The 142399-nt window shown below is 40.2% G+C and overlaps 11 protein-coding genes, 1 long non-coding RNA gene and 3 pseudogenes across 15 annotated transcripts; 9 read left to right on the forward strand and 6 right to left on the reverse strand.

Moving 5' to 3' along the window:
* Window positions 1-4207: 4207 nt before the first annotated feature.
* LOC130700952 (protein misato homolog 1-like) lies at window positions 4208-6667 on the reverse strand. The gene is made up of 9 exons (XM_057522970.2): window positions 6544-6667; window positions 6466-6488; window positions 6251-6334; window positions 6043-6190; window positions 5666-5919; window positions 5317-5598; window positions 5064-5238; window positions 4707-4994; window positions 4208-4540 (listed from the first exon to the last, which is right to left on the reverse strand). Exons 1-9 carry the CDS (start codon window positions 6596-6598, stop codon window positions 4344-4346), a joined length of 1506 nt encoding a protein of 501 aa, XP_057378953.1. The 5' UTR covers window positions 6599-6667; the 3' UTR covers window positions 4208-4343.
* Window positions 6668-24990: 18323 nt separating this feature from the next.
* LOC130689626 (tetraspanin-2A-like) lies at window positions 24991-86737 on the forward strand. The gene is made up of 6 exons (XM_057512587.2): window positions 24991-24996; window positions 85086-85197; window positions 85551-85748; window positions 85897-86076; window positions 86169-86354; window positions 86479-86737. Exons 2-6 carry the CDS (start codon window positions 85108-85110, stop codon window positions 86575-86577), a joined length of 753 nt encoding a protein of 250 aa, XP_057368570.1. The 5' UTR covers window positions 24991-24996; window positions 85086-85107; the 3' UTR covers window positions 86578-86737.
* Window positions 38520-39591, forward strand: LOC130686993 (uncharacterized; annotated as a pseudogene).
* On the forward strand, window positions 51775-53475 carry LOC130687002 (uncharacterized). The gene has a single exon (XM_057510157.1). The coding sequence runs from the start codon at window positions 51775-51777 to the stop codon at window positions 53473-53475; it is 1701 nt and encodes a 566-aa protein (XP_057366140.1).
* Window positions 69617-71106, forward strand: LOC130687017 (putative nuclease HARBI1; annotated as a pseudogene).
* On the forward strand, window positions 74098-75562 carry LOC130687028 (uncharacterized; annotated as a pseudogene).
* Window positions 79453-81543, reverse strand: LOC130687006 (pre-mRNA-splicing factor Slu7-like). The gene is made up of 4 exons (XM_057510169.2): window positions 81308-81543; window positions 80587-81246; window positions 80131-80525; window positions 79453-80068 (listed from the first exon to the last, which is right to left on the reverse strand). Exons 1-4 carry the CDS (start codon window positions 81468-81470, stop codon window positions 79484-79486), a joined length of 1803 nt encoding a protein of 600 aa, XP_057366152.1. The 5' UTR covers window positions 81471-81543; the 3' UTR covers window positions 79453-79483.
* On the forward strand, window positions 81884-84550 carry LOC130689610 (protein mothers against dpp-like). Of its 2 annotated transcripts, XM_057512576.2 has the most exons (7): window positions 81888-81998; window positions 82070-82180; window positions 82270-82510; window positions 82615-83080; window positions 83170-83478; window positions 83581-83821; window positions 83875-84550. In XM_057512576.2, exons 3-7 carry the CDS (start codon window positions 82280-82282, stop codon window positions 84032-84034), a joined length of 1407 nt encoding a protein of 468 aa, XP_057368559.1. In that variant the 5' UTR covers window positions 81888-81998; window positions 82070-82180; window positions 82270-82279; the 3' UTR covers window positions 84035-84550. The 2 variants fall into 2 exon arrangements, with proteins under 2 accessions (XP_057368551.1, XP_057368559.1); XM_057512568.2 differs by having other exon boundaries at window positions 81884-82180.
* Window positions 86738-89507: 2770 nt separating the features above from the next.
* LOC130689571 (PAN2-PAN3 deadenylation complex subunit pan3-like) lies at window positions 89508-93119 on the reverse strand. 3 transcript variants are annotated; one of them, XM_057512537.2, is made up of 10 exons: window positions 92739-93117; window positions 92563-92651; window positions 92126-92459; window positions 91794-91952; window positions 91409-91687; window positions 91104-91321; window positions 90874-91013; window positions 90556-90756; window positions 90319-90481; window positions 89508-90024 (listed from the first exon to the last, which is right to left on the reverse strand). In XM_057512537.2, the coding sequence occupies exons 1-10, from the start codon at window positions 92944-92946 to the stop codon at window positions 89875-89877; spliced, it is 1941 nt and encodes a 646-aa protein (XP_057368520.1). In that variant the 5' UTR covers window positions 92947-93117; the 3' UTR covers window positions 89508-89874. The 3 variants fall into 3 exon arrangements, with proteins under 3 accessions (XP_057368520.1, XP_057368512.1, XP_057368504.1); XM_057512529.2 differs by having other exon boundaries at window positions 92721-93116; XM_057512521.2 differs by having other exon boundaries at window positions 92563-93119.
* An 8547-nt stretch (window positions 93120-101666) lies between these two features.
* On the reverse strand, window positions 101667-102676 carry LOC130689603 (uncharacterized). The gene is made up of 5 exons (XR_009000758.2): window positions 102529-102676; window positions 102370-102459; window positions 102217-102306; window positions 101895-102156; window positions 101667-101821 (listed from the first exon to the last, which is right to left on the reverse strand). It is a non-coding gene; the product is annotated as an uncharacterized LOC130689603 (long non-coding RNA).
* Window positions 102677-103001: 325 nt separating this feature from the next.
* Window positions 103002-104570, forward strand: LOC130689593 (uncharacterized). The gene is made up of 4 exons (XM_057512550.2): window positions 103002-103070; window positions 103341-103567; window positions 103656-103907; window positions 103974-104570. The coding sequence occupies exons 2-4, from the start codon at window positions 103459-103461 to the stop codon at window positions 104162-104164; spliced, it is 552 nt and encodes a 183-aa protein (XP_057368533.1). The 5' UTR covers window positions 103002-103070; window positions 103341-103458; the 3' UTR covers window positions 104165-104570.
* A 15780-nt stretch (window positions 104571-120350) lies between these two features.
* On the reverse strand, window positions 120351-121654 carry LOC130687038 (uncharacterized). Its single transcript, XM_057510198.1, has 3 exons — window positions 120750-121654; window positions 120663-120685; window positions 120351-120484 (listed from the first exon to the last, which is right to left on the reverse strand). Exons 1-3 carry the CDS (start codon window positions 121652-121654, stop codon window positions 120351-120353), a joined length of 1062 nt encoding a protein of 353 aa, XP_057366181.1.
* A 2120-nt stretch (window positions 121655-123774) lies between these two features.
* LOC130687046 (uncharacterized) lies at window positions 123775-124533 on the reverse strand. Its single transcript, XM_057510209.1, has one exon. It carries the CDS (start codon window positions 124531-124533, stop codon window positions 123775-123777), a length of 759 nt encoding a protein of 252 aa, XP_057366192.1.
* A 7767-nt stretch (window positions 124534-132300) lies between these two features.
* Window positions 132301-134421, forward strand: LOC130687053 (uncharacterized). Its single transcript, XM_057510218.1, has one exon. The coding sequence runs from the start codon at window positions 132301-132303 to the stop codon at window positions 134419-134421; it is 2121 nt and encodes a 706-aa protein (XP_057366201.1).
* An 86-nt stretch (window positions 134422-134507) lies between these two features.
* On the forward strand, window positions 134508-137897 carry LOC130687061 (uncharacterized). Its single transcript, XM_057510230.1, has one exon. The coding sequence runs from the start codon at window positions 134508-134510 to the stop codon at window positions 137895-137897; it is 3390 nt and encodes a 1129-aa protein (XP_057366213.1).
* Window positions 137898-142399: the final 4502 nt, after the last annotated feature.

Here is a 142399-nt window from a genome sequence, read left to right on the forward strand (position 1 = left end):
TGTTAAATGAGACATCTATTTGGAATGTACCGATACAGCGATTATCTAAAAAGGTCGACTATCTAAAAACTATCTAAAAATATCGATATATCGTTTTGAGGTTTAGATAGTCGCCAACACTAATCTACCCCGACATACGTACCCCTGCAGAAAATGGGAAAACATCCCCCATCAAAGCTACCCCGACATATGTACCCACTAATAAATTATAAGATGCTCCCGTCACATCTACCCCATTATAAATATACTGCAATTACAGCCGTTCTATGTACCTTTTGTTTTATTAAGACAGACATACTTACCCGTTCGTTTAAAACTGATCGACACAGCTACCCCTTCGATTAACACAGTCCGACATACCTACCACTTCGATGAAAATTGAACAACACACCAACCCCTTCAATTAAAGCTGTCCGACATACCTACCTCTTCTTTGGAAGCCGGACGACACGCCTACCTCATCGATTAATACAGACGGACATACCTAACTCTTTGTTGAAAGCTGATCGACACACCTACCCCTTCGTTTAGTTGAGCCCGACAAACCTTCCCCTTTGTTTTTAACAATCCGACTTACCTACCCCTACGTTCAATTTAGCCCGACACACCTACCCATTTGTTACAGACTCTTTTATTTATGTATTTAGACTCTTTTAACTGTACCTCTGATAAGAAGCACCCGTTTTTAATCATCTTTTGTTCTGTAAGAAGATAAGGTAATGAAACAAGATATTATTTCCATGTAAGATACCGTACTGATTGTATTATTTGATCAGCTTTAACAATATTTTATGATGCTATGAAGGGGGTTACAAAGACAAACTGGAAGGTATTCAATGAAGAAAGTTCCTAGAAAATTCCTGTTCAGGTTACTGTCTCCATACTGTTATTTGTTACCTTGAAAGGACGAACGAGACTACTTATGCCTTTTGGTTCGATTGGGAATTGTGGGCAGGAAAAATGATAGCCGACTTATGGGAGAAACCCTGGATAAGTTTTTCTGTCGCAGAACGACACAATTGTGTTGCCGCAACTACCCTACAAGTAATACTACAAATAATAACTCACAGTTCTAACTTGTACAACTATTACATATGCTACAGAACTTTACCACTTGCAGCAACGATTATATAAGTAGAAGTGTGCGACAGAAGCTCTTGACAATTTACAGTAGCAGACGAAAGGGAAAAAGGGAAAACAAAAATACCGAGGCTCCTTTTGTGTTAGTGCAATATTGGTAAGAATATAAGAAGTGAAGAAAAAGGTTTTACCCTAAATATTTTAATATTACGTGACACGTGTCATATCGTGTCACGTCACAATATTTTATTTTTGGACGGTGTATGGGAGGAGGGGAAACTATGAAAAACCGAAAACTTTGGGCCCTTCGTTAAGGCATTCTTTAGGCTTATTATATGTTATAAAGGTAATATCTAGCTTCCTTGTATAACGAGGAATGTTTTGGTGGCCATTAAACAACAAAAATTTATCGAATTAGTTAAAGAAATACTAAATTACGAGCAACCAATCACAGTAGAGAAAACTTATGCCATTATTTTTAGGCGGGATTTTTAAAATTTCCATTATGATCAACGTAAAAAAGTTCAAAAACAGTTTTACGATTCCAAGTTTGTCTTATGGTATAGGATAATCGTTATTATAATACAAAATTGCTTACCGTCGAGTCCCAGGGGTTGTGGTAAAAGATTTCAGTGTTGATTTTAGGAACGTTTTATGATTTTTGATTAGTAATTTTGTGATTTGAAAATTCAATTATTTTGAAAATTAAAATCGATGCAGACGACAGGCAGACGGCACAAGCAGACGACACATCAACAGCTTGCTTTCTTTCAGTGGTGGTTGCCACTGGCATCAGAACTGTAGAGCCAATCAGATCGCACGATTGGGGGGGCCGCTCAAAACCCGAACGGTCGAGTTAACTCGCGGAGACCATGTTGCACCAGATCATGTGTATTGTGGTTGCAAGGCATAATTTTGGTCCAATAAAAGTCGTGTTTTTCACAGCATTTTGAACCGCATAAGGCCGGAAAGAATGTTTAGTTTGGACCCCATAAAAATATGTTTTTTAAATGCGCTTCATACCGCATGTTTTGGTGAAGAAGATCTAGTTTGGGCTGATAAAAGTTGTCTTTTCCGGCTCCACGTTATGTTTTTGGAGGGACGGTTTTTGTCCGTAAATAAAACCCCGTGTTTTCTGGGTCATTTCCGTATGACCCTACCAAATTATTTGCAAATTGTTAATTGATGCACTTGCCCAACATCTAGAGTCAAATGCGTCATTGCCACTTGGCTCTGAAAATGTTTCTACTTATTCAGCAGCAGCAGAGTCATAGAAACCTGGTTGGTGCACGGTGTGTGTAAATGCTACAAGGGCTTGCTGGGACTCGTGGTTGAAATTTCAGCGATTTTGTGGGCGGAGCTGGCAGCGTTAAAGAGCCATCTGTTGAGTAAATTTACAGATATCCTCATTTCCTATTACAAAACGATAAGAATTCGTCTTAATTCCACAGCAGAACGGTCCAGTGGATAGCACTCCTGAATGCAATGCGGGAGACCCGAGTTCGATTCCAGCATCAGTCTTTTTATTTTTTACCCTTTCGTAACGTAAGCTGGCTACGCGCGGCGCTAGGTTCCACTTTCCACTGTTTTTTCCACTCATTTAAATTCTATATTAATTACCAAACAATGTAAAGTGGAGCACGGTTTGGGATATTAGGCCTGTCTGGCAATTTAGTTTTTGGATCAGGAGGTATTGCGCGCTGACAGGCCGTTTTTATAATACGCCATGCTTGAAAGACACGCTTGACTTGGCCATCCGACTGCTCCAAGTACAAACAGCTGGAGGGATGTTCTACAGCTGCTGATTCCTTTTCAACTTCCCCTCGTTTTTGCGCGTCTGCTATGATTGGCTGTCGAAATTTTGGCAGGACACAGCTTATTGGTTGGGGGCCATGTAGTACTCCACCAAATCCGCTAGGTTCGCTTATAAGCTGCCAAAATTCAACCACGAGTCCCAGCATACCCTTGTAGCATTTACACACAGCGTAGAGCAACCAGGTTTCTATGACTCTGGCAGCAGCAACCCGAGAACTGGATCTCAATCCGAATGACAAGGATAGCCGTTCGATGAGCCATGAAAGTACGTACATTAAGTAAAGATTTTAAAACCCTACTGAATCTCATTTAAGATTGATTACGATTTAGATACAAGCACAGGTCTCACGCTATCTAGCCCAGATCCGATCGAATGGATATGTCGTACAGCGAAAAAATTTTTTTTCCCGAAGAGGAACTTTATTTGGCTGAGCCTTCATCGGGATTTAGTAGCATATTCTTTCCCGTTGACGTTAACTTTATCGTTGGTGTTCACACTATAACCTTTAGACGATCTATTCCAGGTTCTTCTATTGATGCATTTGCATTTCAAGCTTTAAAAGACAACATGACATTTCCATCCGATTCTTCAAGTTGGAATCACAACGTCAAAACTGCTGCCTGTATAACTTGCTTGGATCCCCGGACGGAAAAGTAGTGATAAAGACACTCAAGAGTGCTATCAACAACAAGAACATCTTCCATCTTGGGGGTTGGGGGGAGTAATTTTCCCGAATGCTAAAAGAAGCTATCACCATCATGACGAAATCTGCGGCTTTATCTAACCCCTCGACGTTCATAGTGAGTACAAAGGAATCATGCGTCCCGGTAGTCAAAGTAAAGGAAAAAATGTGCCATTTCAAAGAGTGGCGATGTTTCTTAAAAATTTTTGTTTCAAGTCCCTGGCAATACATAAATCTGAATAGGAGGCTATATAATTTTGTTGATTATTTGCGTTAAGGAGCGTCAAGTAGTAATGACGTACGTAAAACACGCAGCTGCTAAATCAGGCAAGAACGAAATTTAAGTACAGAATGAAATAACGAACAAGGGTTGCTAACTGCTGAATGTTTTCCTACTGAGGACGAAAAGCCCAAAAGCTTATCGTCATCTTCACGAGAACAAGAATTTCCACTTCCTTCACATTCTACACGACTAACTACTCTACTATAATATAAGGTTTAAGGTAAGGTTGTAACGGTGATTTTGATGTCATCTTATTGACATGGCGATGGTTGATAGGGACAAGTTCTAACGTCTGGTTTGGACTTGAACAACCAGGTTCATAAATATTTTATTTTAAAATACGAACCAAAACAAAAATTATTTATTTCAACATTCTTTATTTAATTAGGAATAACATTTCTTCTATGCATAATTTTTTTAATTTTTTCCCGTATTTTACCACATTTACTTGTGAAAATAATTACTCTTCACAAAGACTTTTTTCAGCTTTCCTCATAAAGTTCTGCATAACTAATAATGCGATTTCGATTTTCCAGTAAGTCATCTTGCTCCATTCCTGAAGATAAAAATTTTTGAAGACTTGTTCTCTCTATTTTTGATAATTCGGTATGGAGATTTCTAAGACTATGGCCTAACGATACAGAGTTGTGAAGACCTCCGAAAGTACAGAAGTTCGGTCCTATAGCAGGGAAATAAAACGCAATCATTACTTTGTGAAAGTCTACATTCAATGATCGAACTGAAGAAAAAAACATTACGTTTCCACTTTGCAATGTACAGATGCTACGTGCAATTTTGCTAAGTAACAATTAAAATTTAAAGAAAGAAAAAGTATTGACAGATACCTATTTTGGAAGGATTCCATGTAGAATCTTCGACTAAGTTGGGGGAGTCGAGAAAGAATTCGGGATAAGGTTTAACCAGTGAGCTAGGTGTACTGAATACACAATTAAATGTAGTTGTGTGCTTCCATTGGGTACGAGACCAAAACTCCACTAGCGATTGAAAATCTGAAAGATTTGGCAGTCCTCGCCAAACTAGCTGTTGGGTCCAACAGTCTCGGAAGTTTTCAACGCAAGGTGTCAAAGATGTAACCTCAAGAAATGCCGAATTCAGAGACTCTAAATTAGAAACTTCATATAAACGGGTAATGCATAAAAGAATTAGTACTGTAAAATGCATGTTAATCTAAATTAACACACTTCTGTTCCACAGAGGTATAGCACACGACATGCCAACTGCTTTGCGACCATCACTGGTTAACTTTTTAACGAAATCAGACAACGAATGAAGGTATCCTTTTTTTGCGTGCAGAGGGAAGAAAATTGTGTCTAAGGCTGTGGCTATGACTGCTCCTGCTTGATAAATCGATGTGGGCTAAAATGTCAACAAAAGCAATTAGTAAGGTATAAAATCAGTATTAACCAGAGGATTGCCCAAATGCCTTCAACATACTTTGAGATTTTGTAGACCTGAAAATTTTCTTGAATTAGTTGAACACCAAAAAGGATCCAAGCTAACGGGGCTAAACATGGATGAATCTTCAAAAAGTGTTTCCACTACTAATCCTAAATTAGTCAAACGTTCTACCCTTCTGGCACTTTCACACATAGAATGTGCTGGAAATAAAGGGATCGTGAATGTTGTTTTAGTTGAGTACTCTTGCTGGATTAGCTGAAGTAACTTTGATGCAGCACCACCAAAACCATTATCAGCATCGAACAACATATTAAATCCCTGAAATTAGAAAAAATAATAGTATTATTTGTGTTGAATTTTAAATATTTAAGAAAACTCAAAGAACCTGGAAGTAGTCGCTTTCTTCAACAAAAAAGCGAATTTGGTTTTCCATGTATTCGAGATTATCTTCTTTTTCCAAACACGCCATTCCTTGAGAAAAGAGATTAAATGTCCCTAGAGCACTTACACTTTGAATATTATTCAAAGTATTGAGGGATTTTGGATGCAACTTGTTGTTAAACAAAGCTTTCCATTCATGGAAATCATTGCTTTCAAATTCAGAAGATGCCAGTTGAATAGAAGAAATCTGCTCACATACTTATTCAATGCAAAATTCATGTTAGTAAAAAAAAAAAAAAGAAATTGTTAGAAAAAACAACTGAAATGAGCTGGCTTTATCTCCAAACCAGAAGACAGAAAGAACAAGAATGGAGTACATACATGATGGTGCATGATCTCCAGGTATCAAATCAATTTTGTGTGGTGATGTGTCCTGTGATGATAAATCAAATTCTTGATTTTGTATAGGAAAATCCATTGGTCCCTTCAAATCAACAGCAAGGAGTCTTGGATTTATGCTGACTTTATTCTAATACAAACCAATTCGGTGATTCTAAAGTAATATGGGTTCAATATACTCAACACTCACAGATTTGCCTTCGCGGAAAAACACCCTTTGTTCATTTTCATTGTCCACTATATCACTTTTGTTAGCGGATACTGGAGACACATCCTGTAAAATTGATAGACAATATTTTAAAAGTATAAAAGCAGTGAGATTTGAGCACAGTTTCTCTACTATTTGCTGGTTAGAAACTAATTATATGGAACAATGGCACTTCAATAATATAAATATATGTTTACCTGCATATTCCACCAAAGCGCACCTAGAGAAATAAGTTGATAAGAAAGTTAATAATAACTCACAAAAAAAAATAGCACCTAAAACATTGGAGAACTCTCCGAGTTGAATAGTTAAAATTTCTTTTGCAGCCATTTGAATTAGTTTGCTCAATTATCTCTCTGGTTATGGCAATCCGTTTTACCCCCCCAAAAAAAAAATTTCGCTCTTTTTTTTCTTGTTTACAACTATCGCCATCTACCAGTCAGATTCTAATTAAGTCTCTAATACAACTTTACATATTCTAGCCATGTAAATATAGAATTTTTTAAATTAATAACTTTATTTGATTAACATATAACTATGCAGTAATTATTTTGTTATATTCTACTTGCTTAACTTAATTATTATTGCTACAGTCATTCTAATAATACTGTCACGGCCATGGATCTTGTACCAAAATAGAGACGTCGTGCTCCAGATTAAAAGATAATGTGTATTTCACCAAAAGGTTTAATAACACAACTGCAAACTAACTGCCCTAACCAATTAATCAAAAAGCCACACAGGTGTGCAAAATCACCCCTTTTATATCCGGCGACGAGGGTGGTGCTCCAAAGGACGGCCACAATTGGGGCGGGATTTCCATACTAGCGCTGTTGTCGCCACCGCGATGTCGACTCGAATATTGCCAACGCGACAATATAATGAATGTAATTCTAATAACAATTAGAATGATTCCTTGTTTTAGGTAGAAATAATATGTTTGAGTAATATAAAGTCGTTATTGTTTGTTCTGGTGTGAAAATAATACACAATAACGACTTTATATTACTCAAACATATTATATATACCTAAAACAAGCAATTATTGCTATTATTATCATTGCTGGAAAATGCAGCACAAAAAGGAAAGTTAATAGTTAAAAGTAATAACAATTAAGTTAATTAAGTAGAATATAGAAAAATAATTATTGTATAGTTATCTGTAAATCTGTTAATTAAAAAAATTATATATTTACAGGGCTAGAATATGTAAAGTTGTGTTTAGAGACTTAATTCGAATTTGACCGCTAGATGGCCATAACTGTAAAAAAATTAGGCCTTTATTTATCTTTTTTACACCTGCCGCCATCTACCGGTCAGATTCTAATTAAGTCTCTAAATATAACTTTACATATTCTAAGCCGTAAAAATATATAATTTTTTTAATTAATAACTTTATTCCATTAAAATATTACTATACAGTAATTATTTTGTTATATTCTACTTGCTTAACTTAATTATTATTACTATTAACTTTCCATTTTGTGCTGCAGCAATTATAATGAGTGTAATTCTAATAACAATAAGAATGATTGCGTGTTTTAGGTATAAATGATACGTTTGAGTAATATAAAGTCGTTATTGTGTATTATTTTCACACCACAACAATCAATAACGACTTTATATTACTCAAACATATTATTCATACCTAAAACAAGCAATTATTGTCATTGTTATTAGAATTTCATTCATTATCATTGCTGCAAAATGAAGTTCAAAATGAAAAGTTAACAGTTAATAGTAATAATAATTTAGTTACTGCAAATAGAATATAACAAAATAAAATAAGGTTTACTTAAATGTAAATTAAATAAAGTTATTAATTAAACAATTATTTATTTAAATGGCTAGAATGCGTAAAGTTGTATTAGAGAAAAAAACTTTAATAGAAAAAACTTTATTAGAATCTGACCGGTAGATGGCCATAGCTGTAAAAACGGAAACAGCCCTTTTTTGGGGGTGAAACGGATTGCCATAAATTCTTAACTACTTTCCATCAACTTTAAATTTTACAAGAACTAGAGTGAAATTGTGCGCTACGATTGGAGAAGCGAAGCATGATAGAAAACACGTCGTTAGTTTTGAAGTTTTACCCGTTAGATATCACGGAGCGAATCGTTCACTTCGCAAAAGGGACTGATGTTTGAGGGCGCATTTTGACGTCAGCGTTTCATGAACCTTTTCATTTCTACTTTTACTCAAAGTTGACGAAAAATTCATTGTTCAAGCTATGGCTGAACCAAAAAATTTGAAAAAGGAAGGGTTGAAGTTAAATTGATGGTCAACTATGGTCTGGCCCACCGTTAAAAAACATTCAACTTTTTCTACCTCACATTGAAGTAGTCGTCCAAACAGTCACCTAGTTTAACCAGACAGTTGACGCAAAAACAGAGTTCACTGAAAAGATAGATAAACAGTTGAGGCTGAAATGCACCCTGAATGTGTATTGCCGACGTACTGTGTACGTACGTACAATTTGTCGTAGAATTACGTTAACGGTGGATTGTAGGCCTATTATTACAGGCTGGGTGGGGTAAACTGCACGACAAATTAGGAGCAAATGTAACTATTTTATCTTCAGAAAAAGATTTAACTCCTCTTAATTCACATTATGTGCATGGCTTATAGCATAATCTACCTTTGAATATTGATTGATGATATTTTGAATGGTGATCTTACGAACTAGCAGGTGTGCTGAAATGCGTTTTAACTTTTAATTCTGTAGCATGTTGTCAGAACTTCCGTAGTGTTTGACCCTTATAATCATAAACTGTTGGTGTTGAAAATAAACGGCCTTACTTATCAATCGCATTGCGTGGACAAAAATAGCCTTCATTTGTTAGATGTAGCCATAATTCTGTACTGTAACGAAGTCATCAAATATACATTTGAAATATACATTGACTTTGTTATTTCTTCTTCATATTAAAACTATATACTTAAAACTTATAATTCTCAAGTGTCATTGCCTTTTCCCGTAAAATTTATTTGTTCATCTTATTTGTGATTCGATATCAATAACAAGTAGGACATCGCGCCATGCGTTTCCTCGAATCTGAATTTTTCACGCGTGCGACGCTCGAATGACTCGTATCCTTGTTGCATCAATTCGGAAACGCTATGTTTTCGTAATATATCTGAAACCTATAACAGGATGTCCCTTTTGTTTCTCTAGTTAGTTCCCCAATTTGCACAGTGCAGTTCGATTAGTTCCCTTTCACTAGTTGGTGATTCAATTTCAAGTTAACAGTTATGCTCAGCATTTCACGTTTTATTCATTCCAGTAAAATTATCGTTTCATTCCTCTTAATATTTCTTTATACGACTATCCGCACGTGCCATTTCTACTCGCAGTGTGTTGGTCAACACAGCGGTGACTGAATACTTAATTTTTAATACTTAAAAAAGGCCAGGGTACTAGATTTTATTACCGTAATTAATTGAAGTAGCATACTTAAGTTCAAACTATACCCCCCCCCCCCTACTGAATCATTCAGTAGGTCACTAAGCTACTTAATTTTCGGGTGGATACTTAAAATTGTTATCCCCTTTCGGAATTATTTATCAAAATGAGTTTCACCAAACTTACCAATATTAGCTGCCTGTTCTTCAGCAATAATAACTACGCCATGATTGTCCTCGGTAACGGCAGAGAATCCTGCTAGATGGCAATAAAATATGGATTGGTTTTCGTAATAATATCATTGTCAGGATTTATCTTGATATATTTCTGTTGTTCTGCATTATCGTTCTAGAGTAGGAATGAAATTGCTACTGGTATACCTGCTTGAATCTATTTTTATAAATTATTATGCTAATCAGTGGACAAACCACTAACGTTACCAATGATGAAAAGGGTATGAACATTAAAGTTGTTGGAAGAATAGTCCCCGTTATCACTTCAAAAACCTAGAAAAGATAAATTATTGCTCTATTAGCTTAAAACTTTAATAACAGAGTAAACTTTGTCTATTTTACCCTGTACTGCGTCAAATTTGACATTCCAAATTCCAAATCTAATTAGAATTCACTTTTTAAAATATAGATTTTAACACGCATATATGTTGGCTTCCATCAAGCACTTTTTTTTGTTGACCGCGATGTCTTTGAAATAGACAACCACTTTTAACTCACATGTGTTCACTTGATTTTCGGAATAGAAAAATTTTTCCATCCCTTTTGAACAGTAATGAAATTTTCCCTAAATACTAGAATTTTTAAGCGTTGCCACGTAACAAAAATACAAGAATTAGTTTTTTCCTTTTTTCATCTTGTATTTGTACGTCTTTATCTTAGATAAAAAATTTTACAGCATAAAGCAATAATAGGGAATTCCATGTTAACTGCTGTCATAATATCGTAATATTGTCGCGGGTAGAGATAGAAGAATGGTTAACTTTTCACAAAGAGGACTCACCGGCTCCTTGGACCACGCTGCAACCGAGGGAAAGAACTTACCAGAAGAATGTTACCCGAAGAGAGATGAGGAGATACGGATTACGGAAGGCGTGTGATTCTCGCAGCAGTATAAAACACTGCTGCGAAACTAGATTCGATGAGTCTCTATGGGGAGGAGCTCCCGGAGTTGTCTAAGCTCCGTTAGTTGAGTTCCCGTGGCTTCCCTAACGGTTTCACTGTGTTGCTCCAAGTTTTGGGTAAAGTCCTTCTTGTTTGTCCTTAGTTGGTTTTAGGAAAAAAACTGTGTTGATTTTTGTCGTCACTTGTTGTATTTGTCGTTCCGAGTTCAATACAAAAGTGTATGTGACAATATGATATTGTTCCTGATGTCGTTGTATTATTATCTGCTTTGCAAGATACTTAAATATTTTAAGCACTTAAACCAATTTTGGTAACCTGAAAAAGCTGTATGTAGTACTTCAAAAAAATTTCCATACTTTAAAAAGAAGCGAAAGGTGATACATTTGGTTTTAGTAGGGGAAGGCAAGTTTTAAGTATTTTTTTCAAAATTAAGTGTCATTTTAAGATACTTAATTTTTTCAGTAGCTTTTCCCTACTGAAAGACCCTTAATTAAGTATCCAGTCGCTGCTATGAAGCTTTATTGTTCTTTAAATCATCTGGACTTGCGTCATCTTATATTTCTCTTTCCTCGGTAAAACGCGATAAGCTCGACTAATATTACACTATCAATTTCCCAGTTTCCCTGCTTATTTCCCTATTTGTGTATCTGTTATTTTATTCTTCTTGGCTTACTATTAGGAAAAAATATATTCGGTATACTGGGTAAGCGCCATTCGAGTTCTTTCCTTTATTACTTGTCTTAATTTTTATTGCAAATCATTCATCCTCACGGGAAGAATGCTTTACAGTATCAGTGGTGTTGCTTAGAAGTAGACTTCCCTTCTTGCAAATCATGGCGGGTAAGATAAAGGTTGAACGAAGGAGCAATGGCATGGCATTGTAAGGTTTTAGTGCGGTGAACTGTTCAACATGTTTGTTGTTATGCAATGTTTTCAAGAACATCTGGGGGAAAATATAGCAATAGCTCATCAAGAGATAGAAAGAAGTACACGGACAGTTTCCGCATTTTTGTGTAATAAATGCATGCATGAAGCAGCAATTGCGAAATCGAAGAAGACATGTTTGTATAGGAAGAATCAGGTGAAAATTAATTCAGATAACATGTTGCCCGCCAATAGGACCGCCAAAAATATTTCCCTAACAGTCTAAGTCGAATGGATGGATCAATCGAATCCATTAAATTTTCTGTCGTGAAGGTATTGATTAGCTTTTCCTTCTACCGGTAAAGTGTACCGTGGAGAAGAGCGATCCTTTTCCATCTGACCTGGGCTTCGCCCTATTACAAGTCAAGCTTCAAAGCTCAATGATTCTAAAAATGTAACTACAATAATGATTAACAGTTTTCCTCCTTAAAAATTATCAACTTATTGTTGTATTTTTTATCGGTTCGGCTTTGGTATATTTTATTTCACTCGTTGTTTTGCTTCTGAGTTCACCGTGGAAACTGTTATCGTTTCTATAGATGCAAAAAGCATGCTAGCGTATACATTTCATTAAATGATTACATTTCGGAACCAAGAGTGTGTGTCTGAAAATATTCCATCTTACATTTTCTTCATTAACTCTGTGAATATACAAAAAAAAAAAGTTTCTTCAAAATAACCTGCTTTCGGGTCAACGAAATTTTAAAATTTATATGGATTAGAAACTTATTTAGAAAAACCATAAATGAGTTGGTGTAGGTACCAAATTTTGACAATCTCTGAAGCAAGGATACTCCGCAATTATCTGGGCTGTGGTCAGGGGGTCTATCTTTTATTTGTAGACGCCATATGCTCTTTAGCTGTGGTTTCATTAGAACCCTGTTCCTTGAAATGTATCTTCATCCATTCAATCTAAAAAGGGGAACCATGTAATTTATGCTATCTTGAATGTTACAAAAAACAAAATTAGTTTGAATTGATCATCATCTCCATTGAAAGCGGGGTCTTCATCCCCATTAAGCTCATTGTCAGGCCTGCAATTAGATTTTGCCTTTTTTGCCGGGCCACAGCACTCTTTATTTTCCTTCATTTTTTTCCCTCGAGACTCCGGAATTTTTAGAAAAGCACGAAAAACCAAAAAACCATCAATATTAGAACGAAGAATGAAATGCCATAGTTTGAAAAATTTTTTAGGCTAAAATAATTTTAGGCTTTTAGCACAAGTGTTTGGAGGCTTATGATGTACCTTTAAGTTTTGCAGCATTATATGAATCGAAGTTGATCGTGAGCAAGATGATTATAAATCAACCACGTTAAGCTATAAAACATCCAAATATGAGACATCCAAATATAAGTTGCACGGAGTACACCTTGCATAATTAGAGGCCATGTTCCAAATATAGAAAAGTCACACCTTCAACGGTCAAAGAACTGTAAAGCATTCTCCCCGTAGGGTGAATGACTTGACGGAATTAAAACAATTAAATAATGAGGAACTCAAGAAGCGTTTTACCCACTATGTGAAAATACTTTTCTAGACTAGGGCATCGAAATGTTAAAGGAATTGGAATAATAGAAGTCAAGCGAACAATCAGGAAACTGAAAAAAGTCAAGTCGAATAAGAGAAGAGAAGCAAGATAATAACGAACCGTAAATCAACTTGTCCACACTTCGGCAATACAGAAACAGATATTTGAACACTTATAGCGTAATTAACAATTACACGGTTGAATGTTAACAACACAAGAATAATAACCGAGAAAGGCTACTAGATGAATTTGAGCCAACTGCTGGAATCGGAGACAACTTGTTGACTGATTTGGGATTATCGATTAAAATCTGTACATAAATAACAAAATATCTCTACCTTTGAAGTGGTTAGAAAAAATCCATCTGCTTCAGAAAAAAAACTTGAGCTGGAACAATCCCCATAATATACAGTAGGTTGTTTGACAGTAAATGGAAAATCACATCAAGAATCCCAGAAAGAAAAGCATCAACAAACCTTTCACAATCAAGAATATTACATGAAAAATGCGCACAGTTGTAGATGCAAAATGGAGAACAAATCTGACACTTGCTAAGATATCAAAACTGAGGCATGAGCTACACTAGTTTCTTGTAAAACCTTAAAGACTAATCAAAACCTTATGTTACAAACTGTTAATCAGATTGACCACACACATTTTCTATTTCTAGGTCCCTAAAACGTAATGCAAATCTTCAAAATATTTTACATAACAACTAGATTTTACTATTTTACAATAGCTTAAGTCAAAAAAAATTTGATATTAAAAATAAATCGTTGAAAAATAACGTAACTGCGAATACAATTTTATGTACTATTTTTTTTATTAATTGCTGTAATAAATGTTGAACTCGTGCAAACTAATGGCAGTCAAGGTTTCCATGGTAACCCTTTTCAAAAATGACAGCTATTCAGAGAACAGTTTTACATTTGTTGCGTTCGATTTCCATTTTTTCCCCCAGAACATTTTACAGTTTTCTCCTGTTAATATTATGAAGTGTTGCATTAATGTTTTCAAACCATGATGAAAATCTCGTTCTGGATCAATTGATTTTTGCGGTTGACAATACTGATACTAGGGTTTTATGTTCTTCCCATTTATGTTAGTGACAATCAGGAAACGTAATATTCTTCCACATAATACTTATTCTTTTAAACGTTTTTGTTCCTGCGATTTCGAGCAATTGATATCAACATTATTTACCCACTTTTTGTCGTTTTAAATTTTGTTCCTTACCGTAGGTGATAGGTGTATTATGAAAAGCCTACATCTATGATTCGAGTATACGCCACTGGGAAGGAGGGAACAGACTTCGAGATAAATATGAAGTGGGCAAATAATATAAATCTATTTAATAGATCAATATTGCATGAAAAAAAGAACACAACAAGAATATGTAATGTAGAAAAATATAATCTCACTCAGCAAACGGGGTTGGCTGAAAAGGTTGGTTAAATTTTAGTGATGTTACGATAACTTAAGCGGATAAAATGAAAATTGCGTTTACAGACCTGTTTGGCGTTCCGTTAATTTAATATATAACGCTAACGCTTAAACAATATCAACACGTTATTTTCTTCCGTCATTTTTTTTTTAACGCAGCGGTTCCAATGTTTAATTTGCGTAGGTTGACTGTTGACATCTAACATTCTACAAACTAAGCCCTATTTTTGAAAGGCTCCTTTTGGCAAACATTTTAGTATTTATCGCAGCTGAGATGAATTGCAATTGGGCTACTATGTCATTTTAGTGTGTATTCAATTCAGCTGAATATCCTTTAGAACAGGTATAATTTTGGTGGTAGACATTTTTCCAAGATATCAAATTGACATTTTTTAAATGATAGAAGAGATAGGCGTTACGCTGTTTGTTGGTGAAATTTGGGAGTTTGGGAGGAAAATAAAGCCATGTGATGTTATTCTTCCTATTGCTTTCTTTTCCCTTTTTTGGTATTTTAATAAATTTGTTGAATGTAATCTTTTCTGTTGTAGCTACACTAGGGGACTATATATACTATAAGTTCAACACAAGGATAAATGGCTAACAACACGTAATGACGACAACGGCATACAAGAACAAGGCACTATTGTTTATATATGTGGTAGCTCCACATCCTACCTTCTACGTCCCCTGGTGGAGGACTGACCACATAGTGTTGTCCGTGACCTACTACCTGTATTACTAAGAGTATAAAAATTATAATAAAAAAATATCATTCCTCCACTTAAATAATAAAATTGCCATTAGCAATTCATAGGGATGGAGCGAAAAATATCGCCAGCGTTTTGTCGGCTTTTTTCGTGAGATTGAAAATTTTCTCTCCCATCTTTTCCGTCGCCAATCTGCGATTTTTCTTTATCTGGAGCAGCTCACTGATAATACCGATTTATGTCACAATTTTCTTGGTATTTCGATTATGACGTGTTCCCTCTTACTGTTTGCGTTCGTATCTTGGACGGAAATGTCAATAGGTGGTAGCACCGCCGCTTGTAGGTTCGAGACCTCTATTCGACCTTCCATGCTGCCTGAAACGACTCAATCTTCTATCCTGCTGAGGCTATTAACAAGTTGATGTAACCATTGCGGGATTTGATTCATCACCTCAAATGTGTCACCCAGTTGATAAAAGCATTCGAAGTGGTTACTCCCTCTTATAGGGTCGGATTCCTTTCTTAAAACTACGTTGTAATATTTTGTAAGGACGCGAACTGGGGTCTGAGATCTCTAATCAACTACGTTGGTTTTTTACTCCAACAGTGATTTATTGAGAACCGTTGCTTGTTTGTACATAATCTGGATCATTGATTTTGCTTCGTCTGTTGTGCTTCATCGTTTTTCTAGGTTTTGATGTGTTGAAAACCCAGAAAGCCAATTCAGAGCTGATACTCCTACGCCAACAAATATTCATGGGCTTCTAGGGTAGGTTTCCAAGTGTAAAGCATTCTCCCCACAGCGAGGATGACTTTACGAGTTTCAGACAACTAGACAAGGAAGAAATAGCAAACTCGGAAACGTTTACTCACAATGATGCATGTATTACTCTAGGCTAAGACACAAGAATATAAAAGATAAGAGAACATAGAAGAGAAAGAAATAATCGAGAAACAAGTTAAAAGAGACAATTATAATTGGGTCTTACCGTGATCACACGAGTAGAAGAACGGAAGAGAAGAACGACACGAGAGCGAACGTGATAACTTGGCTTCACGAAGGCGATACACAGACAAGGGTTCGAATAAGTACAGGAACGAATTTTGTACGGTATAATCCCTGTACATGCTGAAATTACTTTGTTTTTCGGCATCGTCCTGTAATGAACCCGAAGGTCGACACTAGAAATTTTCACCTTCTACACCCCCTTAAGCATCCGACAAAGAAAAATAATTGTAGACCCTCCCTTTTACTTTCATATTTCCATCATTTACTGGTATAAATACCGCATGTTTGTACCCACACGGCACGCTGCTGTCCTTTAGACGACCATTTTTGGTCCTCACTGGACCCCTAGGACGAACATAAGCCGCGTCGAAAGCAGGTTATTCGTCATCGACTTCATTATTATTGCATCATTATATAGCAATAACATTTTATGATAAGTCATTACAGTTATTTATTCTTCTTCGTCTTTATTGTCATCTTTGCGCGATGCCGCATGTCTCAGCATTTTTTTAGCTTGAAGCAAAATTACGCAAGGCATCTTCTGCTTCGGGCTCTGGAAGACTAGTCTGTTTAAATAAGACATCAAGGAGCTGGCCCTGCCCACGCTGGGGGCTGGGAAAGTTGTAAACAGTATTCGCTCCTACTTCTATGTGGATAGTTTGCTGTCGTTGTTCGACGAAGTGGAAGACATGGAAACTTGTGGAAGCCCATTTGCCGGAAACTTGTTGACTTGCTTACCCTGAGTGGTTTCAACCTCGTTCAGTTCCTCAGCTCTTCGCGTCTATTGCTGGGTCGCCTACCCTCAGCGTCTCGTCTTATGCCCGAGCTCGATCTGGATTTCGACGACTTGCCGACCGAGCGGCCGCTGGGTTATTTACAGAGCAGTCAACGAGGTGAGTTGGTTTTTCGTTTCCAGCAGACAGAAGAAGCCCAATCAAAACTTTCGATTCTGGCTGCGATCTCGAGTATTTACGACCCGCTTGATCGTCTACCGTCGGTGGTTTTGGTGGCGAAGATAGCCCTTCAAGACATCTGGCGGCTCGAAGGCGGCTGGGATGAGGTTTTGCCTGCTGATATTTTGAATAGCTGGGGACGTTTTGTGGAACAGCTACCTATGCTCGAGTTGTTGAACATCCCGCGAAGTCTCATAACGCGCCCACAACCTGCCTACGCATCGTTCCAGCTACACGCCTTTTCTGACGCATCGAAAGATGGATTTGGCGTTATCGTCTTTCTTCGATCCGAGTTGCCCGACAAGATTGAAGATTCGTTTACGATGGTGAAGGTGAAAGTTGCTCCCACCCATCAACTATCGATCCCGAAAATGGAGCTTCAAGGTGTCCAGTTGGCAGCTCGGTTGGCGAATTATTTGTTGAAGGAAATTACGCTGCCCATATCTGCCGTGCTCTTCTGGGTTGATGCATTGACCGTCCTTCGATGGATCCACGCCAATCACCGCCGCTATAACGTTTTTGTTGCCAACAGAACCGCTGAAATCTTGGATTTAACTACCCCTCAGCAGTGGCGCCATATTCCGGGCAATTACTCTTTGTTCGTAAATTTCGTTAAGTCGGATTTCACTTTATACGTGCTTAGTTTTGCAACAGGCACCTCTGTGTCTGGGCCCCCGGATAGGCTATGCGACATTAATCGTGGGGTAGCTACTGACTGGCGGCCGTTATCCACCATGTTGCTGCTGTGACCTCCTTGTCGGAAAATCCGACGTCCGACACTTAGTCAGGGGTTGGAGCCGGGGTAACAATAGAAATTTCGGGCCAAAGAAGTGAGGAGTCAGTGAATGAAGAGGCCGAAACTCCTAGCGGGGAAACACAGCCAAGTCCAACTACGTAGGACAGATACGCCGTATAACGGAATCAGGTTAAACAAGGCCGGGGGAAAGAGCGATTGCGCCGCATAATAGAACAAGGAAAGGCCGGTAACCCGGGCAATGATATTGTACTATGACAACTATTTCCACATTTATATAGAACGGTCTCTAGCGATAGAAGACTGAACCGGGTGTCAAAAACCCACGGGAGGAAGAAGGGTGGTAGCCACCGGAAAATCCCTTTAATTGCCGGAAGAGGAAAGGTTGGAGTATAACAGGAAGGGATCATCCCGCGGCCAGACGAAAGAAGATCAGCGGTGACCTTTGGGCCAACATTTAAGATTAAGGTTAGGGTAATTTTTGATTTGTCAACGGTGGTTTTTGTCTGTGTATATAAGGGCCGGTCAGGCCCGAGAAATACACACACGATTTTTGCACCGTGCCTGGGATTCTCCTGTTCAATTATACTCCGGTAAATTTTCCACTCTCTCTTCTCCAAGTGTCATTGCCCGTCTCGTCTGTCCTGCAATCGCGCCTGCTGCTGGACGCTGCCTCCTGCCGTCTGCCCGCCTAAGTCACCGCCTGTCATCGCCTGCATTCCAGACTCGTGTCGCCACCCGTCATCGCCTGCATTCCAGACCTTTGTCGCCGCTTGCCGCCCTCTCGTGTATCTTACCCACCGTGCCCGCCAGCTCATCCCGGAATACATAAACACAAGTATTTTGTTTCTTTCTATCAATTTCTTTACATAATTCCTAAAGTTCCAGGGTGAGGTCTTGTCAGTCGAGGTGTGTCACGGCTCACAAGCCTACCTCCAGATCACGGTAGAGTTCCCCATAACGGAACCCTCCACTCCCAGGCGGCGCTTTCCTTGTCGAACGCCGCCAGAATACGCTGGCACTCCTAAGGTGATAGGCCTACCAGGGATAAAAGGTACCTGAGTCGGCAGTCTCTGACGGTGGATAATATTCCACACTCCTCCATGGGTGGCTTTCGGAATGGGAAATTAAAAACAAAACAATTAACAAGTTGAAATCGCTTTCTGTAAATATAAAGCATCATACCTGAACTCAGAGTAGGGATGCGTCGATCGTTTTTCTTCGAGGTTTTGCCCTTTGTGAAAATAAGGTTTGCCAATCTTAGCTCTGCCGGTACTAGTGAAAGCGTAATATTCTTTATCTCTGCATCAGGATAAATTTTTAAATAATAAGGTTTATTACAGCTGTAACCATATTTACTAAACTCATAAAAATTACCTACAACTGCGGACTTCTTGTTGCTACACAACGAGAAATGCTGCGGCCTTCTTTTGTGCTGGTAGTATGAGAGTTTTTTTCGCCAGAAGATTCTGGCATTGCCACGCTAGCCGTCCATTCCAAGAGCACATCGTCGTGCTCTGTTGGAGACGGAGTAGCGACTTTTTGCAATAAAGCTGACGTGGCTGAATAAACGGCCGTTAGAGCTGTTCTCCGCTTCCTTTTCTGCCTTCCTTTTTGTCGAGAAATTCGACAACACAAAACATCTGTAGAAAAAGGAAAAAAAAATTAATAACATACTCTTTATTTTTTTATAGTTACATTATCCTTAGAATTCTTGCGTCGTATGTTTGATCAAAAGATGTGTAAGGCCCACTAACAGCAAAATGTAATATGCTCCACAGAGTAGACTATCCACAGAAAATTATTTTTTGCCAAGAAAGAGGCGTAGATGATAAATAAAACCACAAATATATAAAAAAGTACTTAGTTGAATTTGAGATACCCAGAATTTAAAACAGCAGACCACTTTTGTTGCCCACTTATGTCTCGACACTACACTTCACTGCCGCAAATGAATAGCACATGAAAAAGGTAGGGAAAATGGGGTTGCCAGATCGAAAAATTACGCGTCGTTACCAAATAAATATGAGAAGGTAAAAAAAATAAAAATCAATTTGGCAAGTCATATGCATAAAAAAAGTGGGGGAAAACGTTACCAGATGAAAAAATTAGGCGAGGTTGCCATATAAATGCAATAAACAAACAAAGATTTGGAAAAAGTGTGTCGATAGAACATAGAAACATGTTAGGCACATTTGCTCTTCCGTTACGGCAAATAGAAGAGCAAAAATAGCAAAAGAATGGAATTGATCAGTACATATGGGAATCATCACATCCTTTGATTTAAACTGTGCAACGGTCAGTGACGTAAAGGAAACAACTGTTTTGCAAAAAACATACCAATTCTCGATCACGCAATCGGGGAATCAATAAAAAAAAATTTCTTCAACAACTTTTTCCCAAAAATAAAAATTGCAGTTGCGTTTTGAATAAAATTGAATATTTTTACAATACTCTCGCGCTGAAGAATAACGCATCAATCGGAATTATTGTCACATCTCAACTTACAATGAAATTGCAGTTTCAGGCACATGAATTGGTTACCGACATATTCAATCAAAATTGGCCCTTTTGAATATTTTTTTTAACAAACCACCATATTTTTCCTTGTCAGCTGCGTGTAACAGGATTTCCCTTTTTTCTAATTAAAAATTTAACTTTCTGCGAATTATTTTCAAATGGAAATGCACTAAAGGAATCAAGGTAGTCAAATGTTTTTACGCCGTGAGCCAAGTGAATTAAGTTGTGTACGTTGTATGATAAGAAATTATTGCCAAAAAAGATTTGAGTCAATATTTTCTTACCTGCGTGTAGTAATCGAAAATGCATATAGAGAGCATTTGGTAACATGTTTTTGAAGACAACCGGACCAGCGAAAAAAACTGGCGTAGTTCCACGGCTTTCCATCTTGCGAGTCGATAAGGGATCTGGGTTCACGCACAGAATCGGATGACATATATCCGGAGATTATCAACAAAAAATTGGATATCCGAACACTTCTCAGTCCAACCTGGTATTTTAAAGAACCGCGTATCCAAGCCCAAAGTAATCTTCGCATTACCCCAAGCACACTAAATGCATGTGATCAAGGGAAAAGGATTTTACCATATCAATGGGAAAACATTCAAAAAATGTTTGTTCAGTGTGATTCTCTTCGTGTTACCGATTTCTATACGGTGTATTAAATCGCAGTGGTGCATTTTCGTTTAAAAATACAACCTTTCCTTCCCAATCACCCTGTTTGATTCATTTTGAACAGCTGCAATATCCACTCTGAGATTTTGTCGCAGATAAGTTCGCGTAGGAGCATCACACACAAAACCAAATATTTCTATTTTTAAAATTTGTCTATCGCTGACAATACCTGGCTCCGTCACTTTTAAAATTCAAGAAACAAGATGGCGTCATTCGGCTTACTGTGTCCATGATAAATACCAATGAGAAATGGTTTGAATTTCTGATACCAGCAATAAGGCCCAACATAGGCCAAAATTCACTACCTGAACTTTTTGCAATGGAAATGCCATCAATGTTGACAATCAGTTTAATTGTTGGATCAGAAACATGCATTCTTTTTAATATGTCAAGCACGACAGGGAATTTACAGTATGACGTCATTAGCAACTCCATAATGATCGACAGTTTTTAAAGGGATTTTCCTAACTGTATGCACAAGTGAACGACAGTTTTTGGAAGTTCAACCAATTCATCTTGACGGGCAGATTTCAATATGCAAAGAAGTTTATCAACATAACGTTGTTTCACCTGACAATCGACCGCCCAGAACACAAGCTTTTCTTGGAAAGAACTATTCTCCGTTTCTTGAGAAAGTATTTCATCGTTCAAAGATGGCTACAAAACGGAGTTATAAAATGATCATTTTCTTCACTATCATTGGTACCAGAATCACTATCACTCCGCACAAACTCTACTTCAGCGTCGAAAATAATCTCGGTTTCTACTTCAATATTTTCCACTAGGTTCGACTCAACAGGGCGAGGGATTTCCACAGTGTCATTTGCTAAGGACACATTAGTTGTTAAATTACCATAACGCACCACTTCAATAACATTTCGTGTCTTTGCTCTCCCCTCTTACGAAATAAGATCGCTATCACCGACACGCCATTTCACTGAAATTTACAATCTTGATTGATAGTTGATACTAGTTAAGTTGTGAAGTACAAAGTTGCAGCACTCTATCTTGAAGACGCAGGAAAACAATTACCAACACACACGTAGGCAAAAAAACACTGAACTGTTGTATTACACGTAAACGGGGACTGTTTTCTTCCACTGCAAAGCTACTACTGCCTACTACTGCTAAATTTATGTAAGCCAAAACTTCCAACACAGGATTTGGCTAAATGTGGGACTAAAGACGTCAGGAAAAGATATAGTGATTTCCTAGACAACAAGAACTCGACGCTTTTTTTCTGTGACAGCTAACACAGTTTGCTGTAAAAGCAGACGCATTTCTGTCTGCTTTACGTAATGAGTTCAGCGCCTCAAGTGGGAAAAAGATAAACTATTTTTGACGGGAAAAACTTAGTACTGTCTTCACTTAAAGAAATTCCCTTTCCTAATATACTTAATATTTATTTATAGTACTAAAGAGGGATATAGTTTAATGAATATCCTATCGATTAACGTAACTGCGGGGACTAGAAAACATGTCCTTGTATTTTTAAAAATTTTTCAAAAACTAATGTAGTGTCATTAGGCATAAGCTAAACGAGGTGTTCGGATAATACATGACTAGCATGCTAGTCAAAAAGAAATTTAAAAAAATATGACTGAATAGTCCATTATTCAATTAACACTAGGACAAAATTTAATTTTTTTGTCGTCATTTATACTGGTCCTTTTTTGCGTTGGCGCAAGACACCCTACCGCCATAAGATGCTATGTAAAATAGCCCCAAAAACCTTAGTGTTCGGATAATAAGTGAGGGTGCTGTACTTTAAGGAATTTTCATTCTAAACTGGTATACATTATGCACACACATGCAGTGAAGAATGCAGGACGCACAAAAGAATATAAGATGCCAGATCTTCGCCGACTTCCCTTAGGGCAAACTTACCAGCCGTACCGATGCACCATGCAACGACGCTCAGACTTCTTCCCGAATTTGGCTTTTTCTTCGGTTGATGCAAAGCTGGAAGCTCGTCTCACCTGGCCTCAAGTTGTTTTTGGTTCCTAGCAGGAGGAACATGAAGCCCTGTGAATTTTTTTTCCTTTCTATTGCTTTTGATGCGACCTTTATTGGAATTTAAATAATTTTTAACGCAATCTCTTTCTTTTCCATATATTAGAGGGCACTATAGACTATATGACTATGACACACAACATATAATGACAAGAACAGCAAAAAAGAGAGCAAGTATATTATTTCTTTTACAGTTTGTAGCTTCAGTTTCTCCCTTCCGCGGTCCCCGAGTGAAAGAGTGACCACATCGGGTTACTCGTGAGTAGCTAAGCGAGTAAGCATTATAACTTTAAAATATTTTTCCTACGCCCAATAATAAAATTACCATTATCAATTCACAGGGATATCTTGCAAAGGATGCCTCCAGCTGTCCATCGGTTTTTGTCATGAGACCGTGCATTTCTTCTCCGGTCCACCACCAATCTGGCATTTTCGTTTCTCTGGAGCAGCTCACTGAAAATGTCGATTGACGTCGTATTTTCCCGTGGTATTTCGATTCCGACCTGTCTCCTACTACTAGTTCTAATTGTATTATGGGTGAAGGTACTAGTAGATGGCAGCAACAACACTTACAGGTTCGAGGTCTCTATGCGTCCAACCATGCTGGCTGGGAAGACCCAGGATGACCCAGTCTTCTGTTCTGGCCGGCACTTTAAGTATTCCGACCGCTGGTAATATTTTGGTATTGGGGTGGTTGTCCACCATTAGGCGCACAGGGAAACACTACGTCGTAAGGTTTTGTTTCCGAAAGTGCTTATTTGTTTTTTTTGCTGTTGATGTAAACAACTTCTGGGCCTTGCCAACCAATAAATGTTTCCCCGCACTGCGTCTTGATTCGGGGTACATCGTTCATAAACACGCTGCTGCTACGGCACACGATTTTCTAGCGCTCCGTGTGCTGGTACCTGTGTTAGGTATGCATAATGGTCGGTCTAATTACTCTCGAATGTCATCGTCCGACAGTTCCAGGAATGTTTTGACATCAGTAACTAATACAAGAAAGTTTGGTAAGTTGTTTAAGCTGACACTATGCGTCCCATTATTCGTAGCACCTGACTGGGTTTTGATCTGAAACAGTTATATTGTTCAGCATGATCGAAGATAAGAATTTGGGGAAGATCGTGAACTGATGTTCCAACGCCGCTGCAATCACTGTGGATTCGTGATAGGCTACCCAAAGCTCGTCGCCCGAATTGACCAGCGTCAAAATAGGGGAGACTGGGGTGAGCCGGGACAGTGGGTGAAGTGGGACAGCTGTAGGAAAAATATTAAATATTGATTTAAAATTTCAAATAAATTATATAGTAGTTGTATGCAAGTTTCTTATTTAATGTAAAAGTTTTTAACGAACATGTAAAAAAATACACAAGTTATTTAGAAAATAAAAAACGGTATTTTCTTCGTTAAATTTTTCGCCGCTATTTAGTGTTTTTCTTCGTAATTATGCAAGAAATTAATATTTTGTACATACAGGCATTTTGTTTATCCATTTCTCTATCGTAAGCAAAAAAAATTATTTTAGGGCCATTATTTTTGGGCGAAATGGTATTCTTATCAAAAGCCTTTTTTTGGGAATGGTGTGGACAGCTTATGTGCTTGAAATGGGACAGCAGTTGGTAGGGTTAAGGCGGAGCTCATAAAAGTGGAAAACGAAGATTTACAAGTGTAGCATTTTAAATTTATAAGTGTTTACTTAAAAATGTGTTCTTAACTCTTGCTTTCATCGATTGATATATAATTAGTATGTTAAAAAAGTAATTAAAATTGAAAAAGCTGAAATTGAGATCAACATTTATTATGATTCTTTTTCATTTATTGTAACACATTTTTTAAAATGAAACAATGAAAGCCTTAACTCACTTAAACGTCCTTGAAAATACTTGGATTAACTTTTTTCAGCAACGTCCAATTTCAAGGCCAAAAAGTAGAGAAAAAACAACAAAATCCGTGTTCAATTCGTTAAACAGATGTGAAAAATTAACGTTCGTGGGGTAATGAGAAACTTACTCATACGAAAAATCAAATGCAAACATTTCAACAGTACGAGTGCAAACAGATCGAGTACGGAACTTATATTCGGGACTAACACTAACAATGTTACAAGTGATGCTTAAAGTAGCTTTTGATTGCTCATATTCATTATTTGATGTGTAACTCGGTGATTTTGTTTTCGGTGTCATCTTTCTCTTATCCCTAATCTTCCTATCCTCTTTGCAATCTTGGTTAGTATTTTCCCCTACTTTGCCAACCTTCTCATTGTTGGGTAATAAAACACGTTTAGCTGTTGTAGAGTTCTGCAGTTCTTTTAGCTTACGTCGATTAAAATAATCTTCGATATAATTCTTTTCTGCCGTATTTGTGATGATTCATGATTTTGCAACACGATTTTTGCATTGACGAACTTTAGCTGGCATATCATAGCATTATGTTCATTTGCAGAGACCGAATTGTGTTCCTCATCTGCAACTTATCGAGAAAACAAAAAAGAATATATGTAAGCATATATATTAAATTTTTTGTAATAATAGTTTAATTTTAATTACCTGTGTGATCGCTATCTGTCACTGATGATGGGGCAAACCTGTCATCTGATATGGCGATTCTGTTGAAGGGTTCAACTCCTGTTGCTTAAAAACCCGATATGATATTTGTGGGAGTAAAAACACAAATATAAGGTTGTTTGGTAAGTTCTGCAACTTCTTTAACAGTAATCCTTTCCCCTGGTTTTACTGGCAGCCACTCGTTGTGGCTTACACCAAGAGCCCTATTGAACGGCGCATAATACATCAAGTGGCTGTAATGCATGTGAGCAATGTGGCGGAAATGTTAAAGGGATTATTCCGTTATCATTTGCAAACTTTACGGCTGGGTATTCCGGGTGCGTTACGTGATTATCCATTGTTAGGAGAATAGAGTAATCAGCTGTAGATTTAACATAACAATAAAAATGTTGTAAAGACTGATGAAAATTTTCTCCAGTCATCCAGCCTATAGTACAATTCTACTCGAAAACATTAAAGTTCCCAATATACAAAATTGTAGGGCTTACCTATGCCACTACCGAAGCCTAAGCACCCAAATGGTCCCTTCTCATAAAATTCGGGCTTCATCCTTTTCCAAGGAAAGACGAATACAGGTGAAATCGATGACCCGATGGATGATCAGCAAAGATAAAGGCCAACATGGTAACGTTATCTCCTCTTTCACCTGAAACCGTTTGCTGTACTTGAAACAATTAAGCTTAGAAAAGTTAATTAGATTTTCTTACATACAGTATCCTCCTTAGTGTCCGAACACCAAGGGTTTTTGGGGCTTTTTTCCATGGTGTCTTATGGCAGTAGAAGGCCTTACGCAAACGTAAAAAAGGGCCAGTAAAAATGACGCCAAAAAAGAAAAGTTTTATACTTATGTTCTGATTAAATAATACGCTATCCAGCAAATGTTTTTCTTATTTTTTGTTATACAAGGAGGTGTTTTCTAGCCCCGCAATTACATTAATCGATAGTGCCCTTTTTAGTGCTATAACTTGGGAAGTTTTTCCCCGTCAAAAAGAGTTAATCTTACTCCCACTTGAGTCGCTGAATTCACTACGCTTTTTAAAGAGGGAAACTCATTTGCATGGTTTTCTTTTTCTTAGTTTTAAGTTTAGTGAATTCTTGTGAAAAATATTTAGTCTTAGATGTTTATCGCTAACGAAAGGAGCAAAAATGCAAACGCGCAGGAAAGAATTGTCAGTTACTGAAAGGGAAAAAAATGTTATTATGCGTGGTAATGGCGCTTCGTTTGGAGCCATTGCGAAAGTTATTGGTTGTAGTGTCAGTATATCACATGACACTATCTGCCGTTTTTCCGAAACCAAATGCAATTTGAATAGACCGGGGCGTGGAAGATACAGTGTATTAAGTGAACATGACAAGAGATGTATCGTGTATCTTTCAAGAAGAAACCGTAGGAAGACTGTCATCGAAACTAATAACGCAAGAATTCAATTCAGGAAGGAAACATCTAGTGCCGAAAACAACCATCCGAAAAGTGCTAAAGAAGTTTGGGATGAACGGAAGGGTTGGATGTAAAAAGCTTTTGCTTCGCCAGGCGAATATAGCTAAGCGTCTTCGTTTTGCTGAAGAACACCTTTCGTGGACAAGAGCAGATTGGACTAAGGTTCTAACAGCACATAGAATATGTTGTAGCGCCCTTTTATGAAATTCCTATTAGGTCTTATTTACAGACAAAAGCAAATTTTGCCTTTTCGGTAGCAACAGTCGTATTTATGTTCGACAGATGGCCAAAGAGCGATACAGCAGGCACAGTATTGTACCTACCGTCAAACGCGGTGGGGGCTCTATTTTGGCATGGGGTGGTATATGCGCAAATGGCTTATCAGTCTTCAGAAGAATTGACGGAATTGTGAAGAAAAGGGCCTACCATTACCAGGAAGACAACGATCCAAAACACGCTTCAAAACTATGCAGGGGATATTTGAAGAGAAAAGAAGCTAAAGGTATGAAAATGCACGGGCGTTGTTACGTGAGTTCTCCGTTTTGTAACTACAAAATTTATACTTAAACCATGTTGGGATAGTATAAGTAATTATTAATTTTAGCTAAAACTATTTCCATTAAGGTATCCTGCAACGTATGGTCTCACCATCGCAAAGCCGAGATCTTAATCCAATCTAGCAGGTCCGGGAACTGCTAGATTCCATGACTAAAACAAATTCTCAGAACATCAGCGGCTAATTTGTTCAATGTGTTACGCAATGCGTGGCATTCTATTACAAGTGAGACACTGCAAATATACGTATAGTATGTAAAGGCGATGCCAGGCCGTGATTGATGCAAAAGGAGACCATACGCAATACTAATAGAGGGAGTTTTATTGTTATCGATGCTATTGTAATTTGTGTAAAGCTTGCCTATTTCCTGTAAAACATTATAAAACCTGCCTAACCTTCAGTTATTTGTTTTCATAATAATAAGACTCCAATAATCTTTTTCTAGTGTTTCGACATGAAACATAAGTACTTGTATTTTCCTTGAATATCACGCGTACAATTAATAATATTCCTCTAAATAACTTGAAAGCTGTTTTGACAACAAACTAAATGCGTCTGCTTTTAAAACAAACTAGCTGTTTTCAGATATTTCTTCTATTCCATTTCCATATTGGCTGGTAGTATTGCCCTAAAGATATCTTCTGATTTTACTTGTAATGGAGGTAAAATACCCCAACCATGATGTTTCTTTGCGTATCTTCCAATAGTAGATTTGCTCAATCCATATTTGTTTGCAGCCTGTCTTATCGAATGAATACCACGAAGAACATCACTTAATCCCACTTTTAACATTTCTTTACGTGGTGGTTGTGAATTCCTCTTTCTAACATAAGTACGGATGATTCGTCAAATAACCAAACGATCAATTCTCCTTTAAACAATTAGGAATATTAAATCAGTTAGCCAAATCTAAAAGGCGTTGCACATTTTTGTAACAAAAGTAACTACATTTAGGGTAATTTGATATAAGATAACTAAATAGTACAAATATATATATGCACTAAATCCTAAATAATAAAAAGTAATTCGTCGTCTCAATGACACTGGCCAGTAATAACCTCATTAAAACCAGTCCGCCATTGTATAATTCATTATTTTTTTCACAGTTTCGTTTGCTTGAGGATGATAAGTAGATGTTTTGAACGCAAGGAATTATATGAATGGTCATTTTCGGCAGAAGAATAGATTGTAAGTTTCGTGTGTCATTCGTTTAATGCCTAAGCGATCCAAAATGACATCATCGTTATAAGCGCGCAGGATTCTTTCGCGGAAGGTGACAGGTATGCATAGTCTTCTGTAATTTTTCCTGTTTCTAGAAGTTTCTCTGAAAAGTTTTCCATAGTACATCACTACATTCTTCACTCTATCTCTTCCATCCTGAAGTTCTGTGATTTTCTCATCCTAATCACGGTGAGCTTTTTCTTTGTGGACGACTGAGCATTCGTCTTCCGCGGAAAGGGTGCTTGATGCTCTGACCAATACCTGCGATTTTGAAACATCCGTCATCTTCCATTTCTTCTCTCTGCTGAAACGAGCTGCGTGAGAGGCGGCCTATTGCCGTAGGTTTTTTTCACTACGATATACGATGGTTATACCGTATTGCTGTAGAGAGAGGCTTCAGCGTGCCAAACGTCCTGCGAGGCCTCCCTTACTAATAACCCAAACAATGCTTGCTGATCGGTAACCACCTTCACTTGACAACGCCACACAAATAATCGAAATTTATGCACACACTAATGCAAGGAACTATTTCTCTGTATCCGGCTAGCGTAAGTCCCGCTGAGCTAGTATACAATGCCGTAACCGCACGCATCCGCAATTTTTAAATTTTTCAGATCAAAGCTTAGATGAGCTAGCACAGAAGCTGATGAAAATGCTTCTTTCAGAGCATTAATCTCATCCATTCTCCAAATAAAAAAGCTTCTTTCTTTGACAGTGAGGTGAATGGATTTGGATAGCTGGACATCATCTAGATAAAGTAAATACGTCGTCTATCGTAATCCGGCCAAAATAATATCCATTCCCCCCTGAAATATACCATGGGCATTCGTTAAACCAAATGGGAGAGAAGGGAACTGATTTAACCCATCCAAAGCTGTTTTAGATTTATCTTTGCCACGACTGGAACCTATTGGTTTTGAAATTAGAGATCTATGCAGGAAAACTTTTAGGTCCTTCTAGGCGACTTTTTGTATTGGCTGCGCAAGATAGGGGATAAAGAATCTTTTACCGTCAATCGAGAGTTCATCCGTCACGAGCAACAGCCTCGGTGGATCTGGAAACACTGCGGTAAACAGTATATAAAAGTCATATCGTATTTGTTACAGCTTCACGCGGTACAAAAAAATAATGAAAAAGTTATCTACGCGTTAACAGTAGACCCTTAAACAGAATTATCAAAAGAGATCGGTATACATTACCCGCAATAGCCGATAAATTAGATGCATTCCGAGGGTATAAATATTTGAACTGATTTCAAATAAAATATAATAGTCAGACTGAATGCTGTTGCAACTGCTCCTTCTTTTGTCACTTTTTGTAATTTTTGTTGTAGCCCTTGTGGCATTGTATGTGACAATAAATGAAATTGTGACAATACTAACACTACTGCGTACTACAAGACACCTGGAATGTTTTTATAGTTCTTGGGTAGACTAAGGCGACCTCCTATTCTGAAATTAATTCGACGTTTCTGTGACACATATGTGAGTGATGTACTTGAACCAATCCGAATTCATTGATGCAGAAGGCGCTATGTCTCAGTTATCGATTGGAGCAAACCTTAGTAAGCTAAGGATATATTTATTTATAGCGCAAGAACATTGCGTATTTTATATGCGTTAAGTATTTATTGTAAGAAAAACGGAAATAAGGATACAATTTAATAGGCTAATCATATATTTACGGCTTTGTTATATTACCAAAGCCACATAAAAAACGGAATAATAATTCTTGTTCATTTGCAAAATTAGATAGTGCAAATTCAATAAAACAATATTTCGATTACCAAACGTCAAGCCTTTTTTTAACGATTTTCAAAACATTATAAAATCACACTGTGAAGTTTTCAATAGTTTGGAAGGATCAGAATGCTGCAGCAAGTGATAATTTAATTAACAATGTCTTAACCAACACTAAAAAAGGTGATAGACTTGAGCCACACTTGGAGAAGGTATGAAGACCTCCAGGGAAGGAAGCTAATGGAGTTTTCCTGTTACTGTTTTGTTTTATACTGTTTTGTGAATTACTCCCTTCCGGCTTTTGGATCTCTGTACCTTTCTAGGAGCTCATTTTTTTTAGATTCTTTTCCCTCGGTCACAGCCTGGTGCAAGGAAAGAGTGATTCATCTCTGTGGGGAGATAGCCACTCTTTCTTCTTCATCCGAAACATTATTTATCAATCAGTCTCTACACCTTCATTAAAATTTCGTTTAAAACTTGGTTCGATTCGTTTATAAAATCGCAAACAAAATTGATGGAACATCAAACTGCCAGGTTTGCTCCGTCAAAGACTTTTCCTATTTTCATGGCGTTTTCCGATGTATACTGTCTTCTGTGCTCAAAATTCTCTTTTGAAAAATGCTATTCCAAATCGACATTTATAGTTTCAAAACCGTACCCAAGACCACAAAAATCAAGCAAAGTAAGAACTCAATGGAAGAATCAACTGAGAAGCAAGGAGAGCAATATTTAAAAAAGAAACATAGTTTAGTGAGGAGGGTAGAAGAGAGCCACGCAACGGAACGAACTTGAAACTTGAAACTTATTCAAATTATGTTGAATTGAATTTCTTGTTGGTAAGGAAGGCAAGGCTACAATAGCATACTACTTTCTAGATACCGATTTTACAGAACTATGAAAAACAACGAAAACGCATTTGTAAGCTATGTTTTTCATTTTCGTTGCTCATTATCACTTCGATTTCACGAATGATGAAGAATCTAAGTGATACGTAGTACGTGAAACATCATGTTGTTCTAGGTGCAACTCCCCATTTCATACAAATGCTGTACGTCCATGTTGAAATTGCTGATGCTAACGTAAATTTCTCTTACAATAGGAATTTGATGTGAGCAGTGGCGTAACGTAACGACGAGGGAATTCAGCCGTTCCACTGTGATAAAGCTGATTGTGCGAACGTTTTGTTATGCTATGTTTTTAATGACAATAATCTTGTAAATTTCGTTAGTTTTGGAGAAACTCGTGAATAAACTTAATAGATCATTTGATTTATAACCTATAGACTCGCACGAAATATTTAGTTAATTGTTTGCTATAATTTAGCTGCCAGTTCCAGTTTACGTCTGTCTAGCTTTCTTATTTTAGCCTCAAAACTTATAATACCAAAGTAGATTTTTAGCCTAGCTGTTATATATAAACAAGATGCTTTTCCATAGAAACACACCTAAACTATAGCTCTTGTTTAGCTACTCTTTCAGAAGCTATTTAAAGAAAATTTTGAGGGATTATCCACAATACGATTCGACCCAGAGCACTAATGTTTCGTAGAAGCATGCTTTATCTTTGCGGTAAACCAAAAATATTCACTGCGTCACATATTTCCTTACATGGTAGTACTGAGCGTCGAAGAAAGGCAATGTTTTGTTTCATTTTTGCATGATGCTTAACTTACACATTTGTTCCTTGGAGACTAAATTAAAAAGAAAACCAATACCCCAATAGAGTTAAATTCTTAACTATAAAAATAAAAAAGTAGTAGTAATGAATAAAAACAAAAGCCAAACTACTTCTGGTCACAAGAAAAAAGCAGTTGGACACAAGAAAAACAAGAAAAGCAATACTCTCAACCCGAAACCAAAATTCTTAAAATATTGAACAGAATAGCAATTCAAAAAAATTACCAAAAGTAAAAAAAATGATTGGAGTGACCTATTTATCATGTTTTTATTTGACAATGAAAAGTGACGTAGTTCAGGAAAGGCCACTGGGGAAAAGTAAAGTTTCAGTTTTTTTAACCAAATGCACCGCCTATTCTCTTCTTAAAAGAAATTTAAAACAAATACATGAAAAAGATCCACTTATCTGTTGATGCTTAGATTTCTTTTGTAGCCCTACAAGCATCATTAATACCTACACACCGCTACAATTACTATGAGATACTTCAAGTGTAATAACTAGCCATGGCAACCGGCAACGGGGTTATAACATTTTTAAAAATTATTATCTAATGTTAGGTTCACTGTTTAAGTTTGGTTAATGGTGACCGCTATTGCACCGCAAATTTGTCGGCTCCCTAGTGGTAAATTGTTCTACTCTACCGCAAACTTTTTTAGTCTCTAATAGCCAAACGTACTGCTACATGGCAAACTTCGCAGCTTGCATGTGTCAATATGTTCATGTAATACGTACATTCATAATACGAGATAGCATCACCTCTGCGTCATATTTAATCTCGTTGCCGTGGACACGTGGCCTTCTTCGATTAAGGAGCAAGCAAATAACGAAATCCCGGAGAAATAGGACACGGAGAATTAGGACCTGAAAATAGGACCTGGAGTATTCTTTGTCCTTTATTAAAAGAGAAAAACCGAACGGCTTATGTGGATTTTTGTACTTCAAACAGCGTTATCAATAGCAGGTCTCGTCACTCCATCATAACTTTTTTGTTTAAATTAAGATTCGTAAGCATGATCATATGCTTTATCTATTGCTTTATACAGCTCATTTAGCAGAAAAGTAATTTTCTTACACAATATTGAATTTTTGCTCGTGACATTTTTTACCAATGTTTTCAGGCCATGCATCGTCCTTCCTTTATTGAGTCACGAAAATTTAATAATATAAAAACACTATTTGCCCTTGCGCAAAATAATGTTTTTTACGATGTATATGGCAACATTGTACTGCAAGCAGACAAGTGTTACAAGCTTAAAATGTCAACATCCTACTATTCTATAACGGTGGCGCCTATTGCCCACAGGTTCCGGGAGACAATAGCATTTTATCTATTGCCCCCGGAATTCAGGTGTTACTGCTGGCGAGGCTATTGCCACGACAGCTATTGTTGAGCTAGGTGGCTGAATTGGTATTGAATGTTGTGATATTTTCCATTTAAACTAATACAGGAAATCGAATACTTTTGAATGTTCTTTTTTTCTATACGTTAACGTTTTTCGTCTGTGTTTAATAGATCCCTTTATCGATTGATAAGAACAATTTGATATTGTTTGTATTTGTTTTATTATGTACCAATAAAATTGTATCTCTGCCACAGTTTTCGAATGGTATTTTTATAAATTATCTTAATGACGGAACATGAATCATGTATACGGGTTGATTCGGATAAATAGGTAATGAACTAGTCGGTGGGCAATGAAACGGTCATCAAAGGTAAGGCCGGGCAGGTTCAGGTAATCGTACAACGCGATCCGCGCGGCCGTGACTTTCAGACCAGCTAAAGGGTTACACACCATGTTGTTTAATGTTAGCTTGTTATATAATCTCAAGGAATGAAACAGCTGTAACCTTTTGAATCCCGGGAATCAATGGACAATAAGAGGGACGGAAGTAAAAAAAACACAATAATTGTGTGTAAAAAAACAACACAATTCGTGTCCGTTTTTTATCCAAGAATGTCTGTCCTTAGTTCGCTCAACAAAAATCAGTGTTTTGATAGCATTGATGAGATTTTGCTTTTCATCAATAAAGTAGAGGTGGTAGACTACGTTTATTTGCGCGCGACCCATTGAGAAGGTTGCGAGCTAAAACAAAAACATCACAAATAAAAGATGGATGAAAAGTGGCAGTTTAGAAGACTATTTACGTTTGTCCGCATTTTGGTTTGCATCGGGATCGCTCGAAGACGAATAAGCGAATAAACCAGAATGTGATGCCCCAAAGTGTTCCGGTGAAAATTGAGTTTCAGCTCTGCTCCAAGCAGGAAAAGTTTTATATTGTGTCTATGGAAGCTGTCCACCTGAAACACCCCGTTTCTGCAAACATTTGATTACCTATGCCAGGAAATGGTAGGAAGAAAATTATCAAAAATTCAGTTTTTCAAAATAATTGTAAAATTATTACCTTACCTTAGGCATATGGCACCTGAGTCTCTTGCCTTTGCAGAAGCTACCCTTTCTGTCGGTGCTCAACCCACTAAAGTGAGAAAGCTGTTGCAAGACAAGTTCGGCACTCATCTAATTAGCAAGGACCTTATTATTCTAAAACAAACACTTACAGGTAAATAATAACATTATATGGATTTTGAGAAAAAATTATGCAACTCATTTGATCAATATTAATAGGGAAGTCAGATAATGAATGGAAAGACACCGTTGATTACTTGATTAGCCTGCAGAAAAATCCGAACAACCTTATCAAGATTTTGAGGTAACCGTCGTTTACGTACAGCTAGAAAAGCAACGACAAATGTACCTAAAATACGGTAATATACTTGAGTTAGACGGTACTTACAAAACCACGAAAGCTTGCTTTTCCCTTTACCATCCTTTAATAGAAGATAACAATGGCGATGGACAGCCCGTCGCGATGTTTTTCTTGAAGGAAGAAATTTCGGATTCCATTTCAAGCTATCTGCAAGTTTTTTTCCGAGGTAAATATTTTTATGGTAAACAGGCAAATAACAAGACTATTAATATAATTTTACTTTACCGAACAACAACGTCTCTGTTACAGCTGTAACGCTGACCGACAAAGACTGTGCGGAAATTGCTGCACCTCCTGCAATTGCTGTAACGAAATTCCAACGTCCTTAAGGCTGTCGATGCTAAACTGAACAAGTTAAAAAGCCTGGGCAAAGAGGAGAAGCGTGAAATCCAACAGCATTTTCGTGCTGCTCTCTTTGCCTCTACATAGGAAAAATTTTATTCATCTCGCGAGCGTTTGATGAGTCTAGGTAACCAGGCAATAAAGTTACGTGTTAATGAACTTAATATATAACATACTTACTTTATAGATGGATGTGTCGCAGCTTATTTCCGGGACAACTGGTTCAATATTTCGGATAGGAGGTCTTTTGGGCGTCCAAACATTCGGAAATAACACAACGAACCGCCTGGAACGGTAATAATTATTACAGTTTAGCTAAAAGTACAATTAATGGCAACATTTTACCTTTAGCTTTAACCACCCTTTAGCTTTAATCATCAAAGATGTTCTGCAGAAAACCAAGCGACTACCTGAAGTGATAACGACCTCGGCTAACATAGGTTTGCTGCGCATGACTGATAGGCAAATTAAGCAGAACATCCGGAAACTTAGATTTTCCACAAAGTCTAAGCACCCACTGCTTCATAACTATGCGAAGTCCATTTCACTTTTTGGCTTGGACTAAAGTGGAAGGACAAATGTAGATAAGGAGACCAACGTATGACTTCATTCTCAACGAAGTAAGCCAAGTGCACCGAGTTATGTTAAGTCAAAAATCAATACGTTTACCTGTTTTATATTATAGGTACTGACGACCTAGAGCATTGCGTCTCGCAACACAATTTACCAGTTGAAATGCTATCTGACCGGCTGTACCAGCAAGTTTTTCATGTCTTTTGGGCTACCTTGTCGCCACATAACAAAATTTTCAACAAAAGATAACATTGAAATTTCTGCCGGATCTTTTTTGTACCACTGGAGCAATCGATGTTTAGAGGTATACAATATTTTTTTGGTATTAAGCGATTAAATTTTATTACTAAAATACGTACTTTTTCTAGATTGACGTAATACGTCCCAACTGGCTTACATCCAACGAAGCACAAAACCAACGCCACCACTGATAAGGACCAGTTTCATGAGGCCATGAGCTTCTTCAAGAAGCTGGATGGTACAAGGAGTCTCCTGGCTACATCCGACTTCGATCAAAAAATGAATCTCTTCCGGGAGCTCCATTCCTTGATAAAAGAAGATAAGCCAGTGCGGATAATGCAGAATCACGTTGCTTCTCCTCGCAATACCATCGCGAACTGCATTGTTGTACCAGATGCTTCTTCCCCACGTAGACGAGCAATCAACTTCCTCGGCAGTTGCGGTTGCGTCTGCTGCCGCCAAAGCGTTATACCAGATTCTGCAGAGAAAAAGGTAAATTAAAATAATACCTTATGAAAAACCTGCATTGACCAATTATAAAATTTTGGATTTACTTCATCCGTGGGCTTCCCTCCATCTTCCAACAGCTCCAAAAACGAGAGGCCGTCTGAAGAAGACAGCTGGATATTTTTCTTCTTATCACAAACATCGAAAACGTCCTTGAATTGAGCCGGAAAACAGGCTTAACAGATATGCTACTTGCATAGGAAGCTGAATTGTTGGCGACAGAAGAGATGATGATCAATGAGAACGTAGAGGTTGAGGAATCCTTGCACCATGGCACTTCTTCAATCACTCCAACATCCCCTGAACTAGTCGTGTTACCTAATGAGGTACTTATATTGCATAATTACATTCGGTAAGAAATGAATTTATATTTTTTACCTCGTGCTGTACAAATTCGAAATTTGAATTCAAAATTCGACAGAAAGTATGGCGGGAAGTAATTGAGGGTCTAAACACATTTTGAGCTGCATGTCATCTCTTCTACGAACACCTGACAACGAGATGAAGTATATTGTAAAATCTTGTCAGCGGCAAAGAAATTGTTTTGATTGCGACGTGTTTGCCACAACCTTCGCTACAATTTTGGCGAACGGGCAAGATCCCGAAACACATGTGTACGACCCCAATCTACTGCGTACTGACCTTGATGCCTGTTTGAAGTCTGGAGAACTATCCGCATTTCCATCTACATTTTGTAGGGTCAAGCGGAATCGCAATGAGGTGGTTGTTTCCGAGTCCGTATTTTGCCACTGTAGGAAAACGGCTTACATGTTACCATCGAAGGGATGGAGAATGATTGAGTGTGAACATACACATGCTTGGAATAGTTTCATGCAATGTGTATAGACAATTTACCTGTAAACGAAAATGATACTTGGTTATGTAAAAATTGTAAATTGTAATAATATAAAAACCTATAAAACCTGCCTATAGAAAATGTCTGGTTCTGTTATGGTGCTTTGTGAGCCAGATGCTAATAAATAATTAGATACACTGAGATAGATGCGCCTGCACATTTATTTAGTCCTCGGCTTGTCGGTAGCATTCAGTAACTTCCCTTCCTAACTAACTCGGCCAACCTAGGCCAAAGCCCTATGGTAACCCGTTACGGTCTAGGGGGTGACCTCTGATGGTCGAAATCATTTGTAGACACTACACTTACCCTATTATTTAAAAAATTATTTATTATCACTGTCTGCAACACATTCTACTACAGAAAAGGTGCACCGGTACCCGTTGCCAGCGCCATCTGGATTCCGGGGGGCAATAGACAAAATGCTATTAAGCCCCGGATTCTGGGGGTCAATATACTTTTCCTTCTATAAAGCTTTGAAGTTATTTGTTGTAAGCGGTGTTTGTTTGACCGAGGTAAGTGACTAGTTTAGAAATATTAGAGATTGTTTATTACCTAGCTTTAGCAGTTTATTCGGCTTGGAAAATGTCGTTGCCTAACGAAAGTAAATATCGGCTAGTTTTGTATCGTTTTACCCATTGAGTGATCTATGATAATGTTGATTTAATAATGATAAAAACCAAGGTAAATAATATTTGAGTAAAGTTTATGATATGACAGGCAGTTTGGTAAGTGGTAAAACGAGAAACAAGTAGTTGAAAGTGAGGTATAAACAAAATTGGAAGAAAATGGACCCAAAATATCAAAACTTTATAAAAAGCAAGGGCCCAACCCTCTTCTGAAGATCTTCTCATTTCTAGCTTATTCACCAAATATTCCAACTTGTTGGTTCTACAGTTGAAGATCTCAATACTAACAGGGTTGGTGTTTACCACAATAGTTCTATCCAAAAAGTTGACACCAGGAACCGTGCTTCCAATCCTGAAGAACTGAAAGAATGTCTAGCAGCTAAGCTCTCACAGTTCACAAGCATGTGTTACTATTCATATTTAAGGAAGGCCAGTCAGCTTATGCCATCTAATTTCAGGGGAAAAGCTGGATTTGCCTCATAAGAAAATGAAAACCAAACTTCTTCTAACCTAAGGAAGTTAGATAGATTGGAAAAGAAGAAACTAAAGAGGGAAAATAACAAGATGAGGTCCAAAATTTCAAAACTTGCGCAAGTCACCAAGGCAGCATCTGTGTTATCAACTTCTGCTCTTCCGAGTCTGGCAAAACAGAAATTCTAGCCAACAGTAATAAGTCATTAGCCAAACCCAATTTTTAACAGTGAAGACCGCGTTGTTTTCACCAATCTTATTTTGGAGAACTGTCTACTCCCTCACCCATTCTAAAAAAAACCACATCAAATCCAAAAGCAACAATTATTGAAAGTCCAAGAAAAAGTGGAATTCTAGGAAGGCAGAAGGTGGGATTGAAGAGAAGGCAAGAAGCATTGAAGAGACTGGGAAGGTGCACTGCAAAGAGCTGAAGGTTTTAAGGTAAACTAAACGCCTCGTGTTAAATGAAATTAACACGAGGCGGTAAGCGAGTGTAGCGGTGACGTCCAAGCGAGACGATGGCTACGACGACGAAAATACAAGTGTGCAGAAAAAATGCAGATAACCTTTGTCTGTTTTTTCAGGGCTGGAAGTAAGAAATTGTCAATGATTGCAATTCCCTCGCTAACTCTCATTTTACATAACACAGATGTACTCCTACAAGAAACCGAACAAGAAATCATAATTAAGGTCTTCTGGCTACGTAAGAACTAATGAAGAATTCTTAGGTGGAGACATAATAAGCCATGAACGTTGATAGCTGGAACTTATTTCAAGAACAGAACAAAGGTCCCAACGGTAGGTCATTATTTTATGAAATCTTCTGTATTGTTTAATGTTTTTAAAATTTGTTTACAAGCATAAAGGAGATGCTTGTGCATTATATACAAAGTAAAAGAACACGTTTTGGCATACAGGGTCCGCAAATGTTTTCTGTTTTTAAAGATTAATACATGATCTAAAGATCTTTGCAGCGTGCCTTTTATTTCTATATTTTATTCTCTGGGTAACAACACAGTTTAGATTCACATTCATAGAGATAAATTATAATTTTTTTAGTGCTGGTGCCAGGCCACTGTGGAGAGAAAGGGTATAAGGATCTAAATATAAAGTTGTTCTTCAATCATTCTTTTAGCTTAAAACATGGAAAGTTAACTGTTTTACCTCACTATTCCTTAATTTCAAAAAAAGTCCCCTGACCCGTTTAACAACAACACCTTGGGGCGCCTTCACCGATTGAATTAGAGAGCTTGGCGGTGATGAAACTGATGGCGAAGAAGCTGGACCATTAAATCCTGCAGCAACCGGACGTTTCGTTACTTTTCGTTTACTTTTAGATGTATCGTGGCTCGGCGGTGAAGAGACAAAAACTGTTTGCGATGAAGCAGGAATTTGCAAACAAGATTCCGGAAGTGATAGCGCAGAAGATAGGATAAGAGCTCTTGTCTCAACGGAATCATTAGGGGTAACAAGTGCACTGGTAGGTAAAGAATGTGAACCCTGTGCTCTTACTGTTGAGATAGTAATTGTTATCAGGAAAATATTTGGACAGAGGCATAAAGGATAAAACTTACTTTTTTGTTGATCATCTACCAACTTCTGCAATTGCTCAGAAAGACAATTGCCAACTTTGCTTTTTTAAACCATTAACGATTAACGATTAACGATGGAAGACCACACTTTATCATTAGGAGATGCAGACAGCCAAACATATTGACCATTGAAATCCTGTGCCAACGATGCAAGCTGTAAAAAAATAATGTTGAAATAAAATACCCTAGTAACTATTTATCTATTTAACTAGCAACGTGAATCTTACCCTCTCAGTAATTCGCTCCATTCTGTTGTTCTTGGTCCGTGTCCCCCCCTGTATTGTCTTGCAATGCAATGAACGTTTAGTGGCATTGTGATTAATCTAAGCAGAAAATGTATAATAATGCAATATAAAAGGTTGAGGTGTAATTTGAGATACTTACTTTAACAAATTCATGGTTTTTCACTGCCTTGGCCTTTTTACTTTTTGGTTGTTTGCACAAGAAGTCTCAGTGATTAATAGAACTTCCTCCAACTCACTTGGTTTTTCTTTTTCTTCATTTGAATTGGAATGTAAAATGATGTTCTCCAACTCAGAGCTCGATGAATTCAATACATGGTACTCCGTATCTTCCATGGCAGTGTTGTAGCTATCCATTTTAGTATCTGTAAGAAAGAAAATAAGAAATCACCACGTTCAAAGAACAAAACAAATCACAAGATGTTATTTCCTTTTTCCTATTGGCCAGTTTTGGTTAAGTAGTCCAAGGCAAAATCGACTGGCGGCAATAATGGACGACTTATGGACGTGAATCTGAAACGCTATATGGCCATTAAACTCTGAATTTTCATGGAAAGACATTGATATAAAATAGATCCTAGTGATCAAAAAATAGCTATATAAAAGAGCTGCATTATGTCGGAAAAGCAATGCTTAATAATCACGATAAGTAGCCGAACGTGAGACCTTTTGAGTCCAAATTCAGGAATTTATGTGCAACTATGGCAGCTTTTAGGTTGTTTTTCTATTATTTTAAAACCCCAGATAATTTTAATCATTGGAAATGATGGGGACTAGACAGGACTATAACATCCTAAAAAATGAAAAATTTATTTAAATACTAAAATTGGGTAAATGAGGAAATTTTCTATTTAGCGGTAGCGTTATTTAACGAAATCTTTCAGCATATTAATACAAAATTTTAGTAAAAGAAAACAAATCTTACTGCGAAATGACCGTATTTTCTAGAGCTTTAGAAAAATGATTGAAGTATAAAAGATAAAATAATAACTCAAAAAATCTTTAAAATCTTTTTTTTTTTTGCTTAAGAAAAAAGCTTTCAAGAGCCTATATGAATCCCGTGCGCAATTTGCAGGTATGAAAAAAAAATTTCCTATAGTCGTCAGTTCAAATATTTCGGGTCAAGTCATTTATATTCACAAAGCTTGAGTCAATGCGGTTAGTTTGCATAAAGCATTAAGACAACCGCAAATAAAATAACGTAAATTAAGCGTACAGAGGGAACAATGCGTATTTTAGCCAAAAAATGTCTTTGGAGTTGATGTATTAATTCTTCAAATAAAAACACAGTGTTCTAATGAAATGAAATAGATTTTCTGAAATTTTTATTTCGTTACTCATTTTTGTTAAATTTTACACTTGCGCTATTGATGAACATAAAGCAGTAAAATTAGTTTTTTCCCTCCTCTTCCGATGATTCTTCTCCGCTCTCGGTATAATTATCATAATCATCAGATGCTTCTTGCAGAGCATCTAATAGGTTCTTCTTCTATTCTTTATTATCTTCTTTTTCCATTCTGTTTAAGAATTCCTGAGAATCAATTTCTATATCCTCTCTGAACTGGAAGTGGAACACTTCGGTAAATCTATGGATTAGCGGTGAAATAGGACTGAAACGAAATAGGACTTGAGAAATAGGACTGAAAATTTCCGGTCCTATTTCTGCAGGAGACATAGGACTGGGAGAAATAGGACTGACTTTTGAAATATTTTTGGACAATCTAATTTCTTCATGGCATCAGTCCTATTTCTCCATGGCATCAGTCCTATTTCTCCTCTCCACGGCATTATTCCTATATCTCCTTCGAGATAGTCCTTACTTAGTTAGTGAGCTAGTACCTTTACTTTGTTCCAATAGGAACGATGAGCCTCCAATTCGGTAGGCAATATATTGCGTAAGAGCTTCGGCTTGTATCCATTTTCCTTTTAAAAAAACCGATGGGATTAACTCATTAGGTAATTGTTGCTCATGGTTCACAAAACTTTTTTTTCTTATCATATTTTAATTTAAATTGCAGGAGAACATGAACTATGTTGTATTTAATAGAGTTCATTTAACAAAACACTATTAGACATTCTATAGAAATATTTATTACTTATATTGCACTTTATGTGATCATAACCAACTTTTCCAATTGCACTAATGTTTTACTATTTCATGCAACTATCTAGAGTTGAAACGAGCTTCACGTGAGCTTGAGCTTATCGTGAGCGGGCTCACTCATTTGGTAAACTTTGAGCTTGAGAGCGCTCTTTTTTTAATGTTCTTATTAACAATATTAAGCCTAGAAAATCTGAAATGTCATCGAAAAAAAGGACAACTGCTTCAGTTTCAGGAACCCCAACTCTTCAAACAAAAAGGCATCGTATTGGGAGTGATCAACTAAATCAAGTTGATTGTGAAACTGCTGATTTAGATAGCAACCTGATTCTGCCAGTGAAAGATAAAGAAAATTAATTGATGGGCCATTATGCCTACGTTGACTATTGTCAGTAGTTAGTTTCTATTGTTACTCGTTAATTACTAAGCCTGATTAGAATGATTTGGTAATTCTGCACATTCTCTTTCATTCAGCAGCAAGTGCAGTGTCGATAATGATGCAGTACTGGCTAATACTTCTACGGAAAATTCATGGATAAACAAAGGTGTTACTGAGCTTCCAACTAAATTCTTCCAGTTCATCGGGGTAATACAAAATGGGAAAGGCTTTCTGGTTAAATTTTTGAAGTGCCACCAGTTCAAAACTCTCAACAACAGCAAAGGGAAAATTGAATTACTTACGACTAATTCTGTGTACAATGCTAGAAGACACATGAAAGTACATTATCTTTCCTATTACTCTATTTCATTTAATCGTTTGCTTCTGAATGATTTTTCATTTGAGCATTAAATTATTTTATTCGTTTATTTTTGTTACAGCTAAAGCACCCTAATTTTTTTCAAGTTTTCAATTCTCTTTGGGCCGAAAAAGAAACAGACTGAAAAAATAGTGAAAAAGGAAAGTCAAACTTAAAGCAACCTAGTATAGTTGCACATTTAACGGATGGCACATCAAAATTCCCACAGATTAGAACTCAGGATGAATTAGATAAGGCAATTTTGGTGAGTCTTCAGTCTTGCAATTATACTTAACAGATAAAAATAATTAACTGGTAAATTTAAACATTGGTTTAGAACCACATCCTCGCCCATTTGCTTCCTTTTAGCGAAGTTGACAAGGAGGGATTTAAACAGCTTATTGGAGGCTTGATTGGCCCGCTGGTAATCAGAAGTCGTCCCTTTGTGGTTCAACTACTGAACGAGCAGTATGAACAAACCAAGAAGAATTTGTGTTTTGAACTATCGAAAGCCAGTTATGTATCAACAACAGCTGACTGTTGACAGTCAGGAGCAGCAGGACGTCCCATCGCCGAAATTTTCTAGGAATGACAGTTCACTGGCTCGAAGAGAAAGACATTAGCGCTTGCCTCGGAGTCCGTCAAATATTCGGATCGCATACCTACGATGTTCTAGCGGAAGCGATTTCCGACATGCACGCCGAGTTAACATTTCCAAAAAAGTAAATTTAACCATTACGGACAACGGTTCTAATTGTTTGAAGGCGTTTAGAATGTTTCAAGAAGCAAAAAAAGAATCTGAAAGGGAAGCTTGCGATGAAGACCTATTCGATGAGGAAGATGAGGAGTATGTTGTGTACATCGAAATTGGAGAAATCTTGGAGCGTCGTGTGGTGGAGAAATTTCTTGAAACATCTAACTCTGAAAGAGGAAACTCAACAGTTTCCAATGAAGCAGAAGAAAGCAGAGATCACGCGATCACGGCGACGAGGAACACATTCATCTTTCACCACATATGCGATGCACCTGCCACACACTGAACATCATCGCCACCACAGATGTCGGGAAAATTTCTAACCGCCAGTTCGTAAAACTTAAAAAATCTTTGGATTTCATTTGCAAAGTATTTGGAACAAGCAGTAGCGTAGCTCTTTGGCATCAGATATTATCAAATCTAAATTGGGTGAGCTTTTTGTGATCAACAATGCTACGAGATGCAACAGCTACTATGATGGGTTGGTCAAAGTAGAACATTTTGTGGACGAAAAAGATGATGCGCTGAAAGATACGTTCGACCATTTAAAAATCCCTAAATTTACTGCTGTTGAAAAAGAGTTCTTAAAAGAATTTGTTAGGGCGATGAAACCATTTGCACAAGCCCTAGATATTTTTCAAAACGAGGCAGATATGTCAATTGGATGCGTGCTGCCAGTTATTACGTTACCGAAGGAAAAACTGACTGACATGGAAGAAGACAGAAGCATCTGCCATTGCATTCCTCTTGTTGCCTGCTTATTGACAAACATTAGTGCAAGATTTGATTATCTTTTCAGTAACAACCATTTAAGATCGGCATCTCTATCTGACCCTAATTTCAAACTTTCTTGGGTCCGAGACGAAGAAACCAAGATGATTCATCAAGCTCTTCTCAAGAACGAAGTTAACATACAAGCTGCTGCCATAGTAGAACAGTAAGTTTTAAAGTATTTTTTATTTCTTCTCTAGCATCTTTAAATAACTGTTTTTTCTTACAGAAATGACAGTGAAGCTGATAGTTCGCCGAGTAAAAAACGATCAAGTAGTAACACTTTTCTGAGTGCACTACAGTAAAGAGCATCTACGGAAGTTAACGAGGTAGGTCGTTTTTTAAATGATGGATGTGGGTCCGTTAAATCCTCTCTTAAGGACTTAGATCGTTTCCCAACCATTAAGAAAATATTTGTGTAAGTATTTACTGAATAAGTTCTAACTTCGAAGCGTACTATTAACTTTTAGCCCCTTGCCTTTTTGGTAACATTAATAATTTTTTTTTTGTATAAAATAGGAAATGCAACAGCGCATTACCATCCTCCGCTGATTGCGAGCGCCTCTTTAGTACTGCAGGGCTCGTCTTTGTACCGAAGCGAACTAATTTGTTGGATTCCAATTTCGACAAACTGGTATTCATGAAGCAAAACGGCGTGTCTTTTAGAAATTGGAAAAGTTTGCCTTCGAAGACTCACCAAAAATGACTTGTGAGTGAATTGGTGGGAAAATACATTGTTCTTACTTACTAGTTTAATTTTTTTTTAAATTGCTTGAGCTTGAGCGAAGCTCAACTTTTTTTTACGAGCTTGAACCTGAGCTCCGCTTACTTTCAAGCCGTGAGCGGAGAGCTTGAGCTCACGTTTTGGTGAGCTAGTTTCAACTTCAGCCAGTCCTATTTCTCCCAGTCCTATTTCTCCTGTAGAAATAGGACTGGGAATTTTCATTCCTATTTCTCCAGTCCTATTTCGTTTCAGTCCTATTTCACCGGCTACCAATCTATGAACAACGCCGTTGATGATTTCACTGAGGCGGACAATTTTGGTGTTGGCCATTACTGGTCGACTATAGTCGAGATGAGTAATAGGTAATCCTGGTCTTAAAAATCATTTAATATGGTTGCATGAACTACAATAAGTGAGGACTTACTTTCATAGTTCTTGATACCTCTGTGAAGATCCTTACAGAGAGATGTGAGGGATCGCGTGAATTCTTCCATTTCCTTTTTTGGTAGTAGCTTCCTGATAACGAAGCACGAGCATCCAAGTGTCGATCAGCTCATAGTCTTTCCCAAGTAAATCTACAAAATAAGAGTTAATAAAAGATAGAACAAAATCACCAGGAAACATTTTATTTACAATTTTTGTTTTGATGCCAAAGAAAGCATCCTGTGTCCGTATTCTCTTTGGACACGATTATACCCTTCTGTTGAAGTAACTTGACAATCGCATCCACTCGTTTTTTCTTTTCGACATTATCTTCCTATTGCTTGTATGTGCCTTGCAGGTATCCAAATGATTTTAAAGGGGGAAAAATAGATTACTACAATGAGATATTTAGTTAGAAAAGTATTCAAAGATTTTTACCAAAAAAAGTCGCGTTACGAGTATGCAGAACTTTGATCATGTGGCACTCACCTCCAATTTTTTTGGGAGTAGCTCCATGTCCCAATCGCTTTTAAGATTTTTACTTTTCACTAGCTTTGCTTGATTCTTCAATCTGATCAGAATTTGTAGTAGAAGTTCCTCCTTTACGCCACGGTGGTCAAGAAGGTCTTCCCATAAAAATTAGATCTGCGCTTGGCCTACAAAACTTTGTTTTTTGGAGAACTCGAGTCAATAAAATAAATAAGACTTATGCTATTTAACCGTAAACAAAGCGCAGCCATCATACGTTTTTCTTTGTCTACATTGCAGGCGAGAATAGAGCTTTTTATATCGTCTCTCCTACCTGCACAAAATATTTAAAATGTCGCGTTGAAAAACTAAATGCGGTACAGATAAACAAATATACTGGCTCTGCTCTGATGCTTCGTCGTTGGGCCGAGACGGGATATGTAGAAAAAAACTTGTTCTTTTTCTTTTCCTAACATATCCGCTCCATCCTTTTGACAATGTACATTATAGAGCACCTAAAATGGCATACGATTGCATTGTCAATAGATTGATTGAAATATTTAATATACCCTGCAAGCCCATGAACGGCCTAGACCATGAAAGCGTGAAGGAAAGGGAACCATGTCCTCAGTTAGCTTCTTGTATTCCGGATTAGATTCGCCGAAAAGATTGCCAACTTTAGTAGCGAAAGGCCAATACTTGCATACAACGTCGTTGCAGAAAACCTTTGTCCCCATTTGGTGTGATTTCAGATGCTGGAGATGGGTATTTTTGAATGTTTCTCCCTTGAACAAGTTGGCCGAGAAAATGACATACATCATTTCCTGTACCCTAAGAAAATTTATACTTAAAATATAGGGGACTGTTGGTGAAAGAGGATTTACCTTCGGGATCTTTCTTCTATTTTTGAAATATGTTCGCTAGCCATTTTTACGTCTCTATATAAGGATTCTCCTTGACGATTTAAATAAGTAAACGATATTTAATAAGTAAATTCAATAGTTTTAAACTAATTATGCTTACTCTTTTGCTGACGCAAATCGGTATAGTTTTCGATTCGCAACCGCGTGCATTCCATGAGGATGGTTACTGTCACCTACGGTGCTGCCCTCGCGGGCAGGGCTGTAGGGGGCACGGGCCTATGCAGTTATTGTGCCATATCAGTTCACTTTGTCTGTTTGTTTTGGGGGTGGGGAGTCGTCTTTTGTTACACCCCAGTTCAGTTTTTTTAGTATTCATTTAAGTATCAACCCAGACAGTTGGCTTTTGTCTCGTTTCAGCTTTTTGACCCAGACAAGTGGTCCAGTTTTTTTCTGTCTCGCCGTTTTCCGTGGTTTCGTCTACAAGTATTGCGTCTGAGTCCCTTCTTTCCCTTTTTGCTAAATCAAGTGTTTTCGGTTTTTTCTTATTCCTCAACTCTGAAAAATACAGTTTGTCTCCTTTCTACATCATTTCTCATTTTCAATCACCCTCATCATTCACCCATCTCATTCTGTCTCTGTTACAACTCTTTTGCACGGGAGTCTGTAACGACGAAACCCGTAACTGCCGAAACCCGGGATTTGACGAACACGTGCATTTCCCGTCCTCGTCTGTAAAACCCTCGCTTGAATTGTAAATTGTCGGGTATTCTCCCTGTAAAAACTTTGGCAGACGTCCACGCCAGCCTGAAGGCACCCACCTGTCCACCACGCGTTTACCATCTGACTTGAAGATCGGTGTATCTATGTGAATCATCGACATCCGTTAACGTGTGACTCTATCAGCCTATAATAACGTTTCTACGTCATGAGTGAAGCCGTACCCAAAGCCGAAAATATGGACTTGGACGACCATAACCCAATGGTAGACGCATCGAAACCTGAACGGCAGAAGAGTGAAGGCCATTACTTCCCGAAAACGATCTCAAGAAGAAACGTGGGAAGAGAACGGCGGCCCACACGAAGTTAACGACACAACTCAGAAAGGCACTGGAAGACTACAAGATGGGAGCCATCAGATTGAAAAGGCTGCAAGTAACAGCATGGCGTGACGAATTGATTCGTATATACGACGAAGTCAAAGAAATACACAACAAGCATACAGAAAGTATATCCGGCATGACTGAGCAACAACGTCAAGCATGTGACAAGTGGAAAGTAGATTTCGTAACGGATCACGTCGAAATTATCAAATTCGCGAGCCGATACGCAACTTCCTCGAATCAATCCGTCAGCTCGATCGGGACATCAGCCTCGGACATCACATGCAGTACCACGTTATCCTGAAAGAGGCGTACCAACGCTAAACCAGCCAGCCTCCTCCAACAATCAAGCCAAGGGGAGTTGAAGACTGAAGCACAGATGCTGAAGCTGGAATTGAAGTTGGAAACGGCAAGGGTTCAGATGGAAGCAAACACAACTTCCATCACAAAAACCCTCAATACGGCTTTAAGGAGCATGAGTGAACAACTGAGTAAACTCATTGATAGCTCAAGAGTAACGTCCAAAGATATCGCGGCCAACAACACGTTAGTCCGGGAAGCACATCACACGTTGGACGGTTTGGATCAGAAAATTGACGCAGTTAATGTGGAGTTAAGAGCAAAAATCGAAGACCTTCGAACGGAAGTAGACGTGATGAAGGTTCAGCCCCGAACGATTCAAGATCAGCGACCTCCTGAGCGACCACAAGTCTTACCAACTTGTCAAGACGTTTCTACCCTGTCACCCCGCCGCACGATGGAAGATGCAGTCCGACACCGCAAAAGATTGGTCGCCGCCGATGCATCTCTACGAGACCCGCGGCGAGGGGCGATGGCCACGATGAGGTCCAGTTGCGACCATACGGATCATAACGAAGATGAGCGCTCTGAACGTTCACACACCCACAGTCAAGTTAATCGTCCTCACAGCAGCTGCTGCAATCGCCTACAACCTCCAAACTTCAAGATCCAGCCGTTTGACGGTAACCCGAAGAATTACGCGCGATTCAAGGCCAAATTCCAGGCCTTGTATGAAGAGTATGAAGATTCTCCGGTAATTCTTTTTATGTTAGAGGAGCTGCTAGCCGAAGAGGTATGAAACGAAATCGGTGAATGTCTTACCGACGGAACAATGTACTCCGTGGTGTGGGAACGTTTAGATGCGGTCTACGGTCGTACTGAGATCATGGATCAGACGTACCTCTACGACCTTTTACAGGTCCCGCCACTGAAGAGCTTGATGCTGCCAGCCTCAAGACTTTCGCAAACCGTCTTTACGGAGCTGTAGCTACGCTCTCAAAATCGAAGTACACCCACGAGCTGTACAGCCGTACCACCTTGATGGCCCTTGACGCAAAACTGGCGCCCTACCTCAAGGATAAGTGGAACGAAAAACGGAAAAAGACAGGCGTAGAACTGAATGTTCTAGACCTAGACGACTGGGTAACGTTGAAATCCATGAGCAAACCACATGGAAAAAATGTATTCGAGTCTTTACCCACGTCGACGTCCAAAGGTGTAAAGTTCGACGAAAGGAAGCACGTCAAGAGACCCAGCTTCCCACACACGTCGAGCATTGGACACGTATCGACGATGGAAGGTTCGAGATCATCGGCGTCATCATCTTTAGCAACAATGCCTTCAAGGAGCTGATTAACATCGGGGAAGATACAAGACGAGAAGGTGGAGGTGGAACGGTGGAGGTGCCTTGTATGTAACGGCAGGGCACAAAATTTCTCAACCTGTACCGCTTTCATGTCTCTACCGCCCACGAAAAGGGCTGAGAAGTTTGGGGAAAAAGTCTGAAAGATGTTTGTTATGTCTTACGGGAAAACACGAACGCAAGGAGTGTCCCCGGGATATCAGCTGTACTATTGCTGGTTGTACTGGAACCCGACACCACATCTTGCTTCATGGATCCGAATTCATCCCATTAAGGAGGCTCGCGGATCAACCTGCCCTATCAGCGGCACTATCGACGGCTTTCCTGGGCACCTTGACCCATCTGGAAACAGTAAAACGACGCGTACATTTCAAGATTGTACCGGTTCGTGTTAGAGCGGGTGAAACATGGGTCGACACTTTCGGTTTCCTGGATACCGGAAGCGACACCACGCTAATTAGGAGCAACCTAGTAAAGAAGTTGGGACTCGTTGGGCCGTCTAAACGCATCAACGTTGTCTCGTATGACGGAGCCACGTCTAACGTTACGGCTTCGTCGTAAACTTCGCCTTAACATCTCGTGATAAAAGCCAGTTTGAAGTCAAGCACGCTTACGCCGTCGAAAATCTGAAAGTGACGCCGAATTCGCCGATCGACCCTCGACAGTTGGAGTCATGGACACACCTACGTGGTATTGCCGTCCCGACCGTTCAAGAAGAGGACGTGACCGTGCTGATAGGAATCGACGTCGCAGAGGCCCATGATCATGTAGTTTCCATCAAGCCGCCGGCTGGAACGATTGGGCCCATCGCCTTCAAGACGTCGTTTGGTTGGTGTTTCGGTGGACAAACGGGTCCACTACAAGACAGACGCCCGTTCATCGCTCATCTGGCCACCGAGGAACGCCCCGAAGACCTAAACGAGCTGGTGAAGAAGTTTTGGCAAAATGAGGCCAACGAAGTAGAAATAGAAACGCCCGTTCTTTCTGAGGATGACCTACGTGAAAAACGCATCCTCGAATCTTCCGTAAAACGTATTAGTAACCAGTATCAAGTCAGCTTAATGTGGAAAGCCGACGAAGTAAATCTCCCAAACAATCGGGTGTCTGCATTGAAGAGGCTTTACGCTCTCGAATGACGTTTCCATCAAGACGCGGAGTTTGCCCAAAGGTACGATGAAGTAGTCCAGGAGTATATCGGCTTGAAACATGCCCGACTCCTCACGACTCAAGAAGCCCGGACGGAGACGAACAAGACGTGGTATGTACCACAACACGGGGTCGTGAGCCCATCCAGCTCACCGACCACGGTTCGTGCTGTATTCGATGGAGCTGCTGAGTTCGGCGGCACATCGATAAACCAAAACTTACTTCGGGGACCTAACCTACTCGTTAGCTTGCTCGGTGTGCTAATCCGCTTTCGCCACAACCTCATGCCGGTCGGAGCAGACATCGAGAAAATGTTTCATCAAGTGAAAGTTCCCGAAGAAGACCAGGCAGCCTTCCGATTTCTCTATCGGACGCCTGGCAGTATTTCAGCCCCGTTAACGTACCAGACGACTGTTCACGTATTCGGAGCCATATCCTCTTCGATGAGCTGCATCTTCGTCCTCAACAGGACGGCCGATGATCACCGCAACCAGTTTCCAGACGTAGCTGATAGTGTTCGACGGAATTTTTACGTTGACAATTACCTCAACTCTTTTGACTCTGAAGACGAGGTCATCAAACCGTCCCGCCAAATGAAATCCCTTCTCCAGTTGGATGGGTTCAACCTGACAAAGTGGACGTCGTCATCAAAAACGGTGATAGCAGCGCTACGAGAGTTCGGCCTCGCCTCACCAACTCTGGATCTGGACTTGGAGAACCTCCCCGTCGAAAGAACCCTTGGAGTAATGTGGGACAGCGAACGAGATATTCTGACGTTCAAGATTCGGAAGCCGCCAAACAACGTGACCCTCACGAAGCGAGCCTTCCTCAGCATCATCTCTAGTGTCTACGACCCGCTGGGACTTGTCGCACCTGTTATCTTCATAATGAAGTCATTACTCCAAGACATTTGGACAAACGAAGAACGGATTGGTTGGGACGACGTTTTGCCTGAACCGTTGAGCAAACGCTTCTACTTCTGGTATGATCATCTGGAAAATTTGGAATCTCTGTCAGTTCCGAGATGCTTCCGTTTTAAACGAGGACGTTGGACTCAACAGCACCTCCACGTCTTCACGGATGCAAGCTCCAAAGGTTACGGAGCAGTAGCCTATTTCCGCACTGTATTCGAAGATCAGTCCATCAACGTGTCTTTCGTTCTGTCGAAAACACACGTCACGCCGGTGAAAGGTCTCACGATTCCACGTCTAGAGCTACAAGCTGCAGTAGAAGGTCTCAACACCGCCCTCACAATTTGTCGTGAACTAGAAATCGACCTTCGCCAAGTGACGTTCCACACGGACTCACAAAGGGTGCTGCGGTGGATCCATTCCAAAACCTGCCGATTTGAAGTCTTCGTCAACAACCGCATAGGAAAAATACTCCGGAACACAGGTCACCGACAGTGGCGTCATGTTGCTGGAGACTCGAACCCAGTGGATCTCTGCAATAGGGGTATCGATCCAAAGGATGTCGACGAATTGGTCTACTTCCATCGAGGACCTTCGTTCCTGAGCCTAGACCCCTCAGAATGGTATATCTGGGAAGAAATTACAGAGCCTGAAGAACGGGATGTAAACGTGATCCCCGTCTTAGCAGTCACGACGGAAGATGAGAACCATGTCATCGACCGATGTGTCGGACTTTTTTCCAGCCTGTTGAAACTGCAACGAGTGATGGCTTGGAGTCTAAGATTTGCCAACAACGCTAGAGCAAGACTACGTGAAGAAAAACCCATGGTCGGAGAGTTAACGGTAGAAGAAATGGTAACGTCGATAACAAAATGCATCATACGTGCACAGGAATTGGCCTTTACTGAAGAATTCTACGCCCTTCGCAAGAATCTAGAATTACACCTCAGATCGAAGCTTCGTACATTCATGCCCTTCTTGGATGAAGCCGGACAGCTGCGAATAGGCAGACGTATACTTCACGCGCCAATAGATTATGCAGCCAAGCACCCCATACTCCTACCAGCGACTTAACTCTTAACAAGAAGGATAATATGGGATTATCATGTTAGAAACATGCACGTCAAGACAGAGAGATTCCTGACTGACCTCCGTTCCCGCTATTGGATACTTTCTGGACACAAAGTGGTAAAATCCGTGATCAACAATTGCTGGCCTTGCAAGCGCACGTCGTCGACGCCTAGCCCGCCGTTGATGGCTTCCCTTCCAGTACATCGTTTAACGCCCCATCTGACCGCGTTCACGTACACAGGGATCGATTACTTTAGTCCCTTGACCATACGAGTTGGTGGAAGGGGAAGAAGACATGAAAAACGTTGAGTCAGCCTACTCACGTGGTTGACGACCCGAGCAGTTCACCTGGAGGTAGCCAAGGGACTTAGTATGGAGGAATTCTTACTCTGTTTCTCTCGTTTTGTAAGCCTACGCGGAAAACCGAAAGTCGTTTACAGCGACAATGGGACAAACTTTGTCGCCCCCGAGCAAGAGTTGCGACAAGCACCAAGACAAGACAAGAAAGGTTACCAAACACCAAGAACTCCAAACAGTAATGGCTTGTCAACAAATAGACTGGCACTTCTCTCCACCCCATGGGCCCCACTTCGGTAGTGTTTGGGAAAGGTTCGTACAGTGCTGCAAACGGGCAATGAAAACCAGCATCGGTAATTGCCTAGTCACGGACCAAGTGCTGCGAACCGTTATCGCTGAAGTGGCAGCTTTGTTAAACGCCCGGCCGTTAACCCATCTGAGTATGGATCCAGAAGACCCGGATCCCTTAACGCCAAATCACTTTCTATACGGTGGAGTTCGGCCGTATTTGCCCCTACAGTTGGCCGACGTGGAAGATATGAACGTAACCAACAAGCAATTTCTGCAAAGTCAAGCCATCCTCTAACATTTTTGGAATAGATGGTTACGTGAATACGTTCCACACTTAACAGAAAGAAGAAAATGGCAAGAAAATAGGCCTAACGTCACCGTGGGAGATCTGGTTTTGGTAATCGAACCGAATACCTTGCGTGGGCAGTGGCCGATGGGAAAAGTGCTCGAAGTTATTCCCAGCACTACGGATAATGGTGTTCGAATAGTAAAGGTGAAGCTCAGCAACCATCCAATACCATGTATTCGACCGGTGGCCAAATTATGTATCATAGTTGCGGCAAAAGAGCAACAAGTTTACGCAAAAGAAGAAAAAACGGAATCTTCCACAGCGTAAACGTTCAATTTCAGTATCGTTAAATGTAAATACTGTCTGTAATGGAGCTACAAACAGTAGCTCATTGCGTGCATTTCCCGTCCTCGTCTTTAAAACCCTCGCTTGAATTGTAAATTGTCGGATATTCTCCCTGTAAAAACTTTGGCAGACGTCCACGCCAGCCTGAAGGCACCCACCTGTCCACCACGCGTTTACCATCTGACTTGAAGATCGGTGTATCTACGTGAATCATCGACATCCGTTAACGTGTGACTCTATCAGCCTATAATAACGTTTCTACGTCATGAGTGAAGCCGTACCCAAAGCTGAAAATATGGACTTGGACGGCCATAACCCAATGGTAGACGCATCGAAACCTGAACGGCAGAAGAGTGAAGACCATTACTTCCCGAAAACGATCTCAAGAAGAAACGTGGGAAGAGAACGGCGGCCCACACGAAGTTAACGACACAACTCAGAAAGGTAGTGGAAGACTACAAGATGGGGGCCATCAGATTGAAAAGGCTGCAAGTAACAGCATGGCGTGACGAATTGATTCGTATACGACGAAGTCAAAGAAATACACAACAAGTAGAGTCCCTTTATTCCCTTTTTGCTAAATCAAGCGTTTTCGGTTTTTTTCTTATTCCTCAACTCTGAAAAATACAGTTTGTCTCCTTTCTACATCATTTCTCATTTTCAATCACCCTCATCATTCACCCATCTCATTCTGTCTCTGTTACAACTCTTTTGCACGGGAGTCTGTAACAGTTACCACATATTTTGCAATTGCCATGGCGTCGGATGATTTCCTTTTCTTTCAGTTAGTGAAAATATTCAAACTCTCTACGGGCAAGGTTAAAAAGTTGTCACCTACGGTGCTGCCCTTAAGGGCAGGGCAGTAGGAAGGTGCAGGGCCTGCTCGTTTTAGTAGGGTTTTTTTTGTTGTAATTTTTGTACACCAAGAGACAGTTCGCATCTTAGTATAGCCCACAGTCAGTCGTCTCGTTTTTTCCCTCCAGCCAAGTACTTTGTTTGTACTCACTCTCAGTTTTTTTGTGTCTAGTTCAATCTTCCGCTTCCCATTTTTTGCCTCTCTCTCAAACATAGAAATAAAGTGTCCGTCATTCCCACCAAACCATCTCTCCATTTCATTTACGCTTATCACCCGCCATTACTCGCATCTTTCCCATAGACAAGGGGGAAGAGAAAGGCAGCCCACACGAAGTTAACGACCCAGCTCAAAAGAGCAGTGGTAGATCACAAGATGGGAGCCATTAAATTGAAGAAATTGGAATTTGCAGCATGTCTTGACGAATTAATTCGTATCTACAACGAAGTCAAAGAGGTACATCTAAGGTACCCACACGGAACAATGGGCTCCTCAGTACCTCTGCAGAACTTCCCCCTGTCCTCCTCAGTCTTCTCCATAACCGTCCGAAATTCCTCTTAGAACCCTCTTTTTTGTCACCTAGTAGCTGCCTGACAGGCTCTTCAGTCCCTCTTACATCATCCTCAGCTAGTGCCAAGAACCTCCCACGATGAAAAATAAATTGTGTGACACATGTATTCCATGTACCTAGCGGCTTTCTATAAGTTTTATAGCATTTGAATGTAATTAAAACATAAAATAAATTTTAAACGACAGAAACAGAATATTTGAAATTGTGTATTCAATTTCAAAAACTTTATCTTTTATTGGGATTCGCGGTGAAATAGGACTGAACCGAAATAGGAATGGGAGAAATAGGAATGACTTAATATATTTTAGGAAAGTCCCATTTCACCAAGACATTAGTCCTAGTACTATTTAAAGATAGCCCTATTTTTTTAATTGTTCCAATTGGAACGATAAACCTCCCAGCCGATATGCAATAAATAGATAGATAGGCAATAAATTGCACAAAAGCGTCGGCTTATATCCATTTTCCTTTTTAAAATACCGATGGTGTTAACTCATTAATTTAATGGTTCACAAAACCTTTTTTTTCTTATGCTATTTCAATTAAAATTACAGGAGAACATGCACTATATTGTATTTAATAGAGTTGATTTAACAAAATACTATTAGAGCAAAATCAGAAATAACTATTGCTTATATTGCACTTTATGTGGTCATAACAAACTTTTCCAATTGCACTTATGTTTTACTATTTCATACTACTATTTTACGTAATATACAGCTCTTACATATTCTGATTTGGCTCTACTAGTATTTTATTAATTATTTATTAAATACCATGTCATGTCCAGTTACGGAGGAGGTGCAATACGTTAGTCTATAGGCTTTTTTAGGTAGTATGATTGAAATCGGTCTCATATTTCACTTATTGTAGTGCTCGACCTCTATCCTATTGAAAGAGTTTTATTGTTTGTGTTTTTAATTATTTTTTTTGGTTGCCTTTGTTAGTTTATTAACGTTAGCGATTAATTTTTGCAACACACACATTGTCTTCGTCATTCGTGTGAAAAACAGCCGCCTTCATAATTTTTTGAATTAACAATGGTAAACCCCAAAATTTACATGATCTAATAATTTTGCTTGATTTTATATATTTCTTTGAAACTGCCAAATGTTTTTGTGATACTTTACAACGCACGAGTCTTACTTTCATGGAGGAACCTTCAAAAGCACTCCTGAGGATATCATCAACAATTTCTTGAATTGAAAATATTGGCATGTTTCTCCACAATTTTCCAGTCTCTTGTGGCCTTCCTCAGTGCTTCTCAACGGTATGATTGTTGCGCTGGGGAGGCTAAGAGCCTTTTAGGAGGTTTCCAGGAAGGAGATGCGCCGTGTGGGTATACAGATAAAATACCCGGCCTACCTGATCAGCAACGTCAAGCATGTGACTAATGGGAAGTTGAATTTGAAACTGATTATGTTGACATTATCAAATTTGCAAGTCGTTACGCCACTTCCTCAAACCCGTCTGTTAGTTCAATCGGGACATCAGCTTCAGATATCACGAGCGGTACCATGTAATCCGAAAAAAGGCCATCCAGCTTTAAACCAACTAGCCTTCTCCAACAATCAAGCCATGGGGAGCTTGAGACCCAAGCTCAGATGCTGAAGCTGGAATTTAAGTTGGAAACCGCAATGGCTCAGATGGAGGCAAATACGACTTCCATCACAGAAACCCTTAATAAGGCGTTAAGAAGTATGAGTGAACAGGTAAGTAAACTCATTGAGAGTCAAGAGTTACGTCCAACGATTTCGCTGCCAACAACACGCTAGTAAGGGAAGTACACCAAACGTTGGACGGTTTTGATTAGAAGATTGACGTAGCCAAGATGGAGTTGATCTTCGATCTTCGAAAATCTTCGAAAATCTCCGGAAAGATCTTCGATTCGAAGTAGACGTGGTGAAGGTTCAACCCCGAACGTTTCAAGACCAACGACTTCCCGAGCATCACAGGGCTTACCGACTCGTCAATTGTTACAATCCTGTCCCCTTCCAGGACGATCGAGGATGCAGTCCGACATCGTAGACGAATAGTCGCCGCCGATACACCTATACGAGATCCACGGCGAGGGACTTTGGTAACGACATCTTCCAGTTGCGACCCTACGAATCATGATGAAGATAAGCGCTCGGAACATTCACATAACATCGATAACGTCAATCGTCCTCACGATGGCTGTTGCAGTCGCCTACAACCTCCAAACTTCAAGATCCAGCAGTTTGACGGTAACCCGAAGAATTATGCTCGATTAAATGCCAAATTCCAGGCCTTGTATGAAGAGTTTGAAGACTCTGCGGTACTTCTTTTCATGTTGAAGGAGATGCTAGCCGAAGAGGTACGCAACGAGATCAGCGTATGTCTGACATACAGAACAATGTACTCCGTGGTGTGGGGCGTCTAGACGCGGTCTATGGTCGCACTGAGATTATGGACCAGATATATCTCGACGACCTTCTACATCTCCCGCCATTGAAGAGACTAGATGCTGCTAGCCTCAAGACTTTCGCAAACTGTCTGCGCGGAGCAGTAGCCACGCTCTCAAATCGTAATACACCTAAGAGCTGTACAGCTGTACCACCTTGATGGCTCTGAAGCAAAATTGACGCCTTATCTCAAGGATAAGTGGAACGAAAAACGAAAAAAGCAGACGTAGAAGTGAATGTTCTAGACCTAGACGACTGGGTAACGTTGAAATCCATGAGAAAACAGAGTCTTTACCCACGTCGACGTCCAAAGTTGTAAAGTTCGACGAAAGGAAGCACGTCAAGAGACCTAGCATCCCACACACGTCAACTGTTGGACACGTATCGACGATGGAAGGTTCGAGATTATCGGCGTCATCATCTTTGGTAGGATTATCTAGGTCATCAGCAACCATGCCTCCAAGGAGCCGATCAACCTGGGGAGAGATACAAGCGGAGAAAATGGAACGATGGAAACGCCTTTATGTAACGACAGGCCAGCAATCCTTCAACATTTACTGTCTTCATGTCTCTCAAGGCCAGAAAAAGGGCTGCGAAAGTATTCAAGTCTGGAAGATGTATGTTATGTCTTACGGGAAAGCACGAACGCAAGGAATGTCCCAGGGATGTCAGCTTTACTATTGCTAGGTGCACTGGACCCCATCACCACACCTTGCTTCATGGATCTGAATTCATCCCATTGAGGAGGCTAGCGGATCCACCTGCTCCATCAGCGGCACCATCGACAGTATTCCTTGAGACCTTGACCCATTTGGAAAGAGTAAAGCGACGTATACATTTCAAGATCGTACCGGTTCGTGTTGGAGCTGGTGAAACATGGGTCGACACTTTCGGTTTCCTGGATACCGGAAGCGACACCACGCCGATTAGGAGCGACGTAGTAAAGAAGTTGGGACTCGTTGGGCAGCCTAAACGCATCTCTTATGACGGGGCCACGTCTAAAGTTCCGGCTTCCGTAGTAAACGTCCCTCTAACATCTCGTGATGGTAAAAGCCAATTTGAAGTCAAGCACGCTTACGCCGTCGACAATTTGAAGGTAACGCCAAATTCGACGATCGCCCCTCGACAGTTGGAGGACGTGACCGCGCTGATAAGAATCGACGTCACAGAGGTCCATGATCATGTAGCTTCCATCAAGCCGCCGGCTGGAACGACTGGGCCCATCGCCTTCAAGACGCCGTTTGTCTGGTGCTTGGGTGGAGAATCCACTACAAGATGGACGCCCGTTCATCGCTCATCTGGCCACCAGGGAGCGTTCCGAAGACCTAAACGAGTTGGTCAAGAAGTTGTAACAACTTGAGGCAAACGAAGTAGAAGGAGAGCAGCTCGTTCTATCCGAGGATGATCTACGTGGAAAACGTATCCTCGAATCTTCAGTAAAAAGTATTGGTAACCGGTATCAAGTCGGCTTAATGTGGAAAGCCGACGACGTAAACCTCCCGGACAATCGGTCGTCTGCATTGCTGCAAGAGCCTCTGCGCTCTCGAACGACGTTTTCATCGAGACGCGGAGTTTGCTCGAAAGTATGATGCAGTAGTCAATGAGTACATCGGCTTGAAGCATGCCGGACTACTCACGACTCAAGAAACACGGAGGGAGACGAACAAGACGTGGTATCTACCACACAACGGGGTCGTTCAGTTCGAGTTCCAGCTCTTCAACCAAAGTTCGAGTTGTTTTCGATGGAGCTGGTGAGTTTGGTGGCACATTGGTAAACCAGAACTTGCCTCTGGGACCCAACCTTCTTGTTAGCTTGCTCGGTGTGCTCATCCGCTTTCGCCGCAACCTCATACTGGTCGAAGCAGACATCGAGAAAATGTTTCATTAAGTGAAAGTTCCCGAAGAAGACCAGGCAGCTTTCCGATTTATTTACCGGACGTGTGGCAGTATTTCAGCCCCGTTAACGTAGCAGGACGGCTCACGTATTTGGAGCGGTATCATCTCCGACCACCTGTATCTTCGCCCACAACAAAACGGCCGATGATCACTGCGATCATTTTCCAGAAGTAGCTGACAGGACAGCTGACAGAAGTGTTCGACGTTATTTTTACGACGACAACTACCTCGACTCCTTCAACTCCGAAGACGAGGCAGTCAAACCTTCCCGCCAAATGCAAGCCCTTCTACAGTTAGGCGGTTTTAACTTAACGAAATGGACGTCGTCATCTAGGACGGTGATAGCATTGGTTCAAGAATTCGGCCTCTCTTCGCCAACTCTGGACCTAGACTTGGAAAAACTCCCCGTTGAGAGAACGCTAGGAGTGATGTGAACAACAGGGAGAGAGATATGCTGGCGTTCAAGATTCGAAAGCCGTTGAACAACAAGACCCTCATTAAGAGAGCCTTCTTAAACATCATCTCTAGTGTCTACGACCCGCTGGGACTAGTAGCTCCTGTTGTCTTCCTCATGTAGTCTTTGCTCCAAGACATCTGGACAAACGAGAAACGGATTGGTTGGGACGACGCGTTACCTGAAGCGTTGGGTCAACGTTTCCATTGCTGATACGACCACCTTGAAAATTTGAAGTCTCTCCCGGTTCCGAGATGTTTCCCATTCCAACGTGGACGTTGGACTCAACAACACCTCCACGTCTTTAGGGATGCAAGCTCCAAAGGTTACGGAGCAGTAGCTTACTTCCGTACCGTATTCGAGGACCAGTCGATCAAAGCTTCGTTTGTTATGTCAAAAACATACGTTACACCGGTGAAAGGTCTCACGATTTCAGGTTTGGAGTTGCAAGCTGCAGTAGAAGGTCTCAATATCGTCCTCACGATTTGTCGTGAACTGGGAATCGACCTGCAACAAGTAACCTTCCACACGGACTCACAAACGGTGCTGCGTTGGATCCATTCGAAGACCTGCCGATTTTAAGTTTTCGTCAACAACCGCATCGGTAAAATACTCCGAAACCCGGGTCGTCGACAATGGCGTCATGTTGCTGGAGACTCCCATCCCGCAGATCTCTGCAGTCGGGGCATAGACCCAAAGGATGCCAACGAGTTGGTCAACGTTCACAAAGGACCTCCGTTTCTGTATCTGGACCCATCAGAATGGTACACTTGGGAGGAAATTACGGAGCCAGAAGAACGGAATGTAAACGTGATTCGTATCCTGGCGGTCAAAACGGAAGATGAAAACCACGTCCTTGATCGACGGTTCACCCGTTTTTCCAGTCTGTTAAAACTGTAACGAGTTTTAGCTTGGAGTCAAAGATTTTCTAAAAACGCTCGGGCGAAATTACGTTGCGAGAAACCCATGGTCGGAGAGCTAAAGGCGGAAGAGATAGTAACGTCGCTGGCAATATGCATCAAACGTGCGCAGGAATTGGCCTTTGCTGAAGAACTCTACGCCCTTCGCAATAATCTGGAATTGCCACACAGATCCAAACTTCGCATCTTCAAGCCCTTCTTGGATGAAGTCGGGCAGTTACGAGTAGTTGGACGTATACTTCACGCGCCAATTGACTACGCAACTAAACACCCCATACACCTGCCAGCTACTCAACTTTTAACTTAAGACCTAGAGGGACACCTTCACGTCAAGGCCTAGAGGGTGCTGACTGAGCTACGTTGGCGCTATTGGATACTTTCTGGACGCATAGTAGCAAAATCAGTAATCAACAGCTGCTGGCCTTGCAAGCGCACGTCGTCGAAGCCTAGCCCTCCATTGATGGCTTCCCTACTAGCACACCGTTTAACACCTCACCTACCAGCGTTCACGTACACGGGGATCGACTACTTTTGGCCTTTAACGGTACGAGTTGGTGGAAGAGGTTGACGACATGAAAATCGCCGGGTTAGTCTGTTCACGTGCCTGACGACACGAGTTGTCCACCTGGAAATAGCCGACGGACTTAGTAGGGAGGAGTTCCTACCCTACAGACCAAGTATTACGAACCGTCGTTGTTGAAGTGGCAGCTCTGTTAGATGTCCGGCCGTTAACGCACCTAAGTATGGATCCAGAAGATCCGGATCCCTTAAAGCCAAATCACTTCCTATATGGTGGAGCTCGGCCGTACTTGCCCCTTCAGCTGGCCGATGTGGAAAATATGAACGTTACTACCAAACAGTTTCTGCAAAGCCAAGCGATCCTCCAACATTTCTGGAAAAGATGGCTACGTGAATACGTTCCCCTCTTGACAGAAAGAAGTAAATGGCAAGAAAATAGACCTAACGTCACCGTAGGAGACTTGGTGCTTCTAATCGAACCAAATACCTTACGTCGGCAGTGGCTGTTGGGCAAAGTGCTTGATGTTATTCCCGGCCCTACTAACAATGTTGTCCGAGTAGCGAAACTGAAGCTCAGTAACCATCCAAGACCATGCATTCGTCCGGTGGCTAAACTATGTGTTATGGTTGCGGCAAAGGAACAAGAAGTTTATGCCAAAGAAGAAAGAACGGAATCTTAAATAGCGTAAACTTTTATTTGGATAGTTGAGATTCGTACATACTGCTTGTGCCAAAGCGCAAAATCAAAATTGAAAAATTCACCAAGTGCAATCCTGTAATGTCGACACATAAATGCAACCAACGTAGAAAATTGCAACTTAAACCCTGGTGGAGGATACACTAAGCTCAGCGCCACGTATATCCAAGTTCAATTGTAGGGCAAAGGGCAAAAGTCAGGTCGCTTGCTGTTTAGTAACACGAAAAACCTTGAAACCGTTTAGTTTACCCTGCTAGCAGACGACATTCAGTTGACCTGACTTCGCCTAGTGAAAACGTCCCTTGTGAACTTCTACGTGAAACGTGAACGAAATGGCTGAATATCCACTTCCATCAGCAGCATCGGTGAAGGAAAAGTTGAAAGTGAGTAGGGAACGTGAGGAGTGCGTCGCCAACGTCATAGACACAATGGCGGCCGTGACACGTGCGAAAAAGGAAGCTATCTACAAAGTTTATGGATATCAAAGGGCCATCCTACATCTCGACAAAGAATTGGCAAAACACTCTGAAGACATGGTTGACGTGCACGTCCACTTCAAGACCGAGCGAGAGACCCAGATGAGTGGGTACTTCGGGTCTCTCCTACGTAAGGATCGAGAAACGGCGGCCAACACTCAGGTACCCACGTCGGTCACCACCCCGGATCGCCCTTCTTATATAATTCTCCTTCCCACGCCCCTGATCACGTGCTTTCTGAAGTCGCACGTCACGGGAACAGCATCATGTTAGAAGAAAATTTCTGAATGTGAGGACTTCATGCTCCTCACAAATCAGTACCGGTTGGAGCTCCTCTTCCCCAGCAACGTTGTTTCGGCTGCTTTGTTCCGACGGCCGTCGTCGGCCATACCAAGATGGCCGTTGTGCAACAGGCAAGATAATGATCAGATTCTGTGTGGGCCGAAGAAGGAATACAAGGATTTCCCTCACCATTGAAGACGACCCCTAACCACGGAAAACGAAGTTAATTTATGTTTGTCTTTGTTCATTTTAAATTGAAACCTTTTAGCCTTTGAAGTTTATTTTGGTTATACCTGTTGTCACGGTGGGTCCTGCTGTCACCTACGGTGCTTCCCTCACGGGCAGGACCGTAGGGAGGTACAGGGCCTGCTCTTTTTAGTAGGTTTTTTTTGGTTGTCATTTTTGTACACCAAGAAACAGTTCGCATTTAAGTATCGCCCACAGTCAGTCGTCTCGTTTTTTCCCTGCAGTCAAGTACTTTGTGTCTCATTTTTTTTTGTGTCAAGCTCAGTCTTCGTTTCTCATTTTTTGCCTCTCTCTCAAGCATAGAAATAAAGTGTCAGTTAGTCCCACCAAATCATCTCTCCATTTCATTTACGCTTACCATTTATTACTCTCACGTTTCCCTGTTACGCTCCCCGCACGAGGAGTTAGTAACAAAAGTGTCCTGTTGATGATATCAAGCTGCCCAAGGAAAAAACTAGTTTCAAGATATGAATTTTCATTCTTGAGTTTAATATATCTACTCAACTTACCGGATTGCAATCCAAAGAGATTTCCTCGGGGTTTCGATAAACTTCCGTTCGGATATTCCTGGTGTTTTGTGCCTTAGATGATGCCACATTCTTAATTTTCTTCGAAAAAGTAGGAGCAATTTGACAGCGAGCCAGGCCAATATTCTGGACACATGTACTCCTAATTAGTGGCCAAACGATACTGCTTGCATTGGAGCACCAGAATTCTGTGTTTTTTAAATGAAAGTGGCCTTCTTTGGTTACAACAGCGACTTTGGTGGGACAACATCGGAGCTTCATGAAACCTGCTGCAAAACATGAATTGCAAGCTGGCCCTTATAGGGGAACCGGAATATCTGTCCAAAGAAAAAAGAATTAGTGTGAATCCAAACATAATGATTGTACATTCATACCTATGATTGAGATAGCTCCTGTATGACCTACAAATTCGGATGATCCAAGGATATGTAGCAGATCCGTATGCAAAAAAGTACGCTAATGGGTGAAAAGTAGGTAGTGTGTGTCCAAGTCACACTGCCCACAAAAATATTGTCGGCATGTAGCACAACGTAGAAAGCTTGGAGCACGGCAACGAGTACAAGAAAAGGTCCCTGCGCCACAAGTTTGTTCTTGAATTTTTTCATTGAGGAAATACCGCTGTTCTTTGAATTTTTTAACTTTCATTTCCATTCTGATCTTCTAAAGTGTCTCGCTCTCCTGGTATTCTTCATTAGTTTTAATGTAGCCAGAATACTTTTGAATTATGATTTCTTGTTCAGCTTCTTGTAGGACCGCGAGTAGATCTGTGTTATCTAAAACGAGAATAAGTGAGGGAATTGTAATCATTGACAATTTTCGACTTACAGTCCTGATCAAACGGACAAAGGTTATCTTTACTCAAGGAAGGTTCAGTGTCAGATTGGAAAGCACTTGAAGTGCCTGGTTGTTCCATGGCACCCAGCAATGTTACCTATTGAAAACAACCAAACGTTACTTTAAAAATGAGTTGATAAGTAGTGTTAGTTTATACTCGATATCGTGTCGACCGAGGCTGTTTGCACCTGATGTTATCGATCACACATAGCTTTTTAACTCGAAGACCAGTCGATTTGCTTGTGATCTGTTGTTTTAGATTTTTTTCTACATTTTCCAGTGCTCTTTCCTCCCACACTACGACTCGCTTCCTGCTTTTAGATTCCATTTTATGTAGCCTAAAACTGTCACTTAAATATCTAAATGTCATAACACATCACTGAAACGTCATTTAAGCAGACGAAATTCATATGTCAAAGGCGGCCTACAGACAATTGCGAACAAGAAGAATAAGGGCTTCGGCTAGAAAAGACTTCGAAAAACCCGTGACCTAGGCCAACTGTCTGGCACAACTCAAGAGCAAACAGTTGGCCTAGGTCACGGAGACCAAGTTGCACGCGAAGCAGATCCATAACGTTGCGATAGGTTTCTGCCAAGCTGGGTTTCTATTCGAATCTCCTTTCCAGATTGAAGAGTCGACTTTCGTCAGTGTAGATGTTGTTGTGGAGATTAGGGGGATCAGTCTTCCACCACAGCCCGCATTCGTATCGATCGCCATTATTTGCCGTCGACTCCTGTAGAATTTTCCAAGCTCGTTGTTCATCTTAAGACATATGTGACTTCACGTCTGGCTTGGTCCCGAATGTCTCTACTTCAATGAGCTGACGAACCATAGACGTTATTTCATCTTCGGTGGAGCTAATGTGAAAACAGCCGGCTCCAAGCGAACTCGAGCGATGGGTTGGACCGGCGATGTACCAGCCGAAGGCAGTTAAGTGAGCGGGAGGAGATCTTGGTTGCAGTGGGTTTTTTTGTGCAGTTCCAAAAGATTATGCGGGTAAACTCCGGGATTCAGCAACGCTTCCTCGAGGGTTCTCCTTACCCCCGGTGCAGGAACCTCTCGAAGGTGAGTTAGTCTCTCAGCGTCGGACCCCACGGCATCGTGAACGAGGATTTAAAATGTTTGTATAAACATTTGCCAGCTGCGTGGGCTCCATTGAAAGACGGAACCTGAAGTCTTGGCGGTATTATTCCACAGCTGGCGGTTGACGTGAATGGTGGATTCAGCTCGTGAATCCAGGGATCTGGCGTATGGGGCCTGTCGGTGATTGAGAATGGCCGTCTACCTGCGATGAGAGGGGGTGCTGCGCCGATGGGCCCAAGGGGGCAAAACCCGGGCCGGCAACGTTGTTGGTTAACGATAAGAATCGACCGGTCCGCGTTCCGGCCAATCCGTTCAACGTGTAAAGCATTCTTCTTGTGGAAAGAATAACTTTACGTTATTAAGACAAATAGTAATAAACTGAACTCGGGAGGCGTTACCACAATGTCGAATATATTTTATTCTAATAGGCCAAATGGATAACAAAGGAATACACAGTTATAGGGCATAAATGGGAAACAGAAATAGAAAATAGAGTTATGCGAAATCAATCTTACCGTCACCGCCGTGGCGAAGATGGAATAAGGATGTCAAACGTTGTAAGAAAAATATAAAGATAGCAGGGCTTGTCGGTCCCACAAGAAGCGATGAGAAGCACTCACAATAGTTATTAAATAAGATATAGTTTAAACTCACTAGATTTGATGAATTGAACAGCACTGTAGATAAGATAGCACGAGAACGAGAACTAGAACTGGAACTAGAACAAGAGCAGGAACAAGAACTAGAGGGAACTAACTTTTGTGAACTAAAGGGCATCCTTTTATAGATTTTACATGTTTGAGGGAAACATAGCATTTCCGACAGATGACTCCGGATACAAGTTATTGAGTGTCGCACGCACCGACATTTCGTATTCACGGAAATGTATGGCACGATGTCCTACGCATGTAACTCATCCAATCAGCAACAAGCTGGATATAAAATATAATATAAAAATAGAATTCAAAGAAATGTCTATGACACTTGAATTATTAATAAGGTATACTTTTACGAAAATGGACAACAAACATAATATATAATATGAATATAAAAAAAACAAAACAATCAAGGTAAAATATAATTAAAAGTTGTATTTTGATGACTTCGTTACAAACGGTAACGAAACTGCACAAGACACCATGGGTGTAAATACGGTGGTAGTTTGAATCACCGGAGGGTGTGTCGATAGTGGTGTTGTGCGTAATGGAGCGTTGGTCGTTTGCGCCTCCAATTATACCGGTAACGGGTCGGATTGGGAAGGTGGGCTCATTTCGACCAAGTATCTCGTCACCTAACAAAACTTCAGCAAACTATTGACGTATGATTACACCGTTGAAACGTTGCCTTTCAGCTTCGTCGCGCAACTCTTGTTGCCTCCTCTGATAGTCGATCTGTCTTCGCTGGGAGTCGATCTACCTCTGCTCAATGTGGGAGTCGATCTGCTGCTGCAAACATTCTACCTCCACTTTCATCAAATGGGTCTCCTCCTCTTCTCTGATCCTCGCCTTCTCTTGTTCTTGCCCCATTTTCAGCTCGGCTTCTTTCTGAAGTCGGTCAACTTCATGAATTTTGGTGAGCGTCGACGATGTACTGGAACTATGAGGCGATCGTTGAGAGCGAGAAGATGCTGTAGACTGAGGTGGAACGCTGGCTAGATAATAGACGACTTTGCTGGTGAATCTTCATGCTAGGAGGACACGAACTGCAGCCACAATTTCTCTATCCCGGCGTGTACGGAAGACAGTCGTGCGTAGGCAAGGTATTGATCATGGCGAAGTTCGTCGAAATCCCGGACGTATACGGCTCGCAATGTTCTTACAGTATCTCTATCGTCTCCTGTTCTGACCGAAGTCATCATCCGCTTGGCAGACTTCATGTGGGTGGCTTTTCCGACGGTACGGGCCCGTTTTAGCTTCTCAGGACCGATCACATTTTTTCGGGTTTCGGGTTCGTCATCCTCATGGATAGCCGGAAGATTGGCGGTTGGATTAGGGGCTGCCTCAACCATAGTGTGGGAAACGAAGGCCGCGAGAACAATGAGAGGAGTAGTCACTGCTAGCGAGGTTAAGGAATGATAGAAAATTCGGATAGATAACGCTAGTTGTTCGGGGACTGGACCTCTCGAATAGTTATGATTTTAATACATTTATTGGGATCTTTTTAACTATTAAAAGAAAGGAAAATGTGGTAAAGAAATAAATGGTATTTAAATCAAAGTGTGAATTATAGTAGTCCTTTTTTTGCTTCAGACGATACTTAGTTTAACATTGTAATAGGAGTCCTGTAAACATTATTTATCAAATGTCAATGATAATTAACTAGTCTTCGTGTTAACATATCTTCGTTCCCAGCACCCACCAAAAGCCCTACGGAACTCATTATTTTCGTTCTTACCATGTAGGTCTTATCTGTGGTTTTGCGGCAAATAGTATTTTTTTATTACAAAATGTACGTGTTTTAAATTATCTATATATAATAATTTTCTTATCTATCAGCTTATTAAGGGGTAGTTCAGCGCCGCTCCCCCCCGGAAATAGGAACATCAGTCGGGGGAGGGGGGACTATTCTAGGACTGGAAGCGCCAGTAACAAAATGTCAAGGGCTAAAACCCAAGCGCTGTGTAAAAGATATTACTGTTATACTAAATCAGCTGCATAAAGCAATTGATGGAGCATGTAATCGTGCTAAAACATTATAAATATGAATTCAAACAAAAAAGATATGATGAAGTGATGAAACGAGCAATTGATAACGCTGTTTGGAGTACGGAAAACTACGTAAGTCGTCCTATTCTTCTATTCCAACAGTGGACAAATAAAATTTTTCTGAAGAAGAAATAGGACCTTTCAAAAAAAATTTGGAGATAAGGTCCTATTTCTCCAGGGGTCGTATTCCGAACGCTGACTTAAGTCAAGTTTTTTGTACTTTTTTCTAAAAGTACAATTCTGAAAATAAAATTATGTAAGAAAAGTTTATTTCTACACTTCACTTTAGCGTTTTTTCGTACTTGATTTTTCCGATTTGTCAAGCCAACAAGTTGTTGGATTTACGACCTGAAGTCGTACTTTACTAATGCTAATTTTCTGTGATTGCATCGTCAATGAAATCAATTGCAGACGAATTTACAATAAATAAACATGCAAAGTAGTACAGATAGTGAATCACCATTCTGTGATGATACGGACGAGTTCGAAGAATTGATGATAGATTTGGGAAATACTGACGAGGTTGAGAGGTTACTCAGTTCTTCTGACAACAGTGAAACAAATGAAGATAGTGATAAGGGAAGCCAAATAATTCGTATAAATCGCAACCGACTACGTCCACTCTATGTGATTTGGAAAGATATTCTTACTCTATTTGATGACGAAAAACTGCGAAAAACCTTTCGATTTGATCGTCAATCCATTAACTTCATTGCAGGTTTTTTTTTGTTATTGCGTTGTATACCTTATTGCAAATGTTTAATTGTTTGACGTAGGGTTAGTAACACCGCTTTTGCCGAAAAGGAAAACAAGGGCGAGACGTATTTTAACTCCTATTTATCACGTTTTAATAGCTTTACAATTTTATGCGACGGGCTCATTTCAAACAGTTGCTGGAAATGTTTTAAGACTCAGCCAACCATCCGTTTCACGGGCAGTGAGAAGCGTTTCATTAGCAGTATGTGCTATTTCACAACACCACATTCACTTCCTTGAAAATCTCGTTCCGGTAATATACTCCCTGAGCTACACAATTATATCGTGAAACATAACGATTCCTTATTTCCAGGTGAAACATGATTTTTATGACATCGCCCGAACGCCCGGTGTAATAGGGTGTGTTGATTGTTCGCATGTTCGAATCGTGCGCCCAATGCACCACGAAAACACGTACATTAATAGAAAGAACTACCATTCAATCAACGTTCAGGTGAAATGGAATGTTAATTCTCATTACCGTCAACGGTAACTGAAATAATTTGTTATCGCATTGAATTTGTGATGCACGTTATCGCTTTCTATCAGTTAATGCTACTAAGCCCGGTAGTTGTCATGATTCCAGCATATTTAAAGACATAGCATTGGTAGAAAATTTGCCCTCGGCCACTTTGGCAATGGTTTTCTTCTTGGAGACAGTGGTTATGGTTGCACAACACATCTCATAACTCCATATGGCACACCACAAACACCCCAAGAGGTTTGATTATTTACGCTTATGGTTGACGGCTAACGTTATCTGCATATTTTCCTATTACCGTTGCGCTTTAATCGAGCACACAAGGCAACCCGAAGCACGATAGAACGTACTTTTGGAATTTGGAAAAAAAGATTTTATTGCCTACATGTGGAACTTCGTCTCGCTCCAAGTAGAGCTTCTAGGTTCATCTGTTAAAATAATGCTCTAGCTTTACTTTTGCAAAAGCATGATTTTGTCCTACAGCGTGATAATAGCTTTTAGTGTTTTACATAACATTGCTATTGATCGGAATCAGCCATTGGATGAGGAAGGTGTTGAGATAGAAGATGATGACGTCGCAAGAAATCCTCCACTACTACAAAACGATGGGGGCAATCAAAATGAAGCTGTTATTCGTCGCCAAGGAAATGCTAAAAGAGCTCAGATTACGCATAATTCGTTTTGAAACATTGCATTTCTACTTTAAATGTATACACATACAATGACTCGGATTTGTGCATATTATAGTTCGTTTTTTGAATTGAAGAGAAGGTCACGAGATCGCTAGGCAGCTCAGATTTATCAAACGGGTCGCCTAACTCACGTCTTGCTTGCATAATCAATATTAGTACCTTGAGGCGCTGTTCTTTCACGCGATAATTTGCAGACATTTCCGATGACAAGCAAACATTCAATTTTTCATTTTTCAACTGTTGTCGTAGGCTTAATGGTGTGGTAGATGAACGTCCTTACTGCTATTTTCAACTCCACTTGCAAAAGCGGGCACAGAAGATGATCTTGGATGAGTTGCTGGTGTAGTTGTTGAACCTGACGAAGTTCCTGACTTTGACGGAATCACTGGCATGGTTACAATATTCAATTCCGGAAAATTGTCATTGCATGTAACCAAAGGAAACGGTGTTGTTGGGTTTGGAGAGGAATTATGTGCCCTACTACTCATAATTAAATAAACTACAGTTAGTGCAATTCACATTATTATGAAAATAAATTAAATTTACATCTCGCCTGCTATTTCGACTTCAACATCTTGTAATCTTGCGTGACCGCGTTGAACTTGGTCGTACAGCGATTTTAAGGCTTCCTCCTCAAGAGTGTCCGTATCACAGCTTCCCTAAAACCATAAAAATTATTAATTAATGTATACAATAAGACCTTATAAACGATCTCTTTAATTTACAGGAATAATTTCTCCAGGCATGCATGGATTGTCTTTCTTTAAAACATTGGCATGAAGTTGCTCATACAGTAGCTTTAGCTTAAAGTGTGGGACACAACCTACAAAGATTCGACAGAATTAATAAAGAGCAGTAAGTGTAAATAGTTTAAATATTAACATGTCCCCTTCAGTGAGTTGACGTATAATCCAATATCCTTCTTCGCTGCAGTTCTCAAATTATTTCACTTCTCTTTTAGTACTTCAACACTTCTCGGTTTGGAATCAGCAAATGATGTTGTAAGAACGTGGGAAATCCTTTCCTATGCAGCAATTTTAGCTTCCCTTGTAACGCCACTATCAAAAACACCTTCAATAACATCCTATTTAAAAATATAAATAGTTAAAATATGTAATTTTGCCACAAATCATTTTGGAATTAACACTTTACGACTCTGTCCAAAGTTCCCTTGGGCCCTTGTTTGTACTTCTACGAGCCATTTTATTAGCAATTACAACGGAAGTTTGTAAATACACTGAAAAATAAACGAATGTTTTGATTTTTTGTTGTTGTTGTTTGATACACATGAATTTTTTTCTGACAGGCAGAAGATTCGTCTGCTACATTCACATAAACGAAATCAGCTATTGGTCGATGCAAGCCCCGCCCATGATAAAAGTCAAGTAAGTATCTTGTCGCGGGTGGGAATAGAAGAATCATTATCTCTTCACAGAGATGACTCACCCGCTCCTTGGACTACGCTGCAACCGGGGGAAAGAATTCACCAGAAGAAATGCTACCCTAGAAGAGATGAAGAGATACGGACCCCGGAAGGGGTGTGATTCGCGCAGCAGTATAAAACACTGCTGCGAAACTTCACTCGAAGAGGCTCTATGGGGAGGAGCTCCCGGGGTTGTCTAAACTCCGTTAGTTTAGTTCCCGTGGCTTCCCTAGCGGTTTTCACAGTGTTGCTCCAAGTTTCAGTAAAGTTCTTGTTTATTCTTTGTTTGGTTTAGAGAAGAAGATCGTGTTACTTGTTGTCGTCACTTGTATTCTTCGTTCCGAGTTAAATACAACAGTGCATGCGACAATCTAAACAAAACAGAAAGTAAAGTGTTCAAAAGTCAAGTGCAATTTTCAATTCAGAATACAACTTGAAAATAATCGGACTTATAATTCGACTTCAACTTTCACTGGCTTGACTTTCGGAGTTCGGTATACGACCCCAGGTCGAATTTTGGATTCTTAATCTCCGGGTCCTAATGCCCCAGGACTTATTTCTCTGGCTACCAAATAATGTTCTACGGTAGCCCTCTTTTACTGTATTTTAGACATGTGGTAAGCTGTATGTTTGAAGGGAAGGAGTTGTTATTTGAATTTTTCACGAGATGATCCAATTTCGTTATTAATACAACTTACATGTTCACGACAGTGCATTAAAATCTGTAACATTTCCCCTCAATAACACCTTTGATTGAGGATCACTCAAACGCTCCAGCCAATGTAAAGCATGGCCTGAGCTCAGTTTAATATGGCAATGCCCAATTTTTAGGCCGCAACATTTTCATTACAATAGGTTTAGCCTTTACCAATACCGCAGCGATATTGCATGCTTTATATGCTTCCATTATCATTTTTAAGAATAAATTAGAGAAAGAAAAAATTAGATACTTTAGTTAGGATTTATTAAGGCTTTACTTGTGCTAACGACGGAACCGGTAGCAAGAAAAATACTTGTACCCATTAGAAACAAAACCTATGGTAACTTATTAGAGGACGTTTGATGGTGTTGCGACGATCGCCCCCTTTGACAAATGCCCCCGTGGGGGGAAGACGATTGCCCCCACGCAATAATAGTTGCCCCCCGACTGTTGCCCCCTCTCCTCTTTGATCAATAGCTCCCTTTCATGTAAGCTGCTAGATGCAAATGCCACGCACGTTTCCGGTATTTGCATTGGATTTTTTTTCTATTGAAATTTCAGGTAAGAATCTGTTTATTTATTTGTTTTCACAGGTTTTTCCTGCAACCTGAAAAACGCTTAGGATTTCCCTTTCCTAGTTAACTGCAAAAAATGTCGGCAGAGGAAAAAGACAAGCAAAGCGACTGTGATCGTTCTCCAGAGACCTGTTTCCGCTTTATCTCCGTTTGATTTTTGCCGTATGGCGCAAAAAGAGGTAAGTTTCAAAAGTATATATACTTACTAAAAAGAAAAAAATACCATTTAATCTTCTTTTACACGCCTAGCGCATCTTTCCGTTTCTACCTCTTGTGTCAAACCAAAATGCTTTTTGAAGAAGACGAGCATCCTATTGTCGAACCAGTTAAAAGGTTGAAATATAATGGAACTCGTTACAATTCCAAAAAAGGCTTCGTTTACCACTTACAGAAGAGGACGTAAGAAGAATTTTATTTTTAAAAATGAAACAATTAAAAAATTAAATATAGTTTATTCCTATCTTTTTTTGCAGAGCGTATTCCATCATTTACTACTGCAAAACACCAAAAAAGCAAACGGTGGTTGCAACGCCAGGATAAGTCTGATATGGAATTTGGACTGTTTTTCAGGCAGGGAAACAAGCACCACAATCATCCCCCAGAAGCAGAAGAACAGCAATTGCTTGCCGTAGTCAACGCATGCGTTGATGCAGTCGGACTCGATCGTAGACAACCTAAAGTGGTTTTTGATGCCGTTCGTCGTGAGTAAGTATCTAGCCACTGTACGTTAAAGATTCCTAAGATAATTAAAGATTTGTTATTTTAGGCATCAAGGCGTTCCTATCGGATATGGCAAAGTGATTCAACGTAGGATGCAGCGGGCCAAGCGCAGACGGCAACCACCAATCCCAGAGATGGTCCAGGAAGTTGCTAATTTAATACAACAATATCCTGAATACTGGTAATGCATTTATAATGTATCTTGTTTTAAACTTATGCTACATTTTACTTTCATTGTTTCTTAGCAACGCATTTGAAAGGGGCAGTTTTATCGAGGTCACGTGAAAGTCGCTGAAGGCGAAGAAGCGCTAGTTTTCCTGTCACCGTAACTATTACCACAGCTTCGCGAGTCCAATTAAATTCAAGCGGATGCTACGTTTCGTACCGTGCCGGGCTCTTCAAACAGTTGTTTACGTTGCACATCGTCAAGTTCAACCTGGTAATTAATGTAAACAGCTACAGAAAACAACCGTACGATTTTTTTGATAAAAATTTTGTTTAGGTTTTTCCTTTCGCATATGGTTTAATGACCAGGAAAACTCGAGCGCTTTACGACGCAGCAATCGAAATGATTATTGACGTTTTCGAACAGTTACATCCCGATCGTTTCATAGGCTTGGATCTGGTCATGTGCGACTATGAGGCAGCAAACCGGGGGTAACTGCAGCCTTTCATGGAAGCGAAGCTGTCGGCTGTTTCTTCCACTATTCGCAGGTGCTGATTTACTTGTTGCTTTTTATGTGTTTAATTACCTACTTTGAAATTAAAGGATGCAGAAACATGGCCTTCAAAATGCGTACTCCAACCATCCAACAATCGGGAAAAATCATCGCTCTCGCTCTTTTACCAGCAAATAGGATTTTGGCAGGATACGAAGTAAGTTCCTGTGATTTCTATTCAAACCCAAAACAAGTAAAGAGTGAAACTTTTTCTAGGACATTCAAGAGCACTATGCAAATGACATTCGGCGGGAAACTAAGGCAATCCAGGAAGCAATTAAGAAACTGAACGCCTACTTCTTCTCGTACTGAATCGGCGAGGTCTCCGAAAGTATTCAGCGTTTTCGGGTTGACACATCGGACCAATAATTTGGTCGAAATCATGGCACTCATGGTTAAACAAACGCATGGGAGGTTCGCATCTCAACGTTTGGGATTTCCCGTGTAAGTAAAGAATATTCACCTAACCTTACAATTTAATAATACTTTACTTTATTATTTATAAGCTCAAAGAAGCCGAAAATGCGAAATTTCGTAATTATGAGACCGAATTAGCAGACAGGCCTTCCACTAGGCCAAAACCATTGCGACAGCGGGAAAAGGACGAAATGGTTGAGAAAAATGGACACCGTTTCATGGAATGGGAAATAAGCCTACGGGAATTTCTGTAATTATCTAGGAATCTCACGGAGCCTCACGTAAATATAGAACAATATGTTATTGTTCTAACACAAGAAATAATACCGGTTGATTTTCTTAGCAAGATGCTGATATTAAGATGCTCTAACTCTTCTCCCGTTGAGGAAAGACCCACGGTGTATCCAAGACGACGGTTTTTGGCTGGGTCTTGTGTAAATCCTACTCCGATGCCTGTTATCACTGCCAGTTCAACAGAGGAAACGTCCTTTTCAGCCGCACGTCGCCACTCACTTTGCGTCGGAAGACTGCCGCATCACCTGTCAGATGATGGCGATTCACCAATAACTAGACATAGCCGCAGAAATTGCCGAAATCCTCAACTTACACCATCTTTTACATCCCCCTGATTCTCTGTTTCTTTTTAAACACAATTGTACAACAAAATTCTTTTAATTTGTAGTGAAAATTAAAGGTCGATATATTTCACAATTTCCAGTACTTATTTGATAGGGGGCTATGGTTCACAGAGGAGAGGGGGCATTTGTTGTTCTTAGGTTAGGGGGCAACAGTCGGGGGGGGTCAACTGTTATGGCGTGGGGGGCAATCGTCCACCCCCACGGGGGCATTTGTCGAAGGGGGCAAACGTCCACATGCCCGTGTGGTATTCCCTTTGAAAAATGGGACCATGTCCTTATATCTTAACCAATCGTTTGATTTAAAAGGAAAACATCTATAATTTTCTATTAGTAATCTATAAAATTTTTCTTCGTTTTCTTCATCAGTGTCTGGAAGTGCCAACTAAACGGCTACGATGTTTGTTGGATTCGAGATTACCTTAACTGAAGCCATTGTTTGGACGGGCTTTCGTGGCGTTCTGGAGGCACTAAAGGTCCCTAAAACTGAAAGTTGTACTGTTACAACTCCTCTTTATTGTGACATACATGGGCATAGTGCTTATAACAAACATTCACAAAAAATGATACATAATATTTACACACGATAGACGCGAAGGTTAGCCGGCTTATGCAAGGCTTCTTCTTAAAGGGCTTACGCGAGGATAACCAGCTTCCAGTAAAGGCCTCTCTAAACGTGCTGTCGGATGGCGTTCCAAATCCCGACTCGCTGTTTAATTGCATGAAAGACGTCAGTCGACTCCGCCCTAGAGCTTCCCTCTAGGAGTGGAAATTCAAACTACACAAAAGGGGGAACACGCATGGAGATAAAATGCGACACAAGAGGGCACTTGCAACAGTATTAATTGTTCCATTCACAATCACCACAAGGAACGGAAAATTTTCAACATGTTCTACTACACATGTACTAAGGAGTACGTAGGTGAGGATACGTTTTTTCCCTATGGTCAAAATGAAAAACGCGCGGGACGTTAGTTAATTTTTTTGTTTTTTTACAAAGTTGTAAACTTGGAGTTCTTCCACGCGGAAGGCGCGATAAGACGTAGTTTTCCACGCGGAAATGTGGAAAACACATTTAAAAATGTTAACTAAATGAGAACCGATGAAATAGATTTGTTTAACATATCTTAGTTAATTTCTACGATTTTCTCCCTCTTCTAAAATCATGAAAGCCTTTAAAATTATTTACGAGAAAATTAAACAGTCAAAATTGATAAATTTTGCATCAATCGATAGCTCTTATCAAGAGGTATCCCATCTATGAAATTTATGTAAAATTTTCAGAAAAAGAAAATTTTAAGCATAACATCTACTTTTTTGTTTTTATCAGTTGCGCCCATTACAATTCCTTATATCCAAAAACAACCATAACACATTTTGCCTTTAAAATTTTTTCCATTTGAAAATGTTGATTACAATTACCCAAAAATAGATAGCCCTTACCTACGTACAGCAAACGTAGGCTTATGCAACCTATGCAACTTATCTTGTGGACAACCCCCGGGAGTTACGTCAACGCATGATTACCAAAAGCCACCGGAAGGCTATCGTTCAATTAACGCTAGCATTGGCTGAATTCTTCAGAACTGAATAAAACGCCCAACACGGATGGATATAAAAGGAGGCCACGCAGCTGGATCGAGGTTCCTTCCGTGTCAGTTACATGTGATGTAGCAAAGTTGTAAACCTTTGTTAGATATTATCTTACCAAAGTTCCGTTGTTCATACTCTATTTTAGAGCTTAGTTAAATAACTTAGCCATTCTGTAGACCGTATCCTTTAGATTGCAAATAAACGGCCTCGACGGCGATCGTTCGTTACAATATATATATTAGTATATATATCATATATATTATAATAGTATTAAAAACATACTATCTCATTGGAAGAATTTATAGCAACCAAATTTATATTATTCGCTTCGAAAAAAACTTAAAGACATGCACTACACGGATTATTCTTTAACTGGCTTAACTTTAACGGTTTAACCACTAAAGCAAGGAACTCAAAGCCCTAGTGGCGGCAACACACACTTTCTCCATAAAGAAAACGGTAGGCACAATTATGTACTAAGTAGTGCCTATTGCCTCGCGAGCAGCCTGAAAATTTTGCGTTGTAGAGATGTCGGATTCTAGGCTAAGCCCAGACGGAATGTTGCGGCAGTGGTGAAGTTTGGAGGAATTCTCAAAGATAAATAAACTGACATTTCCCAAGGGCATCACGCCCTAAGACGCAATCTTCAGCAATACCATTTACGAAGATGAATTTCTGTCAACTGTTCGGCATAGCGTTTCTTCTGCCAAATAAAAATTTTAATGTGATTGTGCCTCACGGGGAGAAGTGCCTTTCGTTTATGCTGAAAAACCCCACATCTACCTCTATAGCGAAATTGATTACCTCAATCCTTCCTTTAGCTTATGAAAATAATGTACCACTTATTACGCTTCTTTCGGCTATAGTGTCGAACAGTGCATTTACAAATGAATTTCCTATTTCGATTTTCGCCTAGAAACTATAGATTTTAATACGAAACTATTGCTCCAGAGTGGCTCAACGTTGACATCGGTAGTTTTCAGTTTTCTCTTTCTGGAGACGAAGTACGTTTTCCCGTAATAATCCTCTGAAGGATTAGGTTTTGAATTAGGGTTTAATTCTCTTGGTGACCAATTTCTTGACAACGAAAGCTTCTATCGACAATTTGATTCTTTCTTGCTTTACAATTACTTATTTTGTGGTAGTCCCATTCATTGTTAAAATACAAAAAATGAAAATCCTCTAATTTATCGGCTGGAGGGTATGACTGTGGCGATCGTTGGGAAAAGTGCAACGTATTGCGTCACAAGGCTGAATACATCATGTCGACAACCAGTTAAGGTTTCTCTAATTTGACTCAGTTCCAATAATCTCAAACTTTACATAAAAATTTTAAACGCCACTGCTCATCGATCTCGAGCAACTCACTAATTTCTTGCGCGAAATTTAGGAAAGCTGGCAACACCAAAACTCGTTGAAACATTCTAGTTACTACATGTGGTTAGAAATACATGATTTAATTCAACGTTTAACGATAATCGCACAAATTTATTTTGTTATTACGTGAGACAAAGAGTTAAACACAAGAGATTATTGGTAAAATCTCATTAGAGAAAATCAGAATACGCATATTTATTCTACATGGATTCTAAAAGTATGCCATCGGATCCTCGTCACGTTTACGTTTAATATAATAGGCTTCCAGTTCCTCTTCATTTGGTGCTTTGGTTTCTACCATACTATTGTAAGGACGTTTCCTTTCGTCTAAACCCATAAGAAGTTCCACTTGTTTAATACGGTTTTCTTCCACTTTTAAAGCTTCAAGCAATCTTTTCTTCTTTTCGGTTTCTTCATCAGTACCGGAGCTGCTGCTTTCGTGTGCGGATTTCCTTAGTCCCTTTGTTTTTTTTTGTGATTTCTTTTTCTTCTTCTTTTCCCTCTTCTTCATTCTTCGAGCCTCAGATTTTAATGAAGCTTCACATTCTTTTTCCTTATTCGACGTAAGCAATTCGGGTTCACGTTCTTCTTCAACTTGGTCATCTATTTGGCTATCCGTAGTTTCGTTTTCCGAAGGTGGGCATTCGACTTTGATCGCAGTTATAGCCACCGACGACCCTGTTTTTTTTCCTTCATCTATATCTTTGCTTCTCTCTCCCGTGCAGTAGGAGTTTCTTATTGTCGAATGACAACACTGGAATCCCCATTGACCGTCTTTCCAATATGAGCCCCAAACCTAAATAAGTGATTAAACCCTTTAGACAGGATTATCAGAAGTAATTTTATTAATAGACTTACTGATTGATGGTTATTAATATATATATCTTCTTCATAGCGAGAGCTTACTACTGGTTTTTCAGCACCTTTGATGATTTTCCCGGTTCGGGAATACTCAACATATTGCTCCGTTTGGGCAAGCAAAAGTGCTTTTGGTGGAACTTGTAAATGTTCTTTACCTCCGTAGCGTTCAAGAATACTCTCCTGAATAGAGCTTTTAATCTCTTCCTTTTTACCAACATATTCGACTTTGAGTTTTTCGGCCTTGGTTGGTTCAGCCAATAAGTGAACGTCAACACCTGCATGCTGTGCTTCCCATGCAAACATCTGAGCTTGAGCATGTTTTGACGTGTCTCCACTGAAGCGAATAAAATTCTCTCCTGCATAGTCAACCTGTTCTGCTTCTTTGCCCGTATCTGAGAAATTCAAAGAAATTGTAGCAACAATCACTGTATCTATGATTGATATTAATTCTACCTTTATAAGGATTTTCTCTCATAGAACGAGTCTTTGGATCATAGTAGGCTGAGCTGGGATCCAAGTTCCGAAGATATTTAGCTGTATCTTCACGAATTCTTAAGTTTCGAACAGTAATTCTTTGTTTTGAATCTACTTTTGTTCCTGGCATGTCAACTTCATCAACATATTTATCTTCATCACCATCCATTTCTTCTTCACCCCCATCATCTTCATCTCCAGTATTAAGCCTCTGTGCTTTAAGCTGGCGTTTAGTGTCTTCAACTTTTTCAAATTCTTCAATGATCCCCAAGTGCTCTGATGGATTATAACCATTCCAACGGTCACGTTTACCATCAAAATCCAGCTTAAGTTCCGGTTGAATGAACTCATCTGGAGCTATTTCTGCTCCAGAATATTTTGCCAACACTTTTCTTGGCCTTTCCATGCAATCTTTTTTTTTATGGGTCACAGCTCCACAGTTTTCACATGCTCCTTTACGAAACTTGGTTGTAAGGGAGTCAAGATTTACTCCACGTTGAAACCAATCTCCAACTTTAGCTAGGTGTTTCTGTTTCTCATCCTCTTGGGGCCTTTGATGCTTTAATGTGGGTCCAACAGTGTTGTAGTACCATGGTGCAGAAGAAATGTATTGTGGAATGTGTGGATTGATGTCTTTGCCTGGTGGAGGTAATAATTTGTAGTGCAGGTTGAAAAATAAAACACACAACTAGTTAGTTACCTTCTTCATCTACTGCAGCTGGAGCAGTTCCTGCTTTCCTAGCTTCCTCGAGTTCTTTTGCTTTCCTCCAGTCTTCCCTAGTCTTCTTTTGGGGCTCATTACCAATTGCTTGAGATTTGCTAGCGATAAGCAAAGAAACTGGTAAACTTGGCGTAGAAGCCATTACAAGAAGAAACGAATTTTATGGCGAAATCGAATAGAATCTATTTCAACGAAATGTTTCACTGCAATAAAAGTCTTTTTCACTATTGCACCAAAATCTTTCGTTGCACTAAGTGGCCTTATTCGCTATTGCAACGAATGATTTCCATGCACTTTAAAGTTGTTTTACCCTTTAAGTGCAACGAAATCTTTCGTAGCAATAGCGAAAAATATTTTTACCTCATAGAAAGATTTCGTTGCAATAGGTAAAAAAGGCCGTTATTGCAACGAAATTTCGTTGCAACATATTCTACCCTGCCAATTCTACTCGAAAGAGGAAACTATCGATTTCACGTACAATGATAGTCAACAAAATAGTCAAGAAATCAATATAAAATTGGTAATCGATTACAATAACGATAATTGTTTAGCACAACCTGCACAGCTTGTGAGACAAGTGCGTCACGCCATTCGTTGTTGCATATTGAAATTTGTCCAACCTCCACTGTTTAAAATTTTGTGATGAAATTTATTTTATTCTTTCTCACTGGTAGGCGTCATCTGTTTTGATGGTCACATGAAATTTTATCTTTCGTCAAGAATAACTGAAAAATATAACAGACAAACGCATTGGAGTTTTTCTGGAGAGGCGTTGACACGTGAACTTTACGATCTGTAACCACCTGCAATCAAAGAGATTGGCATCAAATCCGATCTTCTGAGGAGTGGCAAGTACATACCCCGAAATATTTCCGCCTAGTCTTGAGAATTTTAAGGCCTTACTCGGCTATCTAAATCTAAATATCTAATACTTGATGTAGATATTTAAAGATGTCTGCACTGAACAGCCTTTTTTCTTTCACAAGCCCAGCAGTGAAAAAACTGCTTGGTTGGAAACAAGGAGATGAAGAAGAGAAATGGGCAGAGAAAGCTGTTGATTCATTAGTGAAAAAACTGAAAAAGAAAAAAGGTGCCATAGAGGAGTTGGAGAAAGCACTCAGTTGTCCTGGACAACCAAGTAAATGTGTCACCATTCCAAGAAGCTTAGATGGGAGACTGCAAGTAAGTGTAACACTTACTGTACTCAGTTACCGTTGAGCTTATGAAACACATTAAAAAATGTGGAATGAATCTAATGGGTTTCCTCTTGTTTATATTTCTTCAAGGTTTCACATCGCAAAGGGCTACCCCATGTGATATATTGCCGTGTGTGGCGTTGGCCAGATCTTCAGTCTCATCATGAACTGAAACCTTTAGAAATATGTGAATATCCATTTTCCTCGAAGCAAAAAGAAGTGTGCATCAATCCTTATCATTATAAAAGAGTTGAAAGTCCAGTGCTTCCACCGGTTCTTGTGCCAAGGCATTCAGAATTTGCTCCTGGCCATTCTCTCTTGCCTTTCCAACAACTACCTGAACCAGCTATGCCTCATAATGTGTCTTATTCAGCCCATGGGTTTGCCAATCAAGCTGTCGGATTGTCCCAAGCGCCAGGCCCTTCAACCACTAAAAGTATGGAACGTCCTGTTACCACCAGTGCCTTAAGCTCCCTCTCAGTCAGCACAAATCCTACATCACCAATGAGTAATGTTTCCAGTCCTGCACCAAACAGTCCATACAGCAGTTTACCAGGTTAGCAAAATTTTTTATATTGAGTTTTGGTTTTAACTACAAAATCTCTTTTGTTAACATCAATATTACTAACCGAATTTCTGAAATAGCTGAAACACCACCACCAGCTTACAGTCCCCATGATGAAAATGCTTCCTCCCAGGAACCTATGGATACAACTCATGGCCCTGTGGGTGACCTGGCACCTGTGGCCTATCAAGAGCCCATTTATTGGTGTAGCATCGCATATTATGAATTGAATTCGCGAGTCGGCGAAGTATTTCACGCTCAATCCCATTCAATAATTGTGGATGGATTCACAAATCCTGATAATAAATCGGATCGCTTTTGTCTCGGCCAACTTTCGAATGTCAACCGCAATTCGACCATAGAAAATACGCGGCGACACATTGGAAAAGGTGATTTTTTTAAAGTTGTGCGTAATGAACCCGATATCCAGTTACTATATGGCAGACTTGATTTCAGCAGTATTAATGATGATGATGAATTCTTTATATTAGGCGTCCATTTGTATTACGTGGGGGGTGAGGTGTATGCCGAATGTTTGTCTGACTCAGCTATATTTGTTCAATCTCGTAATTGTAATCATCACCATGGTTTTCATCCGACAACTGTCTGCAAGATTCCTCCTGGTTGTTCCCTTAAAATATTCAATAATCAGGAATTTGCTCAGCTTCTGTCACAATCAGTCAACCATGGGTTTGAAGCTGTGTATGAGCTCACCAAAATGTGTACAATAAGGTATTAATGCATTATGTATTTCTTGCGTGTATTCTAAATCTTTGTATTGTTAGAATGTCATTCGTAAAAGGTTGGGGCGCAGAATACCATCGCCAGGACGTCACAAGCACCCCGTGCTGGATAGAAATCCATCTTCATGGACCACTACAATGGTTGGATAAAGTTCTTACTCAAATGGGATCGCCACATAATCCCATTTCATCGGTCTCGTAACAATCTAATGCTTCGTTGAAATTCGCAATTTTATCATCGGAAGAATTTCATCTACAATTGTAGTAGAAGACAGTGCAACAGTTTGTGGATAAGCTGCAGTTATTTCTTCAAACGTTGCGGATGACTCCATTGCAACAGTCTTTTTCACAGTTGAAAATTTTTTACACATCCATGCTAATTTTCGAATATGTTTGCGCCGCACATCTTCAAGTGTACCCGCATTGATACTGCTTGTTTCTTATTTTAGTTTTCTTACATTAGAGAGCTCTTTTCATGTTTCCGTCTGATCCTGTGGGAACGCTAACGTGTGCCATAATCTCTGAATTTGCTCATTTGGACTTGAGAATCTAAATTATCAACAGCTGAAATGAAGAGAGCGAATTCAAATATTTTGCTGGGGATACAGGAGGTATGTGACATTTCTAAAAAATAGATTTGGTTTCATTGTGTGCTGTGGGATTGTAAAATGCTCTATAAATGTCTTCACACCCTTTTATCAATAAATAGCGAATTCCATATTCCAGTTGATTAGACGTATTTCAAACTGCACACGTACTGCATCACGAATTTTGTTGAAATTTACGGTATCAATACTTTGACTATGGAACTGTCGTTATAGAACAAGCAAACCTTGTCGTATTATATGTAGTTGCAAAACGATTTCACAGTTGACATTTAGATGATGGCCATTCCGGAAAAGGAAATCAAGTCCCAAGGGTTTAATTTGTTTCCAAATAAAACAAAAATATTGTTTCCAAAAAGTCTCAGTTAATTGGTCTTAGGCGTTTGGTAACAATTCTTCTCTCATTATCAGCAGCGTGCGTCGCCCACAGTAAAACCAAACGCAGGGCCAGCGCTTATCGTTGTTGCGCTATCTTTCTACATATCAGCCCCTGTTACAAATATGTTGCTACAGGAAATGCAGATAACAGACGTTGCAGCGCAATAGACTCGTTCCTGTTTCAGGTAAAACTACGTTAGTGTCTTAGGTGCAAGATCAGTCAACAGCGATATTGGCACCCAGCCATTTTTACCATTTCGGAGGATTAAGCTGTGAACAGTCATTTTTTAAAATGGCGGGAGTAGGAAGTGGATGGCCTAAAAGCGAACGTGCTCTACTTTGCATGAAGTACTTTCTCTTTGTGTTCAACGTTCTCTCTTTTGTAAGTATTAGCTGTTGCTTTCGTTTTAATTTGGAGGGGCTAAGTTTTGACATGAGTAGTTGGTTAATCGCATGGAGCGATCGTGCAAATGAAAAGGTGTAAAACAAAAGGTAAAAAAAGGAATGAAATATGTACAGTAACACGAGTTACAGTTACATATTTAACGGATACCCAATTTCGCTGGTCGCCGATACGCAGCAACGCCTACCTGCCCCAATGTCTACGAGTAACATAACTGATAAATTTTATGGCGAGATAACAGCCCAGAAAACGCGTTACATTTAAAGGAATCTTGCAACCGCCAACGAAGTCTTGGTTTATTCAAACATTTGAATGTTGAAATTTTCCCTTAGTTAACAGCTGTCGTCATTCTCACGCTTGGATTATGGATCCGCTACGATTGGGATTTCAAACATTACATCCTAGAATTGCGACTTTACCAATTCTGGACAGGAGTTTATATATTGATTGCTGCAGCTTCTATTGTTATGGCTATTTCTTTTCTTGGTTGCTGTGGAGCAATAATGGAAAACCCTACCGTTCTCGGTCTGGTAAATATAAGAAAGAACAAATTAATACTATTACAACTCCGGACTACGTTTTTAAACTTAGCCGTCCGGATAAATGTTTGGTTGAAAGACAAGTTGTAGAAATGAATCTGCACCGTTTTATTTTGTATTTCGTCTCTGCGTGTTGTAGTACGGTGTGTTGCTCATCGTATGTTTCCTTTTGGAAATCGCTGGGGTGGCTTACCTTTTGAATAATGGAACATTGTGGTCCAATGTAACTTGGTGGCTACGCGACCGCTTCTATGAGCTAATTTACGTAAGCGACACTAACGCAAGAGAAGCTCGAATCTTACGCATCATCCAAGAAGAGGTAAATTACCATAACAGTTATTTCTGTTTAATTTTATTTAGCTTTTTCTCTTTTTGTTTATTCACCTTTCTTTAAATCTGTTTCCCTAATAGATTGGTTGCTGCGGTTCGTACAGCTCGCTAGATTACATTAGAGTTTACAAGCCTGTGCCTAATGAGTGCAGAGATAAAGCGACCGGGAATGAATATCTTGACGGGTGTTACATTCGAATGTCCCGGTATCTAGAGGAACGCAGTGGTTGGATCGCTGGGATATCCTTATTTCTTGCAGTCTTGCAAGTAAGTTATTCACACTAAAAAAAAAAAAAATCTTAACGGGAATAAGAAAACAGATAACTAAAATGGTGCAATGCGTGTATGGCTAACACGTTGGGTTTGTCTTTCTGTCGACTTTGCTTACCAGATTTTTGGCATTACGGCAAGCCTTACTATGCGGCACACCCTACGCAAGCTTGAAAGTGAAGGAAAGGTATATAATCCTGTGAAGAAGTCCAAAGCCTAAATTTTTCGTTGCATATTTTCCATTCACATTATTTTGAAGCATTTAGCTGCTTAAACACGATTAAGTCTAATAGATTTCATTTGAATCACTATCTTATTCAACATATTGCCGACACATTAGTAAACAAACCAAAGAAAATACACCGCAAGTTGTGAACATATTTTGTTTATTCTGAACGTAGTTCTACTGGTGGCTGGTTAGTATTGTTTTCCATGTTATGTACAGTATCCTGCACAAAAAGAAGAACACCCGATTTAATTTTTAAAAGCCATCTATGGGCAAAATATATTAATTATTGACCTTTTTTAGATAGAGTTAGGGCGGGTTTGGCGCAAAAACGCTATAAGTTGGGAAGGGTAGTTTAAGTCCAGACACCTCTTGCTAATGCCTCAGGTGTTACGAAAAAGGTCTGAAAAAAGTAGTCTAGTCTTTTTTTGTTAGACCCCCAACCCCCATGCCCCAGGCTAAGATGAAAAATATGCATTAAACACATTGTCATCCTCAGTCACCCGCTTTGGTCACTAGCAACTTCACAGCTCTTGGAAAAAAAATTCACCTTATATTGAGTTTGAACCATTGCAATCCGTATCTGACTCCGACCCTATTCCACCGAGCTATTATCTCTTGTTATACATGTCTATATTTTCGCTTATAATATAGAGGATGAATGAAGAAAAAATGATGTGCTATATGCTGTCGAACTAATTAGTCATTATGGGGCCTAAGCGGCGAGCATCGGCTTGCGACGCGGGAGATCGGTGTTCAAGACTTCACATAGTAAATTACTTTCATACATCATGTCGTTCTGAAGCATCGTTTGTAAATAATATAACTTACAAATAGTAAAAAATTTTCTCCTTCAACCTCCATGAAATAAACGATTATATAGGTATTCATAAGACGAGGTTTTGAGAAATTGTAGCTCAGTGGTAGAAGTTCATATTCATTCACGGATAGCAGTGGTTCGATCCCGAAATGAAACGAAATTTTTCCCGCGCTGTAAGGGCCCTGTTGAACAAAGTGGGTGACTGAGGATGATATTTTTTTCATTAGATATTTTTCATCTGTGTTCTATTTTTTCATGCTGTACAATATCCTGGACAAAAAAAAGAAAACCCGATTTAATTTGAAAAAGCCATCTATGGGTAAAATATGTGAATTTTTTACCTTTTTTAAATAGGGTCGGCCTGTGTTTGGCGCAAAAACGCAATAAGTTGGGAAGGGTAGTTTAAGTCCAGACACCTTTTGCTAATGCCCCAGGTATTACGAAAACTGTCTGGAAAAAGTAGAGTCTAATCTTTTTTTGTTAGGCCCCCAACCCCCATCCCCCAGGCAAAGATGAAAAATATCTAAAAAAACTTGGTCAACAGTGACTTTACAGCGCGGGAAAAATTTCGTTTCATTTCGGGATTGAACCACTGCTATACGTGTCCTAGTACGAACCTATACCACTAAGCTATAAGTTCTTAGGAAATCGTCTTACAAATATCTTTATAATCGTTTATTTCATGGAGGTTGAAGGGAAATTTTTTTTACTATTTATAAGTTATATTATTTACAAACGAAGCTTCAAAACGACATGATGTATAAAAGTAATTATCAATGTGAAGTTTTGAACACCAACCTCCCGCATCGCAAGCCGATACACACCGCTTACGCCCCATAATGACTAAACGAATCGACAGTATATAGCATATAATTTTTTTCCTTTATCCTTTATGTTAATATTATATTAATACGCTATGAAAATATAGACATGTATAATAAGTCTTCTTTTTGTGCAGGATACTGTACCTGTTAGCACACAGAGCGCAAACACTAGATAAGTGGATAGGGTTTCTTTTGCGACGTGCGCACTATGGTTATTCGAAGTAAGCCAGTAAGTTCCGTTGAAATATCAACAACGGTTTGAGAAATAAAAAATACATAAATTTTCCTCTTTGCCCGATGGAAGATTATACTTCAATTACCTTTGAAACATTTTTTTCCTTAAACAAACAAACAAGCAAAATTGAAAAATTTGACTAATCTAAAGTCTTTTGTTTGCTATCGTTTCTTAGCAGTTTTTTACCGGGTGATAATTTTAAATCGCTTAGTATAAATTTTTTGACGACACCTATGATTGAGGCGAGTCTTATTTGGCCACATGAGGCAAGTTGCCTTCTATTTTTACGGTTTTTAAAGCCGTGAAGTTGTTGCCTGACTTTCAGTTTCATGTGGTAGTTGTCCAGTATAAGACGGTTAGATCTTAAGTTTGTAAAACCCTAACATTCTTTGCATAAAGTACTTCGCCTGGAGATGAATTTTTCTATCTGGAATAGGACTCGGCCCCAGATTACTGGAGACGGGCTTACTAACGGGCCCGCCACCATCTTCCGGCAGTAACCCGTGGCGAAATCTAGTCAGACTTCCTTTTTTATTTTTTATTGGCCTGTATTTTTGTACGAAAACAGTGCTTTACTGCATCGTTTCATTAAAACACCAACAATAACTTGCAATATTCGTCGTATTGAAGAGATGGGGCGAATGTTTTTGTATTAAAACTCCATTTTAAATGCATGGGATATCGATATTGCACACAACTGGAATGAGCAATTTACGCTGCTATAGGAACCATTTGTACCAATTCTTTTGTTTTTCTAAATGTAACTTATTCTTGTAACGAATGAAGACCAACAATAAAAAAACGGGTAGCTAAAGGGTAGCTTTTATTTTTAGACTGGAATCAATTAGAAGATTCGAAAACAAGAAAATGGGAGAGGAAAGAAAAAAAACCTTACTACCCTGTGCCAATCCTTACTACTCTCCTCGATTGTTCTACTGGAGATATTTACTAGAAGCGCCTTAAAGAAGACAAGGCCAAGAGGGATTTCGTGTTTGGCACAAAAGAACTATGAAAAAAAAAAAACGATTGAGTTCGAGAGGATCAGTTACTTACGGAAGAAATGTATTGGTATTATTAAACACTGCATACAACTTGGAAAATTTAGAGCAACAATAGAACGCAATTCGTTCGTGTCACACACCTGCAATTGCAAAAATATTTGATCCAAAATGTTACGCGGCATGGACGATGCCACCACCTAGGCGTTCGATGAATCTCGAGTTCTCATTATCATGGCCATTTGCATACTTCAAGACTGAAATTGAAAAATATAGTTGACGAAGCATGAGATTCATCTTCATACCTTGCCCCTCCTCCATTCACGGACACACAAGTAGTTAAACGTGCCAAATGGTGGATCGAATTCTTTCAAACACTGGAGCTATTTGTTAATCCGTCTTCCCCGTCTAAAGTTATTGCTCGTTACTGGACGAAGCTCCCAAAACATGTGAAGGAGGTAACGCTGCTTGTTGCAGTTCGTTAAACGAAGTTTCCAAACACTGGTGCAGTTCAGCGTAGCTTACAACAAGAACGTTTTGTTGATCTCGCGAAGTTAAACAAATCTGCATTGTAAAAACATAAAATCGACAAAAAAAAACTTTAAAGCAAGTAAAAAAATTAACTGCAAGGCTTGCCGACTCTCAGATGGGGGTGTCTCTCTTTAATTTAGTTTGCAGTTAGATATTAGTTAATTTATCATTATTATCACCACTGTTTTATTTTTGTTGGGGTTTGAGGATGGTTTTCCTCCCTGCTTCAGCACAGGGAGCCTCCACATCTTTTTTAAAAGGTATATGAAAGACCTTCCGAGTCGGCAGACCCTGATTAATTAACAAGTCTTCCCAAAACATACATACTTTGTCATGAGAGGCTGTGTCAAGTCGGTTGAGACAAGCCACAATATGTGCCAAGTCAACCCACGGTCGCCCGTCGTCTGTGCATGGATGTAGCATATAGTCTCGAAAAAGTTTTAGTAAATATCTGTCACCCGTTTCTGACCATGTTGAATCCAAATTTAACCTATAACAACGCAAAATAGTAAGTTGGAGGCGTTTAGGACGCGCAAAATAAAGTGTGAGAAAACTTTTCCTTACTCCGGTCGGTCAACAACAGTTCCAAGTTTTCCAAGCAACCGGAACAGGCGACCGTTATCCAATTCTCTCGCAAGCTGATCTTCAAGATAGTCGGCATGTAAAGTGACTGCTTCCAATTGGCTGAAAAATCGAGCACCAATCATAGGCATTACTTCCTGGATGTTCTTGGCTCTAGAACCTTGGGGGGTGGAGAGCAAATACCTACAATAGTTAACAAGGTAGATGAATCCCAAATGATAAAATAATGATAAAATTCCCAAAGAATATCAAATGAAATTATAAGACTAGGATAAAAAAAAAACGATGAGCAATACTGACATAACTAAATTTCGAAGATCCGAGGAATAATTTTTATTGATGATATCCATGGAAGTGGGAACATTATCTCGTTGGAGAGCCAATAAAGAGTTGCACGCCAATGCAAGAATAAGCTTTCCCAAAGCCAAGAGGTCTTCTTGCTTGAATAATAACCAAAAAATATATCGTCATCGAGTATTCAGAAAGGCGGACAAAACAAAAAGTGGGAAAAAAACTTGATTAGAACCTACCTGATAATGCGGAATCAAAGCTGAGGCGTTGGAAGCACTCGAGTCATAGGTGAGCACATCAAAAATTCCGCCGCCACATAATCGTAAACGACCTCTTGAGGTCACCAGGACTTTGGATGCATCTAATGCTCTTACGGCCAAACCAGCGGAATGGACGCATCGCAAAGCTGAACATAGTTCAATTATGTAACTCCACAGTAAAGACTCGGGCAATACACCTAATACAAATGCGAAAGTTTTCATACAGTAATAGATATATAAAAAAAAAAAAAAAAGAAAAAGGTGGAATTTGTTGTTCGGAAGACCTTTTCCAGCTTGCTGCTGTAACATGCGGTTCTTCTGCATTGTATAAGGCCGAGGAGCCGACGGATCGCTGCTGAATGGATCAGAGTGTGGAGCAGTTGAAGCCAAATACTTTGACATTAGAGTTTCAGCTCCAGGGTAATAATCATAGGCAAAGACCATTGAATGATCACCAAAGGCCTTTGTTGTGAAAGCTTCTCTCAGAGTCACCAAATGACATTGCTGCACTTTTCGCCATAGTTCTACCATTGACATACATTTAGCACTTGTGACTCTGTAACCTAAATACGCAATTATTAAACTTTCATGAAACTCTTCTTTAATGATATTCCTTCCCCAATCATTATCAGGAAGTGTGATTCAGTTGTATTTTCAATTTGCAATTACCATGAATCCTCTTCAAGCAATATCGTATCCCAGTTTTACTATTAGAGGCTTTATATGTAGAAGTAATTAAGCCATAAGTGTTGGACTTGACTGCTTGATTTAATGTATGAGTTTCAAGAGGAACTAGTTCGTGATAATGATCAACATCTGATGGTAAATCTGTTCGGAAAGAAAAAATATTCCCAGGTTAGACCAGACATTTTAACATAGCATCACCAACATACATCACATCACACAAGATTATTTTTTTTTACATTGTCATTGGTCTATTGAAACCTAGGTTAGGCTATAGATATTTGAATAGGAGGGGGGAAAATAATTTTGGATAATACCTGGAAATAAAGCAGGATCTGATGCCAATAAAGCCACCAGGTTTCTTTGGACAAGTTCAGCTCTTATGTCTTCATTCATAAAAAATGAAGATCCCTGCTGAGCAGTGCAACTTTGTAAAAAACTAGAAGGCCCATTATAAACTGAAAACAAATGATTGGGTTGTTGTGATGTTGAGACCAATTGGTTTGGAGACTGAACTCTTCTGCTCAAAACTGAGTTATGAACTATCTTATCCGTTGCTTGACCCCCATGATTTCGAACAGTTAGATCTTCATGGTTAGGTTTAACATCATCTTCTGGTGTATAATAATATGTAGTGCCACCAACATTTTCCTGTTCCGCAGTCAATTGCAACAGTCAAAGCGAATAAAATTACCAATTTAGATATGATAAAAGCGAATATTTTGAAAAGCAATTTAACTGCATCAACACATACCTCAAATAGAGACGAATTAGATCCTCCAGCTGTTTGTAAATCTGGTGATATGGATAACTCTTGCGCTTTATGCATACATTCATCTTTAACTGAAAGGGCATAATTAGAAAATGTTGACTTGTTTACATTTTTCTTAAACGACTGAAGGAAGCCATTACTCTCAATAATCGACAAACTTAGTTCTGTAGAAATTGATGCGGTGGTGGAATTGGCTGATCGAGTTGGTGAAGAAACAAAATGTAACGGAAACGTCGGAGATGTACTTGACCGCGAAATAGAGTTGTGTAAAAACTGGCAATCATTTCCATAAAAACAAGTCCCAGAAGCGGCGAAATAACGACACACAACAGGTTTACGTGAGTGGCTTATAACATCGTCCATCATAAACCAAGATAATAGTTTCTTTGGTTTAGTGTAACCAAAGATTAAGAAACAATTACTCCTTTTTTTTCCAGCGTCACTATTCGTAGCTACCCTACTAACTACTCTTAAGGGGTGAAAAAATTCAGACGTAAATCATACCGTATTCAGTTTACGTTTCTACAATAGTAAGAAGAAAAAAAAATTAAGGACTTGAAATGTAGGGCCTGTTTGCACTCCCTCATATAGTAAGGTGGTTATGGGAGTATTGTTTCCAGTTTTAGAACTTGCCATTTGATTGGCTAAAGAAATCTGCTTAAGGTGGCGTCACCTAGAGGACCCGGGAAAATCGTACGCGTAATGGAATATAGTGGGACACCCCGTGGAATAGCAATATTCACTGTAAGTTAGAATGGATCAACGCAACTCAATCTCGCTCGGCTTCCTTGGCGCTATGAGGAAAAGTACGGAATCCTGGCTGATTTCAGGCCCTTTTCATGAATTAAATAGGGGAAAAAGCTGGTCAGGAATCTATCATCAATGGGCGTTGCCATCATTGATGATCCTGAATACTCTTATAATCTTTCACTATTTTTTTTAATGTTTACATGAATAATAAAACGCACACGACAATTCAATTTGTTTAATTTATTTTTAGCATTCTCCGTTGACTAGTCAAAATGTATTGTTTTTCATAATTGTTGGCTTATAGCTGGCTATTACACCTCTGTAGGAAAATCGGGGTAGAACTCGGGGCAAACGTAGAAGGCGTTGTAATCAGGTATGTAACCGGGTTTTACAACCAGTTATCTTTTCCTCGCCGCTCCAGGTTAGGACGCGGAGATTGACCCACACAGGCAGAAAAATATCCCCAAGTAAAACCCGAAAACCGTGTAACGTGCTAGCGCATTAAGTCAAAAGGTCGACAAGAGAAAGTCGGACCTACAAAATCCCTTAGAGCGGTTCACCGCTCAACAAGTAAAAGTAATTGTAACCTCTCCGAAAAAGGATGTTCAGTTGTTGAAAATTAAAAATAGGGGTGTAGGAATTAGCAAGTCTTTCAGGGGACGTCTAAACAGTAACTTGTCAGAGGCAAAAACCGGGTTCTGATACCCCGATGGGTTTGGCAACCACATTCAGTTCTATTTAGTTTTTCCAACCTGGATCATATGACTACCTTTAAGTATGTACGTAAATTAAGGTGTTGATTGTTTGTATATGTTTAACATTTATAATATGTATTTAGAGTTGTCTCAGTATTATGAGAGTTCGACTTTCCATCAACTGCGATACAGGGTTAAAAGGAATTTTACAACCGCACAAAAATCCGAAAGGACTAGGCCCATTGGCAAAAGAGCTATCCGATAGACGCGCATTCCCCCGGAAACAGATAAATCTTCGCGATTGAAAATTAATCACGATTGCGATTTCGCTTAAAATTTTAATTGACGATCAAATCATTTTAAAATAATCGAAATCGGCGATTAAATTAAAATTTTAAAAATTTAATCGAGCGATTATTTTTCGATTATTTAGCGACATCTGTGAACGGTGATGAGAGTATATGAAAGTATACTCATAGCTGTGTCACTTTTGTAGCAGACGCTTTTTCGAAGTGTTAACTTGTGCCAATATAAACAATAGTTAATGGTTAACAATGGTTGGTAAGTTATTTCTTTACTGCTAGATGGCATAGAAAAACAATCGGAAAAATAATCGGTAAGAAATTTAATCGAAAATCAAATTTTTTCAACAGACGAATGATCACCGATTATTTTTTTCCCGATTATCGACGGTGACCGATAATCGCCCAAGAAATAATCGGATGGCAAGTCTGACTATAGGTTTAAAACACATGAATTTAAATGAAATTAATGTTGTGGATTTTCAACTGGAAACAAGCTGCGGCATCACTAGAATAGGAAGACCCGTCAGAAGAGCTGCCGTTTTGATTAACAAAGTTGTAATTTTGTAGGCCGCTAGGGGCGCTGTGAAACCGAGCCTTCTTGGTGGCCGATATCGGCAAGGATCGGTTGTTCAATTTTCCCCTTTGCCACAAGCAAACGTCTTAGTAAAAATTCTCAATTCCATTAAAAGAACTGGTTTAAGAGTCTGAGTTATTACTCCACACGGAGGTATATTAATGTCAACAAGTTCAAAATAAAAAATCCCAATCTGTATCAATTAAAATATCCCAATGATTGCAATTGTAAAGTTTTAAACCTCGTGTGTTGTCAGTGAGTTGCCGAAACAACTCCGAATTACAAGGTACAAACATGCGGTATTTATACCAAAACAAGACACAAATGCCAAGGTAAAATGGGAGGGATTACATTCACTTTCACTTGTTAAATGCTTGAGGGATGTAAGAGGTGGAGCTTCCTTTAGTTAGCCTTTGGGCTCGTTACACAATGATTTTTTTATATAAGAATGTTTGAACAATTTTCACAAAATAAGTTGTCATGTCTGACAGGCTTCTCATGGGTTAATTCTTGTTACGGTGTTGGTCAATTGCATTTGTAGAATTTTTCGAATTGTATTGATGTTTTCGATGATTTGTGATTGTCAGCTTGCAAAGCTATGCTTGAGAAAAATGTAGTTCGTTCTAGCCGACTCAATGTATCGGTTATACGTTATAATGGGTAGGAGTCTTTAACCATTGCAGCGTTGAGCTTTCGGTAGTCTACGCAGATGCGCCATCTCATTTCTGCACTAAGACCTCATAACAGGACCAAGGACCTTCAGACGATTCAATTACACCTCAAAACAGTATCCTTTCTACTTGATTTTGAATTACGACGGATTCTTTCCATTTGCTTTTGTAAAGGAGCTGATGGATTGAAGAAGCATTTCCAGTATTAATGCCACGTTTGACTACCGAACAGTATCCCCCAATCATCCTCGTTTAGTGCAAAACATGGATGGATAAATTGTTTAGAAATTTGTACTGTTCTGTCTTTTCCTTCCTTTTCAGATTTGTTTCAATTTTAAATCAATTTGTTTTAACTGGATTCGAGTCTGGTTCATCGAGCGAAACCTCTGTCATTAGAACTTCTGGATTTCTCTCTGGTTCTTTGGGTTTGGGATGTTCTTCCACTGTTCCCAATTCCACTTCTTTTTCCAGCGGAGACAATTTGGCAATACGAATGTTTTCAAAATCTGTTCATACGAGGATGTGACCGGTTGATAGGCTACTTGTTGCTAAAAGTGAATCTGCTGGTGTCACGAAGAATGAACATTCCATCACGTTGGAAACACTTGCTGGAATTTGCTTAATCGAACATGCTGGTATTTCGTGGCGATCTTTCGAAATACGCAGATTATCTTTTCCTTTTGCTGCTTGAAGAAGAGAGATTTCTGCAAGTGGTGATTTCCCAGCCTTGAACGACGACTCTCCTGGTGCTTAGTCGATGTGAATAGCTCGAAATTGTTGTAATAAATGATTTCTCAATAGTAGTTTAAAACTGAAGTGACAAAACATGGTGACATTGGTATAACTGTTGCGTTTCTTTTTATTGTTTTCCCTCTGTGGTTTACCACAAAATCCGTTGTTCTCTGAGGTGGCAGAGTATTGTCGTTTTTCAATACGAATTTTTGGTTAATTCAGATGTTTCTTGACGAATTCAGTTTTCTCTTGTAATTAATTGTAAATATCAAAATAATTTCATAATTATCCAGCCATCTCTAGGGTTTTTTGGGTTTTATATAAATTGAAATGTCTTCATACCAGATTTTTGATCATTTTACGTATTGGTTTCCATATAACTTTTAAGCCAATTGGGATGTTTATCTCGATTTGTTAGATGTAATGATTTCCATTCTTTTTTGAATTGATGGATATTTAACCTTAATTGATCCAAATTTCGAATTTCATGCCTAGTTGGAAAATTAGCCATATTTTCATCCTTGTAATCTAGAATCTTTTCCATAGATTCTAAGAGATTGTTCTTAGCAAACTGAGCATGAACAAGTGATAGATCATTATTGCCTTGTAACGTTAATTTTTTATTTATATATCTTGAATAATTGTTGGTAAGTAAGCTGCTACCCATGGTGATTCTTCATCTACCTCACACTTTAAAACAAATATTTTCAATATAAATATTATAATAAAATTTTTTTCGGAAAATATTAGTCCTGTCCATCCTCACCAGGATGAGCTAACATTAAGTTTTTCAATAATTGTACAAAGATATTATCATCACCAATTTCACGTTTTATAGGATGTATGGCGTATTCCAAATCAAGGAATTGACAAATAGCACTCACAAATGATGTCGGTAAGTTATTCATTGAATTACCAGGCCCACAAAAGTTATATTCGGGAATAGTTACCCCATTTCCTAGCTCTCGTTTTTTTACGTAATTCATCATGCAGTTTTCCATGAAGTTCTTTTGCTTTGTGAATGAATTGAGGGTAATCGTCTCTACAAGTAGTAACTTTCCAATAATGTTTTATTAAGTATTCTTTTATATGGAATAAATCATCTCATTCCGAGGCGATAAGCGATAAGCCTAGCTTTCATAAAAGATTTACCAGCATGATATTTTTCAACAGCATGTTTTTAATTTTCCAAATTATAAATCAGCAACATTTTTCATTCGAGTTCCATCTTTTTGTATCTGTATCAAAATATTTTCGATCAACTCGTGCATATCCTTGTTCACTTTTAGGAGAAGCTGTACCTCTCATTATTTCATACAACCGCTTTTGCTTCTTGACCTGGTTTAGGTCTACATCCGAACTCAGCTAAAATCGAATTCATTAGTCCCATCAGTTCTTCCATGACATAGTTGTGGAACTTGTTGCCTTTTCCAAATGTAAGGTCATCCACGCCCAGCTGGCACATCGTTAGCTGGGTCGTGACCATAACGCTATTTGGCCAACTTCTCGCTACCATTCTTTATGCTGCTGATTGTCAATACCTGGTCACTACGTTTTCACTGCCTCAAATTCCCAAGAAGGTACCATAAAAAGGTTTAAGGCAGTTGGCTGCTGATTTTACCTGGTCACTACCTTTTCACTATCTTAATTTCCCAACAAGTTACCATAACAAATTAATTGTTTTTTGGAACTGTTTGCTAGTAAATTTTATTTCGACTCGATATTAGAAGAAAAATAAATTCAAAATAAAATTTTCAATGAAAATTTGTTTTTTTAACTTCTGTCGGTCCTTGTCTTCCATCAGTAAAGGAAAAATAGCAAAATGGCTGGTTTCTTCCGCCTCTTCGTCAAAATCATATAATTGCCAGGACATAGGAATCGCATATGCTTTGCATTTTACATTTTCAATTGGGTAGGTTATTAGGGGACTGATTAAATTAGTATTCACACGGTACGTTTGAAGGACACCATTTGCATCAAAAGGAGATTCCAAAAGCGGTTCGGGCTCGAGAAAACGGAAACCAACAATTTCTACATCATCACCAACCTGCATAACATTTTGAATACATACAATGGTCCCATCGTTGATGAAGACACAGTTGTTCGGAGCTCTCGTAGTTAACCGCCATGGATCCAGCATAGCAGTTCTATATTGCTTTGCTTCGAAAAGAACATCGTTACCATCAGGTAAAGGGCCACGACAATGGGGATTAGACAACAGTAATGAAGGGACGTTGACAGGGGTGGATAGCTTTTTACAACTTGCCGCTTCTGCCAACCTTTTTACAACTTGTGCCAAAGGATTCTGACTACGACGAACTTTTTTCTTTATCTGTTGCAGAAAATTTTCAAAGGGGAAACAGCTGAAGTTATCGACAGGACCAAAACGTAACACGTCATCCGGAAGATGGATGAGTCCATGGACGTTATATACTACAAATTCGGGCCCATACAATTTACGGCTCTCAGAAACAAAATGCTAAAGCAATTGCTTACTGTAATCATTGTAAACAAAGCACAATTTATCCGAAATCAAAATTTTCATTGCAAGGTGGAGACACAGGAAATGATTATACAATGGTTCAGGAAGGACATTGTTCAAAACCACAGGGCCCCAATAAAGTAAAAACTGTCTGAACTCGGTGGCTTTCCACCGAGGCAGGTCGATAAGAGATCGTGGCTGCCTAACAAATTCGTTTGGGACTGAGTTGCGTATCGCTATTAACCTGCGCGAAATTTCTTCCACATTTTCTTTGCTGATTAGACGGACAGATGTCGATCGTTTCACACAGGTTTTGAGAAGCTTCCGCATTACTCCCAGACAGACTAGGTGTTGGTAGTCCATTGGGAAATCGAGAACCATATCAATGGAAAGGTCTTCCAATACGGACAATCTAACGTGATGGTCTGGTTGTTGGCGGTCTACAAATGTCTGATGAGTTCGTAGTGCTGCTTCCATATCAATATACGTTACTCTGCCTTTATGTTTTCCCGGTGTAACATAATAAAAACCTTCTGTGACACACTTCGGACAAGAGTAGTAGCCGGAATGACCCACGATCCCGCAGATAAATGAGCGGTCTACAGCATCAAGATTGAAGTTTAAGATTTGAAACCCAAGTACAAGACCACGAAGAGTAATGCCATTACTCTGCAAACTGGAGGCGTCTTCCACAAACATCTTCAAAAACTCGTTTGCACTTGCAGGCTTCTGGGACCCGTGGTAGATCCCAACAGGGAAAGGAGTTTGCTCTCCTTCCAACAAGAACAAAATGGGATGAAAGTGGCTACGGCTGCTTTTACTCAGAGGCAATCCATCCGTGTTGACGCGTCCCCTAACGACCGAAGGAATCTTGCTAAGTTGACGTAGTCCAAGTTGTTGCTGAATTCCTTTCTCCAACCCAAAGTGGTAGTAAGTACCATCGCCCGCCATTGGAATAACAGTAACTTTGCGTGGCGTCTTCAGAAGAGTTCTTGCACTGTTAGGCAAGCATGTGAATGTGGGGCCTTGATGACGAAGAGCCTTAAAACCCTTGATGAGCCTGTCGGCGGCTGCGCCTGAGACATCTTCCTTCGTAATCCAATCTGCCAAAAACTCTTTGAGCTCCACATCTTGATCAATTGGCTCCGCTTCTGCATTTAGAATGGCATCGATGTCGTCCCAATCCTCCAAGTCTATGCCTTCGTCACTGGATTGTTCGCTTTCATCTGTAGTAGATTGAGGTGTTGCATCAGAACCGGACTCCAACAAGGATTCTGAACGATCATTATAAGCATGATTTTCATCGTCATTTTGACTTTGGGGTAAGTCGTTGAAATTGATTGATGTTGGAGACGATTGGTTTACATCTATTGAGCTTGAATGGCCCGAAGTCTCAAACATCTCGTCATTGTTCAAGGAAAGCGGCGCATCGTCGTTGTCATCTCTTTCATCATCGGAATCTTCGTCTACGCTATTCACAACATCTTCCCCAACCAGCAGAACGTTTTGGCGTGGGCTGACAAGCAGTTCGCCGTCCAGCTGTCCACCGAGCATAGCAAACTCTTGGTTGAATCTGTTAATCAACTGTCTCCTCTTAACTACTAACTTTCTTCTTTTGGATGGTTCCTCCATTGTAGCCTAAAAAAATAAATGTTAAGCATCAATCCGTCAAAAATTTCAATGTTGAAAATAAATAAACAGATAATAAATTTCAGGCTACCTTGCAATATAGGATAGCCGATGTGATGTTACTGGTTAATAATAAGCTGGACTAAAGGCTATTTGTTGAACTTCAGCAAGGTAATCTTTTGGGTTGCGGTCCAAGATCGATTTACATTTCGGATACGGCCAATTGCAATTAATGAAAATCTGCCTGCGGCCAGACCTGGTAATAATTAAAAAAAATTATACAATGATCTTTGGGATTGTTGAAAAACAATGAAATTACTTTAGTTAAATCAAAGGGGTTCCATTTGAACTTTTCTGCTTCTTCAAAGGTCATCACTTAAATTTTTACGGACCAGGAAGGAAAATCTGCTTTAGAAATGGCTTTGTACAGATCACGAGTTGCATAGTCTGGATCATCGGAAGTAAGTTGATGAGCTTTGCCTGCATCTAAATTACGAATCCCTCCATCGGTATAAGAAATACAGAACTCGTTAGAATCCTATAAATAAAACAATTTTCAATAATTTGTCAATACCTTGAAATGAAATTTGCAGTACACTGGTGTAAAGCATCTTCCCGTGTGGGAAGACTGACTTTATGGAATTAAGACAATAAAAATATACTGAACTCTGAACTTTTCCTAAGCTAGGTATTAGAATACAAAGGGAATTTGAATAAAGAATATAAGAATCGTCTTGCGATACAATATGGAAACTAGAAGTGAAGGGAGATAATTGTAATATAAGCTTACCGTGGTAGCACGAGTTGAACACGAGAACAAAACAAGTGTAAGACAAAAAATGTAACACAATTTGGCGGTCAATTAAGGGAGGCTCCAGATGATTTGAAACCGACTGTTGAAGTCGTACACACGTCGGAGACTGACTTTCTTCAGATTCCGGGTTCATCAGGAAACTTTGCATATTGGCAAATTGGTGAGTTGCTGTGCGAGTATTTGGCACCAATCAAAGACGTTTAAAATGGCGTGATAATGGTGTGATGATGGGCGTCGCTCGTGGCGCCAATCAAAATGTTTTATAAGTGGCGTGATGCTAATGACACATGGATGCGTCATCTAGCTAGCAGGTGTTCATCTAGGTCACCCGCGCTGCGTATGTTGTGGTGCAATTAATATGTTCACCCTTCATGATTAATAAAGATGTGAAGAATAAGTATATGTTGAAGATGTCTATTTGGCTTTGTTACACTGGCTTGCCTTCAGCATTAACTAACTTAAAGGTATGCGATTCGTAACCGTCCATGAAACGATAACAATCTGGAGTCCCACGATCGGAAAACATAAAGCAAACTTAATGAGTCGTTTCTGGTCGAAGAGATATGAAATCCCAGAACATATCAGGGTCCTAGTACGTATTCAATCTAAATAAACCAAATTAAATACTGAGTCTTACTTTCTCTCAAAATGATTAAACTTACCTTCAAATGGATTACTGGATTGCGTTTCTGAGTATGAATAAAGCTCGGAAAGAGAATATGTTCACGAATAATAAATATGGGGGGTTGTTTCCGACTAAATCCCAGTTGCCTTCTTCGGTGTAAAATTTGACTGCAAATCCTCGAGGATCACGAGCGGTGTCGGCTGAGCTATGTTACTCATCAGTTACATCTGGCAGATAAAGATGTGAAGCCTTGATAAATTTCAATTAAACAGATATCCAGGTCAAACAGGGACGGTAAACTAAAAACAAAACTCTATATTAAATTATGAGTAAACAACTTTTCACAACATGTTGCTAACCTGTCCACTAGTGCAAATCGAAGAATTTTACTTCATAGAGGTCTTGTTTACCCTGGAAGATTACGCCAATTTAATGAAAAGAATTCTAACCTGAGAATGTAACACAATTTAAAATATAACAGATATAGATTAAAGCAAAAGTATTAAGCTTACCTCGGGTAATTGATGGTGATGGTTAATTCAATTGAAAACATTCAAGTGGCACATAACTATTATTGTCTCAAACATATTAAAGCAGAGAAGCTGTCGTTCATAGAAGAAAAATACATCGTCGTTAGCTCAGAAATGATAAAAATACAAACACAGATTTACCTTGTATGTCAAACACTATAGCACTTGAAGAAACAATCGGGATGAGAAGAAAAGATTTTGTTGCACGACACAAAGTCCAAATTTGTTTGCTTTGTGACAATTGAAATTCAAGTATTTGTTCCGGGAATCACTTCAGTTGTCACTATTTCACTAGTTTTATTCGTTGTTTAGATAAAAGTTCACTCCGGAAGAACACCGAAGACTGAAGCATGACGACGCCATTTATAAATCAATTAGTAAGAATCACACATCGTTGCACCAATGACCAACCCCACAATTTCGAATAACAAATGTTGTATAAAATGGTAATAATGCCACCAAATTGATTAAAAAATTCACTGTCACGTTTTGAATAAATATTTAAGACAAAACGTCGAAACTAAATTACTCTATTTCAAAGTCAATGGAATGGCAACGTTGCGTCATTCAGAGACACTCACAAAATTTTTCGCTGTGTCTAATGGCGGGTATAATTTTCTCCTCCATCATTTATCGAGTTATTTGTTGTGATTTCCACAAATTCACCTATAAAATTCATTTTGGTAAGTTTGTCACTTTTGAATAAACCTTATTTGTGAATTGGTACATTGTTGTAATCTAAGATGCCCCAGATTTGTTTACATTTGACAAAATTGCTAGCTATGCACGTTTTTAGTTTTGCTGGTTAGGCTTGGTGCAAATTTTGCTTTGCTAAATTTTGCTTTGCAAAATTTGCTTTATCATTTTGTGCTTTTGTGGTCACTGTTTGTTTCTGCGTCTAATTGTTAGTCTTAACTTAGTCTTTACTATTTTATTCATATTTTTTGTCGTAGAATGGAAATGTCAATTTTGCTGCCAGAAGCACACAAGTTGTTGGTGGTGATCCTCTACACTTAATCGGCGGAAGAAGTAGCAACGGTTTCCGAAAATTGGAGAGTGGACCAAGATGTCATGTTTTATCCAAACTTCAAGGGACCGAAATTGGAAAAGGCTGTAAGAAGTCATCAAACTCCCGACTCAAATTGGCCCAGTTACCCTTACATGTTGCTTAAAATTTGTGGTAAGTTTTCTGTAGGAATAATCGTAGCTCGTATACGTCTTAATTTAACGATTAATTATACATTATGTTATTTTATTTATTTCGACAGATGACTGGAAAGTTGCCAGAGGGTGGGAAAAAAGAGCGTTGAACCCTAATTCGGATTTGCTTACTTCGGATGTGGAAAAGCCGAAGAAAAGAAGATCTTTACCTCCTCGTCGGTTCAGCCCTACAATAGAAAAGAGATCAATCACAAACGGCCCTTCAAAATCAACCCAAAAGTGCGCTATTAGTTCAGAGGAGGATAGCGACTCGTCTCCCGACGAAACGATTGAAGACACCTTACGAGATTTGGATGAAGGTGTGTATTTGTGTCGGTGTGTGTTAAGTCTGATTTATGTCAATGTTCATGTGATTTATGTTTCAGATCTAGAATCGGAGAATGAAGTTACCACTTTACGAGAGAGTCCTGTCCAAAGTCAAGGCAAGTCAGCAGCCGAGAAAAAAAACCAACGAGATCAACATTGCAAAGGCAAACGCTGCCAAGTCCAACCTTTTAAAGACAAACGCTGCCAAGGTAAACGCTACCAAGACAAACACTGTCAACACGGTTGCTGAAAAGCCTGTCACTACTAAAGCCAGTGCAAACAAATCCCGTCATTTGAACAATCTCGCGAAAACGGTTTTCTCCAAGATCTTCAACACGCAGAAGGATGGTGTCGAAACCATCAGTCGTTTCAAGCAGCCACTTGGTATTAAGCCCCTCTCTCCCCTCCGTGACATGAACCACCAGCTTCCGGCTCCAATGTCGTCTTTAGTTTCCAGTCATCAGCATGTCGCAGCTTCTCCTGGCTCCAAGAGGCGTTTTTTTGTCGATAGCAATACTTCATCTTCCCTCAAGAAACCCGCGAATGCTCAAGAATCCTCCTTCGACAAGAATGTTTCTCGGCTGACGTTGAAGAAATCTTGCGAGATCCTCCAATGTGTTAATCGAGTGGAACAGAAAATTGATCGACTGCTGGCCTTCCAGGACAACCAACACATTGAAGACCTCTTCGACGAGTTAAGTTATGAAGTTGCCTGTTGACGACTGTGACAGCTGGCATATGCTGGAGGATCTTTTGATGGACAAACGCAATTGCATCAAACTGGTAGGTTTCAATGGTTTTTTTAGTCCAGTTCCCTTCCCTGTGTTTGTGAAAATTATGTTTATTCAATTTTAAATTTAAAGATTAGCTGTTAATTTCCTTTTGTTCCTCTTTGTTTAGGTTTCAAAATATTCGACATTGGGTGGCAGTGACCTTGGGGACTGCGTCCGCCGTATATGGGCAGCCCTTGTGACGGACAAATTTGGCTGCGAGTTGTCGTGGATAGGAAGAGATAAGAAGAAAAAAACCGTAAAAGGATCAAATTGCTTCACTCTCGTTGATAGTAAGGGAGTGCCATTTTGTCCCATTACTTTTCAATTAATTAATTTAAACTAGAAATTCCCTTCCTTGCTCTAATTTGCAGGAACGGTAAAGGCAAACATAAAGTACGGAGATGTCAACGATCCTGACATTGAAAAGGCTTCCCAAGATTGGATTTTCAAGTCAAAACGTCGAGTCCAGCGCACTGAAGACACTTCAAGCGTCGTTCAGTCGTGTGTTCCAAGTCTGTCGGATTCCCCGGTTGCCGGTACCAGTGGATGCAACAGATCCGCAGTATCCAACATTTAAAACTCGGCTAGTTCGTCCGTCTCCAATAAAGGCAAAGGGAAGAAGTAAACTAAGAAGAAACAAATTAAGAAGAAACAAAATAAGAAGACTAAGAAGATCTCACTTTTCAATATTTCATTTTTCCTAAAAGAAATTTTCTCAAATTGTATCATTTTCATTGATTTTAATAATTGTTTTTATTTGTATCCAGTACCAGAAGCAAAAATACAAAGAACTATGGAAGTAAATCAAGTTGTAAACCGTTTTTCTCTTGATCCGCAGCAGGCACAGGTCATTGCTGGGAAGTGATCATTAAACTACCTATTTTTGCTTGGTCACTACCCGAGTTAAACCAGGTTGGCACCACTTCACAGTTTATTACACACACTGGGTCATTACCTAATAATTTCAATTGGTCGTGACCAGGCGTGTGCAATAGACAGTAAATCGGACATGACCTGGTTTTTACTTCGGGTTGTTACCAAGCCAAAAGAGGTCGTTTCATGGTCACTTCCCAGCAGTGACCTGTGCCAGCTGGGGTACCATGGTTTGCCGTGACGATTTGAGGGGGAGGGATGTTCTTTGTCATCAGTGTAAAAGCTTCAAATTCCGTGTATTTCGAGTGAGTTGCTAAGACAACTCCGAATTGCATGGTACAAGCATGCGGTATTTATACCAACATGAAAACACAAATTTCAAGGTAAAAAGGAAGGGAGGGAGGGACATCACTTTTACTTATTAACTGCTTGAGGGGTATAGAAGGTGGGGCTTCCTTTTGCTGGCCTTTGGGCTCGTTACACTCCTTCCCCCTTCGGAGAAATAATTGGTCCTCCAATTTGTGTGTGGTGTCTCCATCACCGGCTAAAGTTGCTGTTATGAATAAGACACATAATATAATTTGTTCCTTCACCGAAAAAGAATCGGTCTTCTTTATTTCACATTTCCTTCGCCGGCTAACTGTTACTACAGATAAGATAAGAATTTGAATTTTGTATTTATGCTCGTTCTTTCGCCGCTACGGTATTCCCCTCGCGGCGACATTCTAGTTGGTGCTTCTTTTCTTCCTTAGCTTGAGTCCAGAGGAAATTATTCTTAATTTTCGTGGTTGTTAAGGTATCTCGTTTTGTCTAATTCGTTCCCATTGTAGGAAAATGGCTTGTGCTTTTTCATTTATTGTTTAAGATTTAGACGTGCATTCTTGGGAATCTTTAATTCTTAAATCCGTTCCATGTCGAAGAAGTAATTCTAGCATGTCAATCCGGTTACATTGGGCTCCAAAATGTAGTGCGGTGTAGATTGTGTCTTGTTGTTTATTTATATTGACGGTTCCTTGATCCATTATTTGTATGGCGTGGTCTTCTGGGCCATACTGGGCCAAGTAATGTAAGACGGTTTCTCCATTAACTTTTCCAGTGTTGATATTTGTTGGTGTCCATATCAACTTCGCACATTCTACGTGTTCGTATGCGATCGCCACCACTAAAGGGGTTCCGCCTAAAGCATTGCGAGCTTTAAACTCGCAGTTGTTGTGCTTTAGTATTCGAATTAGTAATAAGTTGTTATGGGCTGCTGTGATATGGCCAATTGTCCTTCCTTTCTGCATAATTTCCGGGTGTGCCCCAAAGGATAATAATAGATCAGTGGGATCATAACTATTCTTTTGTACACTTGTGTGGAGCAGTGTACGTCCGTTTTCATGACTTTCCTTGAGAAAGGTGGCTAACCGTTGTCTTGCCCATCCTCGCTGGGTTTTTAATTTGTTGATTATGCATTCCCTTATTGTGTTCAGCGGAGCTCCCATTATTGCTAGAGAGATTTTCCCTGTTTCTAACTCCATGATGGCTTGTCTCTACAGCTGCATTTTTTCCGCTGTGGCCTCTGATATTGATTCGATTGTCTTCATCCGGCAATTTTTACATTTTTCTGTTTCCCGTGGTTAGACGTAAGATCCTTCACGTTCTCGGGGTGCTGTACGCGTCATATAATCGTCACGGTCATATCCTACTATAAAGTCGAAATTGTCTTCACTTTCCACATCCGGCATCTCATGTCATATTCCATTCGTCTCATGTGGGATATTCCACTATATGGCATCATTGATTCCTCGTCTTCACTTGATTCACTACGTGCGTCTAGATTTTCTTTATAAATTTTCCGTTCAATTTCCATGTCTGATTCTGTTTCAATGTATGCCGTATATCGTACCGTTTTCTTGTTTTCATCCGCACTATTCACAACCAGCTTTGCTTCGCAGTTCAGATGATGATCTTCACTTTCGGAGTCGCTGATAGTGAACAGTTTGTATTCCTTCATCGGTCCTTGTGGGGCGATGGACACTTCCTTTTCTTCGGCTTGGTTATCGAATTTACTTGCCATTTGGGCTGTTTGTATGTTGCTCGAGACGGTGACGTTGTGCGAAACTTTGCGGAGGCTATGCTGTTGGAGCACTGAGGAGAGTCGTGGTTTTGCGCTTTGCAAAAACTTGCATTTTCTACAATTCTCTTTGGTCTTATTTTTACGATAGTTGCTTCAGATGTTTAACCTGGCCCCTTTTTCTATTCTTATTTCTTTGTTTTTCTTCTTGACTAGATTATTTATCTGCTTTCATATTTCATGTTGGATTTACATTTTAATTAACCTAGGGCTAGTAGGGTAATTATCTATTTTCTTGGTTATTCCCCTTGATGAGATGCTTTGTCTGCTGTCATATTTCATGTTGAGATCACGTATGGGATTGCCTAGGGCTGATAGGGCAATTATCTATTCGGGCCATTCTGTATTCTTGTCTCCTTTATTCCATGGTGTGAATTTTAGTCTTTGTCTTCTTTTTCTAAGGGTCAAACCTATTTGTCTTGTTCGCTCCATTTTTCTTGTTTTGTCGTATTGTCTTATGGAGGTGTTTGAATTTGTGTATGTTTATCAGTGGCCATACGCCATGTAGCCCAGATCTGCAACTATCTGCTCACTGGTGAACCTCTACTTTGGCGTGATTCTTCGGACAGCTAATGTATTCTCTTCTGCTTTTGTTTTTGTTTCGGTTTTTGGTTTTGTAGTTAGTTTTGTTAGTCTGAAATACAATGTTGTTATCTGAATTTTGTTTGTTTGTTGTAATACCTTTAAATTGATGGAAATGATGAATGATCAAATCAATTAATGAAATTTCAAATTGATGGGTAATGGTAAGTGTTTTAGTTACTGGAGGGTCTAATTAATTAGTTTCTAATTAATAGGTAGTATTTGTTAATTGTTTGCTTTAACAAGGGATCTCCCATAACTTAGGTGATGGGAGAGTAAAAAAACTTTTTTTTTACAGTTTCCAGAATCTTGAAGCTTTACTTTTTGGTGGATTTAGTGTCTTCCATTTCCGGCATGCAACGGCATAGATCTTCTCAGACCATGCCATATCCAACGACGTAAGTGCATGTAGTGTGTTTTCACGTGCATCTTTTTGATGATTATGTTTCTTCAATAGATGGATAAATTCTTTGATTTGGTACGCTTGGTCGTGGTGAGCGTATTTGACCTTGCCTTTCTGTTGTCATCGGCGTGGGAGCGAACGTTCTTATGAAAGGTTGTTCAATTATCATGTCTGGATGAGAGGTTTGTTCTCGTGCTGGTATCATGTTCCTCCTCTATGCTCTTGTCGTATATTTTCGTCTTTCGGCTTCTGCGGATACTATCTTTAATCTTCGCGAAATGGTTGCATACAATGAAAATCCGTAGGCATACGAGGAAGAGTATGAATTCAATCACTGATAGGCTTATGATTTTCAGCTTGTCGAACCATGAGTACATATGGTTGATTTGATTTTCTTGTTGTTCCGTCATCACTATATCTCCAACAGAATTAGAGTTACGTTCTTGCATTCCACATACCAGGACATTTAGGATATTTAACTGCTCCATCTCCACTGTTTCGTTGTTTTTGTTCGGATCTCCATTTAAATTTACTAAAGGTGTTTCCCAAAAACAATCAGAGTAAGGATGAATTGACCATCCGTCTGTTCGGATGGTACACTTCTTTCCTTCGTAAGTAAAGAACGGTTGAAATCCACATTTGGTTTCAGTTGCCTAGATAAAAATTCTTTTTGCTTCACATTGTTGAAATGTCATTGCTTGGCAAAAACCTTGTAGTCTTGTGCAAATAGGTCGGTCTAACGCTGCTGCAGCTAAAATTCCGTTGGTTTGGGCCAAGATAACTGCTTGTGCCCCTTTAATTGCTGATAGTTGACAATAAACGTCCGGAATTTTTTTTGCGAATTCGTTCTCGTGTTCTGTTTCAATGCTGATTTTATATTGTCCGTGCATTTTATTTATTTCGTATTTAATTTTGTCATTGAACTCCTCGATGTTTTTGGGTAGGCTGCTTTCCGAATTTTCGTCACTTACGATCATCAGTTTCTTATCCAATGAATTTATCAGGGAAGCGGCTGATAGTAAGTTTTGAGTTTCGTTTTCCTCGATGGCCTAAATTTGATTTTCTTCTGATGTAAACGTTATTTCTGTTGTGACTAATGGGGTCTGTGTTGATGATAGTGGTGTCGTTGGGTTTTCTTTCGCCGTCGTTGTACTCGGCGTGGTTGGAACTGACTGGCGTGTTTTCGTTGATGCTGTTGTTGTGGATGTTTTTTGTGATGTAGTGGGCGTTGTTGTCCTTGACGTAGGCCTAATAGTTGTAATAGTTGTTGAAGTCGAGGTTACTTTAGTAGTTGTCGTAGGCCTAGTAGTGGTTGTGGCTTTAGTGCTTGCTGACGTGATTATCGGCTTTGTGATTGAATGGGATTTTGTCGAGGATGATGCTACATTTCGCTTGGTTATAGATTTATTAGCTGTCGTAGGTTTATTGGCTGTTGTCGTTGTTGTTGGCTTACCTGTTGTTATAGTTTTTGTTTTTTGGAGTTTTCTTGTCCTCGTTCCGTTGTTTTTCTACAGTTAGCTACTGCAGCTTGTGACCGTACCAGTGAATCATTGCTATTTATCAGTGTTCTTAATTCCTCTTGCCAGCTCGTCCACTCGGTGTCACAGTCGTGTAGTGTCAGTTGTCTGCCAACTCCATGTTGTGTTAAACATTTTTCATTTGGTGCCTTTCCATTTTTTAATAGACCCCAGGCGATCATATCCCAGATAATATTCCCGCTGCCATGATTACTTTTAAAATTCCTCCGAATAGCGGTGAATTAATTGTTGTTGTGATTGCTCTCCGTTGTCCTTGTTGTATTTCCTGCATTTCCGCTAGTGTTGTATCCGCAAAGTTTTCTAGGATTTCATGATTACAAGAAGAGGTGTTTACAGTTTCAAAGACCCATTGTTGCTCTGCGCTGTATTCTTCGTCCCTGCATTCTGCCGGTATGATAGTTTGGTATGCTCCAAGTGTTATGCAGAAGTGTGATTCTTGCGCGATTGATTAATAATTTTGTTAATCTACTATCCACCGTGTTGAATATTCTGAACAGGTGGCTGCAACCAGTCCATTACTTCTCCTTCTGTGATACTAACTTCGCTGTTCTGCAATCGTATCGTTTGGTCAAAGATTTATTCGAATTCTGATCCCGATGGAAGTAGGTCATCGTTGTTCAGGCGAAGTGAGCTGTTATCGGGTTGCTTTCTCCAGGTTTGTAGTTTATATGGCGTTGTGTATTACGTTCTGTCCTTTTTCCTCGATTCCGATTGCTTGTTGATGTCCCATTCTTATTGATCCCCAGGCATACGATATGCTATGTAGGCGTTTACCAGTGCCTGAGTCTTCAAGAGGGGTATTTAGCAGAAATGTAATTTCCTGCTGGATTGATCTCTTTTGCTTGGGCTGTTGGAGTTTTCTGGAGTCTTTCCACACTGATGTATCCAGGTTCGTATTTTGTAGGCATGTATTAATAGTAGTTTTGAACATCTCGTACATGTATTCTTGTAGTTTCCGGAGGAAAAATTAGGTAGGTTAGCGGAATAAAACTTTGTAACCTTGTGGTGTGATGTTTCGATCTGGTTTGCCAAGGAACGAAATCTCGATCTGGCGATTGGTGTCGTATAGACGGCTGGTGTTTTCGTGTTCCGGCATTCTTGGAAGTTCTAGGTATCCGTATCCTTTAATCAACATTTGTGAGCATGAATTATTTGTTGTTCTGTCTCCCCACACAACTGTGTTTTGGTTCTGGACGAAGTGTCCTTCTTGCTGGGTGGTATTCCACGGTCCAAAAGGGCTTTCAACTGGATCGTCTGGTTTTTCCTGTCGTAGCGTGATTTGTTCAGCTACACAGTTGAGGGTACGGTATTCTTTTATGGCATACCATTTCCCTTCGCCTGTCGGAGTTGCTGAAGAAATGGAAGAACGTCTAACAGCTAAGCTCTCACACTTCACAGGTATGTGTTGATCTTTACATTTAAGGAAGACCGGCCAGCTTATTCCATTGATTTTCAGGGAAAAACCTGGATTTGTCTGATAAGACGACGAAAACCAATCTTAAACGGAAGTTGATGAAATGAAGAAGAAATTAAAAAGGAAAAATAAGAAGAAGAGGTCCTGAATTCCCATCTTGCACGAGCCACCAAGGCAGCATCTGTGTAATCAACCTCTGGTCTTTCAGCGTTTGTCAAAACAGAAATCATTCATCACACTGCCAACACCAATTTTCAACAGTGAAGGCTGGCTAGTTTTCAGGAAATTTGATTTTAGAAAACTATCTAATCTCTCACCCATTCTGAAAATGACCACTTTAGATTTAGTGGCAACGATTAAAATGAAAAAAACTTAAACCAACAGTGAAAATCTTGGTAGGCTAAGTTGAAGTTGAGAATGCAAGAAGCATTGAAGAGAAACAGGCATGAAATGGGGCTCTGCAAATGGTTTCAGGTAAACTTTCAATGTGGCAAACATATATTTGTAAGATCTTCACTTTTGGATTCATTTTAAAAGATTTAGTGTCTTCACTAATAACAGACCTTCATGGTGGAAAATAATTAAAACTGATTTGTCATCATTAGTAGCTTTGTAACCGTAAAGTGCAAAGCTTCCTTATATCTCACTGTAGTATGTGATGTGTAATTAGGTAACCAATAGCTGCTTGAAAATGTGCATAAGGGGAAAACAAGACACGAAGAACGTCAAATATCATTTATAATTGCTGGGAAAATGCGAATTCTTACCAGAGACGTAGATGGTTCTTTCGGACTAAGGTGAGGTTATTCTTTAACAAAAGGTTGCTCTTTAACAAAAGCCATGCATTAACTATTGAAGTTTGACTTATAGACGTTCCTACGTAAATTGTACATTCTAGTTTTGCTCGAACTAGTTATTGCTTTGGTGAAAAGCGCTCCTAGCCTAAATAACAGTCAGCAGTCACCACCTGGCATAGTTATAGCAGTAGGTTATGATTTAATATATTTATTGGGCTCTTTGTAATTGTGAAAAGAATTGAAAATGTGATAAGGAAATAAATGGTATGAGAATCAATATTGAATTATAATAGTCTTTTTTTTTGTCCTGGCCTCAGACGATAGTTTAAGTTTGTAATATTATTCCTATCAACTTTATTTATCAAATGTTGATTATGATAACTAGTCATCGTGTTAACATATCTTTGTCCCCAGCAACCACAAAAACCCGCGGAACTCATTCAGTTTCCGTATTCACAACGAATCAGTGGTCTTTACCTATGGCATAAGCATCGACAAAGGGAAGTGATAAGGGAGATGGATTGGGGGTTGGAGGAATGATCAAAGAGGGTTGACAGAACCAGGCTAAGTGCGAAAAACATATATTTCTTATATTATATTTAAAGACGTGAGCGTTGTTCAATAAACCAAAATTGTAAAAAATGAGCTTTATGTAACGGGATATTAGCAATAGATAAATACTAATATAATCCGAAATCAGAGTGCTACCGAATAAATAACCAAAGATGAACTAGCGTACATACGGTAACATTGTTTGATCTCGGCAAACCTTATAGAAGGTCACGGTTTCAGCACCCTTTGTACATTCCAACTTCCACGGAATAGGAGGTGGGAAATACATTTTGGAAACAAATATAAAGTTTGTAGGAAAATGAAAATTGAGTGGAGGAAAAGGCTCAGTCCAATGGAGAAAAACGTCCACTTTTAAATTTGGAAAAAAGTGGGCCTTTTTCGTATGGGTCTTTTTCGTATGGGCCTTTTTGTCGGGCCTTTTTCGTCTGGGCCTTTTTATCCGACCTCCGTGTCTTCGTATGTTTCGTACCGTCTGTCTATTTTGATGTCATTGGGGAGTCCTTGGTTGTCTCCAGAAGAATAGGAAGAATGGGCTGTGTTGCAGTGTTCATTCTTTCACTGTGTTGTAAGCGAATGTGGAAGATATTTGTCCCAATTTTCGGGTTCGTCCGTCACATAACCAGTATATCACATACCATAACCATAACCAATAAGTCATATAGGGTCCTGTTGAATCGTTCTGCTAATTCGTCTGTTTGGGGATGGTATGCATTTGTTCTTATTTGTTTGATTTTGAATAATTTGCAAATTGCTTGGATTAAGCTCGACAGAAAGTTAGTCCCTTGATCTGTTAGGACGACTTCGGGGGATCCATATTTGGTTAAAATATCATTAAACAAGGCTCTAGCAATTGTTTGGGCAGTTCGATTTCTCATTGGTACTGTAAAAACGAAGCGACTGGCATAATCTGATAGGACTAAAATATATCTGAATCCCTTCACGCTTTCTTAAATTGGACCCACAATATCCATCGCAAGTCTTTCCCACACCCTTTTGGCTGGGAGCATAGGCTTCAACGGTGCTTTACTTTCTCCCACAGCTTTGCGTTTTGCACATTTTAAGCAATTTTTAATATGTTCCGTTACAAATTTTAGCCTGGGCTAAGTACGAAAAACATATATTTCTTATATTATATTTAATGAAGCGATAGTTGTTCAATTAACCAAATTGTGAAAAATGAACTTTATGTAACGGGATATTAGCAATAGATAAATACTAACATAATCCGAAATCAGATTGCTACCGAATAAATAACCAAAGATTAACTAGGGTACATACGCTAACATTGTTTGATTTCGGTAAACCTTATAGAAGCTCACGGTTTCAGCAACCTGTGTACATTCCAACTTCCACGGAATAGGAGGTGAGAAATACATTTTGGAAACAAATATAAAGTTTGTAGGAACATGGAAATTGAGCGGAGAAAAGGGCCCCCTTTAAATTTGGAAAAAAGTGGGTCTTTTTCGTGTGGGCCTTTTTGTCGGGCCTTTTTCGTCTGGGCCTTTTTCTCCGGCCTCCCCAAGCGGTTGTTAGATGAATCACAGGTTTAGCCAAATGCAGTGGTTACCAGTCCAATATCCTTAACTATTTAAATCAATTCTGCTTGTGTAGGTTTTAATAGACGGTACTGAACGGTGTGCGTTTTAATCTAATGATTTCATAAAACACAGTCACTTTGGGATTGAAATGGTAAAATTTACCAAAATTGTCAAAAACAGTTTTCCGATGCAAACTTAGAAAGGATAGCCAAGCAGCGGTTATTAGATGAATCACAGGTTTAGCCAAACGCAGTGGTTACCAGCCCAATGTCATTAACTATTTTAATCAAATGTGCTTGTGTAGGTTTAATAGACGTTACTGAAGTGTGTGCGTTTTATTCTGATGATTTCATAAAATATAGTCATTTCTGGATTGAAAAGATAAGAATTAAACAAATTTTTGAAAAACAGGTTGCCGGTGCAAAGTTAGCAAGGATAGCCAACCAGCGGTTGTGAGATAAATCACAGGTTTAGCCAAAAGCAGTTGTTACCAGCCAAATATCGTTAATTATTTAAATCAGTTTTGCTTGGGTAGTTTTTAATAGACGTTACTGAAGTGTGTGTGTTTTATTCTAATGATTTCAAGCCTTCATAACTGCAGATGGATTGTACCAGTTCCGCACTCTCCCTTTTGGTCTAACTAATGCCCCTGGAACCTTCCAGAAAGCCACGTCATAATTTACTCAGCAACCTTCCAACAACATTTGGAAAGACTTCGTTTAGTGCTGGGTTGCCTTGTGAAAGCTGGTTTGAAACTAAAATGGTCTAAATGCTCATTCCTAGATAACACTTTAAAAGTTTTGGGATATCTGATTTCAAAAGACGGTGGAGCACGAGATCCTCGAGGCAGTCTCGAGTTTCCCATCACCTAGTGAAGGCCATTCAACGACAAATAAAGTTAAACGAGTGCAAAGCATTTTGGGCCTATGTTCGTACTATCAACGTCATATCCAAAGATTCGCTTCAATTGCACGCCCACTCACGTCACTCACGAAGAAAGAAATTCCGCTGGTGTAGGGAGAAGATCAGGCCAACAGTTTCAATACCATGAAAAAAGCGTTCACTTCAGCTCCAGTTTTGGCCCATCCCAACTACGACTTGGATGGAAATTTTTGGTGGCCGATGGAAATTTTTCCTGACGCCTGCGGATACGGGATAGGAGGTGTACTAGCCCAGCGCATAGAAAAAGCAGAACGTCCCATAGCGTACGCCAGCAGTTTACTGACTAAATCGGAAGTGAATTATTCGATAACTGAAAAAGAGTGTCTTGCACTAGTGTGGTGTCTCTCCAAGTTCAGATGTTTTGTGTGGGGCTGCAAAGTGAAAGTTGTTATAGATCATCAAGCTCTATGTTTGTTGATGAGCAAAAAAGACCTAGCAGATCGTCTAGCACGTTATAGCTTATCGCTACAAGATTACGATATAACGATTGTGCATCGCAGTGGAAAAACGCATGATAACGTAGATTGTCTTTCAAGAAATCCATTACTAAAAACAGAATAGCTAGAAGACGACCGCTGTGTCGTCATAGGGGCACTAACGGATGACCCAACACTCTCCGAAGAAGAAAGCGAGTCCCTAGCAGACAAGAAAAAAATTTGCAGCAATTGGAATCAGCTAATTCAGAAACTCCAAAGTGGAAAAACGAGAGTAAAAAATTTTGTGCTGCTTCATCTGATCAACAACCTCAGGCTGATCCAGAAGAAACACCAATTGAGCAAAGCAACGCGTCACCAGCCAACGAGGAAAACGACGTGGTCACACCCATTCCGGAACTAATAACGCCAACTTCAACCAGAAGACCCACCCGTAGCAGCCAGCTATCATACTCTACTGGTGCCGTTTCTCATCTTTCTGCTGGGACCGCTATCAACCAATTCACTGATCTTGAGAAAAAATGCTATGTTCAAACAACAAACTGATGTTTCCTTCAGTGAATCATCGTGGACCATCGTGACAGATCTTGATTTGGAACTAGACGACACAGCAACAGCATACTTGAAACAAAAGGTAGCCCAGCAACAAGAAGTGGCAGAAAAATTGAAGAATGAGGGCTCACGATCGGCCAGAAGAATCACCAGCAGAACGCAAACAATCCTGAAAGGAATAGAGAATGTAGAGGACCGATTGACAAACATCAGAAAAGCCTTGAATACTAACCAAAGAAGTCGTCGAAGTCTCGTTGACGGTGGAGGATCAATCCTGAAATGGCTGTTTGGAGTGTCAACACAAAAAGATTTAGAAGAATTAAACAGTCTGATACAACTTGTTTCTCGAGATCAGAGAAGTAATCCACATTATCGATAAACAAGCAACAATAGTAAATGAATCACTTTGGGAGTCCAGAACAAATGCAAAACTCATCAGAGAGCTGCGAGGCCAGTATTCCATACTAAACAATGTTCAAACAAACCTCATAGAGAGGATGGTGAACATAGAACAACTAGAACTAAATCACTTCGAGTATTACATCCAACTGGACGAAACGTTTGAAGCGATGAATAAGATCTTGCTGTGGCTACAACAACTGGCGCATAGTCTCGACGTTGGCTTTAGTTTGTTAGCCAACGGGCATTTGGCACCACAAATCGTCTCTCCAGCAAGATTCAATAAAATTATTAAAATGATAAACGAGCAACTACCAAGGGGGTGGTCTATTTCCGGTGATGAGCTTTGGGTCGCCTACCGAGAGTCAATTGCCACCGTGGCGGCCATGGAAAACTCGTTTCGCCCCTTCATACATGTTCCCATTTTCGATCACGCCCAGCAGTAAAAGCTCTTTGAAAGTATCAACCTGCCGGCAGCCACAGATAACGAAACGCATGATGTCCTGTTCGGAAATCTACCAGACTACCTTCCTGTATCTGCCGACCTCGAAACATTTCTAGAAATATCCAAAGAAGATGTTAAAGATTGCAGCAAAATAGGACGACCATTGTGTAAATTTCATATCGGCATCAGCAAAAGAACAGCCCGTAAGTCTTGCGCAATAACTGTCTTTTTAAATGATTCACCCCGATTCAACACACAATGCAAAAAGAAGTTGATAGCCTGGCGCGGGCCTGAAGTAGTTTACATGGGATCCAATCAATGAGTCTACTCAGCAACAAAGCCGCACGAGATTGTGTTTTCTTGCCCAGCGGGAGGAGAGCAGCCACCTTTAAGAACAAAAACGTTACCAGCAGTTGGAATGTTTGAACTACCTTTGGGATGCACCGCTCGAACCGAAGAATGGGTGTTCCCAGTCAGCATGGGAAGAAGTATAATGGCGCCAAAACTACAAACAGTTGTTTTACCACCAGTAAAAGTTTTTGCTCAAGATGTCCAAGCAACCGATGGCAAAAAGCACATCTTCGTCAAGCTTCCGCAGGAAAATATTTCATCAATAGACATCATCAGTCAGCTGCTTCACCGCAACGCACAAGCAACGCTATCAGCTGAATGACAGGAGAGCAAATCCATAATTTAATTGTGGAAAAAGAAAAACAAAAAGAATCTTACCTGGCGGTATGCACTCTCGCGAAAATCTCCAAAAAAACACGATCAGTCTGTGTTAAACGGCTACAATGGCTCCTACCGGTAGTATACGTGACTTCTTCAAAACACACTAGCGCGTATTCGAACCGGCGAAGATTATCCAGAACAGAGTGAAACGTGAACTTTTTTGTTTGGAGGCAAGGAAAAAAACTAAAGATGGAAGGCAGCAGTTGAATTCTTATACTTCGTAGTATTGTAGTTTGTCTTCATTGATAACGGCTTATCAATTGCTTATTATAGCCGTCTTCTTAGTCTTCTATCCCTTCCATAGTTCTAAGAAATCTTTTCCGATAAAAGCTGATTAAACCTCCCTAATGCGACCTTGCTTTATCGTATGTTTACACATTGCTGTTGTTAGTCATTTCCTACTAGCCCTGACTAATGATTTTTGAAAATCACGGGTTTTTCCAATATTTTGTCATGCCCTTGATTTCTTTTTTATGATTGTTATTACAGTCGGGTCGCCTGTCTTGAAGAAGGGGAACCTGTCGCGAGGGGAAAATAGTTGCCGTGGTTATTATTTCTGAAAAGACGTGACAAGCAACGTTTAATTTGCGTAAAGTACGGCTTCTCATGAAAAGATGCTTTAACACGCAGATAAGCTAGTAAAAGATGGTTAGTCTTAGAATTTATGTAACCCTAGAGATGGGGCTCAGCGTAAAGTAGTGGCCTAGGACGTTATCGATCCCAGTGTATCTGGAGCGGCGTGATGCTACTCTTATCGCCGTCTATCGACCACGCAGAATGACTTGGCGGCCTGGGACGCTATATCGCAGCGTATATAACCGTGAGCAACGGTTAAAGTGGTTTCAAGAAGATTATCACGTGTTGTAAGGTTAGTCGCCGCGGACAAACGGAGACGCGGGCGATAAAACGGACATGAATAATAAGTGCAAAATTACTTGTAATGATGCGATGATGCCCCCGGAGTGAACGGCAACGAAAGCGACGGCAAGCGAGTACAGGACCTTCGACCGGCTGGCAAGACAACTCAACGGGGTCCTCCTTAAGGCCGGGTAGATAAGGACGGCCAACGAGACGGGCGATAGCAGCTCAACAGGGGAATTCCAGTCGGGCAGACGATGACGGCCAGAAGGATCTCTCCAATCCACCTTCCTAGCTTTGTGTCTGCAAGGTCCGATAAACCTTTTATAAATGACTCCCAGTGCGGCATTATGCTTGCCGACACTGGCTCGTCCCATCCGGTCTTGTATATCCAGACCTTCTGCATTCTAATGTTTGCTATCACCGTCACCGGTGATACTAGACCCAACGGGTCGGATACCTCCAACGCCAGGCTGAATAGTTTCCTCTTCGTTGGCCTTTTGTTCATTTCCTCTGCGTCTTCTACTACTTTGGGGGGCTTGAATCGAAATGAATCTTCGGAGCCCAAGTTACTACCAACGCTTTTACTATTTTGTCTGAGTTACCTCCCTTCGTAACTTCCTGATTCTGGAATTGTAGCGCCTGCAGCTGTTCTATTAGCTCCGAGCCGTTCGTCATCCACTTTCTCAGTTCCATCTTCGCTGATCCGCATACTTTCTTGGCCTGAGTTATTAGTTCGACCGCTTGAGGGATAGTGCTTGCTCCCTCCAACCAACCCACATATAACTGTACCCATAACTGCTCGACGAACTCGGGGCAAGTGTCTTTGTGCTTATCCAAGCATTTCAAGAAGACTACCCGAAGAATAAACGGACTACTCGAGAGTCCAAAAGGTACCCTCTTGCACCTGTATTCTACCCACTCCGGGTTACTGGTGAGCCGAACCGTCGAACACCGACCTGATTTTGGTTGTCGCTGCCTCTATTTTTATTACCGGTCTGTACGGCAGATATGTGTACACTCCCGTGTAATTTTTATCTGCTACCTCCATGTAGCCTCTCTCTAGGTACTGTTGAAAAACTTCATGGTAGGCTATCTTGTCCTCTCGCTTCATTCTTTTCAGCAGCCCTGTTAGCCTGATCGTGGCTATGTCTCCATCGACCTTCTATTGTTTTTGAACGGGAATAATACCTCATACCTGCCCGTCTTGTCTTTCCCTATCGATCCTGATATGTTTTCAAGAACCTCGGGTCCTCATGTGATTCCCATGTGTTCTAGGGCCCAGAATTCCTTGAAGCCTATCATCGCTTTCTTTCCATCGGCTTGAGCAATCGCGTTTGCCTATACCTCGTTCTGTCCGTTCGATGTGGGCGCGCCCATAACTACCCAGCCCAATTTACTGGCGCACGCCACTGAATCGTCTGGACCTTGTCTTGTTTGATGCTTTAGAATCCTGTCGTTACGTATTCAACTGCTGTAGCCCTTATCTTTATCTTCTCGTGATTCTCGGGTACCACCCATACGCTGTACGTTTTCAGTACGGTGCTTTCTGCGTAGTTTGACCCGAAAGTATTCACTTTTAATTCCGTGTAGCGAACACTCTAAGGACCATGCAACAATTTATGAAATTAGATTAACTTAATATTTGGTACCTTTAAAATACGCTAGTAGGAAGCTAAATACAAAGTGATTTCACTAGTTCTTTTATTTGAATTGTCGGCACTTACAAAAAAGACGTCTGCTTTCGTCGAGTGGAAATTAACAAGGGTCGGCCATTACCGACATCGGCCACTAAGAAGGCTCTGGCATACACAAATAATAATAGAAATAATATAACTAAATATAAAAAATAGCAGGTCGTCGAACGGGCCTTCCGAATCTGGAAACACCATGGTTGTTGTCTTTTTGGGAATCCGCAACATCCTCCCCGCCGGAATCGCCAGCTCCTCCTGCGATTCCAAATTCTTCTTGCGGAGTGGATTCTTCTTTTTCTTCTTGGATTTAGTTTTCTCTTTTCCGCCGGCTTCAGCGTCGTCGACTGGTGTGTGGATATCGGCTTGCACTTCTAGAGGATAGACAGTCTGGATGCCTCTGGTGGTTTCCTTTCTCGATCGTAGCCGTAGGGTAACAGCTCTCACCTTGCCGTCGTAGCCAGGGACCAATTGTGTAACAATGGCCGTCGGCCATGACACTCGCTTGATGTTCGGCTCTTTTAACAAGACGACTTCGCCAACACGTGGGATTCTCGTACCCTTGCCTTTGCGACAGTAAAATCGCTTAAGGTCGGACAAGTACGAGTCTTGCCAAAGCCTCCACCATGTTAGTGCGTGCTCGCTTTTTTGCTTATCCAATTCGATGAGTTCGTGACAGCTCATTTTCGTAGAGTCGGGTGACTGTGTTGTGGGACCAGGTTGTCTTCCAGTCAGCAGCTTTTGCGGAGATAAAACTTCAAATGATTGTGCGTCTCCAGACACATAAGTGAGAGGCCGTGAGTTCACGATAGCTTCGATTTCGACCAAAATGGTGTGAAGCTGGTCGTAGTTCACTTTCATTTTCCCCAACACTTTCCTTAACGGTTCTTTAACGGAGCGCACCATTCGCTCCCAGAATCCGCCCCACCAGGGAGCTAGGCTGGGGGAGAATTTCCACTTGATACCCTTGCTTGACAACCAGTTGGCTAGGGTAGGATCTTCTGATATCAGTTTTGCCGCACATGTAAATGTTGACGCGTTGTCACTGTAGATAATTTTGCAATCTTCTCTGCGCGACATCATTCTTCTTTACGCGTGCATAAACGTTTGGGCAGTCAGATCGGTCACAAGTTACAAATGCACGGCTCTTGTGACGGCACAAGTAAACAAACACGCATACATTTTTTTCTCTCCTACACGAGTTTTTTCGATATCGTTCCCTTCACTGTCTTTTTCGATTTGGATGACTTCTTCTAAGACGTACATTGGTCCGAAGTAGTCAATCCCGATGACTTCAAAGGGTTATGCTTTCTTGGTGCGATCCAAGGGCATTGAAGCCGTTTCTTCATTGAAGGGACGCGATTGCACTCGTTGACACTTCACACACTGTTTAATAGCACTTTTTATCCGTTGGCGGGCGCGAATGATGCAAAAACGATTTCGTGAAAACGTCAGAGTGTTTTGGACACCGGCATGTTTCCGTTCGACATGATGATATTGGATCATCATGTCCACAATCTTCTCGTTTGCTGGGAGAAGAATCGGCGGGGCGATCAGCAACTCCTTTAAGGCTGGACCTACTCTTCCAGTCACTCGAATCAGTTTTTCTTGCGCATATCAAATAGGTCTTAAGGTTTCCATGTTGTATAGCAGCTTGTCGGCTTTCCATTTTGAAGGGATTCGTACAGTTCTAGAAATGCCCTTTTCTGCATAGACTTCAAAATAAAGTTTTCGGCGGTAGCGATTTCGTGGACAGAGAGACATGGTATCCCCTTTCCTCTGACCAATCACATTGCCTTGCTGAGAGAATCCTTCCTAAAAAGCCTAAAAATCCAGGCAATTGTTCGTAGAAACCGCAGATAACTGCTTGCCCTTGATGCCAATGCATCAAACCAATCCAGACTACTGCTAACTGCAAGACTTTCGATCTTGTTTTGGATCTTGCCTCAATCTCCATCGACTGTATTTCTTCTGATGTCAGATTTCCTTGTTGCGGCCATTGTTTTTCGTCATTAATCAGCCAGGATGGACTTCCCCACCAAAAAGAAGTCGCAATCAATTTTTTGACTGTGGTTCCTCTTGATGCGTAGTCTGCTGGATTGTCTTTCCCAGGGCAGTGTTTCCATTCTTCTGGTTTGGACCTTCTTCTAATAATAAGCCTCAACTCTGTTTCTGACAAACAGTTTCCAACGGGTTGGCTCACCTTTTATCCACCCTAAAGTTGCCATTGAGTCTGTCCATAGATGCACTTTCCATTGGACCTTGTCGATTGCATTGACAATTCTTTCAGCTAATACACAACCGAGCTCGGCACTAATCAATTCTAGTCTCGGTAGCGTTACCTCATTTTTCGGAAGTGGCGCTGCTCTTGTTTTGCAACAAATTAGGCGAATGAAATCTGGATATTGCGATTTCGCGTAAGCCACTGCACCATATGCTTTTGTCGAAGGGTCACAAAATATGTGCAACTCTTGCATGTGCTTGTTGGGTCCCAAAGACATCATTCTTGGCACTTGTATCTTCTCAATATTTTTGAGATTTTCAACTATTGTCTTGAATTGCATCTCCGTGTCTTTGGGCACTTCATCGTCCCATCCAATCATGACTTGCCACAATTCTTGAAAAAGAAGCTTGAATTGTAACGTGACGGGTCCAATTAGTCCAAATGGGTCGAACAGTTTCGGCGAAATTTTGGCGAAGGATCTTTTCGTCAAAATTTTGACTTTTGTAGCTGCGTCTACAATTACGTCAGATTTGAAATAAAAGCAATCTGTGCTTGTATTCCATCATACACCAAGTACTTTCTGCGGGTCTAAGTTAAGACACAAGTGTAAGTTGGCTGAGTCTTCCGTTAAATTTTGTTTTTGTAGATATCTACGCAGTTCATTGTTGTTAGTCATCCATTTTCTTAGGTCCATTTTTGCGTCTGCAAAAAGCTTCAATACAGTTCCGATTACGGCCATTGCTTTTTCTACTGTAGACGCATTTGACAAATAATCATCTACATATAGGTGGCGTAGGATTTGTTGACTGCTTTCTGCTAACCCGCCTTCATAGGACTCTAGATGTTTTTTCAAGAGTGTCCTGAGCAATGCCGGGCTACACGTGAGTCCGAATGGTAGCCTGTTCCATTTGTATAGTTGCAGCGATCCTGGGACGTCTTCGTCTTCTAGGTAGAATCTTAACGCTTCCGCGTCTTCTTAGAGTAGCTTCACCATGAGAAAAACTTGTCTGATGTCGGCTGTCCAGGCGATTGGATTGAGCCTAAACAGTAGTATCACGTCAAGAATGTCTGGGTTTAGGTTGGGTCCTTCTTCTGGGCAATCGTTGGCGCTGAAACCTGTTTTCGGTTTTGCTGAACCATTGAAAACAGGCCTAACTCTGCTGGTTGTTTTGTCTCTTCTCACAACCGGATGATGGGGAAGGATAGTGTAGATACCCCCAAATGATGTATCTGCTCTGGAAATGAACCTGAATTCTTTCAGTTTGCCAAATTCGGCTTCATATGATATCTTCATTTCCTTATCTCTTTCCAATCTTCTTATCAGCGCCTTTGCCTGACCCTCTGACATGGCTACATTCTTGCTCAGACGATTTTTGTTTTCATTCCATGGGAGTGGTGCCACATAATGCCCATCTTCATCTTGAATGATGGAGTCTGTATAGGATTTCCACTGGATAGATAGTGGAATTTTTTCTAGTTCATCCAAGCTTTCCAGCTTCCACCATGTGGCGAAATCTATTTCGTCAGTTTTCGGGTCCGTATCTTCTTCCAAATTTTCTGGTGTTCCTAGTTTTGCTTTTAAGAGAAAGCCGATTGCCGTGTTAGACGATATCGCCAATGTCTCATCTTGCCCTAGTAATAACCATCCAAATTTGCTTTCTATCGCTCGAATACCCGTTTTCGAGACGATCTGTTCTGAGCCGAGAACCTTACAGACTTGATTCGCTCCGATCATGACGTCGATTTGGCACGGTCTTGCTCTTCCGCTTAGAATTCTGTCATCTGCGAGTTGGTATCCTTGATTCCAAAGTTAGCTGACGAATTCTGTCTTTTTTGACCAGCAACCTTTCCGATTTCGTGCTGCTCGATCGCTTCTAATTCAATCTTTTCGGCTTGTGGGATGATTCCTCGAAGTCGCAACTTTTTTACGCTCCGTTCTTTTTCTGGATGCATGTGTCCCACTTCTTGCAGCTTCAGAATGATCTTCCCGACCTCCTGTAGTCCTAGAGTTTGAGCCAATTCACTCTGAATTAAGATTGCATTCGATCCATGATCGATATAAGCAATAGCTTTCAGACATCCTTTTGGGCCCTCCACTATTACTGTTGCCGTTTGGACGTATACGCCACCAAATAGAGGTGCTTCTATTGAAAGAGGAGCGTCATCTGCTACCTTTACCATTGGAGATGCTGCTACTGTTGCCGTCACCGATTTCGGATTAGCTGCCCTGTTGCAGATGGCCGTGTGGTGAACTTTTCCGCATTTGTAGCACTTGCTTTTGCTCCAACACTCTTTCACTGAATGATTTTGTCCAAGGCACTTCCAACACCTTTTTTCTTTTTTGACTTGTTCAGTTTTCTTTTCTAGTGTGACATCACAGTTGGTCGGGGGTGTTTATCATTACAAAATAAACATTTTCTTTTTTCCAAGCTAAATTGTTTCCTGTACCTCTGATTTCTTGGGTATTCAGTTGCAGTCCCTGTGACTGCTAACTCAGCTGCCGTTGGCGTTGTTACCAACGTAACTCGTTGTTGTTGTTTCTCTGGTGCCTCTGGTTTCGTCTTCTTCTTTTCGTGTTTCTCTGTGGAATAGGCATATTCCCAGTCTTCAGCTATTGAATCAATGAAAATTAAGAGATCTTTCAATGTCTTCTGTGACCGTCTGGTCTCTCCGTGCCATCTTGATATTAGCTCAATTGGCAGTTTTCTTGTGATGATGTCCATAATGCTTCATTTTGAGCTGTAGGCTGTTCTAGGTTACCGAGGTTTAAAGCTTGACCCATTGCCTTGTCGTGTAGTTGTCGTAAGCCTTTGTGGTCGTCTTGACGTTCTACTTTTTTTAGTTCCGTAATAGCAATGTAATGGTCTGTTTTTACCGATCTCGGTTTGTTGTATTTTCCGTTTAGGATTTCGATTGCCATGGCGGAATTGTCTTCAGTTAGATCCAAGTAAGAAATTGCACCAGCAGCTTCCTCCGTTATGTGTAGTTTCAATCTGCTAAATTTTTCGATTGGCCTCATGGATTGGTTTTCGTGGATGAGCGTGCAAAAAATCGCCCACCAATCCCTCCATTTGTGTAGATCACCGTCGAATTTGTTTTTTTCAATCTTGGTTAGCAGATGTGCTATACTCAAAGCGTTTGCAGTCGGTTGCAAAGTTAGTGCGTTCACTGCAGGAGCAGTATTCGTAGTTGGAGATCTCTCCTCTTCAATATGCGCAGCGACTTGGAGGACAGGTTCTCTTGGTTGAGGGCTTCGTCTGCTCTCAGCTGGTCTTCTTTTCCTCCAATCGATGTTCATTTTTTGAAACCGGTTGATGAAGTCTTCATGTTGTTGAAGATATTTCTCCTGAGTTTCGCCTTCCAAAACAGGGATGAGAGTCTGGTAGTGCTTTTCAAGACTTCTCATTCTATCTTCGGCTAGTTCAAAAGACATCTCAGCTTCTCGTAACCTGTCTTCTTCGCATGATTCATCGTAATTCTTCAGGTCCTTGTGAGCTCCTTTTCTAAAACATCAATTGTTAATACGATGGCTGCCTGTGTCAACGATTTCTTGGTAGCCATCTTGCTGTTTGAGTTTCCAGGCTGTCTGAAAAATGAATCTGAAAAACAATTATTGTGGGATATCCCAAGGCAAGTTTCCTTTATGAGAAAGCAACACGAAAATGGATATAGGAAAGAAAAACAAAAGGAATGTATTTTGCGATATCGCACCAGTTTTACAACAAAGGCTAGCTGTCCTTTTCTTCTGTCACCAAAATCTTCTTGATTAAACAACCATCAAAATTAAAACATGAAGCAAAAGAATTCTTAATTGTCTTAAAGTAGTTTCCTCTTCTTCCTTAGTAGCTCCTTAGTAGTCACCTTCCAAAATTTGGAGTACGTACTCTCCTTCAGGTTCTTTCTTTTTCAACGTCACCACCTGGCCCTCTTCGCGATCTTCAGTTTGTACCTTTACTTTTTCTTTCTTTTCTTCTGGTACACCAGCTTTGTCAGAAATAAGGTTGGCAACGACGACGTTTCTGACCTGCCGTATGGGGTACGTTGGTTGAGGCGCAGGACCTCGTGTTGGATGTACCAAAGGTCCTGATGGAAGGCGGATATCTGGATAAATTTTTTCTTCTGGAACTACAGGCTCTGGTTGGCGTAGATGACTTGGTTTGAGCGATTCTAGATATCTAGCCCGGTCGGTGTTTGACTGAATGTTTGTGACTCCAATGGCGCCAACTCTTGGCAGATACCGGCTTGCTACTGCGTAGAAGCCCCTCTCGTAGTAGTCAAGCTTGTCATCTATTGACACTCCAGGGGGTAGAGGTTGATATTCCCTAGTAGCAGTGGGGTGAAGAGGTGCAGGACGTTCCACAAACTTAACTTGCGCATGAAAATACCCAAGCCTTCTAATCTTAATTAAATACTGTAAGAAAGGTTAGTGACGGGTTTTAAATGTAAATCTAAACTTAATTTACGTTGAGCCTTTGGGTATCAGCCCAAGTGAGTGGCCCGTATTCTCTGTTCATGGCTAAGATTTCTTGAAAAATAGCTGTGGGGAATGTAATGGTCTGTCAAACAGCGCCCCTAACGGCATACACAAATAATAATAGAAATAATATAACTAAATATAAAAAATAGCAGGTCGTCGAACGGGCCTTCCGAATCTGGAAACCCCGTGGTTGTTGTCCTTTTGGGAATCCGCAACATTCCGCTTTTTCTTCGTCCTGTCCCCTAAAAATTTTACTCTACTATTTTTGTTTTTCCCTTGAAGGAACGCTGTGAACGTTGGCAGTCCGATCGATGTTGCCTGCGTGCAGTTCACACTCGCGTCTATCGTTACCGATCTGTTTGCTGATCTCTGCGGGAATTGTGATCTGTTTGCCCCGTATTGCCTCTGTCTCGACAGACATAGCTTGGGGCTATGGTGAATGCTGCCGCAGTTTCTATAGGGCACTCTTGCTACACAGTGTTCTGTGCTGTGTGATTTGCCCAGGCATTTCAGACAACGATTATCCCGTTCACATATCGCCCTTCTTGCTTGTGGTGTATTTACCGTGCATCTATGGTGAATGTGGCTCTGTTGGCAGAAGCAATAGGGCATCATCCATTCTCCTCTTTCAGGGGTTTCCATCCTTGTGTGCTGGGCATTCTGTTCCCGATTCGACGTGCCTTCCTCCATCTCTCTGAGCCGGATTTCTCTATCCAACTCTTTGAGAATTGCTTCTAACGTAGGTTGGTCACCGCCGATCCACTTTTCTCTCCACCATCGCGAGGTTAGTATTTTGGAAGCGCCTTCAACACATCCCCCGCGGTGTATGCTCCGTATCCGCCTATATCCACTTTAAGACAGACTAGGGCCAGCTTGGCGTTCGTTAGCCCGTCATATACTTTTTGCAGCTGTTCTGTCGTCGCTGCATCCCCTATTGCTACCGCCACTATGCTTCTAATCTCATTCATATAGTGTACTTTTAATTTGTCATTATCTCGGAATCTTTGCTGTAGTCTTTCCATGGCTGCTCTGTACTGATTTTCATCGAAGTGTATATGTGAAATCAACTCTGCGGTTTTGCCTCAAACTTATCCGTAGATATTGGAACTTCTCCACTTCGGTCAGCCTCGTGTCAGCGTCGTACGCAGCCAACATTGACTTCCAACCTTTCCAGGCTGTGATTTCTCCGTTAATCGTCGGTAGGAGTAACGCTGTCCTCATTACCGACGATTGAGTCTCGTTCTTCTGGTTTTTCTCCCTCAATTTTTTCATTTTTCCCTTTAGCTTGTCCTCCATTTCTCTGTTTTTGGCTTTATCGGCCGCCATTGAGACTGACGGTAGCTTCTCATTAATCGCCACTATGGCCATCCGTCGAGCTACGGCTTTATCTATATATTTTTCTTTGCTTTCTGCGTCCGCGTCCACTAAGGCTATGGTCTCGTTTAGCTTTTTTTTATCAATCCTCGAGTTGCCATAGCAACTCAGATCGGGCTTCGCATGCCAACATTTTCCTTTCCTTTTCCTTTATTTAGCGGCTAATTGTTTCGCAATTCTTGAGTCTTTTGTTTTATGATAGACACTAATGGATTGATGACATGTAAGATCGTGCAGACGCTTTTCGACCGTGCTACCTGTGGTGTCGCCATTTTTCTCGCGTTGTCCCGTTTTTTTTTTCTTGAGTTCAATAGATCATTTTTCCTACATTATTTCGTCGTTCGTTTCATTTCGTTAAGTTCGCTTTCGTCTTTACACGAGCTTAGTTTTCAACACCTCGGTCTTCTAAAAGTTCTTCCAGCGTACCTATTGGAGAACCGGCCCTTGACGACGCTCGTAAGGGGTCTGACCGTCTTATTGGGCTATTCTTCAACTCTGTATACTATCTTCGATCGTTTTCTCTACGATTGTAATTATGTCCGCTCTGACGCTCTCTGGTCTTTTCACGATAAGTTTTCTTGGGCCTGTTCTATCAGTTTTACCGCTGAACTCAGTGCTCCGTTACTCCTTTCATCAATTTGCTTTACCAACTCTGTGATTGCGACCAGTTTCTCTTCTAAATCTCCCTGGCTCGCACTCTTTTTTTTCAACTCCTTTGGTTTCTTTGTCGTGTTTAATGCAATCTCCTGGTCTCTTTCCTCTACTGTATCAATACACTTATGTATGCCGCTCTGGCAAGCTGCAGTTACCCGAAAGGCCTGGCCTATCTTATCGAATTTTTCATCAATCATCGATGTCTTCCAGGCTGTACTCTTCTGGCCCTTCTGTCTCTGCGACCGTTTGCCTTGTCCTCCTTGTCGGGGCTGACATTTTTTTTTCGAATGAGAAAAGAGTTTTTTTGTTTTTCTTTTAACTTTTTATTTTCAATAACCGAGATATATAACAAATTATAACAGAGTAAAACGACATTTAAGCCGAGAACGATAATTTGAGGATCTCGTCCCCGTCGGACGCCGATACGAGTGCTGTTCTTGCCAGTCGCTTCGACAGCTGTATGCTCAACCTTTCTTCTGGCGATATCTTTTTCCACTTCTTAGGCGTTTCCATTGTTAACTTCGTTTTGTTGGTCTGGACCGGTTCCGTTGAGGTCTGCGAAGTCCCTTATCTCCCTAGTCAGCGCCGTTGCGGTCAGTGCCGGGACTGGAACTTGGATTGTGGCGGGCAACTCTTTAATGCCTCTTGTTCTCTCCAGCGCCTGCTCCCGTCATTGAAGTTCTTCTTTATCTCGTCGTAGTTTACTTGTCTCTAGTAAAAACCGAGCGTGTGCCTCGGCTTCCTCCGCTGCTTTTTGGGCCGCTGCTATTACCGACGAGTGTAATTCTCTGACCTAGGTCAGAGGCAAAAGTGATTCTGGCGGCGGGACCTCTCCAGACAAGTAGCGTGAGGCATAGGCGTCGTGTTCTATTGGAAATTTGGCAGTCATAACCAGTAGAACCTTGAATGAATGGTAGTCGCTTTCCTTAATACCAGCAGCATAAAATGCATCTATGGTGGCAGGATTCGATGCTCCTTCCTCCACTTTGGGAATCTTGGTCGTATCGAACTGAACGCCCAACAAGCGACAGGGCGCAGCGAGCACCGGTCCGTTTCTACGACCATCTCCCGGGAGCGAAGTGATGCGCTAATGGTATTGTCTGACGATTACCATGGGTCAGAGCAACTTTTGGAGTTCATCTTCAAGTGGAACTTTGATTTTTTTGGGCCTTCCACGGGGTTTCGTCTTGTGTAGTGATTTTTCTTTGTTGTTAGGTCCTGAAAAAGTTGCACTCGGTACCACGGCGGACTGAAATGGGAAATTTGTAGGTAGGTCTATCAATGGCATGGGCAAGCTCAGCTCGTCCGTTGTACGAACTGATAACTGAAAGAAAAGCACGAAGGATTAAAGTCAGGCATCCAAGCAGGAAGAAAATATTTCATCAACTTACATTTGCGTTCAAGGTGTTGTGGATTCTAAAGAAGACAACAACTACGGGGTTTCCAGATTTGGAAGACCCGTCAGAAGACCTGCGGTGTTTGACATTTAGTTATATTATGTATTATTTCTGTATGCCACCAGAGGCGCTGTTTAGCATAGCCTTCTTGGTGGCCGATATCGGCAATGACCGATTCTCTCTGAATTTCCCCCCTGTACTAAGCAGACGTCTCTGTTGTAAGTTCAGTCAGTTTAAATACAAGTGTCAGTGAATCTTCTAAATCTCCCTACCAACGTATTTAAGGTATTAGTTGTAATTGGGTCTAATTTAACTTTCTCCTTAGTTTTAGAGATACGTTACATGGTCCTTCGAAACCATTTTGAACTGACGAAATCGTCCAACTTAGACGATTAAACTGCTTGAGTGCTACACTCACACACGTGTTGAGCAAGAAACACGTGTTAGGAAATTTTTTGGCCACTATCTTAAACTAGTGTAAGGGTTTAAGTCTTTCTTTTACATTACTAAACAACCATTTCATTCCCCACAGTTAATTTTCAAGAAATCTTGCAATGAATAGAGAGTACGGGCCACTCACTTGGGCTGATACCCAGAAGTTTAACGTAAATCAAGTTTAGAATTTCATACAACTACCCGTTACTAACTTTTCTTAATAGTATTTAAGTAAGATTAAGAGACTTGGATATTTTCACGCACAAGTTAAGTTTGGGGAACGTCCTCCACCTCTTCACCCTACACCTACTAGAGACTATCAGCCTCTCCCTCCTGGAGTGTCAATTGACGAAAAGCTTGACTACTACGAGAGAGGGTTCTACGCTGTAGCAATCCGGTACCTGCCAAGATTTGATGCCATTGGAGTTACCAACATCCAATCAAACACTGATCGAGCCAGATATCTGGAGTCGTTAAAACCACCACATCTACGGCAGCCAGAACCTGTAGTTCAAGAAGAGAAAATTTATCCGGACATCCGCCTTCCTTCAAGACCTTTGGTGCATCCACAACCAAGCTTTGAACCAAAATTCCACCTTCGACCAACGAGAAGATACCATCCATCTCGATTTCCTGCACCTCAACCAACATATCCTATACGACACGTCAGGAACGTCGTGGTCGCGAATTTCTTTTCCGACTAGGCAAAAGTACCAGAAGAAAAGAAACCAAACGTCAGTGTGCAGATAGAAGATCGTAAAGAAGGCCAGGTGGTAACTTTAACAAAGGAAGAGCCAGAAGGAGAATACATACTACAGATTATGGAAGGTGACTACTAAGGAGCTACTAAGGAAGAAGAGGAAACTACTTGAAGCCAATTAAGAATTCTTTTGCTTCATGTTTTAATTTTGACGGTTGTTAATCAAGAAAATTTTTGTGTTAAAAGAAAGAACAGCTAGCCTTTGTTGTGGAACTCGTGCGATATCGCAAAATACAATCCTTTCGTTTTCCCATTCTTAAATCCATTTTCGTGTTACTTTCTCAGAAAGGAAACTTGCCTAGGGATATCCCACAATAATTGTTTTTCAGAATCATTTTTTTTCAGATAGCCTTGTAACTCAGCAACAAGATGGCCACCAAGAGATTAAACCAAGCAGCTATGGTAATGACCATCGACATTTTAGAGAAAGAGCTGCACAAGGACCTGAAAAATTATGACGAAACATGTGATGAAAGATTGCAAGAAGCCGAAATATCTTTTGAGCTGGCCGACGACAGAATGAAGAGACTCATAACCAACTATCAGTCACTCATCCCACTATTGGAAGCTGAAGCGCAAGAGAAATATCTTCAACAACATGAAGAATTCGTCAACCGATTTCACAAGATGAGCATCGATTGGAGGAGGAGGAGACCAGCTGAGAGCAGACGAAGCCCTCAACAACGAGAACCCGTACTTCAAGTCGCTGCGCAGAGTGAAGAGGAGACATCTCCAACTACGGACACTGCACCTGCAACAAATGCACTTACTTTGCAGCCAACTCCAAACGTAATGAGTATATCACACCTGCTACCCAGAATAGAAATAACCAAATTTGATGGTGACCTGAGCAAATGGAGGGATTGGTGGGCGATTTTTCGAACACTAATCCACGAAAACCAAACCATGAGGCCCATTGAAAAATTTAGCAGGCTAAAATTACACATAACGGGGGAAGCTGCTGGTGCGATTTCGTATTTGGACCTGACGGAAGACAATTACAACAAGGCAATAGACATTCTAAACGGGAAATACAACAAACCGAGATCGGTAAAAGCCGACCATTACATTGCAATCACAGAATTGAAAAAAGTAGAACGTCAAGAAGACCACAAGGCCTTACGACAACTACACGACAAGGCAATGGGTCACGCTTTAAACCTCGGTAACCTAGAACAGTCTACAGCTCAAAACGAAGCTATTATGGAGATCATCACAAGAAAACTGCCGATTGACTTAATATCAAGATGGCACGGAGAATCCAGACGGTCTCAAAAGACATTAAAAGATCTCTTTAGTTTTATTGACTCCATAGCTGAAGACTGGGAATACGCCTATTCCACAAAGAGACACGAGAAGAAGAAAACGAAACCAGAGGCACCAGAAAAACCACAACGAGTCACGTTCGCAACAACGCCAACGGCAGCTGAGTTATCAGTCACAGGGACTGCAACTGAATACCCAAGAAATCCAAAGTACCGGAAACAAATTAACTTGGAAATAAGAAGATGTTTATTTTGTAATGATAAACACCCCCCGACGAAATGTGATATCACACTAGAGAAGAAAATTGAGCAAGTCAAAAAAAAAAAAAGGTGTTGGAAGTGCCTTGGACAAAATCATACGGTGAAAGAGTGTTGGAGTATAAGCAAGTGCTACAAATGCGGAAAAGATCACCACACGGCCATCTGCAACAGGGCAGTTAATCCGAAATCGGTGACGGCAACAGTAGCTGCATCTCCAATGTTAAAGGTAGCAGATGACGCTCCTCTTTCAATAGAAGCACGCCTATTTGGTGGCGTATACGTCCAAACGGCAACAGTAATAGTGGAAGGCCCGAAAGGATGGCTGAAAGCTATTGCTTATATCGATCAAGGATCAAATGCAACCTTAATTCGAAGCGAGCTCGCTCAAACTCTAGGACTACAAGAAGTCGGGAAGATCAATCTGAAGCTGCAAGCAGTGGGACACATGCATCCAGAAAAAGAACGGAGCGTAAGAAAGTTGCGACTTCGAGGACTCATCCCACAAGCCGAAGAGATTGAATTGGAAGCGATCGAGCAGCCCGAAATCGGGAAGGTTGCTGAATCAAAAAAGACAGAATTTGTCAGCGAACTCTGGAGTCAAGGATACCAACTCGCAGATGACAGAATTCTAAGCGGAAGAGCAGGACCATGCCAAATCGACGTCATGATCGGAGCGAATCAAGTCTGGAAGGTTCTTGGCTCAAAACAGATCGTGTCGAAAACGGGTATTCGAGCGATAGAAAGCAAATTTGGATGGTTGTTACTTGGGCAAGATGAGACAGTTGCGACATCGTCCAACACGGCAATCGGCTTTCTCTTAAAAGCGAAACAAGGAACACTAGAAAATTTGGAAGAAAAAACAGACCCGAAAACTGACGAAATAAATTTCGCCAGATGGTGGAAGCTGGAAAGCTTGGATCCACTAGAAAAATTCCACTATCCATACAGTGGAAATCCTATTCAGACTCCATCGTTCAAGATGAGGATGGACATTATGTAGCACCACTCCCATGGAACGAGAACAAGATACGTCTGAGCAAGAATGAAGCCATGGCAGAGGGTCAAGCAAAGGCGCTGATTAGAAGAATGGACAGAGATAAAGAAATGAAGACGTCTTATGAAGCCGAATTCAACAAACTAAAAGTATCTAAATTCATTTCAAGAGCAGATACATCTTTTGGTGGTATCTACACTATCCTGCCCCATCACCCGGTTGTAAGGAGAGACAAAACAACCAGCAGAGTCAGGCCTGTTTTCAATGGTTCGGCAAAACCGAAAACAGGTTTCAGCGCCAACGACTGCCTAGAAGAAGGACCCAATCTGAACCCGGACATTCTTGACGTGATGTTACTGTTTAGGCTCAATCAAATCGCCTGGACAGCTGATATCAGACAAGCCTTCCTCATGGTGAAGCTACTGAAAGAAGACGCGGAAGCGCTAAGATTTTATTTAGAAGACGAAGACGTCCCAGGATCGCTGCAACTATACAAATGGAACAGGCTTCCATTCGGACTAACATGTAGCCCGGCAGTGCTAAGGATCGTCTTAAAGAAACACTTGGAGTCCTATGAAGGCGAGCTAGCAGAGAGCAGTCAACAGATCCTACGCCACCTATATGTAGACGACTACTTATCAAACGCGTCTACAGTAGAAGAAGCAATGGCCGTAATCGGAACTGTTCTGAAACTTTTTGCAGACGCAAAAATGGACCTAAGAAAATGGGTAACAAACAACAGTGAGCTGCGTAGATATCTACTAAAACAGAATTTAACAGAAGACTCAGCCAATTCACACTCGTGTCTTAATCTAGACCCGCAGAAAGTGCTTGGTGTAAGGTGGAATACAAGCACGGATTGCTTTTATTTCAAGTCGGATGTGATTGTAGACGCAGCTGCAAAAGTGAAAATTTTAACGAAGAGATTCTTCGCCAAGATTTCAACGAAACTGTACGACCCACTTGGATTAATTGGACCCGTCACACTACAATTCAAACTTTTATTTCAAGAATTGTGGCAAATAAAGATTGGATGGGACGATGAAGTACCCAAAGAGACGGAGATCCAGTTCAGAGAAATAGTAGAAGACCTAAAAGCAATTGAGAAGATACAAGTGCCAAGAATGATTTCTTTGGCACCAAACAAGCACATGCAAGAGTTGCACATATTTTGCGACGCTTCAACAAAAGCATATGGTGCAGTGGCTTACGCGAAATCGCAACATCCAAATTTCGTCCGCCTAATTTGTTGCAAGACAAGAGCAGCGCCACTTCCGAAGAATGAAGTATCGCTACCGAGACTAGAATTGCTTAGTGCCGAGCTCGGTAGCGTTTTAGCTGAAAGAATTGTCAATGCAATTGACAAGGTCCAATGGAAAGTGCATCTTTGGACAGACTCAATGGCAACGTTAGGATGGATAAGAGGTGAGCCAACCCGTTGGAAAATGTTTGTCAGAAACAGAGTTGAGGCTATTAGGAGCAGGTCCAACCCAGAAAAATGGAGACACTGCCCTGGGAAAGACAATCCAGCAGACTACGCATCAAGAAGAACCACAGTCAAGAAATTGATTGCGGCTTCTTTTTGGTGGGGAGGTCCATCCTGGCTGATTTACGAAGAAAAAGAATGGCCGCAACAAGGAAATCTGACATCAGAAGAAATACAATCGATGGAGACTGAAGCAAAATCCAAGACAAGAATCGAAAGTCTTGCAGTTAGCAACACCCTGGATTGGTTTGATGCATTGACATCACGAGTAAGCAGTTATTTGCGGTTCCTAAGAACAATCGCCTGGATGTTTAGGCTCTTTAGGAAGAATTCTCTTAGCAAAGCAATGGAATTGGTCAGAGGAAAGGAGATCCCATGTCTTTCTGTCCACGAAATCGCTACTGCCGAAAACTTTATCTTGAAGTCTATCCAGAAAAGGGCATTTCCAGAAATCTACGAATCGCTTCAACGTGGAAAGCCGCCTGACAGACTGCTACACAACCTGGAAACCCTGAGACCTATTTGGGATGCGCAAGACAAATTGATTCGAGTGACTGGACGAGTAGGTCCAGCCTTAAAGGAATTGCTGATCGACCCGCCGATTCTTCTCCCAGCAGGCGAGAAGATTGTGGACATGATGATCCAATATCATCATGTCAAACGAAAACATGCCGGTGTCCAAAATACTCTGACGTTTCTACGAAATCGTTTTTGGATAATTCGTGCCCGCCAACGGATCAAAAGTGTCATCAAACAGTGCGTAAAGTGTCAAAGAGTGCAGTCGCGTCCCTTCAACGAAGAAACAGCTTCAATGCCCTTGGATCGTACCAAGAGAGCACAACCCTTTGAAGTTATCGGGATTGACTACTTCGGACCGATGTATGTCTTAGAAGAAGTCATCCTAATAGAAAAAGACAGTGAAGGGAACGATATCGAAAAAACTCGTGTAGGAGAAAAGAAAGTGCATGCGTGTTTGTTTACTTGTGCCGTCACAAGAGCTGTGCACTTGGAGCTCGTGACCGACTTAACCGCCCAGACTTTTATGCACGCGTTGAGAAGAATGATGTCGCGTAGAGAGGATTGCAAAATTATCTACAGTGACAACGCGTCAACATTTACATGTGCGGCAAAACTGATATCAGAAGATCCTACCCTAGCCAATTGGTTGTCAAGCAAGGGTATTACATGGAAATTCTCCCCCAGTCTAGCTCCATGGTGGGGCGGGTTCTGGGAGAGAATGGTGCGCTCCGTGAAAGAACCGTTAAGGAAAGTGTTGGGGAAAATGAAGGTGAGCTACGACCAGCTTCATACCATTTTGGTCGAAATCGAAGCTATCGTGAACTCACGGCCTCTCACTTATGTGTCTGAAGACGCACAATCCTTTGAAGTTTTATGTCCGCAAAAGCTGCTGACTGGAAGGCAACCTGGTGCCACAACAGAGTCACCCGACTCTACGAAAATGAGCCGCGACGAGCTTATCGAGTTAGATAAGAAAAGAAGCGAGCACGCACTAACATGGTGGAGGCTTTGGCAAGATTCGTACCTGTCCGACCTTAAGCGATTTTATTGTCGCAAGGGTAAGGGTACGAGAATCCCACGTGTTGGCGAAGTCGTCTTACTAAAAGAGCCGAACATCAAGCGAATTTCATGGCCGACGGCCATTGTTACTGAACTTGTTCCCGGCTACGACGGCAAAGTAAGGGCTGTTACCCTACGGCTACGATCGGGAAAAGAAACCACCCGAGGCATCCAGACTGTCTATCCTCTAGAAGTGCAAGCCGATATCGACACAATGCTCGACGACGCTGAAGCCAGCAAAAAGGAGACCACGACTTCCAAGAAGAAGAAGAATCCACTCCGCAAGAAGAAATTGGAATCGCAGGAGGGAGCTGGCGATTCCGGCGGGGAGGATGTTGTGGATTCTAAAGAAGACAACAACTACGGGGTTTCCAGATTTGGAAGACCCGTCAGAAGACCTGCGGTGTTTGACATTTAGTTATATTATGTATTTTTTGTATGCCACCAGAGGCGCTGTTTAGCATAGCCTTCTTGGTGGCCGATATCGGCAATGACCGATTCTCTCTGAATTTCCCCCCTGTACTAAGCAGACGTCTCTGTTGTAAGTTCAGTCAGTTTAAATACAAGTGTCAGTGAATCTTCTAAATCTCCCTACCAACGTATTTAAGGTATTAGTTGTAATTGGGTCTAATTTAACTTTCTCCTTAGTTTTAGAGATACGTTACACAAGGGCACAAGTACTACGGCAGGTAAGTTCATATCGATGGTCACATCTAGACCGCAGGACTGAAGAACAACTGTTTCGTCTAAATTAGTTGGGGCTGTAACTGCTGCTGGCACAGAAATCAGCGGAGTGCTTTACGCATGGCGGAGTACGGAATGAGGAGGCACATCAAAATGAAGGTTCCGTCAGCGGCAGCAAATTTACACCATCGTTGAAAGTTGAATTGTTTTCATCTCCCAGTGTTTCTTCTTTCTGGTCCGCCCAGCATATCCTTCGCCCTCTTACCACCATTGCAACCAAGCTCTAAAATACGCAAAAAGTAATCGATAAAGCAACACATTAACGAATCCCAAAAATGATTTTCTGTGAACAGCGCAAACACGGAAATATGCTACAAACACTTTCAGTTTTCAGGTTGCTTAGTGAGTGTAACATCGAGTCAGAGGAAGGTTTCAACTGTGATCCAGACCAACGCTCACTGAGCACTATGCAAATATTCGAACAGTGAAAGTGATAGATGAATAAGTTCCCGATTTTGTTAATGTCAAATTACGTTGAAATCTGCCTCCTTGTTTGTGGGGCCTGAATCCAGCACACGAAGTGTCAGATAGAGTGATTACGCAGTTTTCATAGTTGTAAAAGTAAAGTTTCAGATTTAATGTTTTCTTGAGACTGAACTTGCAAGATTTTCGATAAGTACTGGATCCGGTCTTTGGTTTCTTGCAGGGCAACCTACAGCATTTGGAAAAGGACTTAGCTATAACAGAACTATCATTTGCCGATAAAAGAACAAAGTACCTCCAGTTGCTTAGTACGCATTGCATCATAGATGACTTGTTTTAATTCGTCATTGCCAAGATCACGCATCGCAATATCAAAGTCATTGTTCAGTGCGTTTTCCTTGATGGAACTCAACGCCAAGCGCTTAGCGAGCTCACTTTCCTTTTGACTAATGACTTCACGTTTCGGTTTTTGCGCATTTATCTCACGTTCAAGTTTAGTGCGAAGCTTTTCTAACCTAAATATTTTATAGAAGAGTGACGTTTAGGTGTGATCTCACGAGAGTAACATAAGCAAAACATACTTTAGGGTAAACAAGCTGATACATTCAAAATGATTTTAAGCTAAAATCTTTCTCAAGTTGATCTAGGATGGCAAGCTTATGTTGAACTTTTTTCGTGAAAAAGGGTACCCCATGATTCTCTCGCTTGGCGTAATCCCATGGGTAGAAAAATCGCGAGTGGATCGACGATCGGGGCGACAGCCTCATCTGGCTCTTTCGGTATTTCTTTCTCTAAACACTTGAGGCATGAAGTACTTTCGACAGTAGACACTCGACAGTAGGACGCTCTTGTGGTACTTTAGAATCATCAAGTATTCGAATTTTTTCATTTGCGGACATCAAGGCAGATCTTAGTTTTGATATAATTTTTTCGTATTGCGTCACATGAAGTTGAACCGACCTTTCATTTTGCTTCACCTACGATATGTAAATAATATGTTAGGCTGGCAAACTTTAACTTTTCAAACAAATTTCACACATTAGATTTGATGTTTTTGTCTCTATCAGCGTTTCCAGAGTTTTGTACGTATATTCGATTGCCGGAGTAATAGGACCCGGATATTTAGGGCCTCAGAATAGGACCGGGAGAAATAGGACCCAATCCTCAAACATGTTTTGGAGGACCTCTTTCTCCATCATATGGGTCCTATTTGTCCATCATAAGGGTCCTATTTCTCCTTCTTAAATATCCTAAACAGAACCGGACGGCTTATGTAGTTTCCCGCACTCCAAACAGCGTTATCAATTGCTCGTGTAATCATTCCATTATAACTTTTTTGTTTCTGCACGATTACATGCTTTATCTATTGCTTTATACAACTCATGTATAAAAGTAATATTTTATTTACACAGTGTTTGGTTTTTACCCCTTGACATTTTGTTAGTGGCGTTTCCAGTCCTAGTATCACCCTCCCCCTGACTGATGTCCCTATTTCCTGGGAGTTCCCGGGGGCAAGGGGGGTGCTTTCCCTGAAGTACCCCTTAATACTGATGAATAAGAAAAAAATAATGCCATGAACCATGAAAATAAAATTAATTTAGATTAAATTGCAAATACCTTACCATTCATAACTGGGTGTTTAGTTGCTTTCACCTCAACAATGGAATTGGATGTCATGTTTCTATATTTTGAATTCCAATCTGATTACTTGCATCTTGAGATGAATGTCTTGACGTAACTCTCACAGCTGTAATGCTGTCATTTAATCTCAGTGATAGGAATCATGATTACATAAATTTCATAAACAAAGAATCTTTGAACATCTAGATTACCAGAAGGATGATAGTTATAAGGCAGTTAACAAGTTGGTTCCCAAATGGTTCATGATAAGTAATGCTGGAGTTTCATGATTCTCCTTGAAAATAAGCACCTAAGAAGCATTTGGATTAGTCTTCTATGTCAAAATTTCCAACTGCAATTAATAAAATTTTGTCTACACTTTAATACCTTTCCTTCCAAGTAAAATGTTTTCTTCTGTGATGGTAGTTTCAACATGACTTTAAACGGTACTAAACTGCCAAACCTAGGAAATAGAAAAATTTTAAAATTTACTGATAATAGCCACTTACCTGTCAAACAAACACCGCTTGCAATAAACAACTTTTCATAGCAACGATTCGTAGAATAGTAGGCTGATGGCACTTTGAGCTTGCAACACTCGTCTGTATGCGGTACCACGTTGCCATATACATCGTAGCAAACAATATTTTGGGCAAGGGCGAACAGTGTTTTTATATTATTAAATTAACGTTTCATAAATTATCCTTACACAATAATTTTCTTATTTATCAGTGTGTTAAGGGGTACTTTAGCGCCCCCCCCCCATAACCGCAATCGAGGCACAAAGGAAAAAGTAAAAAAAGTGAATAAGGACATCAGTAAATGTTAGGGTGATGCTAGGCCTAAAAACACCAGCAAAGTTAGCAAGGATAGCCTTCAAGCGGTTATTAGATGAACATCAGGTATAGCCAAACGTAGTGTTACCAGTCCAATATCCTAAACTATTTAAATCCATTGTGCATGTGTAGGTTTTAATAGACAATACTGAACTGTGTACGTTTTATTCTAATGATTGCATGAAACACAGTCTTTATCGGATATCAATGGTAAAAATTAAACAAATTTGCCAAAAACAGGTTGCCGATGCAAAGTTAGCGAGGATAGCAACCCAGCGGTTGTGTGATGAATCACACTTTAGTTAAACGCAGTGGTTACAAGTCCAATATCCTTAACTACTTAAATCAATTGTGCTTGTGTAGGTTTTAATAGACGTTACTTAGCTGTGTGCGTTTTATTATAATGACTTATAAAAAAAATTCATTATCGGATTGAAATGGTAAAAATTTAACAAATTTGTCAAAAACAGGTTGCCGAGGAAAAGTTAGCAGGGATAGTGTTATAATGTAGTTCAGCAAGTGGCCGCTAGGCCTAGAGCTAATACACAGTCTCAACCAAGCACTCGAGCGTGTCGGACCATTACTACATGGTGTCAGAAGTAAATCTCAGTATATCTTAGCAATCATGGGAGATTTCGGCCTACGTCCACCGGGAATGTTTAACTTTGAAGGTGAGCAAGCGACTCGGTGGTTTTCCTGGAGATAACAATTTGAATGGTACTTGAAGGTGGCCAGGAAAGACAAGGAGGAAGAGATAGTGCAAGTGAGCGTGCTCATCACGTGTCTTGGAGCTGAGGGTGCCAGGGTATATGAGTTGTTTGTGTTCGCGGAGCCAGGAGACAAGGAAAAAATTAAGCCAGTGTTGCAGCAGTTTGACAATCATCTCAAACCTAAAGCCAACGAAATTTACGAAAGATTTCGATTCTTGTCACGAAAACAGGGAGAGTGTGAACCATTGGATTCGTTTGTTCTACACTTGAAAACATTGGTAACGGCGTGTAATTATGACACACAAAGAGATTGTATGGCCAGAGACCAGATAGTTATGAGAATTTCGGATCAGGAGGTACGTGAACCGTTGCTGTGTGAACCGAACTTGGATTTGGCGAAAGCAGTCGAAATTTGTCGAATTCGTGAGTCATCTAGGAGGCTAGCCCAGCAGATGCAGTCTGATTCAGTGGGTAATTTAGAGGTCAATGCAAAAAACAAAAAAAGAACCAACCAAGGAGGGCGGTACGACACTAAGATAAGCAAGACAAAGAGTTTCAGCATTCGAGCTCATGCCGTTACTGTGGCA

This window comes from Daphnia carinata, chromosome 8 (genome assembly GCF_022539665.2).
Source record: "Daphnia carinata strain CSIRO-1 chromosome 8, CSIRO_AGI_Dcar_HiC_V3, whole genome shotgun sequence".
Taxonomy (NCBI): Eukaryota; Metazoa; Arthropoda; class Branchiopoda; order Diplostraca; family Daphniidae; genus Daphnia; species Daphnia carinata.

What these genes read in the sequence shown, in the direction of transcription:
- LOC130700952 (XM_057522970.2), bottom strand. Translation starts at nt 6,598, where the DNA reads ATGGCTGCAAAAGAAATTTTAACTATTCAACTCGGAGAGTTCTCCAAT. An exon ending in TTTTCCGCGAAGGCAAATCT is followed by an intron (nt 6,191 to 6,250) that starts GTGAGTGTTGAG and finishes GGTTTGTATTAG; the next exon opens with AATAAAGTCAGCATAAATCC. An exon ending in TGGAGATCATGCACCATCAT is followed by an intron (nt 5,920 to 6,042) that starts GTATGTACTCCA and finishes GCATTGAATAAG; the next exon opens with TATGTGAGCAGATTTCTTCT.
- LOC130687002 (XM_057510157.1), top strand. Translation starts at nt 51,775, where the DNA reads ATGCCGGTCGGAGCAGACATCGAGAAAATGTTTCATCAAGTGAAAGTT.
- LOC130687006 (XM_057510169.2), bottom strand. Translation starts at nt 81,470, where the DNA reads ATGGCTTCTACGCCAAGTTTACCAGTTTCTTTGCTTATCGCTAGCAAA. An exon ending in GAGAGAAAATCCTTATAAAG is followed by an intron (nt 80,526 to 80,586) that starts GTAGAATTAATA and finishes TGAATTTCTCAG; the next exon opens with ATACGGGCAAAGAAGCAGAA. An exon ending in ATATTAATAACCATCAATCA is followed by an intron (nt 80,069 to 80,130) that starts GTAAGTCTATTA and finishes TCACTTATTTAG; the next exon opens with GTTTGGGGCTCATATTGGAA.
- LOC130689610 (XM_057512568.2), top strand. Translation starts at nt 82,280, where the DNA reads ATGTCTGCACTGAACAGCCTTTTTTCTTTCACAAGCCCAGCAGTGAAA. An exon ending in GCTTAGATGGGAGACTGCAA is followed by an intron (nt 82,511 to 82,614) that starts GTAAGTGTAACA and finishes TATTTCTTCAAG; the next exon opens with GTTTCACATCGCAAAGGGCT. An exon ending in GCGGCGACACATTGGAAAAG is followed by an intron (nt 83,479 to 83,580) that starts GTGATTTTTTTA and finishes TCTTTATATTAG; the next exon opens with GCGTCCATTTGTATTACGTG.
- LOC130689626 (XM_057512587.2), top strand. Translation starts at nt 85,108, where the DNA reads ATGGCGGGAGTAGGAAGTGGATGGCCTAAAAGCGAACGTGCTCTACTT. An exon ending in ACCCTACCGTTCTCGGTCTG is followed by an intron (nt 85,749 to 85,896) that starts GTAAATATAAGA and finishes TGCGTGTTGTAG; the next exon opens with TACGGTGTGTTGCTCATCGT. An exon ending in TACGCATCATCCAAGAAGAG is followed by an intron (nt 86,077 to 86,168) that starts GTAAATTACCAT and finishes TTTCCCTAATAG; the next exon opens with ATTGGTTGCTGCGGTTCGTA.
- LOC130689571 (XM_057512521.2), bottom strand. Translation starts at nt 92,946, where the DNA reads ATGATGGACGATGTTATAAGCCACTCACGTAAACCTGTTGTGTGTCGT. An exon ending in CTAATTCGTCTCTATTTGAG is followed by an intron (nt 92,460 to 92,562) that starts GTATGTGTTGAT and finishes ACTGCGGAACAG; the next exon opens with GAAAATGTTGGTGGCACTAC. An exon ending in GATCTTCGAAATTTAGTTAT is followed by an intron (nt 90,757 to 90,873) that starts GTCAGTATTGCT and finishes TAACTATTGTAG; the next exon opens with GTATTTGCTCTCCACCCCCC.
- LOC130689593 (XM_057512550.2), top strand. Translation starts at nt 103,459, where the DNA reads ATGTTTTATCCAAACTTCAAGGGACCGAAATTGGAAAAGGCTGTAAGA. An exon ending in CATGTTGCTTAAAATTTGTG is followed by an intron (nt 103,568 to 103,655) that starts GTAAGTTTTCTG and finishes TTATTTCGACAG; the next exon opens with ATGACTGGAAAGTTGCCAGA. An exon ending in CTTACGAGATTTGGATGAAG is followed by an intron (nt 103,908 to 103,973) that starts GTGTGTATTTGT and finishes TTTATGTTTCAG; the next exon opens with ATCTAGAATCGGAGAATGAA.
- LOC130687038 (XM_057510198.1), bottom strand. Translation starts at nt 121,654, where the DNA reads ATGTCGCGCAGAGAAGATTGCAAAATTATCTACAGTGACAACGCGTCA. An exon ending in TTTCCAGATTCGGAAGGCCC is followed by an intron (nt 120,686 to 120,749) that starts GTTCGACGACCT and finishes TGTGTATGCCAG; the next exon opens with AGCCTTCTTAGTGGCCGATG. An exon ending in CTTCTTAGTGGCCGATGTCG is followed by an intron (nt 120,485 to 120,662) that starts GTAATGGCCGAC and finishes CATGGTCCTTAG; the next exon opens with AGTGTTCGCTACACGGAATT.
- LOC130687046 (XM_057510209.1), bottom strand. Translation starts at nt 124,533, where the DNA reads ATGATCGGAGCGAATCAAGTCTGTAAGGTTCTCGGCTCAGAACAGATC.
- LOC130687053 (XM_057510218.1), top strand. Translation starts at nt 132,301, where the DNA reads ATGACCATCGACATTTTAGAGAAAGAGCTGCACAAGGACCTGAAAAAT.
- LOC130687061 (XM_057510230.1), top strand. Translation starts at nt 134,508, where the DNA reads ATGGACAGAGATAAAGAAATGAAGACGTCTTATGAAGCCGAATTCAAC.